Source organism: Ilyonectria robusta (assembly GCF_021365365.1).
Source record: "Ilyonectria robusta strain PMI_751 chromosome Unknown BGZ61scaffold_62, whole genome shotgun sequence".
Lineage (NCBI taxonomy): Eukaryota > Fungi > Ascomycota > Sordariomycetes > Hypocreales > Nectriaceae > Ilyonectria > Ilyonectria robusta.
This window is the reverse complement of record NW_025764496.1, coordinates 1-131,227: the sequence shown is the minus strand read 5'-3', so window position 1 is coordinate 131,227 and position 131,227 is coordinate 1. Positions and strand designations below refer to the sequence as shown.

Sequence of the window (131,227 nt, the reverse complement as noted above, 5' to 3'; positions counted from 1 at the left end):
ATTCTATTTAAAACTTTTATTTAATTTCTTTAATTTTAATTTTATTATTTATAATTAATAATTTTACTATTTATAATTAATAATCTTAAAATAATTATTTTATTTTAAGTAAAAAAATATAAAAAAAATTAATATCTTTTATTATTAAAAAATTAATTTTTTTTAAATATTTATTTTTTATTTTATAATAAATAACTTTAAATATAATAAATTTTATTTAAAAAGCTTTTATTACTAATAATTTATTATATTTATATTATATAAATAATATTTAATATAATTTTAAATTTTCTTAAAATTTAAAAAATAAATTAAAAAATAAATTAAAAAAATAAAAATTAATTCTTTTTTAATTTTTTTTTTAAAAAGAAATCTATTTAAGCTATTATTATACTATTTATAATATTTAAATAAAAAATAATAAATTATATTAATTATTTTTAAATATTATTTACTTTTTTATAATAAAAATAAAAATAATAAATAAAAAAATTAAATTCTTAATAGTAATTTTATTTTATATATTTAAATAGAAATAGCTATATTTTATAACTTAATAAAAAATATTAATAATATTAATTTAAGAAGTTAAATCTTCCTCTAGAATATTACTAAAGCCTAATATAACCTCTAATTCCAGGAGCTATTATATTATATTAGATTAGTATAGATACTAGCCACATAAGGTGCTGGCTAGAGGGGGGATTCGAATAAGGAACATCATAGGCATTGGGGATCTCAAGGCATTAGGTCGGGTCGTAGGAGTTTTCAGTACATTCATCAAGGTTAGAGTCGAAAAAGTTAGACAGGATTCCGGCAGAGAAGAAAAAAGCAGCTTGAAACCCAAAACTTGGGCCTTGGCAACTGTAACGTACGCGCAACGAAAATGCAGTAAATTCAAATACTAGGTTCCCTCATCGAGGGCTAATACCTTAGTATCATTTTCTATATTCTTATTGCACTTTTAATTATACGCTTCCCGGGTATTATAAACTAACTATTAGAATAGAAGCTTAACAGTAACCTAGGTAGTAGCAAGAGCCTGGACGTTAGGCTAATAAGCCAGCCTTGCCTAGAGCAGGCTCCAAGATATATATAAATTAATTAGTACCTCAAGCGATATATAACCCCACTGCCAGTTAATATAGCCGTAGGGGATCCAGAGCATCCCGGATGTATTAATAGGGGTACTCAGGCCGAGACCCCGCCGCTTCTTAAGAGAGCGTCTGCTAGAGCCATAAGTCGGCACCGTCTAGACCGACTGCCAAATCCAATTATTGAAATTCTACTCCTCCTTCTTATCGTTAAGTAAATAAACAAGAAGGCAATAGAAAAGCTAAATAGTATAGAATGTAAGTATCTACTAGATAGAGTTAGTTAAAAAGGATAGCTGCTTGCTTTCTTTTCTTATTACCTACTAGAAAATATAATTAAGTAGAAGAATTAAGCAAGTAGCTTATATAGATATAAAGAGATTATTACTTTAATTAGAATAACTTAAAAGGGATAGTATAGCTTACTAGCTCTAGTATTAAGAGGAATATCCTAGAATATTAGCCTAATATAAGAACTCCTCTTAGACTCTAGTATACTATTAGCCTATATAGTAAGAATAATATTAAATTAAAATATAATTTCTTTTTAGATTTTAAAATTTAAGTGCCTATATAAAGATAAGATAGCTTTTAGATACTGCTTATTAATATCTTAGGTATATAAGAAATAGAAGTAGTTAAGTTAGGGTATAAAAGTATATTAGTAATTTTAATTTATTCTATTAAATCTTTTAATATATTTTTATTAAAAATAAAAAAAGAGAGGTAATTTAAATTAAAAAGCTAGTAATTACTAAATATAATACTAAAGAAATTCTTATTATAATTATATACTTTAATATAGATAATACTAGGTAATTTAATATTTAAGTAGCTTAGATTAGAAATCCAGCTTAATCTTATCTTAATATAATAGATTTTTATATTATAGAGGAGGAAAGAATAGTAATATTTAATATTAAGTAGGGCTTTTAGAATTAGATCTTAAAGGCTCTTATAAAAATAATAGTAATATTTACTTTTTTAGAGTAGTATTTAAAGTTTAATTCTACTTTAAGTATCTTATAACTATAATAATAATACAGGTCTATTAATATAGTCTTATATTTCTATATTAAGCTAGTAAGAGTATATATTAAGCTGGCTTAAGTTAAGATTAGCTAAGATAATATTTTAAAATAAAATAAAAATTTTATAGAGGCTTAATTATATAAATATATTCTTTAAGTTATAAAATTAAAAAAGTAAGTAAGAATTCTAAAAGTAGGTAATATCTTTTCCTTACTATATTTAAACTTAATATAAATTTGCTTTTTTTATAATTAATATCTAGAAGTATAGAAGGATATTAATAGGCATATTATATACTAGGTAAAAGAACTAGTTCTTATCTTTAGTATTTTAATAGCTAGTAGCTAGCTTTTCTTAATAAATATAAGATTTTATATAAATAAGGTTATAGAAGCTGGGGATTTCCTACTAAATATAATTAGAAACTATTTTATAGATAGCTAGAAGGATTATCTTATTATAAAAATCTCTAAATTATATAAAAGAGAGACTATTTATAAAAGCTTATATCTATAAATAGGCTTTATAAGAAAAGAAGATAAAAGTAAAAAAGTAAATACTAACTATAATAAAAAAGCCAATATAACTATACTATATATATACTAGGTTAAGACTATAAAACTAAATAATTTAATTAGTAGAAATATTATTCTTATAAGATAGAAAAAAAAAAAGTTAAAATTAATTAAAAACTTAAATAGTTAATAAGCTCTTAGCCCTAAATTAAATACTATTAATATCCTACTACTATACAATAGTTATAGAATTCTAAAAGAGGGAAGTTTATATCTTATAGAAAGAGAGTAATTTAACTAGTTAGTTAAAAAAAAAGCTTTACTAGTAGGGAAAAAAAGCATAAGAATTATATATATCCCTACACTCAGCAAAAACAGCCTATAAGAGAGAAAGGGAGTAGGCAAGATATTAAATTTATTCTTAAAGAGTATAGATATATTTAGGCTTAATAAGCTTATATTAGTCTTAGCCTAGGTAGAGCTAAATATAAGTATCTCTATATTAAATAGATAGTAGTATATAGAAGTATAATAAATAACTTATAGTTATATTTACAGTTAAAAAATGCCTAAAGTATCTAATTATATATATTACTCTATGCCCTAAGAAAGTTGGTGCCGTCTGCTATCTCCTAATTGTAGATAGCTTAGAGGAAGTTACTAAGAACCGAATTAATTAAGCTAGAAGATAGCAATAGTAATGCTAATAGAGTAAAAGAGCCAGATAAATCAAACAGACTTAAAATCAATCGAGATAAATAACTAGACTCGGAAGGTGAACCGTCTCGCTGAGACAGATAAGGCGGCTGCGCTGGGGTTGTTAGACGGGACCCGGGCTCTACATCGGGCGGGGAACCATTGGAGACACTAGCGGAGAGAGCAATGGGTGATGTAGGAAGAGACAGTACCCTAAAGTCGGGTTCAATATCCGGTTCGACCTCGCATATAGCTTCAGACAAAGGCTCGTCCTGGACATGAGGAGAAAGAGGCGGGCCGTCATCTTAGTGGATGTCTTCCCCGTCGATTGAGAAGAGCCACAGACAGGAAGAACGAACGTGAGGAGTTGTCACTGGAGGCTCCTGAGCACGCACGAAAGCTACTCATTTTAAGACAAGACGAAATCGTCTGGGTACGCCAAGCTGAACCCGAGCTTTGTCACCCACATAGACCAACAGGTTACCCGATACAAGATCCAAATAAGATAAATAAGAAGACCAACGATGATGAATACAAAACGAATCAGCTCTTCATCTCCACCAGGGAATGAATACACGCCAGCTACCGGAGCTTGTCGTGTCTTAGACTCGACAATGTAGTCATCGTCGATCTCCTCTATGATCACATCATAATCAGACGAATATGATTTTGCCTGACGTGGCCCTATTAGCGATATTATTAGTCTCATAAGAACTATGTTTTCTTCGGTACAGAACTCGCCTTGCACAAACATCTCCGCCATGTTTTCTGAGTTGTCATGCCTTTGTGCCGTGATATACGCCATGACCATCTTTTCCTTGAGGCTCAAGTTGGCAATGTGATTCTCAAAAGCTTTGTACATGGCGGCGTTGAGTTTGAACGGTTCGATCAAAGCATATGCTATTCATGGCTCAGTTCATCTCACTTAAACTTGGCGGTCGTCATGATTTAACTGACCATAAGTGAGCATATCTTCCGGCCCTCGCCAGTTCTGGTCGTCGCGGAATGATAAATGCTCATGTGACAACATCTCCAGTACCCCTGCTGACAAGGACCTAATTCGTTTCAAGTACATCCAGAATCTTCTGCACGGGAGGCGCTGATATGCATTCAGGATGCGAGTGTGATTCCTGCGTCGAACTGTCTCAGAAAGTCCACGACTCCAGGAGCTGATTTTAATCCCGAAGGAAACCATCAGAATCGACTGTTCCGTGTCTTCGGTAAGCGTTGCTTGTGTTCCGCCTAGCTCTCGAGATTCAGTCTTCCTGTAGGGTTCGCGTATTCAATGAACGTACCTAGCGTCTTATAAATCCCATCAAAGGTCCAAATATCATTGGAGTTGCTAGTCATCATTTCCTCGAGCATCCTCATCGAGGCTATGTTCCTTAACCGAGAACTTTCCACATCAGTTGTAGTTTCTATTGGCGACAGGTCGCATCTCAACTGTATATCCCTCCCTTCACCTGCCATAAAATTGGTCAAGAGTAGGAGGTATCTGAGCCGAGCGGACCTGTTCTCGTCGTCCAGAACCTTTCCTACTGCCTGAGGATCCGTCAAGAACCACTCCAACTGGTCCAGGAAGACGTCTTTCTGGTTGAAAACAATTCTAGAGCCATGAAAAGCATGGTCGAGTAGGAGTCCGTTGATCAAGCGCACATGACGGTTGGGGATTCGGAAAAACTTGAAGGAGAACCTATCACCCTGATGATACACCGGTTCATATCCAGGTTCATTTGCTCGCCTCGCAATTCTTTTCATCATGTCTTCACAAACGGCCTTGTGTACAGGAAGATCCTCTAGGTTGGACTCTTTCAAGGTAGAATAGAGCATCCGCAGATTCCGCTTTTCCATCTTCACCTCTGGGATGGCGTCTTCGAGAGGCTCAGGAAGATACGTAGACCGCAGAACGAGCATCAACCGTGGAGATAGCGTCGAAAAGTCGTGGAATGGATATGATGTTTGAGAGAACTTGCCAGTCGTCTCGTCTTGTACGCCCGTGACATAGCCTTCATATACATTGAAGCTGTTGTCTGTGAGAATGAATTCGTCTTCCGGATTCTCTGGTGTGCAAATGGCAAGATACGTGGCCCCTATTCGATCGATGAAAAACTCAGCATCGGAAAAATACATCTTCTTCCCGATGTGCTGCTCCCACGTTCGCTCGGCGTCCATGTGGATGTCGATGATAGTCTCCAGAGACTCGAGCCATACGTCTATGGGTCGGTGAAATCCTCTCTTCTTCATGTAAGCTTCTAGGAGCTCTTTGTCATCTTCCTTATAATCGTTGATACTCTTGGCATTGTAGTATGTCCAATAAAACTGCGATCCACGGTACTTGAGCAAGAATAGAAATTTCCGCAGCAGGTCCTTTTCGGTTCTGGTCATGCATACTTGCGACTCTCCAGATCCGTAGGCAGTGACAATTCTGCGATAGATCTGACTCGCATCCCTTTCCAAGTTGCTAAACTTGACCTCTAACCGGCGGCGATCCTTTGTCGTATTTGCCAAATTGATGTACATATCATCCAGGCCACATACGCGACTGACGGGATATTCCTGGACGGAGAAGCCACGTGACGATATGTCCAAGCAGTTAAGAACTGGATCGCCCGGGTGCTTTTTCTTCTCATGATGAGGCTTTCTGCATTTCTTCCGCGTTCTGGCAGTGTTGGGGCAGACGAATGGGTGGGAGAAGTTCTTGAGCAAGAACTGAGGGATGAAGTGCTGGTACTCTTGTTGACCAGGCTGCATTCTTGGTTGTTCCGAGATGGCTGAATTGAAGCAGTCGAGGATCCTTGGGTGTGATGACAGGTGTGAATTCTTACTCCACACTGAGGGATTTGCCTTTCGGAACGAAAGGTTCTTCCTTCCGCCCCCTCGGGAACCACCACCCCTGACGCCACACAGCACCGCCACCTGCTTCACCGCCACAGAAGACGCCTTAATTTCACTGCCACTTACGCCGCACTTGAAGAGCCACCAAGAATCTGTACGCCACAATCACTGCTCCACAACCAGGAGAGCCTCATCAATGACAGCCAGCCGACGTGCTCCCTCTCCGGTTCCCAGTTCTATTCTACTCCCAGAGACAGTTAAGCCCTTTCGGGCAGTCGTGCTGGTCCAGGCGCGCTGCCACCTTTCTCGACGGAGAAGACAACTTCCCACGCATGCTTGCTCTGCTCTAGATCTAGTTGCTTGACTAGATAACGCACCATCGCCTCATGAGTCCCGTGGTCGCGATGGAGGACAACTGAAACATTGCCCATGCACTTCCGTACGGCTTTCGGCGCGCTGCTGTACTCAATGGTCTTAATGTCGCCAATATATTCATAGGCTCCAGCACCAACCCAGAATGTAGCTTGAACCCCAATAGCAATTGGGTCTTTGCGGCCCGTATTGGCAATGCTTTCTTGACGCCTAGCCATTGCGTCAAGCGTGGCATTTTCGATACCTTCGTAGTCGAGATGAATTCAGTGTTCGAAGGCCAAGGAAGGATCCAATGCGTAAGAAGGAGGAGATGGCCAAGTTTCATGAACCACACGCACGCCTCCGCATGGCCTAACACATCGCTGATCAGCTCGATACTACGCCGGACAGCGATGCGGTAAGGCATTGACTGTAGGCCCTTCCGCTGTTCCAAGTGACCATCACGGAGGTCGAACCCAAGAAGATCACAGACGAGGTCCCACACGTGAGGAAAGCGGATTTTGTTGCCTGTCAGGAAATGGGGTCGGGTATGGTTGATGTTGCGACGACGGTCATGGAAGGAGCTCTGGAGAACATCATAGCAGTACGGCGGAGGTTGAGTTGCAGAGTATTGAGCAGCTGCCTCGTCCGTGAGGTCGGAGCCGCCCTTCCAGTCAAGACTTTTCCTTGCTGCCCGCCACATATCACACTGAAAGAGTTCGATGACCGTACTACACAGATACTCAAGCCAGACGCATCGGTTCTTTGGCAACTGTCGTACGGAGTATTGTTGAGCCCATTTGTGCGCCTGCCACATCCGCACATAGACGTCGCGGATGTCCCGGATTACCTTCCACTGTCGACCATATTCACCCTGTAGGATATCATTGCCCACCATTAGTCGGTCGCCAACATCGTCCTTGAAGCGCCAATTATCCCAGTCAAACTTACCCGAGAGCCACCAACCTAGCCCGTAATATTTTGAGATTTTACACAAGCCAAGGCCCTCTCGTTCAACCTCACGGTCCTGTGGGCGGGCATCTTGTGCAGCAATTTGCCGGGTCGACTTCCGACGCTCTCCATAGTACTGACTCTTTGGTGATGATTCCAGACATGTTCAGACGCAAGCTTCGAAGTGCCAGGATCATGACGATAGTCTCAGGTAGGGAATATCTGTCTGCAGTTTGGGATTGAATGTACTCGAAGAGAAAGCAATACTTGTTGATAGTGCCGTGCAAAAAGCGCGCCATTGTTCTTGATTGAATGGCAAAAACGGAGACTCCCGATCCGGGGGCGGCCGATCACAGCCTGCCTGTGTCGTCGGCTGAGAAGGATCGAAGTGTAAGACGACGCGCTCGAGCAGCGCCAAAGATATGCGATCTTCAGCTCGAACTCCGTAAGTGAACGGGACCGAGACGCCGTCCCTGCCATCCGGAGCTAAGCTCGCTCTTACACGCAGCTTGCTCAGGCGATAGGCAAGTTTGAGAGAGGCCTGGTTGGCATGGCTCCCACGGGTAGATCCTTCACAATCATCTAGATACGCAGGATCTAGGGCCATCTTTTCGAGCTGGCGGTTCTGGAATGGATATTGCTTAGCGACGTCAAAAGGAACTTTGATGGGGTTGTAGAACTGGCTGTATACGAGACCTTCGAGAACCTCACGGCTCCCGTCCGTAGGCTTAATAGTCATATCCACCGCGTCACGCATCGTAAGCTTAGGGTACTCAGCGGGACGGAGGGGAATGGATCCAGGCTTAAGTAGCTCTGAATTTTCAGGTGATCTTTATTTATCAGAGTGCGTGGCATTATAATAACGACTCCAGTCCTATTGCTATCGCTAAAGGCATTTTAGACAGTATTGCCGCCATAAAAGCACATTAGCCTCAGCAACGGAGCCAATTTAAGGGGTATATTAACAACTAATATTAATATACATAATACAGGGGTCAAGAAATATCTAGTCTACAGCAGCATTCTATTAGTTACGCTAGTCATGGATAGTCTACATAAGATCGGCATTCATATAGGCAAGTTTCAGGTTCTTAGCCCCCATATACAGCCTTATGCCGGCAAATTAGGGGAATGCCACTACACAAGATTGGACCCCTTGCCAAATAGCACCAAGGTATCTTTGTTAAAGAACATAAGAAAGTGTATTAGTCCTCCTGCCTTAGCCGAGGATGTCGGTATTGCATTCCCATCCTTGAGGCGCTCCGTAGAGATGCCCTCTTGTCGGGCGCGGGAATTAAATTGGGCGATATAGCGGCTTTTGGGTATGTACTGGAGTATATTTGAGTCTTATACTGCTACAGTAATAGCTGGCAATAGAACCTAATCGTACCAACACAAGTAGTATTCCTTAGGAAGACAGATATATTTAAGTAGATTATCCGGTACGTGCTGGGGACATAGAGCTGGGAAGAATACCCAAATAAATATATCGATCAAACCTTAAATCCAGCTAAAGCAATAGTTAGGCACATAGTATAGGAGTCGTTGCTAAAAGGGTTCCTAGAAGCGATAGTTAGTTTGGGTGAAACTATTACTCGGGACATCGATGTTAAGATATACATCGTCGGTATAGTTAAAGACAGCAAAGGGCTATAGATACCATTAAATACCCAATTTAGCAACAGCTAAGAAAGAGGAAAAACTACAAATACTATCAATATCGTAGGTTTTCTAAATCAGGTCATTTACAAATAACTTATCAAAGCCGTATCTTGTCGGGAGGCAGAGGCTTAGCAGTGCACCGCCACTAAGGGATCCTTCCAAGGCAATCTAACAAGCCGCCCGATAATCATAACAATACGGGTCCATTAGATGCCCCACGGCCGGATGAGTATCGCCATTATAGGCAATCTTAGGCCGAGAGGCGTGATTAAGAAGATCAGAAGAAGGATCTGTAACATATAGGAGTAGATGGTGGCTATAGTCGTCATCAATCAAGCCATCTAGCCGAGCAACAACATCGTCTAGAGAGTCGCAGGAGTAATGGAATTCGTTCTTGGCCAATTCCTCGTGATCTGCTGTATGTTATTGGCTTGAGCAGCTCGGGTGGGCCGCCCATTCTTGGGCAAGGTACTGTTCAAGTGTGGGAACTGAGTCATCGGGAGTTGATCGGTGTTGACGAAGACGCTCGAAGGAATCGCTGCCGTCATAACATTCATTGTTTTCATTGTCGCATTCATCAGCTATGGTTGTAATCAGTAATTAAGGCAAGTCCTGAGTGCAACCCTAAGACGCGACGCAAAGGGACTCGGCAAAGATACCTTGGGCTGGTAACGTCGAGATACGAAGGCTTTTCTCGACTGCTTCTAGGAGTTCCTGCAATCTCTCGTCAGGTTGATGCATTCCCTCCCCAGCTGAACAGTTTGGGAGTGATGATGTATCATAGATCTCATCATTTTCTTCCGAAGCAGCGGATACACGACTAGTCGTGCTGTCCACATCAGACGGACAATTCTGGTCATTATTTCGAAAGACATCATGATCCTGATTCCACATGGAGTCACCGACCAAAGGAGGGTCAGGATCATCTGAATCTTTGGGACTGCTCGATGCTGGTATAGCGAAGCTGTCCAGGGCTATACGAGAACCCGGCGTTTCAAGTTCCGCCGACGAGGTGGCCGGAGTGTAAGGGACGTGCTGGTAAAACTCCATATGAAGGTTCGAGGCCATATCTTTTTGTTGTAATCGGCGGTGGTGATATGTTCTCGAGTGTATGCGTTGCGCCGCTAGTCGTTCTTCTTCTGTCTGGACCTTTCTAGGCCGCCCTCGGCGTCTCGGCTGTTGTTTATCGGGCATGCTTGTTCGGGAAAGGCAAAAGTGATGAAAGTGAAAAGGACAGCTTATCAGATACAGATAAATGCAATAGTATTGATGTAGTGAACGAACGTTCTGTCGATTGACTTGGTTGCAAGCAAGTAAATCAAGTTTTGGGGCAGTATTGTGGGGAATAACTGAATACAAATAGAGACCATCGCATCTGCGCGAGAAGATGAACGAAAATTACACCTTATACAGAGGAAATTATCAGTCACCATTCTATTACTGTGGCTTTCAGGGATCACGGCAGTGTATAACACAGTCAGCATCATATTGAGAGGCAATTTCGGCAGTTGTTTTCCTCGAGAGACGAAAGTTTGGTGGCTTGATCATACGGAGGTACGACCCAAAGATCGTGCCCTGGGCCATCAACAGCAAAATCTTCCACAGCCTTGTCAGATATACATAGCTACACCTGTTTCCAATCTGCCCCAGAGCGGCCTCCGCCTGGCGCCCTATAGCTTTAGGGAGTACGGGAGAGTTTTGTACGAGATTTTCTCAAAGGAGTCCGCTGTAAATATACCGTCATCAAGCAGCCTCAAACTGGCTGGGCGACTTATTGTAATTATCCTGTTGCGACGTTGCTTTTTCCTAGGCAGCAAGTTTCGGACCCTGTCACCAAACAACGCGATAAGATATGCAGCCCGCCAGGGTACGAAGCTATTCCTTTCTTGAATATTTCCGAGCCAAGACTTTTCGAGCGGGTTCGCACTATTCCATTTTCGATTTTTTCTGAGCCAAGACTTTACAGTGGGTCGAAGCCTTTCCTCTTCGGACTTTTTCTGAGCCAAGACATTCTTATGTCAGCAATCATTTTGTCGAGCTTCAATCCGACAATTATTCCAAACTCCAATAACTTGTGTCATCGGGTAGTGAAAAATATAGGACTAGATTCATTCGTCTACGATTCTCTCACTCTATAACTGGTTTTATTTTTATTTTGTTCTGATAAAGTTTTGTTCTCTGAACAGCCCGTCATCCCTGACCCCAAAATCTCCATATGAAAGGCTGACTGTCTGAGGCTGCTATTCCCAATTAGGGTTAGCTAGTGTTGATATCTCCAACTCATTACTCTCAAGCACGCAGGGCGGTAGCAGCATGACCGTAATTGGCCAGTTGCCGTTCTTGTCTCAGCCCCAAAGCTGGGCGCCAGGCGGTACTTAAACAAATAAGTATGCGACTGCCCCCGCCAGATCCTTCTCGTCTTAAATCACTTCTAAAGACCACATTTCTGTCGCAGCTTCAACATGTCAGCCTCGTCTCATTCCAACTACGAGGAAGAGTCTGATGTTCCCTTTACTCATCTTGGCTGGATAGGGACCGGTGCAGTCGGCGCCGTGGACAAAGTGACAGGAACTGCGGGGCAACTTACGGGCCAAATTTTTGCACGAAAGAGGATCCAGCTATCCAACCAGTCCACCCAAAGTCAGGATCGAGAAACCGAGCTGCGGGCAATCGAAAACGAGGTCGATATCCTTAAACGTGCTAACCATCAGCATGTTATACAGCTGATAGCAACGTACTTATGCGAAAACAGCTATGCCATCGTAATGGCCCCTTGCGCTCAACAAAACCTTGAGCAGTATTTTCAATCTGCTGCTTCCTTGACTAAATCCAAGCTGGAAGAGAATTCGCATTGGTTCGCATGCCTTATCAACGGCCTCGATCACATTCATCAACTAGGCATTCAACATCGAGATATCAAGCCGACCAACATCCTCATCCACGATAACAATGTTCTTCTCGCCGACTTTGGTATATCGACTGTGGGTCCGGGTATGACCCGTACGACTGAGCTGGATAAGCCCCGTGCTCGGACACCAGCGTACTGCGCTCCAGAAGTTGAGGAAGGACACACTCGCAGCCAGGCAGCGGATATCTTCTCAATTGGAGCGGTATTGCTAGAGTTGATTTGCGTCCATTTCCATCAAAGTATGCTTGTCGAATTAAGGAGTCGCATACAGAGCCCTGGCGGTTTCGCTTATGCGAAACATGCGTCGCCGGTTGTCGATTGGATAGACGACTTGTTACCTGGTCCCCATGGCGCGTCTCCTTGGCACTTGGAGGTCATCTCTACCTGCCGCAGAATGCTCGGTTTAAAGCCTGAGCAACGACCCAGCTCCGCCGACGTCAAGGCACGGTGGTCATTAGCCATGCCACCAGGTCGCTGCGGCTGCACTCCGAGTGAGCTGGTTCAAGAACTCAAACTCAATCACGACCTTAAAAAAGCCTATGCTAAGGGTTGGACATGGGCAAGTGAGCTTTTGATTGACCGTGGTGCAGTCCTCAGCCCCAGTGAAACCTTGGTTGCAGCAGCAGAAGGAGGTTTGGAGGACATGGTGGAAGACCTTCTTCAGCGAGATCATCATCTTCTGGATAGACATGGTGCCATTCACAAGGCGTCTCGGGGTGGATTTCAAAGAATCGTGCAGCTCCTTCTGGACGATGGAGTCGACGTCAACGAGAAAGATGATGACCAAATCACTGCGCTGTGTGAGGCGTCGAGGAGAGGACACAAAGACATCATCGTATTATTGCTGGAGCACGGTGCCGACATAAATCTGGCAGGCCCAGGGAAACAGACTGCGTTGTCAGCGGCAGCTGAGAATGGTTTCGACAATGTTATGAAGTTACTCCTTCAGCAAAAGCCTCATGACATGTCAGTCGCCTTGGAAAAAGCGGCCGAGAACGGACACGAAGCCATAGTCAAGCTGTTGCTTGAATCCAAGACCGACGACCATAAGGGTGCTGGCTGGCTTCAGGAAATTCTATTCAAAGCTGCCGCGCGCGGACACATACCAGTAGTCCGGCTGCTTTTGCAACGCGGTACCGATGTCAACATGGGGGATTCAGAAGGCTCGACGGCGATGCACAAGGCCGCTGCAAATGGCAACAAAGAAACAGTACAGCTGTTACTCGAACGTGGGGTCAAAATTGACGCACAAGACAGCGCAGGAGATACCGCGCTGCATGCCGCAGCAGGCGGTGGATACGATCTCCTGGTAAAACTGCTCCTGGACCAAGGATTCAACGCTCACATAACAAACAGGCGTGGATTGACTGCCTTGGGCACATCGGTTGAGAAAAGGAGAGAAGGGGTGGTGCAGGCCTTACTTCGATACGATGGCCCGGGTCGGTTTGCTTGGAAAAGTGTGCCCCCATTCATCTACGCAGGATCAAGAGTGGCCTCGCTGGAAGTTCGGAGAGTAATCACCTGCGCCGAGGCTCTGGTTGCCGCTGCTGAGAATCGATACGAGGATCTGGTCACAATTTTTCTGAATGAGGCGAAAATCATCTCGTTTGCAGCGCTGCTCCTCGCTGTTAAAAGAGGCAACAAGGCAGCCGTGAAGATCATGTTAGCAAACGATATCAAGATCTTTACAGTAACCGATAGGACTCAGGCGTTTGCCTTGGCGATGAGTCACGGTAGATTTGGATCCGGCGACGACGCTGTCAAAGGTGATGGAGACACGGCAGAAGCAAGGCGGAATGAGATGATGGCACTCCTGTTCGACAACCAGGCCTTTGCCGAGGATCAAGACCAAGAAGCATGGACAACTCTGCACAAGGCAGCCTCAGCTGGTTACGACGACCTCTGCCAAGTACTACTTGAAAGCGGACTTGACGCCAATAAGATGGACAACAAAGGCTGGACGCCATTACACGCAGCAGCAGCCAACGGCAAGGATGGTGTATACAACACTCTATTGAAACATGGCGCCTTTATTGATCCTAAGGATGCCAAAGGGGAGACACCTCTCTCAATAGTAGCTGGTCGAGGTCGTGGTTGGGCAATGCGGGAACTGATCGTAGCAGGTGCCAATCCTCACGCAAAGGATGAGAACAAACAAACTATACTGTATAAAACAGCTGGCGCCGGGCTTTGGACGGAAATCAGTTTATTACTGAAGGCTCGCGTTTATATCAACGACTGGGACACCAAAAACAGGACACCTCTATTTGAGGCGTCTGCAAGAGGGCATCCCAAGACAGTAGGGGAACTGATCAAGGGCGGCGCGAAGGTCAATTGGGCGGATATTGTTCAGGTCACTCCCTTGCACATGGCAGCGAGGCATGGACACAAGGAGGTGGTAGAACGCCTTCTCGAGGGAAAAGCCAAAGTAGACCTGAAAGACTTTGGAAATGAGACGGCACTGCACAAGGCAGCCGAGAACGGACACCTGGAAGTGGTTGACATGCTTCTGAAGCATGGTGCTTCTCCGAACGTAAAGAATCGAGGCGGTAAATGGGTGAGGAAAAAGGGTGCAAAGAAAAAAGGCGAGGCTTTTAAAGAAGCGCTAGCGTACAGTGGTCTAGATACAGGCCCTGACGACGACGGGAGAGAGACGCCACTGCACAAGGCGGGGGGTAAGGGGTACGCAGCAGTAACGGGTCTCTTGCTCAATGCAGGCGCCAATGCGTATGCCAAAAATCAGAAAGGACAGACGGCATTAGACAAGGCGGATATCAACGGGCACAGGCACGTGGGGAGAGTATTTCTGGGATGGGCGATGGCCGGAAGCCGGCCGTTGCCCACCACCGTCGTGTCTGATACCGATTAGGTAGTGTCAATAGGGGCTCGCAAAGGCCTTTTCCCGTGTTTCCGTGGGTGGAAACTACTCGTGACTGGGTTTTATAATAAATACGCTTTGTAGGTAGTGAAAATGTCTGAAATTGTTCACTGCTCAAGACTCTCACATCCGCCTAAGAACTGCACCTCCGACTCAGCCTCCGACATGACCAGCGGGTCTCCCCGGAGTTCCGCTGCGAATACTGTACAAGGATCTCTCAGCTGATCCTCCAATGCAGCTAGTGTCTCCGCTCTACCAACCAGTGAGGAGCCATCTCATCTCTGGGCAGGTTGTTGGTTCACCCGGCCTGTCAGGCCGCCAAGTCGTCGAATCTCGGCTCGGGGCCGGCCCAACCCCTCTTTTCTTTCATTTTCACAGTCCCGCATCCAACCTTGGCGTACATCGATGTTCGAGAGCCTCACGATCATGGAGCAACATCACCGTTATAACGACGTGGACGCGGTGCCTTTCAAATCTATCAAACTTATTGGTGGCGGTGCAGTTGGAGTTGTCGACGAGGTCTTGGGCCTTGCCGGCCCATTCCGGAATCGCGTTTACGCCCGGAAAACCATTGTCCTCGTCGAGGATCCCGCCGGCCGAGAGGCTGAGCTTCTCGAAATCGAAAAAGAAGTTGAGATCTTGAGGGAGGCTAGCCATCATCACATTGTGAAGCTTGTCACGACATATTTATTCGACGATAACTACGCAATCGTCATGGATCCCCGTGCAGATAGTCACCTGGAGAGATCTCTTCAACAGAACGCCCGAAGCGGCCGAAAAGATATCCACTTGGTTTGGGTGTCTTTTGAGCGGAGTGGCCTACGCCCACCAACGTGGAATTCGACACCGGGATATCAAGCCTCACAACATTCTCGTCAAGGATGGAACAATTCTTCTGAGCGATTTTGGGATCTCTATGATGGGACTCGGAATCACGGTTCCAACAACAATTCTTGGGAGACCTAGAGGCAGAACGCCGGAGTATTGTGCGCCTGAAGTCGAACAGGGCCACACGCGCGGCCGGTCTGCGGATATATTTTCTCTTGGCGCAGTGTTCTTGGAGATGCTCTCTGTTTGTTCGTACTCGGGGGAGGGACGAGAGAAGCTTGGAGAGTTTCGAAGCATTCTGAAGGTCGACGGCCGCCAGTCCTACGCCCTGAGCATACAGAAAGTAGGTGATTGGATGGACTCACTAAAGGATGCTCCCTCGAGACCTGTGTGGCAGCCAATTGTCTTGGAGTTGTGTCGGAGAATGCTACAAGAACAACAGGCTCTTAGGCCCAAGGTAGATGACATACAGGCATGGTGGTCTCTTCAGTCGCCCTCTGACCTGCCCCCTACGGCCTGCAACTGCGGTCTGGGAACATAGATTCTGGGGGCGAGAAAATTTGGCAGGGAATTAGTTCTCTATACAAGTCGGGACCCAGCTCTGATTAAGACTCTACCACTTTCAGAATTTCGAAATCCACGTGGCCGCAAGACATCACTGTTCAGGTTTAAAAGGTTTTAGCGAGCTGTGAAGTGATGCCGGGCTATTCGCTGCGTTCAGTCGCCCAATGTGTTACCGGTTGCCGAAGCATTCGCGTCATAGCCAATGAACCTCAAGAGAGAGTTACTCCTCAGCACGTGTTAATTGCTACTAGACAATCTTGACTGTAGCAACATCGCACCCTATAAACAGTGGGCACTCTTCCTCCTTTGAGTGCTTTCCCCGCTTCCTCCTATCAAACCGCGATTCCCAGATACCGACACCAATTCTTTCCAAGATTTCTCCACCGGTAGGTAGCCTTCGTAGCAAAAGAAACCACGTTTCTGGGGGCATCTTCTTTAGTCCGCCTGAGTTGTCCACGCCACCAGAAGCCGTCCAGGTAAAGAGTTTCAGACAATAGACGCGTTTTTCCTCTTCCCCAAGGATCTGGGGATCGTTCAGTCTCGTTGGGTGAAAGAAACAGCCTTCACACATACACCTGCCGTTCACCCAACAGTCTGACCCAAAGTCCTGTGTTCTAAGGTCGACGTTTCTTGGACGGTCTAGAAAGACTTGAAGACTGCACAGATCTTCAGCTCGCACGAGCGACACTGTATCGCAAGACGAATCGGAGAAAGACCCCTGTTGATGTCTCTTTCTCCAGTCCGCGGACGACGTCTCATCGAGAGTGACTAATTCAACCGCTGCAACAGGTCCCGTCAAGATGGCGTGAGCTGCCGTGATAGGCCCTGCGGGATCAGATGGCATCAAAGTATTGCAGACAACCTCGTCTACATTAGAAGCCATTGTCTGTATGGGCTTGTACTTCCAGGTCGACATAACTCTGTCAAATCCGTAGCGGACCGATCCATCAACCGAGGCCCATGACCAACTTGGAGCTCGCCAGGGGTCAGTGTCGTGGGATGTTGCGAACGACACAACGCGCCATGTCAAGTCAGATATATATTCCCGCATCCACAAACCGGCCCTGTAGGTGCTAATATCTCCTCTCGTATCTCGCTGAGCTTCGGCTATCATCTTGGCCAGACCAGATATTGCGCTTAGCTTGTCCGTCTTGTTAGTAAGCGAGCGATCAGAATATTGTTCGACAAGAGCTCTCCAATCCTGGTAGGGTTGATTGAACGGTAGCTTTCTCGGTGCGCTCTGTGAACTTAAGTCCGGGGCCCATAGTGTATGGCCACACTCGCAGATCTTTCGACCAAGACATTCCCAGGTAATCTCGTCGCCGTTGAAGCATAGTCTTCGGGTAGGCAAAATGCTCTCTTGGAGACACCAACCTCGCTTGTCGAGTGAAGGCTTAGAGCGCCGCAGGTATGTCTCGGGATCATGTGGTCTGATAAACAGATCCTCCTCGGATGCGTCGGTGACGAGATGCCGCTGCCATTGAGTATTCCCGAATTTCTGCTCTCCCAAAAAGCCTGACCTGCAGGACGCTGGCTCTTCTGCGGCAATTGTAAGAAGTGAATTTAGATAGATGTCGCGCATTTGAGTCGACTCGCGGAGCCAGTCATGCTTGTTGTCTTGGACAATGCATAATGAATCTATCCATAGATACTGTATCCTGAGTCCACGACATACTGTCACGGCGTCCTGTATCGAGGTCGGGAGTAACGAAAGTGGAATACCTCTGTGGTGAGCTTCAAGATTGCTATTTGTCGTTTTCAGGACACCACCACTGTCTGGTCCCCAGCAGTAGCTCAAGCAGGCATATGGTCCAGATTCGACCGTGTCGACGAGGAATGGTTCTCGACCGCTTCCTGCAGAACTGACATCGATAAGGCGGCGAGGACGAAAATCAGGATTGGGAGCTCTGCATCCATCGTCGTGTTCAAGGCAGTATGACAGCCAGTTTGAGGCCCTTTCGAAAGCAGCGTGAGATTGGGAATGGCTGGAAACCTGCAACGTCTGATAGAGCATAGTCTTGCCGACGGGTTTTCGAACATCCTCATACATGGGCTCGGCTGGCAATAGGACAGTTAAGCAGAGTTAATTTGGAGATTTGAAACTAGATAGCTGTACCATACCTTTCGAACTGCGAAAGACTTGGAATGCGAGGAGAGTTTCGTCGTTTTGAAGTAGGCGAATAGTAGCTGGGACGTCAAATTTATTACCGACGATGTGAACAACCTCAATTGTGGCCTGACGATTATTCCTGTCGGCTGTCCATCCTGGTTTCAACTCCTCGATAGCCTGAAGAATTATCAAGCAATCAGCGCAATCTTGAGCGCTAGTCAAATATATAGAGAGCGCCTCAGAAACAGAAAATAGGTTGTTTTCGGCACGCAACTGTCGGTGCGGACAAGGCATGGCTTTGAAACTCTCCATCGCGAGCAGTGTTGTGATTGAGGCAATTTGCAAACAGGGCGAGGAGACTCTTACTCCACAAGATATGTATGAACTTCCTTAGCCGAACCTTAGCCGTGCACATACAGACCATTTATTACTATCCTTTAAAGTAGTAAGTTAAAGAAATTAAGACTAGCTAAGCCTAAATAGGAATGCGGGGACTGATACTAACTATACCTAATTAGAGATAGCAGCCTTAGATAGTTAAGTAAAAAGCTAAGTAGATAACTATTAAATTAGAGGTATAGAATATCAGAGCTCTATAGTATTATATATGGAATTAAAAGGCTTTTAGGCCTAAGTTAGCAGGGGCTTACTAAGCTCTTAGCTAGTTAGAAAAGGCAGTAATCTTAAGGTTCTACTTATAGACCTAGGGTGTAATTTTAAGTTAACTGCCTCTAAGAGTAATAATAGATATAGAATACTATTATATTTAAGCAGTATATTTAGTATTTTAGTTATTAAGAGCCTATATATATATATATTATTTATATTATTATTTAGGCTAATTTTATAGTAGTTAGAAATATTATATATACTATTAACTATCTTTCTATTTAAGCTATACTTAGTATAGTTATTTATATAATTAAAGTTACTTAATTATATATATAATTATATATATAATTTATTTTAATAAATATATATATATATATTTAAAATTATTAAATAGTTATATAAGTAATTTAATAATAATAGATTTAAATAATTATATTAAAATACTTAATAAACTAGCTTAAATAGTTATTTTAAAAGTTAAATAATTAATAGTTTTATATAATTAAGTTAAAAAAGCTAAGATAAATTAAATTAAATAATTAAATAAAAAAAGTTTATAAATACTTTTTAGTAATTATATTTTAACTATTTAATTTAGAATATTATTATAATAGATAATTAAAAATACTTAAATTAGTTAGTTATTAATAGAGATATTTAAAAAAAAATCAAATAAAGTTAAAAGAAAAAATTAAAAATAACTTTAAAAAAGATATTAATTTTTACTTTTATCAAGATTTTTTCTAAAAGTTAAAAAAGCTATAAAAACTTAAAATAGCCAGAAAATCTATTTAATTTTTATTTTTATTTTTAAGAAATTTATTTAAATTTATTTTTTAATTATTATTATATTTCTTATTTAACTTTTATTTTTAATATTTTTTTAATATTAAGCTATTATAAACTCTATTAATATTTTATTAATAAGATTTTTTATAATTAACTTAATATATTTTTTTATAAGATACTTTTCTATTAAAAAGTATAAGCTTTAAATTAATTTATTTTTATATATATAATTTAATATAACTTTAAGTTAATTAGCTAAAATATCTATATAATAATTTTATATATATTTCTTTTAAAATAAGTTAATAAATTAAATATTTTCTTTTTACTATTAAATTATTTATATTAAAAAAAAGAAAAAAAAATAACTTTTTTAATATTTTTAAGTTATAAAATAATTTCTTATTTTTAATATATATAAGCTAAGTATATCTTATAATATAACTATAAAAATATAAGCTTTAATTTATAATAAAATTAAGTTAAAAAACTTTATATAATTATATTATAATAGCTAAGTTAAATTAATATAAAATTAAAAAATTATTAAGCTATATAATTAAAGTTAAATTTAAAAAAAAAGTTAAAAAGTTTAAATTAAATATATATTAACTACTTATATATCTAAGTTTATATACTACAATCTAATATTATATATTAAATTAAGCCTCATCTAATATAATCCTCTAATATATTAATATCCTAATTTTAATTATAAGTAGCAAGATTAATATTATAAATAGTAAGATTAATAGAAGAAGCTTCTTTTTTTTTTAAAAAAAAAAAGAGAAGATTATTAATATAATTATTAATTAAAATCAAACTATTTAATTAATTACTTATCTCTTAATTAACCTAGGTATATTAAATCTATTATTATATCCTTTTAGCTAGTTTTAATATAAGAATATACAGAAACTTAAAGTAGAAATTATATATAACTTAGAATATATATACACCTAATTAGATACTTTATATAATTAGAACTTATAATATTTAAAATTATACCCCCTATAAACTTCTATACCAGGCTAAAAAGAATAAAAATACTAAAGTTTAGCTTTAATTACTAAGTTAAAAAATCTTATTACCCCCCCTACCCTTTAAATTAATAAAGTTTTCTAACTTTTACTACTTATTAATTTAATTTCCCTCCTCTTAATATTTAATATAATAATTCTAATATAAATTATTATAAGAAGAATACCTCTTTATATATCTAGCTTATTATAAAAGTAAAATCTAATAATTGCTATTTTTATTCTAATAGTACTGAATATAATATATCTATTATAAATATCCTTTAAAATATAAATACCTATTAATACTTATTACAGCCTAGGTTGAGACTAGGCAGTTACAACTAGCAGAACTATAACATACTTACTTTTTCACCTAATATAAATCCCAAACTTACCCCGTATAAGTAAGCTCAAATATATAACTTACTTTCCTAGGATAAGTTATAAGGTTAAACTTATTCTTACTTAGTAAGCCTATATAAGTACTACTAATATATAAATACTCTTTTAATACTTTTATAAATAAATAGCCTTATTAGCTATTAATATACTTAATTATATTAAATCTACTATTTTACTATTACTAGATTATAACCTATATTGCTTACTATAATATCCTAATTTACTTAATTATATATTATACGCCTTAAATTTACTCTATACTCTTAGGTTAGATCTAATTGTTATATATTAATAGCTCTTATTTAGTATATTATTATATTAATTTAAGTAATATCCTAAATAAGCTAAGATAGCTTTTATAACTCTAAGTATTTTATTTAGATTTGGAAAAGACTCTATTAATTTAATGATATAGGGTTAAGATCCTATTGACGATATAAATATAGATAAATTCAACTCCAATGATAAAGTTACTAAAAAGAATTTTAATAAACTCTAAAAGTAAAATAATTGCCTTAAAGCTAAACTTAATAAGCTTATTAAGATTTCTATTAAAAAAGACTTAAAGAAGAATAATAAAATTAATAAGCTAATAGAATAAGTTATCTAGCTCTTAATATAGAATAACTATCTTAGCTAAGATTTTATTTATTAAGAAGTACTTTACTATAATTATATTACTTATTTAAACTCTCTTATAGTAAATAGAAAAGATATAGGAGAAATCCTTAAACTTAAGCAACTCAATTTATTTAATAAAGCAGCTACTAGCCTTTAAGAATTTCTTATATAAATTAGAATATTTTAAAGCTACTATTCTATATAATTTGCTAGAGAAGAAGCTAAGGTCTGCTACATTATAAAACTTCTTAAAGATAAAGTACTCTAATAGTTTAAACTAGTTATAAGAGACTATCTTAACAATTCTTATTATATATAGAAGGATGAAATTAGGGCTATTTATACTAGTTATAAAGTATTTAAATAAGAACTGCAAGATGCATTTAATCTTATTAATAAGAAATAAGTAGCTAAAATACAACTTTAAAAGCTTATTTAGAAGGTATTAATATTAAGCTATATAGTAGAATTCCATAATAGCATTTTATACCTAAATTAGAGAGAAGAGGCATATATAGTAGCTTATTATAGAGGACTTAAGTTAGAAGTTAAAGATATAATAGTTAGGTGTAAGCTAATAACCTTTAATATTTTTATTACTCTTTCTATAGAAATTAATAATTAATAATTTAAAAGATAATAAGAAAAGAAAATTAAAAAGTTAAGAGGAATATCCTATATACTATCTTAGAAGAATAAGAAGAATAATATTAATTAAGAAAGAAATACTAAGGTAATACCTCTTATAGAATAGCATTAAAACCTATAGAACTAAGAGCTACTTAAAAAAATTACTTAAAGATTAAATACTAGAATTGTAAAAAGATAGGCTACTTTAAAAGTAAGTATTATACCTTAAAGTTTAATTAGAAGTATAAGCTTATATTAAAAGATAGGAGTATATAATTTACTAACTACTAGTATAATAATAATAATAGTAAATCTTAAATTGCTATTTAATCTAAGATTATTATAATAGCTTAATCTAGCTATAATAATAGCAGATTAATTTCTAATACCTACTAACTGCCTACTATTAATTTCTATAAGTTAGAAGAAACTCTTAAAAAAGAAGAATATATTAATAAATAACTATAAGAAAAGAGATATTTTATTACTAGACTCCTAAAACTAAATTTAGAAAATACTTAAAAAGGAGTAATTAGTAATATTATAGATAATTGTATTGCTATTAGATAAATATATAGTATAAAGATAGTCTAAAAACTAATTCCCAAGCTAAATTATAATAATAATAAAAAATTAAATAATCTAATAACTTATATTATAGCTATAGTATAATAAGAAGATTCAATTCCTAATAGATAACCCAGACCTATTATACTACCCCCGACTAATAAGAAATGAAGAGTAATAATATTCAAAAAATATTAAAAAAAAAATAATCTCTAATAATACTTTTATACTAGAGATAAAAGTACTTTATAGGTATACCCTAGATGAGAAGTATACTTAGTTAGGAAGCTAGAGCTTCTAGTAGCTAACTAGGATATTATTGCCCCTATTAAGGAATATCTAGAAATAGAGAATAAATAAGACTTTAAATCTAGCTATAAAGAATACTAGATATATAATAGCCTTGGAAATTAAATATAGATAAAACTAATAGAAATATATAATAACTTTATAAATAAATAATAAGAGCCTACTAAGAATAAATTTATTTATATTTATACCTACAATATATAGCTAGGCTGAAATTTATATTATATAATTTTAAAGGAATAAGAAGATAATAACTTAAGAATAGTAGTAATATATTCTAACTATAAAGAAATTTCCTAGGTATTATATATTGTTTATATATACTAAATATATAAGAAAGATAAAATCTATTAAAATTACTACCTTATATAAATAAATAATATACTAATTTAGAAATTATATCTAAGAGAGGAACTTAAGTATTTCTATATTACTTAATAATATATAGGAGTTAGTATTATATACTTAGAAAATAAAGGGGACCTCTTTCTACTAAAATATACTAACTCTACTAATACTATTAATAACTATAAAACTAAAAAATATTATATATATAAATAGTAAAAGATGTTACATTTAGGGGCATTTCCTAGATAATGCAACTTTCCCTTTTTCCTCAGACCATATCGCCAGCCCTATAACTACAATCCCAGTCCCCGGGACCCATAGAGCCCCGGCCCCTATGTGGCGGCGACGGACTGCTGCCTCTAGCAGCAGCCGTCTTCGTTATATATAAGAGATGGGCTCTAGGCCCGTTCCTTAGCTAGAAATTAAGAGCTTTCATTATCATCAGTGTGATCCTATCCATTCAGTGTAACAGTTATGCGCCCGGTTTGCCCTCGCTATTAAATTAGCCCTCTTATGAGCCCTCCTTTTAGCTCGAACTTTTGAGCCCTCTTTTTTCTACCTTCTGAGACCGATCTATTATCCCTCTTTAGGTCAGATCAAAAGCTTCCGCTGCCGCTCCCTTCTATCTATTGGACCCAATGGATCCACAAAGCTCTTCCCGGGTCACCTTGCAAAGCCCCGGTGATTGGAATAGATAGATTTCTGTTATTCAAAAGCAGGCTAAAGCTGCTAACGTCTGGAATATCATTGATCCTTCTAAGGAGGATAAGGACCCCTTGCGACCTCCTCACAGGCCTATAGCACAAGATGCCGACCCCAGCGTGACCCTAGTCAGGGACTTAGGCCCAGAAAAGATCAAGATCCTAGACGCCCTCTTGCAACAATACTCAATAGAATTCAAGCTCTATCGGGATAAGGTCAAGGCCCTAGGAGCTATCCAGCGGCTAATCTCAAAGACTGTTAGCAACTATGAGTCTACAATCGAGGGCGAGGATGAGGACGATATCGCTAAGCAGCTATTACTTCTTAAAAATAAGACTCATTCTACGGACTGGAACAAGGAAGACACGATCCTGACCCAATTCCAGGGCATCCTGAAGAGCCCGGAAAGGACCAATCTATCCCAATGGGTTATCAGATGGCAGAAGATCCTTACAGAAGCCCAGAAAATCAACCTTCTAGACGTTCAAGGTATCAGACCAACCCGACTTTTCCTCAAAGCCGTTTCTGACATCAACCCTGACTTTACGGGCTACTGGTTTGCAAAAATAGAGGATCTTGCCTCTAATGACGGACTGGAATGGAAGAAGGAAATCCCTGACGGCATCAAGATCAGTAATATGTTCGAAAGGCATACCTCACAGCTAGCTACTAGCAAGGCTGCCTTTTCCAGCTTTCAAGGGATACAGCCTCCAGCCACAGCTGCAGCCCCGACTCCAGCTTTAAAGCTAGCAAAATTAGGATCTTCGAACAAGCCCGTCTGTCTCTGCGGAAAACGGCATTTCTATTGGGAATGTTTTTACTTGATCACATGGATCAGACCGGCCGGATGGACTCCGAAAGAAGACATCAAGGCTAAGATCAACAAGCGGCTCGAGGAGCCCAAAATAAAGGAAAAAATTGACAGGGCTATCGAGAGAGCCCAGAGGAAGGAAGCTAGGCCCGAGGAACAGGCAGGGACCCCCGAAGACCGGCAGATCAAAGGATCTGCCTTTGCCGGCATTTCCCTCGGCCTAGGACCACAGCAACAGCCCGTCCAGCAGCCCGGTCAACAGACGGCTCAGCAGACGGCCCCGCAGACGGCTCAGCAGCCCGGTCATCGGCCGGGACAGCAGCCCACACGACAGCCCGGTCAGCAGCCCGGGCAGTCATCCTTTTCAGCGATGAAGGTGTATCCATTGAAGGATTCCTTTATCCTAGATTCTGGGTCAGACACCCACATCTGCAACAACCTATCCCGTTTCCTAGAATATCAGCCCTCCAGGGAGCCCGAAGTCCTCTACGCAGGCGGCTTCCAGATGGAAATACTAGGCTACGGTAAGGTTCATCTTCAGGTCCAAGACGGGCTGTTCCAGCTGAACGAAGTGGCCTACATCCCAGCTTTCCACACGAATATCGCCTCCCTAGACCTTCTAGTTAGGAAGGGATATAATTGGAACCCGGCTACAGGGACTGTTTTCAAAGGCACAGAGACGATCTTTTCAACTAGACGAATGCATCGTCAATGGGTCATCGAATTTAACGAGGTCATACAGTCAGACCAGCCGGCATCATCATTTCAATCGTCTAAGGACCCAAAGCCGACTCAAACAGCCGAAGCTGCCCTTTGGCATCTTAGGCTAGGTCATTTGAATGCCCCTGCCCTCGAACATCTAGTCTTTCAGACCACAGGGACCCGGATCAAGGGCCCTATTCAAATCGACTGCGAAAGCTGCTCCCTCGGCAAGGCAGAAAGGAAGGTCTCGAGACGGAGCCCTCAAGCTAGGGCCCCAAGGCCATTTTGGCGTGTCTACATTGACATTTTCTCCCTGACTACAAGCTATAACGGAAAAACAGCCGCTCTTCTGATCAAGGACGAATACACAGGCATGATCTTCCTGTATCTGTTATTAGAGGCGACTCAAGAAGCAGTCCTAGTGGCCCTGAAATCCTTCGAAGCTTCCATCTAAAGGCAGTACGGCCTAGGGATCTGCAGGATCTATAGGGATAATGATAGGGCTCTGCGGTCTCAATACGACAGCTGGATAGCTCTCAAAGGCATAGAGGATGAGCCCACTTCAATCTACACACCTGCTCAAAATGGCCCTGCCGAGCGATCTGGGGGGGTAATAGGGACCAAGGCTAGGACTATAGGCCTTGGAGCCCACCTTCCAGACGACCTCTGGCCCGAGACTTGGAATACAGCTATCTATTTGCATAACAGATCGCCTCAGCAGTCCAGCAACTGGAAGACTCCCTTCGAACAGCTTCACAACTAGCTGGAAACCCACGGAAGGGATACCGGCTACGCAGGTAAAATGCAGCCTGACCTTGCCCATCTCAAGGCCTATGGATGCAGAGCTTATCCCTTGACTAAGGAAGCTCTACAGGGCACCCAAAAACGGGCTCTCAAGACAGCAGCCCACGTAGAAATCGGCTATCTTGTTGGATACGATTCCAGCAATATCTACAGGATCTGGGTCCCTAGTAGACTAGAGGTCCGAAGGATCAGGGATGTGACCTTCAATGAACATATATTCTATGACCCAAAGGACAATCCCGGCCCCATTCAACAGCAGCTACAGCAGCAGCTTCCTGACCATATTGAATCCGACTTAGAGGAAGAGACCGTCTTCCTAGCAGCCGGGACCGCGGCTCAAGACCTAGATGACGAAGAGGTCAGATCAACGATTGAGGTCTCACTTGAACACCAGAGCCCAGATGACTCTGACTTTGACGACCCTGACGATGACGAAGATCCTGACTTCGATGAAGACCGCGACCCCGAGCCCACTCAATCAAAGGATCAAGAGACCTCTGACCTTGATAACTTCGATAACGAAGGCCCCTACCTGACCCCGAGGGCAACCAGCTCTCCAGCTAGCCCGGAAGCTAGTCCGGCAGCAAGCCCGGCAGTCAGTCTGACAGCTAGTCCGGCAGCTAGCCCAGCAGCCAGTAGGGAGCCTAGCCCACAGCCTCGGCAACGCCGTCGCCGCCGCAGACGTGATGAAATATACGGACCAGCTTCTCGAAGCTCCCAACGGCAACAGGGCCGGCAGCCGGCTAGCTTTTCCACTGCATTTTACACTGGAAGAGAGGAAAAGGTCCACAGACGGACACTTCCTCCGGAGCCTAGGACCTTCAAGGACCTGGAAAATCACCCCCTAGGGCCCCAATTCAAACAGGCTTGTCATACAGAAATTGACAACCTTCAAGCTCAAGGGACCTTCCAGCCTGTTCCTAAGGAAGAAGCCGACGGAAAAGCCCTGCCCGTAGCCTGGGTCTTCAAATACAAATTCAACAAGCACGGGTTCCTCATCAAATGCAAGGCCCGGCTAGTTGTTAGAGGGGATCTTTAGCCGTATGACGATAAAGAGACCTATGCAGCAACCTTAGCAGGGAAGTCATTCAGGGTCCTCATGGCCATTGCCGCCAAATTCGACCTCGAGGCTCGGCAGCTAGACGCCATCAACGCCTTTACCAACAGCCGCCTTGACGAAATCGTCTATATCCGCTATCCTGATGGATTTCATCGTCCCGGTTGGCTGCTATTGCTAAAGAAAGCCCTGTACGGGCTCCGCAGATCTCCCTTACTTTGGCAACGAGACCTCTTGCAGACCTTCCAGCAGCTAGGTCTGACCCAAGTTAATGAAGACCCCTGTATCTGCAATAACAGCTGGATCACAGTCTTCTTCTTCGTGGATGACATCGTCTTGCTGTACCGGACTGCAGACCAGCTAGCCGCCGAGCAGCTGATCCAGCAGCTGAAAACGCAGTATCAAATGTAGGATTTGGGCAACCTAACCTGGTTCCTAGGGATCCGGATCCTAAGGGACAGACCGGCTAGAAAGCTGTGGCTCTGTCAGGACTCTTTCATCGAGAAAATAGCGGCCAAATTCAACATCGTCCTCAAGGAAAGCTTCAAGGGAAATCCTCTGCCGACTAACAACCTGTCCGCAAGCCCGATTCAGGCTACGCTAGCTCAAATCCTCTTCTTCCAGCAAAAGGTCGGCTCCATCAACTATATCGCGGTCATCACTAGGCCCGACATAGCAAAGGCTGCCTCAAAGCTGGCCGAGTATCTGAACAACCCCTCAGACCATCACCAACGGATCGCAGCCGGCGTCATCAGCTACCTCTACACAACGCGATACCTAGCGATCCAATTTGACGGCAGGGACCTTCCTAGCAACCCTGACGTTCCTAGCTCTTCCAAGATAACGGTTACGGCCCAAATCAGCAGCGACCTTCGAATCGCATCAGACGCAAGCTTCGCGGATGATCGGATAAGCCGGAAATCATCCCAGGGATCAATCTTATCCCTCTTTGGCGGACCTATCAGCTGGAAAGCCGGGAAATAGGATACAGTCACAACCTCCTCAACGGAAGCCGAGCTCCTTGCCTTCACACACACAGCCAAGAAAGCCCTAGCTACCCAACGGCTATTCCAACAGCTAGGACTTCAGCTAGACCAGCAGCTAGAAATTGAGTGTGATAACCAACAGACTATCCGGCTCGTGACCCTCGAGACCCCTAGGATCAAGACCGCCCTCAGGCATGTTGACATCCACAGCTGCTGGGCTAGACAGGGATATCTAAAGCGGCTCTTCAAGATCAAATACACACCAACAGCTCAAATGCTAGCTAACGGGCTGACCAAAGCCTTGCCGGGTCAGAAATTCAAAGACTTCGTCCGGCAGCTAGGTCTTATTGACATCAGGGCTGTTATCAAATCGCAGGTTGAGTCAGATACCAAAGACTAGCCTTTCCTCTATTTACTCTTATTTTCTATTGCAGTTTCCTACTATCTAAAGCTATCTAACAGTCCCTCTCAACAGGGCAAAATTTAGCTATTTTAGCTATCCCTCCAATAGGAATTCTTTCTAGAATAACAGCTTGAATACCTTCAAGCTGGGGGGGTATGTCACATTTAGGGGCATTTCCTAGACAACACAACTTTCCCTTCTTCCTCAGACCACATCGCCAGCCCTATAACCACAATCCCAGTCCCCGGGACCCACAGGGCCCCGGCCCCTGTGCAGCGGCGACGGACTGCCGCCTCCGGCAGCAGCCGTCTTCGTCATGTATAAGAGACGGGCTCTAGGCCCGTCCCTTAGCTAGAAATCAAGAGCTTTCATCATCATTATTGTGATCCTATCTATTTAGTGTAACAAAAGATAAGGAAATAGCATAAGTATAAGAATAAAGATATTGCTAAGTATATTGCTATAAAAGCACTATAATATAACAACTCAGATTGTAAAGAATATAACTAGGAAATCTAAGATAAGTTTTAATATATTAAGTTCTTAATATACTAGAATTACAATTTCTCTAATTATAGAGGAATAAGCAGTCTTAATTAAGTCTAGAAAAGCAAAATAAAAGATTAGGAGTATAGAGGAATAACTTCTAAATATAATAATAAAGAAATCATTTAGAATACCCAATCTTACTTAGTACGAAATGCAGTAACCTACAATAAGCCTGGATATCCTAAGTATAGTATAGAAGCATAAGAAACCTATATATACATTAAATAAATATATAATAAAGAATTTAACTTTCCAACTTAAATTAAATTAAACTAAATAGACTAAGCTTAATATCAATAAATTAGGAATAGCTATAATAAATACTTCAAGTAGGACATTCTATAGATAACTGCTATATAAAAAATGATATACACTACCTATAAAAGGGCAATAAGTAAGTAATATATATAAGGAAGAACCACCTCTAATAAAAGCTCTATATATAATGAAATTAGTAAAATAAAAAAGATACTTAAGCTATAAGTATAAGTTAAGGTATATAGCTTATTATATTAGTAGATAGTAGAGCTAAAGTATATATATAAATTATTAGTAGTTAATAGGCTAAAGCTACTATAAAAGAATAAAGTAAACTTCTTATATAGTATATAATCTTAAAGTAATAACTTTAAGTATAATAATAAATAGATAACTTAATAGGTTAATTATTAAAGATATTTATTAATAGATAGAATTAAGAAGTTACTCTTAATATTATATTAATAAAGTATTATAATATTATTCTTAGATATTATAGCTAATAAAATATAACTATAATTTAACTAGAAAACTAGCTAAATATTTATTAATTATAATAATATACTCTTTATAATAATAAAAGTAACTTAAAAATAAGAAATCTCTAATTTTAACTTCTAAAAATAGTAAGAGTAAGAATTAATATAAGAATATAATAAATACCTTATTACCCCTAAGGAATATAATATAAATACTAGAAAAATAAGAAAATATAACTTCAAAGAATAATTAGATACTTTAATAATAATTTATATAAATAAATAAAACTTAAGAATATAAGAAAATACCTAAAAAGAATAATTAAGAATATACTAGCATAATATTATATCTATAAAAAACTCTTTATAAAAGAACTTAAGATAGAACTACTAGAATTTAATTAATAAAATTATAAAATTATACTAAAAAATAAATAATACCTATATTTATAAAATCTTTAACCTTAATAAAATATAACTTAATATACTAAAAGAATATATTAAAGATATACTATAAAAAGAATATATTAAGATCTCTAAGTTATTAGCTAGATATCTAGTTATATTTATTCTAAAAAGAATAGCAAACTCTAACTTATTATAAACTACTAATAATTAAATAATATTATACTTAAAGATTAAATTTATTACCTCTTATTATAAAGCTTAAAAACTAACTTTATAATAAGAAGGTATTTATAGCATTAAATTTAAAGAGAGTATATAATCTTATTTATATTAAGAAAGAATATAAATAGAAAACTGCCTTTTAAATTAAGTTCAGACTTTATAAATATCTTATTATACTCTTTAGACTTATAAATATACTAGCTATATTTTAATAAATAATTAATAATATACTATATAAGTATCTAAATATATTTATTATATACTATCTAGATAATATTTTAATCTTCTTTAACTTAAAGAAGAATATATAGAATATATCTATAAGATATTATAAGTACTTTAAGATATAAAACTACTAGTTAAATTAGAGAAGAGTAACTTCTATATATTAAAAGTGGAGTTTCTTAGATATATTATCTTATATAATAAGATTAAAATAATCTAAAGAAAATTACTATAATTAGTAAATAGCTAAGATTAATAAATATTAAGGAAGTATAATCCTTTCTTAAATTTGCTAATTACTATTAAAAATTTATTAAGAACTTTAATAGCTATACTATATTACTTATAAACTTACTAAAAAAGAAGTAGACTTTTAATAGGATATTACTATAGAAAAAGTATTTAATATTATTAAGAATATTATCTTAAGCAAATTAATACTAGCAATCTTTAACTTCAAATAAGAAATTAAACTTAAATAAACTTATTAGATTTACTTAAAAAGCTTAAATTAATTAATAAAATAATAACAGACTATTATACCCTATTACTTTCTTCTTTATAAAATATATAGTATTAAACTTAACTACCCTATTTATAATAAAAATTCCTTATAATTATTAACTTATTTAAGGAATTTTAATACTATCTCCTAGAAAGTAAATATAAGATTAAGATCTATATAGACTACAAAATATATTATACTTTATAACTATATAAAACTTAGTAGATAATAACTATAATATGCTAAATATCTCTTTAAATTTAACTATATAATTATCTATAAAAAAGAATTAAAAATAAATAAGCTAATACTATTAGTTAATAATATAACTTCAATATTAGCAAGCTAAGATAAATAAATAAATCCTTAATTTCAATACTAAAGGATACCTTAATAGAAGTATATTATAAGTATGCAAAAGATATAACTCCGATCTAAATACCTAAATATAATATATAGGATAAATATAACTTAAGACTTTATAAAATAGATTCCAGGGTAAGATAAAAATATTAGGTATAAAGAAGGATATATTGCTATCCCCTACCTATATTAATATAAGATTGTATAAGACCTATATAAGAAAGGCCCTATAATAAAAGTATTAATATACTATAATAGATTGTTAGTAGAGTATATAATACCTACAGCCTTTAAAAAGCACTTTAGTATGCAATTAACAATTGCCGGAATACTTAAAATTAGATTATAACTGGATTAAGTTATTAATATAATAATTACTACTAAATAAAAAAAGAAAACTCTAGAAAATATCTATATTATTATAAATACTAATAAACTCTAAATAGATATAATAATATAATAATAAGCTACTTCTAGATGAAAAAATAAATAAGCTATAAGTTTCTAAAGAATTATAATACTAACTTATACAGGAAATATACAAACTTCTGCTATATAGATATTAAGAAGTTAATAAAACTCTTAATAAAGTTAGAATAATATACTAATTCCCTAAAATAAAGATAGTAATAAGAGAAATTACTAAGTAATACCTATTATATAAAAAAACTAAGGCTTAATATTATAAATTATATAGAGAATTATAGCCTCTATTAGTTGCTAAGTAATCTTAGGATTCTATTACTATAGATTTTATTATAAAACTACCTTTATTAAAAGACTCTATAACTAGAGTTATATATAATAATATTCTTATTATTATAGATAGACTTATAAAATTTTCCTATTTTATATCTTACTAAGAATTAATAGATATAGAGTAATTTGCCTATATCTTTTTATGAAATATTATTAGTATTTATAGATTCTTAATAGAGATTCTCTTTAATTAAGAGTAGCTATTTATTTAAAGTTTTAATAAAGCTTAATAGATTATATAAAATTAAACTACTAACTTACTATAGCATTTTAAGTATAAGTTAATAGATAGATAGAATAAATAAATTAAATACTAGAGTAATATTTTAATGCTATATTAACTATAAATAGAATAACTAGATTAAGAAGCTTCTAATTATATAGCTAAGTTATAATATATTAATATATAAAAGTATAAAGCTTACTCTAGTATATACTAACTTTAAATTTACTCTAATATTTATAGAATAAGCTAAGATAAATTAATTATTCTTAAAGCTATTTTTATAATAGAAAAATTAAAAAATTATATAAAAAAATAAAAACTAAACTTAAATTTATTAGAAATTAGATAAAAAAATACTATAACTAAAAAAGAATAAAGAAACTATTTTTTAGAAGGAAGATATAGTCCTTCTTATAATAAAAAATATTAAAATAAAATAATAAAATAAAAAACTAAACTATAAATATATTAAACTCTATAAAATTCTTAAAAAAATCTTAAAAAATAACTACTATTTAACTTATTATTAAAAGTTAGATTTATTTATTTTCTATATCTTACTACTTAAAAGTATAAAAGAAAATATTATAGCTAAGTTTAGTAATAAATATAAAATAGAAATTAAAGATCTAAAGAAATATAAAATTAAAAAAATCCTTAAGTAATAAAAAATTAATAATTAAACTAAATATCTTATTAAATAAAAAACTACCCTAAGAGTAATAATTAATAGAAACTAGTAAAAAATATTACCTATATATAATATCTCCTAAAGGATTTTTACTAATATCAAAAAAAAAAATAAAGAAGAATTAAATAGAAAATCAATACTTATAAAGCTATCGCCAAAACTAAAAGACAGCTAATTAATAATATCAATATATACTAACAACTAAAGGTCAATAATAGCCTTTAACTCCGCCTACTCTAAAGCCTCTAACTCCTTAAAACTCTAAGCTACAATAAGTTATCTTACGCCCCTGGTAACTAAAGACTAATACTAGCGGCAAGTACCTCTAGAAGATCTAGAGATTAGTTAAACTCGGCCTAAGCAGCCGAAGAGTAGCCTACTTTTTAAGAACTCCTCCTCTAACTCCAACTTCTTATTACTAAGATACTTCGCCTTAGAAATAACTAAGTTACTACTTTATTTTAATAAGAAAAATAATAAGACTAGACTTAGACTTATATAAGTAAAAGAATATTAATTCTATTATAAGAATGACTCTTATTAGTATAAAAACTATATTTCTTAGAATTATTATCTAGTATCTTATATATATATTATAGGTAATATAATAAGAATATAATATTATCTTAAAATTAAATTTCTTAATAGTAATAGTAAGAATTAGTAAGTTTATAGTAGAAACTAGATCTTAAATTCTTCTATAGAAATAGCTAAAATTAATTTGCTTACTATAGACTTAAGGATATTATAGGATTTTAAGAATACTTTAAGATTTAACTAGATATCTATTAGTATATTAAATAATTAAGAAAGTAAGTTAAAATATATAATATATATATAAGAGACAGTTTAAATATAGCTATAGAATATAACTAATAGAAGGGGAGATATTATATTATAGCCTAGGTTAAGACTAGGTAGTTATAACTAGTAAAATTATAATATACCTACTTTTTTATTTAATATAGATCCAAACTTATTCTATATAAGTAAGCCGAATATATAATTACTTTTCTAGAATAAGCTATAAAATTAAACTTACTCTTATTTAGTAAGCCTATATAAGTACTACTAGTATATAGATACTCTTTTAGCATTTTTATAGATAGATAGCCTTACTAGCTATTAATATACTTAGTTATATTAAATTTACTATTTTACTATTACTAGATTGTAATTTATATTACTTACTATAATATTCTAATCTACTTAATTATATACTATATATCTTAGACCTATTTTATACTCTTAGGTTAGATCTAACTATTATAATATCTTAGTATATTTATATTAATATTAAATATACTAATTAACCTATTAATTAATAATAATAGCAATTAATACTAATAGCTATACTTAAAATATAATTTTCTTTAAGTTTTATACTTATAATTATTATACTAAAAGCTTTACTAATAGCTATTTATAGATAATATCTCTAATTTTACCTATAGATCTTATATTAAAAGTAGCTAGTAGTATTGTAATTTATTTTATAGCCTTACTTTTTACTATTACTATAATCTATTTATTATTAAAGCTGCTAACTATATAAAGCTTTAAACTAACTAGGCAATTTCTTTTTTAATAATCTATATATAGATTTCTATATTAATATCTTATAAGAGTATCTTATTACTCTAAATATATATATAGTAAATATTTAATTTTTAGATAGTTACTTTTATTTCTTAAAATTAAATCCTTCTTAAGAATAAAATACTACTATAGAATAATAATTTTTATAGAACTCTCTTTTAATATAAGACTCTTTTTATTACTCTCTTTAAAGATAATATCTCTTTTTAAAATAAGATCCTCCCTTAAAATAAAATTCTATACCTTAATAATTCTATAGACTTAAATTATAGCTAAATTAATATTTAAAGCTTATCTTCTATATATAAGTATATCTATACTACTTCTTAATATTTATATAAGTAATTTACTCAGACCTAACTATTATTCTATTTTAATAATAATACTATTTAACTAGAATATTAATTTAATATTACTCTTTTAGCCCCTTAATAGCTAGACTGATATCTTACTTATCTATTATTTTACTAATTAACTATTTTTATAAATAAGTATTATATATTTTATTTTATTACTTTTAAAAGTAATATAACTTTAATTTAACTACTATAATAAATACTAGTACTTTAGTATAATTATTATATAAGCTGCTATAAGCTATTTAATACTTTATATTACTATTCTTACTATATTCTTAAAATATCTGAATTTATTATAGAAAGTAAATACTTTAGTAGCAGATTAATACTAGGTAATATACCTTAAGTATCTAATTCCTACTTTTATAAATTAGAATAGCAATCTTAATAATAGATATCTCTATATAGTAAGTATAATATTACAGCTTTATAAAGAAATAACTAGTTTAAAAATATTCTATAAGCTGAGTATATAATATTAACTATTACTAATTTCTAGCCTTAATAAAAGGCTATATAGTTATACTCTTAATATTAATATTTTCACTATATTATAAAATCCAATATAAAGTAATTATAGCCTTTATTAGGTATTTCTAATAATTACTATATATTAAGAGATATTTATCTTTTTTAATACTTAAAAACCCCTAAGAATACTAAATTAGTAATATAATATTACTAGGAGTATTAAGCTAGCTAATAACTATATATAGATATAAAGAATAATTATTTATATAGAAAATATTCTATTTTATATCTATAGAAAATCTTTATATTAATAATAGAAATAAAATAAGTTAAATAGTTATTTAGATAAGTAAACTATAAAAAGATTACTATTATTTAATTTTATTTAGTATTTTAAGTTTAATAAGAGTATTTTTCTAGAGATTTAATTTATAAATAACTTCTATAATATATTATTAGCCTTTCTATTATAGAAAACTGCTTTAATATATTATATACCTCTAGATAGTTATTAATAAATTAATTAAGTAGTAGGGCAGTAGTATATAGATATATATTATATACTATTAATAGCAAATAACTCTTATATACTATTTCTAGAACTTAACTACTTATAGTATTTTAAATCTACTATTAAGTAAATTTGGAGTTTTATACTTAATCTTTATAAAGTTACTACTTATAATATATAGTATCTACTAGTTATATTTATAGCTAGAATAGCTATAGTAGTTTATAAGTAATAAAGTAGTTTTCTTATTTTATTTATAGACTTTATTAACCTTAATAAAAATAGTAATTAATTTATTTATTATAAAAAGTAAAAGTAGCTTATTAAAGTAATTAGAACTATAAAGTTATATATAAAATAGGCAATACTAAAATAAGAAAATTACTTATATAAGCTTTAAGACTTAAATAATCTATTAAAGTAAGAGATAGTAGTAACTTTTAATATAAATAATTAAGGTATATCCTGGATTTTATACTTTAAGTAAATATAAATATAAGTTTTAATCTTAGCTTTTAACTTTCTATATAATATTATACTATAATAGAATAATAATATAATTATTATCTTTTTTCTACTAATAGCTATATTCTACTATTAGCTAATATTAATTAAATACTATAAAAAGATAGTATTCTACTTACTTTTATATACTTTCTTTATAGATTTACTTAATATAAGAAGTAAAGGCCTAAAGATATTAAGCTAGAGTATTTAAGGTATTAATAATAGCTAATTTATTATTTTACTATATAGTAAATCTATCTAGCTTAAAGTATTTATAGGTATAATAAAGTTAGTATTAATTAATTAAGAAGTTTTATTATAAACTATAATTAAATTACTAAATATAGCAGTTTTTATTTTTATTACTTTTAAGTAGTAACTAAATTAGTCTTAAAATACTAACTACCTATATAATTTACCTAACTTTTTAATATTATATAAATAGCTATAGCTATAGATATAGAGTATTAAAAGAAATTCCAGGTAATTAATATACTAATCTTTATAAATAAACTACTATCTTAGGAAATTCTAAGTATCTACTTATTATACTTTTCTTAACTAGCTTTTTATAATAGATAAATATACATAAGAATAGTATAAATATAAATTCTAAGAATTAAATTAGATAATTTTATATAATATATTAATACTATAATATTTTTAGTAACTTAAGCTATAACTTTTACTCTTTTTTTTATACTAAAGCTAGTATCTTAATATATCTAGGATTTAAAAAAGCTATAATACTTCCTAAATTATAATATACTTTTAAGCTTTATTAATCTCAGCTATATTATTAAATATTATTATAGCTTTCAGTTTAAAAACCTATATAAGAAGTATAAAAGTAATTCTATTATCTATATAGATTTTAACTTTCTATTTTTCTCTTTTTTAAATATAATTTATATTATCTATAGATATTTAACTATCTATATTAAAGGAAATATATATACTACTCTAGTAGGACTCTATATTAATCTCCTGGATATTATTAATAAGAAAGATTACACCTAAAAGCACTACTATATATTATATATTCTTACTACCTATAACTTAAAAACTTAGAAATTTAAAGTTATAGATAAGATTAAAAAGCTATTACTATAATTTAACTATATTTATAAATAAAATAAATCCTCTAATAGTATTATATTTATAGTTATTAATTTTTATAAGTAAATTAATTTATTTATTATTAAGGTAATTATAAATATTATTTTAAGTTATAAACTTAGATATTTTAATTAGAATAATAACTATATAAAAATTATAATTATTAATAAAAAAAAAGTAAGTTTAATATATTAAATATTTATATAGTAGTAAATAAGCAATATTAATACTTATATAGTTAACTAGATAATTTTATCTTTTATAGGTAGTTCTAATTACTATTCTTAGATAGTTTTACTTCTAGTAATTTATAGGTAGTAATTTTAATATTATAATCTATTATCTTATATAGGTATAAGTTAAATACTACTAAAATAATAAGAATTTAAATAATATTATATATTATATTATTAACGATAAAAACAGTTAGTTTTACAAATTATATAATAGTAAGATAGAAGCTAAAGTTAATATTTTATATAAGTATATATTTAGAAATTAAAAAATAAAAATATATCTTTTAAGATAGTATATTAAATAGATTTTTAAATTATAGTAAAATTAAAATATAAAAATTATTCTATTTATTTTCTTACTTACTTTTAGCTTATATTTAATAATATTTTATCTATTATTAAAGAATATATATTATTACTATACTTTAAAGTCCCTAAAAACTAAGTATATACTAAGCTTCTTCTATATAATATAATAAAAATAACACTAATAGCTAGCTTTATAACTGAATTCTTAGGTAATAAGTTTCTATTTTATTTCTCCATTCCCAAGTAAACCAGTATCATCAATCTTTTCAAAAAGTTCAAGATTCGTAAATACAGCCCGCATACAAGTCTCTTCTATATTCTCGCAGAAAAAGGATTCTCGGCGCTCATCCGCACAAGGTTCAAACAGGATCCGCGTATTCATGTTTATAGAGAGAGATACGGGTACCCGCTATTTGCCGCTTTAGCTAACAGTAACAAAGACGCTGTTGCTGCTCTTCTGAACTCGCCTTCGAGCATCTGTAACGGAGTCAACATCACAGAGGGTCTGAACTGCAGGAAAGACTTGAAAGAATATAAAAATCGAACACCGCTATCTTGGGCTGCCCAAGATGGTCGGGCAGTCATTGTCAAGCTGCTTCTCCAGACGGGGACGACCGTCAATAACGTGGATGGGGAGGGCCGAACGCCACTTTCACGGGCCTCAGAGACCGGCCACGAGGCGGTAGCGAGGCTGCTTATCGACGAGGGAGCGGACGTGAACACCAGCGACAAAGATAGATGTACACCACTCTTACGGGCCTTAGAGAAGGGCCACGAGGTGGTAGCGAGGCTTCTTATTGGACGATATTGCTACCGGCGACGATTACTGGCTCGTGGAGCATCTCTTCTCAGACCCCGATATCCTTTCTTGGCCGACCGTCTCAGACGCTATAGTGAACGTAGGGAATCCAAGATAGCGCCCTTGACGCTGCGTCCTCGCACAACTCAGCGTCTCTTTCCCCCCTGACCCCAAGCCCGGCGTGCCGTTCCTCCCCCACCCACCGATCTCGAAGCGTCCGAGTGGCATAGTAGAGTCCGCTGCTGACCGACGTATTATCGAGTCCCTTCTCGCCCAGGAACTTATATATCATTCTGGCCATGTCTGCACACAACTGGTCGTCAACCTCCCACAGCGTGCCGATGACGTGCCGGAACCCCGCCAGCTGGAACGCGCTCGTGAGGTGGATGCTTTCATCGGCTAAATCATCGTCCAAGCTCTGGCCGGTCCCGCAGGCCGAGAGGTAGGCGAGAAAGGGCGAACCCGCGCGGAGATTCGTCTCTAACAGGCTCGCTACCGTCAAAGGGTGGTCCTGCCAGTCCTCGAGGCATAGGCGGCTGTGCAACGGGTCTGGATGCGTCCCACCGTGGCCGGCAAAGTGAAAGACTCGACAGGCTGTCAAGGCTGATAGCGTCTCCGCCTGGCAAGGCCGCGGCCGAACGGCTGATAGGCCTGCCGAGACGCACACCGACCGCACGGCGTTGATCTCGTCGGCTGGATACTTCAATGGGCTCATGCCTGGCGTCTCATTTATCGAGACGAGAACGACGCCGTTGCTTGATTTGGCCCTCACGTCCTGGCGCTGCTGGCGAGTATGGATAATCGCCTTGACGGACGAGCTGTAGGACGACACGACCCTGTCGAGAGCGATCTTGCAGCCGGGTTTTGTGTGATACCTGTCAAAGCTTACAAAGCATATTCCTGCCCACACTCCCTCTCCATGAGGTTGAAGGTGAGCTTGGCAGAGAACCATCCCGCAACCTCAGTACCAACTGTTTCAAAAGTGAAGGCAGCTTCTTTATCGGCAATCTTAACCGTTTCCCCACCTCGACTTGCTGCAGCAGCGTCGGCAAGGAGCTGCACGCGACAGCAAGTGTCGAGGCTTATAAACCAGAAGACAGTGCTCTCGATAGACTTTCCAGTCGTGAACAGTCCATGGTTTGCAAGGATAGCAGCCTTTTTGTTTCCTAGAGCTTCAGCTATCAGGCGACCTTCGCCTTCTCCGAGCACAATTCTACCAAAGGAATTGTAATGCAAGGTTATTGTGGAAGGCGTAAGGGTCTTGGGAAATAGTATGAAGAGGGCAACTAAGGGCAGAGAATGCTCTTCTATAGATAGGGTAAGAATGCGCAACACAGTTTACGTCTGGACGAGCCTTATGAACAGCATGGTGGATTGTATATGCTTGTAGAGTGTGTTAAAGCCTAAGAGAGAGAAATGAGGGTTTAGAGAAGTAAAGTGGAATAAACCAACCCGCAGTATTCAGCAACCTGACTAGACTACCTTCTATAATTTCCCCCTTGGTATTTATGTGGATAAGATTAGATACCTTCAGTAGCAGCTACGCTACACCAAATAGACTCACTTAAAAGCTTGTAGAGTCAACATAATCCCAAAAACATTATTAAGAAGGCTCATCAGCATCAGGAGCAAGCAACGGATGGTTATACCCGGACGGTGATATACCCAGTCACTCTATAGCATCTCCGATTTATCAGGTCATCCCAAAGACATTTCCGCGAAAGAACTCACCCTGCATCGAACCCAAGGTTGGCAATGATTCGAAAAGCCAGGACTAGCCTGCCTTTCAAATACTGCCGCTCTTCAAGAGGGTCCGTAAATTTAGGCGGCCGGGTCCAACCAGTGGAGGCTGGCAATGCCAAAGTATCGTTCACGTCGTAACTAGTTCCGTTCTGATCTTTGGCCATGCCTTCTCCAGCAATCCGGGCCATTTCGTCAGATGTACTGAAGATTGCAAAGTCAAATGCGTCGAGGGTTGAACGATGGGCAGTTAGGCAGTAAATACGTTGAAACTTTTGACTATCGTTATACAAATCAGCACCATCCGTCAAGGACGATGACTCCGCAAGAAATTTGTCAAATTGGTAATTGACAGGCTCTTCATTCGAGATGAACCGCACGTGTACCACTTTCACGCCTTGCACCTTGCGCCTCACACAGCGCCCAATCGCCTCCTCTATTCCCCTGGCGAAGTCCACTGACGATGTGCCTGGGACGACCATTTCCACCCCAATAATGTGTTTCTGTCTCGATTTGACCCCATCGACCTTTCGTAGCTCAGCCTCGTGGCTGACGTTGACAATGGTCATTACGTGGTGGATTTCCTCAATTGCTGCTTCTTTAATGTCGTCATCGAAGCTCCCGTCCGCAAGTTCAAACAATGCAGTCGTTACATTGCCCGCGACAGCATGGGCTATCATGATGGATATCAAGAGGCCGCCAACCAGGTCCAGCCAATCGGATTGTTCTATCATGTTGGCGCCTAGAATAGCCACGATTGTTACCACGGCCGTAACGCTATCCGCTCGACGGTGTATCGCGTTCGACTCGAGGACCGATGAATGTTGCTCCCGTGCTACCTTCATGGCTACGAGGTCTCAATTAACGAGAGTCTAGAGGAGCGGGTCCTGTTGACTTGCTAGCATGGTAAAACAACTCCTTGATCACGATTGTTCCCGTCACTATCCACACAGCGTGCATGTCGGGTATCACTAAACTAGCTTCGCTGTGAGTCTGGAAAGGCTCATTCTGATACTCGATAGCCACATGGCTAGAAGTTTGAAGGTGTTTGTGTAAGCTGAGGACGTTTTCCCATCCAACGTAACAACCACCTGCCAGAAGTATCCCTGACACCCCGAGACTTCCCAGACTCTCCACCTTGCCAAAGCCGAGAGGGAACCGGTCGTTGGGCTCCTGCAGACTCCAATGGACGGTTGCCAGAGTCAAAATATCGGATGCGAGATCAGTCACACCATGCCAAGCGTCGGCAATTATTGAATTGGAGTTGAAACAGCAATCGCCAATGAACTTGGCGATAGCGATAGCCATGTTGAACGCCAAGCCGATACTCGTTACGCGCACACTAGAATTAGTTTGGGCATTGCTCATGGTGTAGGCATTGGTATGATAGAGGTTGCCATACTCGTAAAGTTCAGTCTCGCACATCTCCAGAATATCCGAGATGCAATATCCCAGATTGGCGAGATGGCTGCGTTTTGCCCCACAAACAATCCATGTCACCGCTTATTGAATCCTTTTGGAAGATGACCCTGTATTACGAAATCTCTGATAGATCGATATCATGACCTTCGTCCGAGGGGGTGTCAGAAAACCCCTCTCTGGCCGGCCCGGCCGATCCGGGCCCAAGCAATCATCAACATCATCATTTCGCTTTGAACACTATTGCCCTGATCAATTTGGCCGTGACGGATCCATCAAATCCTAGTAACCCGCCGAGCATCCCCTGAAACGAATCCACAGTCTTATTGTTTTATTCTCAACTAATCACAATAAGTATAGGAAGCCGCCAAGAGCATCGGCAAGGACTACTGAGTACCAGGGTCTATTTATAGGGGCTGTCTTTTTATTCTTTACTAATCCTCGGACTCGAGATCTTCTAAATACTTTCCGTATTAATATCTTAAGCTACCTGCTTTTTCTTTATAATAAGCTGGTTAATTAGCTCTAATCTTCTAGAGATTAGATTTCTAGTTTGCTGGTATAGACTGTTACTTACTTATCCCCTGCCTAAATTTAATACTATAGCTAATACTAGACTATATCTACCAGTATATATACAGACTAAAAGTAGGCTTATATATAGTTTTATATTATAAGGCTCTACTTAGATAATTTAAAACTGCTTATAGAAATAGTATAAATAATATAGCTAAGATATAATTTTAATATAATATAAGTAGTTACTTAGATATAGTCTTAATATATCAAGTATATAGATACTAAACTAGAAATAGATTATATATATATAAGTATTACTTTAAAAAATAGAATTTAAATAAGAAATATAAAAAGAAAGAAATTATTTAGATATCTCTACTTAAATAATAATAAATTATTACTAGAAGATAGTCTATTTTTTATATATATAGTAAATAAGTTAAGTAGAAATATATTAAAAGATATCTATACTACAGACTAAATTTTAAGATAAAAATTAAAGCAGGTATACTTAAAATAATTAGCTCTAATTTTAATATTATCTATTACTTACTATTACTAGAGCCTATTCTATATATTTTTAATATTCTTTAATATATAAATAAGCTACTTTAACTACTCTATAACTACTATTACTTATATTACTATAGATTTATAAGAAGATTTTATATTAATTAAGTTATTAACTCTTCTATTACTATTTAATATTATAAAAGTCTAAATTAAGCCTATATTATAATTATAATTAATATAATAAAGCCTGGCTTTTAAGCTCTTAATAAGTCTCTTAATAAGCTTAAGTCTATAGTAGGGGAATAATATCCTATTTTTATCTTCTATTTATCCAATTTTATATCTACTTTTAACTAGTAATATAAAGCTTTAGCAGTTAAATTACTCCAGTATATATATAATATACTATTAGTTACCTTTAGAAAAGGCTATCTTTTAGTTTAGCTACTCTATTAGCTTATTTATATATTATATAAAAACTGAAATAAATATATTACCAGAATTCTAAAAGCAGCTTTAGATTATTTTAAATATCTTTATATTAGCAACTATATAATTAAAAGGCTTAGCTATTACTATATTATATTACTCAGTTATATAGATATTATAAGGGAAATTATAAAAGACTCTTTTCTAGAGATAGACTTAGTTTCTATAGACTCAGCTAGTATTTTATATCTCAGTAGGTTTGCTAATATTTTAATAGCCAGTTATAACTTTAAAAAAGTAGGGTACAAAATAGATATTATACTTATATAGCTCCAGAGTACTCCAAATTAAGAGAATTCAGTATAGGCTTCTTTTACTACTATCTAAAAGTATATAGCAGGCTTTTAAGCGGTAATTATATAGCAGGCTATACTTAGCTTCACCGAGTCGAGCAAATAGCTACTCAGTATTTCCTAAATATATAACCAGTTTTCTACTTCACTCAATCAACCTAAAGACTAATATATATTCACAATGCAATTTATCGCACCGATGAGGTGGGGGAAGGTGAGGATCAAGAAATAAGTCGATAGGATAAACTAGTATGAACTGATAAAAGCGAAAATTAAGTTGGTACCCCTGCTAACCAGTGGAGCCCTGCTCCCTGTTCTTTCCGTCCGGGACAAAACACGGATCACCTGTGATAACAGCTTTAGCAGAGTTGCTAAAGATGAGGTGTCAGACGGAGATATGGACCACAATACGCTACCGGCAAGAGGAGTGATCATTCCCTTGTGCCGTAGCGGCATTGCGACATCTTCTAGGGAGGTCCGAGTTGTATTACTTAGCTCTACAAGCCATATCCTTGCCCCAGCCATGGTGATCGTATTGCCATAACACTAATCACAACGTGTATTCCTCACAACATCACCTGTTCGGCAATTCGGCCCATTCTCTGATTAGGTACACTGGGACTGGGACTTCTCACTTATCCAAAGCTGTCTGTTCAGAGCAGTCTTTGACTCCAGCATATTTCAAGGTAATGATACTGAGACATCACAATCATTATCAGGACATATTTCAGGCACCATTGTGCATCCCTTGCTACATTCGTGATTTCCCCTACCGGTCATCATCTAGATCACCTACGTTGAATCCTTCTTTCTTCGTCCTTAATGTTCTTAAGCTCCAATCCCACAACGTCTCGGCGAGTTGCTCATCCTTTGCAAGATCGGATAATTTCGAGTCCGTAGCGTCCCAGCTGTAACCGTAGTAGAACTTTCCAGCAAGCGGCCCAACATCGAAGTACCGTCCATTCAATGCTTTTGACTTGATTTCAGGGTCCGTAGCCAACAAAAGCGTTGTGAGAGCACCATCTTCTGGTGGGATACTTGTCCATCGAACAATCGATGAGCTTATGTAACTAAACATTGGCGGAAGAGCTGCTGAGTCAGTGCCAGGAGCAGTTCCGATTGTACCTACACAAAAATCCATTAATCTACATTCACTTTCACTTTCAAACTACTTGCCTGGATTGAGACAATTGACGAGAATATTGGCGTGACCAGTTGCTTGAAGGTGCTTGTAAAGATACCGAGCGAATAAGATATTTGCAAGCTTTGAGCGGCCGTATCTAACAGAAGGTCAGTGTCTCATTCTCGGACACATAATAGCCTGAGTCGCAATATGAAAAGCTGTACTAACCTCTGCAAGCTAGCTTGAACTTCGGCAAAGTTCTCTATAGTCTTGGATCCTTCCATTCCGAGACTTTCAAAATCGATTTTACCCTTTGAAATTGGCTTATACATAGCATGTGCGTGCGATGCGACAATGACGATCCTTGCTTCGCCAAACATTTGAGCAGTGTGTTGAATGAGGCTCTGAGACTATATTAATATGGACACGAGCAAAAAAAGACGTTCGTCATAAGATTATACCAGAAGGGAGTAAACAATCACAAAATGGCCGAGATACTAGACAAATAGGAATTGTAAGCTCTTGTCTTGTGTATCACATATATATTGCCCTACATTTGTCTGCATGAGCGTTAGCAAAAGTCTTGGTAGCACTAGGGGGTAGGCAGATCTAACCGCAAACTGTATCTCAATGCCATCTTTTGACAATGTTTCTGGCTGTATTCGGTTAAAAGTAGTCCGAACCAGTCGGCCATCAGTTTGGAGCCCTTGTAAAGTACTCACTACGACGGACAGAGCAGCATTTGCAATGAGGATATCAAGTCTGTCCTCCAGCTCGGCGAAACGCTTCGCCGCAGAGATGCAACTTCCCATATCTGACAAGTCAATCTCAAGGAACTTCATGCCTGTAACCATATGTACATCGGTTGTTGCGAGAGAGTCTAAAAGTTGCTCAAACTTGCTTTTCGATCGAGACGCCACATACACTTTGGCATTACACCTTAGTAGCTGGATTACCGTTTGCTTGCCAATTCCCGTGGCACCACTAAGAGGAGAGCTTTGTGTCAGCATGCGGTGGACTACAGAAATCTCTCTAATGCTCACCCAGTTACTATGATGACCTTGCCGGCTAGATCGGGAATTTTCTCAACGGAGAACTTCTTTCTGAACGGTTCCATACCGGCGTATAAAGTGCAAGCAATCACCAGTAAGACAAGTATGGCGATTTTCAAGGTAAGAACGGCATAATGTTTGGTTGATCGATGTTTTTTTCTTACGAGGCCATCATGAGTCTATGTATTGTATTAATAGTTGCTTCTATCCGGAGTTAGCAATCAGTAGTGCCCCGGTCGGCTCTATGGCCCTATCTCCGTCGTAGGCATACCCAGTAAGAATGCAAGCCCTATTGCGCAGAGGCTCGTATTACTCGGATGTTAACCGTATAGGCGCTTCTGCTTCTTGGAATATGCAAGGATACCAGAGAGAACTAGAGCAGCAAGCTTTGCGGTGAACCAATTAGAGTCAGACCAGATAAGCGGGCGCATAGGAGTCTCCGACTTAATCTCCATGAGTAAGCAGTTTCTAATAGCTTATTAAGGTCCTGATCGGTAACGCCGGCCAAAATGGCCGGCGGACTGCATAAGAGACTTCCATCTTATGAAATAGGTGGGGTTGTACTCCTGTACCGTCCCACCCTTTAATTAACAGCGCTATGCCCAATTTGAAGCTATCGCACACTGCCTTTGGCATACCCGGATCTTCTTCATCGTGCGCGGGGCAGCCTTGTTATTGTCGTTGCTAGAGATCCTGCCTGTATCAGTAATCCAAGTAACCTGCCAACGCTGCCGATACAGCCCGACTGCAATGTACCTTCGATCCCGATATCCGAGACGTCCCTATTGCCGGCCTCTAGCCGAGCTGTCTTATACCCCTGCTGAAATCTACTGGGATGGAGGTAGTTAATAGATTAGGTATTATTCTTCTTTAATAAGCTAACGTATATAATAGGCGAGTTGGAAATATAAGCGAGTTGGAAAAAATCCCATACTATTAAGATAAAAACTTCAATAAAAATATAATAATATCTTAAATTAATTAAAACTAATTACTATTCTCTTCTTTAGAAGTCTTAATTCTAACCTAATAGGTTCTTATATTATAACTGGCCTTTCTATAAGTTTTATAATATCTTTTTCTTAATATTACTAACCTCTCTTAACTACTATTTCTTAATAATTTAGCTACTATCTATATATTAATATCTTTTTAATTTAATTTATTTCTTTTTTTATTTAGAGTTATTATTTCTTTTTTATATTAGTAGGTTCTTTTTATTTTATATTACTTATTAAAAGTTTTATTTATTTATTAAAAGATCTAAACTTTAGCTTTTAATAGAATATTTTAATATATTATTATTTTTATTTTCTTAGAAAATAACTTAAATATCTTAAGAATTAATATTAAAAAGCTATTTTAATATCTTTTTATTTATTTTTTAAGGTATTTAAATTAAAAGCTAGCTTTAAGTATAGTTTTTAAGATTTTTAAAATTTAAGAGTTAAAAAGGCTAATTTTCTTTCTAACTAATATTAGAGTTTATAGCTATATATTAAGTTTTAATATAATATTTTCTGGATTTAAGAGAATAAATCTAGTTTTTTAAAAACCTTTTTTAATATTATTTCTTATTATAGTAGCTATATAAATAGTATAAAAAGCTGGGAAAAATTTAATCTTTAAAATATAAGTTATAGAATATTTAATTAATTACTTAATTATTTAATTATAAGCTATTTTAAGTAGCTTAAAATATTTAATATTAAAAGGCTAAAGTAAATAAAATAAAATAATATATAAAATATAATAATCTAATTCTTTTTATAATATTTCTTAAAGTTAATAAAATAGTAACTTTTATATTTATTAAGAATTAAAAGATAATAGTAATTAATTAATTAATTTTGTATATATTAATTAAAATATTTAAATTACTTAAAATCTATCTTATTATTAATTTAGCTATTTTAAATTATTATAATAATTTAATTATTTAAAAGGTTATTTTTTTAATATTAATTAATAAAATAATATTAATTTATAATTATAATAAATAGCTAGATTACCTAGCTTTCTATATTAATTATCTAAATAACTATAATTTATTTTTAGTTTTTAAGCTATATTAATTTTAAATTTCTATATCTTTTTTATTTAGTTTTTTTTATAATCTTACTTAATATTATTAAATAGATTAAATATATAATAATCTTAAATAGTAGAAATAAATAATAAGAGCTATATTTAATACTAAAAGAAATAATAGCTAAATAATAAATTATTACCTATTAATTTCTACTTAAAGCTTTTATTTAATCCCTCTAACTTTAATTTTATTATCTATAGTTAATAACCTTACTATTTATAGTTAATAACCTTAAGATAGTAATCTTATTTAATAATAAAATATAAAAAAACTAATATCTTCTATTATTAAGAAATTAATTTCCCTTTTAATATTTATTCTATTTAATAAATTTTATTTAAATAACTTATTACTATATTAACTACTATTAATTATAAAGTTCTTATTATATATATCTCTATATATTAAAAATATAAATCTAGATTTTAATATAATATAGAATTCTATTAGAATCTTTAAAATAAAAGAAAAAATATAAGCTAGATAACTATTTAAAATTCCTTAAAAAAGAAACCTCCTAGACCTCTTATTATACTACCTAGAATACCTAGATAGAAATTAAAAAATATATTAATTATTTTTAGATATAGTCTATTTTTAATAATAAAATAAACAATCTATAAAAAAGTTAGGCTATTAGTATTAATATTATATTCATCTAAATAGAAATAGGTATATTATATAACCTAGCTAATAATATTAAAAATACTAATAATAATAGAGGCTAAAATTTCTTATAGAAATTAGCTATAAAAAATACAATTCTGGTTCTAGGAGTTATTATGCTATATCGGGCTGGTATAGATACTAGCTACCTAGGGTGCTGGCTGGAGGGGGATTTAAATGAGGGATATTATGGGCGTTGGGGATCTCGGGTGTTAGGTTGGGTTGTAGGAGTTTTTAGTATATTTATTAAGGTTAGAGTTAAAAAAGTTAGATAGGATTCTAGTAGAGAAGAAAAAAGTAGCTTAAAACCTAAAATTTAGGCTTTAGTAATTATAATATATATATAATAAAAATACAGTAAATTTAAATATTAGGTTTTCTTATTAAGAACTATATTTTTTTATATTTATAATAATTATTTTACTTATAATAAGGTTTATTATAAAGCTAATTTTATTAAAATTATAAATATTATTAAAATTAATATTATACTTTATAATTATATTCTCTATAAGCTTAAATTAATTATAAATAATAATTAGATTTTTATATTTAGCTTTTTAATAGTTATATTTATAAATTTTCTTTTTAAAATCTAATTATTATTTAATAAAATTAAAAGCTTAATACTTATTAATAAATAATATATTATAATTAGTAAGCAGTTAATTAGCTATTCTTTTAATATTATATAGTTATAGAAGAAATTCTTATAAATTTAAATTAAAAATAAATTAAATAATCATCTATTCTTCTAAATTAAATAGTTTTTATAAGTTAGAAATTATATTATATTAAAACTAAATATCCTACTATCTATAATACAGCCTATACTTATTAATCTTATAAGTAGTTATAATATATTAGAGATTTAATTTTAAGTTATTTTAAAAAGCTTAAAAAGTAAGAAGAATTCTTACTTTAATATTTAATTATAATATACTTAGTAGTTAAGATTTATATAATAAAGTAGAAAGTTAGATATTTAAGGAAAAAGTATAATACTTACTTATCTACAACACTTACTTATTATATATATTAAATTAAATATCTATAGTATCTAATAGCTGGTAGCTGCTTCTTAGAGAAATTATAGATATTATATCTTATATTATAATTATACTCTTTAAGTAGTTAGAGTGCTCTAGTTATATATCCCAGGGGGGGACTAGATGTTGAATTGGCGGTATGAAACACCAGGGCTCCAGGATGTCACGTGTGAATAGGGAGGCCTTCGGGCCCGGTCAGACTGTATGAGGAAGACGGTCAGGAAAGGCTGTAATCTCAGGGCCCCACTTATAGGCCCGGAGTGTGTAGTCCAAAGCAGACAGCCCCTTACAACAAGAACAGATACAGAATACACACATATATTTAAGATTACCAAATGGTCACATAAGCTTTCTAACACTAGAAGCTTAACAGTAAAATAAAAAAACCAATAATAGAATTAACAATACAGACTATATACTCAGTCTATTTAAAGATTAATAGTTTACTCAGACAGACTAAGGTTTCTAGTCTAACCGGTTATCTTTTGTAATACCTCAATAAGCTGCAGTAACAGCTGTATCTTAAAAAAGCTAGATCTTAGAAAAGCTAGATCTGCTGGAAAAGCTAGATTTTGGAAAAGGCAAAATCATAATAGATATAAAAGCTCTGCAAGCCTCACCTCTTCCAGCCATCCTTCCATCCTTATACACACCTCGACCAACCACCAACCGAATAAGATGTCTTTCCGTCCCACACTACAGACCGATGTAGTCTCTCCCAATCGTCGCTATACTCATAGCTTTCATTTCGATCTATATCACTTAATCCTAAGTGACCCTAATTATACTCTTCAATCCCCTATTCGGCTGTAAACGGAGCGGCCGTCGCTAAGTCTTGCTTGGGTGAAAACGCGCCTTAATATTTCACTGCCTTAGGCTTGGATCCCTATTATTGACTTATCCGCATCCCAATCCCTTCTTCTTCGTCACGTGCGAAAATAGTTTTGGATCAAGTAAGCTGAGAGAATTCATTGAATTTCTTCATTGCAATAGATCCTTGGCTATTCGCGGGGCATGAAATCCCCATTCTGTCTACTGTCTTATGCGAATACCGACCTTGAATCCTTTGGGCTTCACAAACCAGTAATTCGTCGTCTTCCACTCTCCTTTGGTCGGGGCGTCTCCAGGGAATACAAAATTGAAGTCCCGGACGATCCGCGGGATAAGCTTAGATATCTCTAATGTAGAGATGTGTCTTCCAATGCAGGTCCTTGCACCCATCCCAAACTACCAAAGTGTTGAGTGGTCACGATTCTTATCATCTCTCTTGGCAAATGTTGGACTTACGGGTACCCAATGTCGATTCATCGCGTCAAGCTTCTGCTTGTCGCTTTCGAGCCAACGCTCAGGTCGGAATACCTCCGGGTCTGGTCCAAAGGTAGTCAAGCTCGCATGCTCTACCCAAGGGTTGATACCGACAGTGGTCTATCCCGAAGCACGCGTCAGTATATTCTTTTAAAGTCTTTAGCGATAGGAATTTCCTTACCCCCGATGGAAAGAATTGTCCGGCAATCGTAGCGCCACCTTCTGGCACCACCCGTTCCAAAGGGAGGCCGACTGCAGGATGTAGCCTTAAGGCCTCTTTAATAACGGCCTGAAGATATGGCATTTCTTGAGTTTCCTTGAAGCTGAGATTCCTTGAATCTCTAGCTCGAGTGTGATGTTGATCAACTTCTAGGCGCAGTTTCCGGGTCGCTTCTGGGTGATTCATGAGGAAGAATAGGACAGCCGAGAGACTGATCCCCGTGGTGTCTGACCCAGCCGTCATGTTGGATGCGCATCCACTCAAAACATACCAAGAATTGTAGGTGAGGGGATCTTTTCGACGTCGCGCCTCATATTTGGAGAGAAAGTCCATTTGCTGAGTGTCCTCGTTCTCAATGTCCAGGTGCTTGGGCTTTGATTGATGCTCACGCATCAGCCGCTCAGTGAACTGTATGACATACCCTATCCCACTACCCGACTTGCCTGCAAACCAGTTGCTAGCGGTGAACAGAAATGGATGCATCCACGAGTAGATGCCCACAGAACTGGCGTAGTTAAGGAACCCTTCCAAGGAGGCCATAATACCCGCTATGTCTGTACCGCGGTCAAGGAATCCTAGTCTCTCCGAGTAGGTAATCATGCTTATGACATCGAAGGCGTAGCATTGGAACCAGTGGCCCATGTCAACAACCGACATGGCCCTAGTTGACCCAGACTGTTCAGCCATCTCTCTCAGTCGTTGATCAAACAAGTCGGTACATTCGTTGACAAAGTCTTCGTATGAGACGAGTGCTGACATGGCATGGGTACCTTGGTAGAGCCTTCGCATCTGGGCATGCTCTTTGATGTTCGCATGAGCGAAAAGGGACGGCTGGTTGGGGTTTGGGGTGGCAAAGGTTTGGTAGAAGGACGATTTGGCAAACTTATCGGCCTGCCCAACACCATAGATGATCGGCGCTGCTTGTGGATGGTCAAAGCTATATCGGTTGGGGCCATATCGAACAATGGGGCCATGTTTGCGATGCAAGGCTATGTTGTCTCGTTCAAAATGTCCACGCCGTACTCTGCCAAGGTACCATAGATCGGTGAAGCGGGCCAGAAATGGGCCTGGAATATGCCTGAGAGGCGAAAAAAGCCCGCGGTAAATGGATGATAACACCCTCCAGACAATGAGGAGCGCGAGGGGATAGAAGAGGAAAAGAAAGAGAAGCGCCGCCATTTTGGCAAAAGCAGCAATGTACTGGCGAGTCTTTGGAGGAAATTGGTGCAAGTTTGATTGGGCTACCGGCCATTTGAAGTTTTAACGTTGGGAGGGACAGTGTCCGGCGGTATTTGATGTGGATTTATAGAGAGGTGCTATTGGGAATGCCTGTTGCCTAGCTACGTTTCGTGTATTTCGTGAGGTTACGTAGCTGTTGCACAGTCTAGCACACTGTTCCTCTTCTCTCCGTGTGGAGTTCCGCCTTCCTTGGCTCTTGGTCTGAGAAGTCTGAGTTGGCCGGGTACTCTGTTCAGTTCCGATGTGGGGGATCTACAGGAGCAGTTATAGGTGTGGCTCCGTTTGCCTCTCCGACGCCGTATCCGATGTGGGGAATCTGGTTCATATTGGGCTACGTAGAATCCGTATTCTTTCACATTTCTGTGTAGTCCCGATATGTTCGGCGAATAGCACTAGCAGAGCCTGGCAGCTCTCTTATCTCAGGCAGATAATAATACTCAGAGCCGGGAATATCTGTTACCAGCGGAGGGGGAGGACTTGTTAATATTACGGAGGACCATTTCAAAAATCTGCCCACAAAAAAAGGCACATTGCTTTTTCTAACCAAAGTGACATTGAGTACTCCGTACATGATAAAAACTACTGCACTGTAAGGGGCGCTGTAGTATAGCACGCTCAAAGCGCTAGCCTTTAGCCGCCGACCCTTAGTACTATAGTTATAGCGAGTTTAGAGGATGATAGCTGGCAACCTGACATCATACAATGTACCATCAGGTTTCTGGCAAGGTGTTGGATTGACCACTCGTGTGGCGGCATAAGACCCGAATTTGCATAAACCTCTGATACACAGATATCCTAGCCTTGGCCAGATGACTAGAAAGCCCCTCTCGAGACAAGAGGGGCGGGAGGCATCCTTGATCAATACAATCATCATTTTGGTCTCCACATCGTATTGAACACTATTACCCTGATCGAATTGACCGTATCGGATCCATCACAAGGGTCAAGGGATGTGGCGTCTTTAGCACAAGCAAAGACTTTTGGAATGGTCCTCCGTAGTGGTGTCAGCGAGGCTGTTGCGTCATAGTCAGTCGCCATATGTTAGGGGACAGTTTGCGTACCAAAGATCCCTTGGCATTGCTCTTTGCCACTCTTTTTCTCCGCCGTAAAGTCGGAATGTGTTTTTCGGTTGCTACTTTGTATGGCCTTCACCGTATCCACAGACTTTATAGCCCGTCTGTCTCCCGTCCAAGGCGTTGAAGTATAAAAGCTTGTTGATCTCTGTCGGAGCTAGCCTCCTCCGGTGCTGCTGAGCAAGAAAGCTTGGTTATTTTTCATCAGTGTCCTTCGGCTCCACGTCCAAGTCTCGGAACCTCACCCGCGCCGAATGAGGGGCCGAGCACAATACGGGTTCCCGGGTCGCGTTTCTAATACAGCTCTCTTCTTAGCTGTGTCGTATCAAACATCTCACTCAGGATTCTTTTTTGTCATAGGGACCAAGTCTTCAAAATGTCCATCACTCGCGTTGTTCAGTTGCAATTCAAACCCGATGTTGATGTCAGCGTCATCGACAATGTGTGTACAAACCACGGCATTCCTGAGTTTTATACCACTTCAGTGAGCTGCTCTTATTGACACGTGCATTCTCAGCTATCTTCACAAATTCTCGGCATGAAGAGCAAGTGCCTCGATTCTGAAACAAAGAAACCATACATCGAGTCCATTGGGGGTGGTCCCGATATCTCTGTTGAAGGGCTTCAGGTAAGGATCACCAGCCCCTTCTCGTCAGCATGGCGCGCCTATGCAATCAGTTTCATTCACGCAATGTAACCATGATCTCACATCTCAATAGAACGGCATCACCCACGCATTCATCATAAAATTCAAAAACCAGATTGATCGAGACTATTACGCCCTCAACGACGCTGCCCACCAGGCTGTTATCCAGGCACTTCAGCCGGCGATTGAGAAGGTTCAGATCATCGACCTCGCCACAAGTGGGTAATGAATTACAAGACGTCTTAGGCTGTTCTCCAGGGGTGTCGGAAATTGGAGCCATGTTTTTGAACCATGTAATCTATATCCTTCATGTCCTTTTTCTCCCAAGTCAGTGGAGATTATTACGCAGGATAGACAGTACCAATACTTCGCAACAGCTCTATCCTCCATGTATTGAGTACATGGCGACATAGAAAATTTCCGAAAAGACCAATTGGCGTGTGCTTAGTGACTACAATATCTGATGATTGTCATGAAGTGTAGAGGGTAAGACGCTGGCTTCATAACGGCTCCCAAGTCAATACAGATGGCCCCAACTTAGTCAAGGCATTACGGTCCTGACGGAAGCAACCATTCTTTCATCCAAGTCCTCTGGGGTCTCAACGATAGTATGCTGATTCTGGACGATGTGTGGAGCCGGAGCTGTGGGTGTACCACTTGTGCCGTGATTCGGAAATGTCTTCCGCATCCCGAACCAACGGTACATGAGGTGAAGCTTAATTCAGTCTTGGCGCCAGCAAAATTTTTGTCACAGCTACTTTTCTGTCTGACGAGTTCACTGCCCACATTCCCAATCCTTCCAACCATTTTTCATCACACTATGTACAGTTTAGAGTGGCACTAACGAAGAAGGGGTGTTGCGACTTTATGCAGTTAAAGGACGCCAAACCAGCAAAGTAACTGAAGCCAACACTGCTCAGACAGCACCGTGACGAGTTCCCCACTAGTCGCGCATAGGAGGTATATTCTATATGATTGTACGGATACTCAGTCAGGAGTTAGTGACCTTATCTCCGAAGCCCGGGTAGAAAATACCACGAAGGTCATGACCGAGGGCCGCAGTGTGGACATGTACCCGGCGGTCCCGGTCTCCCGGTGGGGTAATAACCGATCAAGTGTGATCAAGCCATAGCCCTACATACAGTATTCTATACACGGCAACCAAGAAATGAGAGAGTATCCAAGAGGCAGTATATGAAAACCGGTTAGCGTGCGTTCAGTGACTATATCCGATCGCATGAAACTGAAATTATTGATATTCGCTTCATCGGTTACCACGGATTCTCTGAGGGGGATGAACATAGACGGGATGTTGCTAGCTTTTCATAAATGGAGTATGTTAGAGGCATCTTGTGTATGTCAATGACTTAGGGGCTAATTATCCCTGAAGCGGCGACACAGCTGGCTAACTCGCCTCTTCAATAGGCAACCCTTATGACTGAACTTCCTCTTCACCAAATGCTCCAGTGAGTTATGTTCTGGGTGGTGGTTTGACAGGCGAGGTTGCCCACTTCCGGATCCTCTTTGTGTATCGAAGAGATCTGTTTGTTGGGAAGTCCTCGCCCGCTTCACCAACTGAAGATGGAGAAAATCTACTATATGATCCTAGGCGTGTAGGTCTTCGGGTCGGAAAAGGGAGAGATACGGCGCTCAAACTTATACGTGCTTCGATGTGAGGTCTAAGTAGTTTAGCATGACTCGGGCACTTATCAACGTGAGGACTTCGGCAACACTGGAACCAGCCCAATAGCTCCCAAGTCAGCTCTAACAGTGAGATGGCTTCTTGAATATTCATGAGTCTTGAAATCAAGCATATTTTCCAACGGCCGTGAGGTGGATTGGTTGGTAGAGGAGCGTACTGAGACTCAATTCAAGTGACACCAAACCTGCAGGTGGTACTATGGGGTCTAGCTTGAGAGTGACAATGCAACCAAGGTGCCAACTTCACCCACAAACCTGTTTCCGATGGATTTCCAATATCTGCAAACATATGGTCCCATGGGGAAACGAGAAGTACAATGTAGAACACCCGCAGACAAAATATGCTCAGTGCTCGCGTGGAGTTTTCGTAGACTTTCTCAGGCCTGGCTCATCTTGACAAAGACAGCCTTAGTGGCCGCTCGCTGGCTTACCCTGTTCCACCAACCCTTGGTGTTTGTCCTAGACTCGATTTCATCAGATAACTGTAGACGGTTCTGGATAAAACTGATCCATGGAAGGTGGAAGAGATCAACCAAACTATAGGTCTGGAGTGTCATGTGAGCGTGTGAACTGGTAAGTCGGGTAAATGACACAGTGGTATTGGAGCAACGAACATTTCCAGCAAGGTAATCTTGTTCAGATAAGATATTCTCATAGTAATCGAGCACATTCATCAACTGAGCTTTTTGTTGGTCCACGAATGCTTCATCGGTTTCTCCAAGACCAAGGACCCTATGAAGGTTCGCAAGTAGTCAGAAAACCAGTCTGGTAACCAGTAATATGAATGGCAGGGCATACTTCTTGAAGATTAGCTCAAACCCGAGCTTTTCGACTGCAGGCTCGAAATATGAGGCTTCGACGCTGGCTGCTTGCTCGAAAAGTGCCAGAGCCTTGACGTCTCCTGCCGGTGGGCCTAGTTCAGACCGATGTTTGCTGGCGAGATAACGACAGATTGCCCTTGACTCAAACAGATTGATGTCGGCATCCTGAAATGCAGGGACTTTGGCAAATGGATGGTGTTTCTTGATGTAGTCGGGAGCCTTGGCATTTCGTGAGTACTGAGCAGACGTTTCCCGATCGCGACGGTCTCTTCAAAAGCACATCGGGCAAAACTCACGTGGTGGTCTGCTTTGTCGAAACGCAACGTGTGCAAATCGTACTCAATTCCCAGCTCCTCCACAAGCAGCAGAACCCGTTGCGTTCGGGTGGACACAATATTTCCGTGGATGATGGTGGACATGGCGAAGGTGTTTGGGATCGAATGGTTTCCTAGGAGTGATGTGTCAAGGGTCAAGTTGAACGATGAGAATAAGTAGGACCAACAAGTTCAAAATTCTCAATCTTAAGTCAATAAGTCCTGGGTGATCAGCCCGGTATGGGTCCGTAGATGGCAGTTCCGGTGGGAGTCGAGGGGACCGGTGGAGCCGAAGCGGCCAACGCCATGGTATCTGTGTCAGAAACATCAAGCATAATAAGCGACCAGTCCCGCGAGATATTTCCTTTCCATAGATAATGACCTGTCAGTCGTAGCAGTGGATGAGAGCTCAACAAGTGGTCTTTTTTTCCATCGTTTGTGTACCCAGTTACTATTTTCAAAGCTACCAAAACAGAACTCATGCCATAACAGTTCCAAAGCGAGACAGCGGTCAAGAACAAGTAGGGCGCTCAGAAAGGATCACCACTAAACAAACACTCAATCTGGCACCCGGTCGTCGTACCTCGGCTAACTATGTTACAAGTCTTCAACGACTGCCAGCTTGTTTCAAGTCCCAATGCAACGACATATTGTTCGTCTTGGCCGCTAATTCTGCTAGCCCAATGATGATTCGAGCACCTGCCTCATATGTTTCCCGCAGATACAGATGTCTGGCTATCTTGGAGACGCGTGAGAAGGTGGGCGTATGTTGAACTAATGCCCCATGCCTTAAGGGACCGCATCAGAATAACAGACTCATCTAATAACTTGCGCCGGCCCTCGGAGCAGAGAAGGTTGCTGATGCCTGGCAACTTAACTCGGTTCCACCCGGACTCAACCCAGTCAGTCATTTCCATACCAGCCAAAGCCTTCGGCCCCAGGACCACAGTGGGAGCCGGGCGCGGGGATAAAAAGCCGTCCTGAAAGCGATCTGCGAGCATCGAGTATATCCACAGGATGAAGACGGCCTTGAGCAGAGACACCGGGGTTCCAAAGTGGGTGCAGTTGTTTGATTTGACCGCCTGTAGCACACGCGCCGCATAGAAGCATGCCAACCTTCCCTGGGCGGCTGTGTCTCGCCACTGCTTTGCCATATGGGCCAGTGATTCGTCCCCGGCTTTGCCGTAGATGAAGTTCACCACGATGGGAGTTAGACTGCACTTTGGGGCATTGTGGATCATCAAGGCTGTCAGAGCCATGAGCTGGTGGGTTGTTGCAGCCTTAAGCTCATCTATGGGCTGTTCCAGCTGCTCATTCTCTGTCATGGCCAGAAGCGCCCTCAATGATGCTTCTGCCAGCATCTTTTCGTCGTTGGAAAATCGTGGCATTCCAGGATGGCTGGCGGCCTCGTCGTTGATGACATCGGAGAGATGTTGAAGCATCACCTGCTTCCCAATTGTGTTCGTCTTGGCCCAGGCAGTCTTCCAGGCGTTCTCGATAATCACCCGCTCCATTGTGCTAGAGTCTCCAGGGCCTATGAAAGTCCTGTTGTTAGCCAGTCCCATCATCTCCCAATGTGATATCAGAGGGCGAAGGCCTAGATTATTTCATGGCTTACCTAAAGTAGTTGGGTAACTAGCCCAGCTTTGAGCAGTGGATGCACCCCAACGACCGTCCAGTTGTGGAAGTGAGATTTGTAACTCGGACAGAGTCATTAGGCGGCTGAGGTCGAAATGACTTTTGAAGGAGGAGTCTAGAAGCTGCGAGTATCCATTAGCCTCTGTCTACTTTAGTAGTATTAAAATCATGAGCCCGCGTCTTCAAACGAGACACTTTCACAAACTTACCCAAATGGCGAAGCCCGTACGCCGGCGTTCCTCGTCGAGCAGCCAAATCTGCCACTTTTGCGAGAGGGGCAACTGAAGCTGTGAGAACTTCTGCATGGGGAACATGTCGGTGAAGAGCCGTTTCCGGCGACCAAGGGTCACAGGCACCGACTGTAAAATTTCGGCAACCTCGAGGGTCCTTCGGTTACCGGCATAGGCCAAGCCTAGGTTATTTAAAAGAATGATTTGCGTCATCCACAGTTCACGGCCGTTTTGGTTCTGTTGCTCGCACTAATTTTCTGGGTCAGGGCTGGCAAGATCTCTGCGATTCTGGCATCTACTTACCATAGTTGAAGTTTGCCGACGGATCAGCTCATGCATAGCATTGGAACATGTGTGTGCATCTTTGAGACCGGAAAAGTGAGCGCCGATGGCTGCGACGGTGAAAATCAGTAGCCAATGCGTCCTCGAACCGGACAATGAGGGTTTGTGAAGGATGGGAAACACAGGATGGAAAAATTCAAAGTAGAGCTGCACCCAAGCATTTAGAACTGGCGTTGGTGGAATACGTAAATGGACAAATCGCGGGTAGTTTGGGCCATGCTGCATCCGAAGCGCATACCGAGATACCTTCTCACCAACGTCATCAGGGACCTCGTCCACGTGCGCAAGGTTTTCTTGATCGATATCTTCCACGGAGAGATCTGACAGGTCAGGAAAGACGAGCTGAGCATCGACCTCGATCGAAACTGGATGGTATTGCCTCGGTTCAACGGCATCCTTGTCGATGGCTGGAGAGTGGCTGCGGCTGTAGAGCTCTGCGACAGCTGACGGATCCATGTCGGACACGGGAGTGATAGGAGCGATAGCTTGGGGTGGTCTAAAGTCAAGTGATTCTAGCCAGAGGTCGTTGATCGACTCGAAGCCGGGCTCGTACTGCAAAAGCGAGGGCTTAATAAGCCAATTATCGGTATCGAACATGTCTTTGAACAACAGGGAGGGTGTTGACATAGGCCCAGTTGGATCAAAGCCGGCCAAGATGTCGCCCATTTCGAGCAGCGCGTCCGGTTGAAGCGTTTCAAACTCAGACATAGAGGCAAGGGGCGCTGCCACTGCCGACAGATGGGAGCGTTGATCCGCCAGTTGATCTTCTTGTTGGCCTTGTCCCGCCTCTTGGGCTTCTGCCTCTGTTTCCGCTTCTGGTTCCTGGAATGGAAACCGCGATGGCGGCAGCTCGTTTACTACCTGAACAATATCGTAGGAGTTGGAGTTCTCCTGATGAACCGTCGTTGGCGGCGATTGGGGCGAGAGATGGGTATTCTTGAGTCGCTTGTCCGAGGCCTTGTCCGAGACGCCGTCGGAAGAAGACTTGCGCTTTGATAGGGGATCGTAGTAACACTCGTAATGATGTCGATGGCAGCGCTGGCACGGCCGCTCACCGTTGCATCGGACTTTGGAGGAGCTGCAGGGCTTGCAGGCCTGGGCAACTCGACGGCGCTCACCCTGTCGGTCGCTATTACTGGCGCTGTCCTGCTTGTCGGCATGAAGATGAATGGCCGTATGATGGCGGGCGAGTGAGTCTCTGAAACATGGTCAGCATGCTAGAGCTGGGATCAGAGCTGGAGCTGGAGCTGGCGACGCCTTGAGTGTTGAGCGTGAAGGCGGTCGATGAACAGTTTCTTACACTCGTCCAAAGCTCTGTCCGCACTCAGAACATGTAAAGGGTTTCTCTTTAGTATGTGTGCGGAGATGTCGTTGGTAGTGCTCGGGACGCTTAAAGGTGCTGTTGCAAGTGCCACAGGACAGCTCGGGTTGCGCGGCGCTGGGAGTCATAGCCATCGAGAAGCAATCAATGGACAAGGAATGCCTTTTGTCTAGCGGATCGAAGGTGAGGAGGAGAAACGGTAGTCTGGATGGAGGCACCGTGGGGAAAAGGAGAGTCTGCGTGGCGCTTCAATGACGGATCGAGCAGTGCGTGACTAGCTAGCTTCATCCCCAGCTCTCGGTTATCCACTAGACTGCCGACAACCCCGCGGTGCTAAGTTGGGTTTTGTGGGGTATTGCACACTAATTGGTTCAAGCTGAGCAGTAGCATGCGAAGCATTACAGAACACTATCCCTCGGAACCGGAATTGGAGCTCAACTTCCCCTTGGTGCCGCGGCCTCATCAGGGATCGACACAAATGACCATAGCCTATTACAGAACCTCTCTAGGCCTAGCTATGTCACGGCTCAGCTGCTATATAAGTTACTACGTGTGCAAATCTCGCATCATTACGGCCCCATGAACGGCCTAGTTGTTTTGGTGAATGTTGAACTCGGTGTATTATCTGAAGCCAAGGGTCCTTGAACGGTCACTGCAGTAGCATACCAAGAGATGAGAACGTGTAGGTTCAAAGCATTTCAGCCGTGACGACCTTGAAGTCAGCCATCAGCCACGAGTCCTCAAATATTGTGTCCGTAGTTCGGAAATAGCTTCCGAGTTCCGAACAAATGCTTCACGGAGGCAAAGCATTATTCAGGCTTTGCACGAAGTTAAAAAGTTGAACGTAGCCCACAGCTACGGGTCCCGCGGTTGTGGCCTGAGGCGGCCGGGGCCCTTACGGCCCGGAATAGCCTCGCCTAGCTAGCCTAGTCAGCTCGACCCAAAACACATCGTTGACCTCACAACAAAAAGTATGTCGTTGGCACTGGTCTGTGTGGTCTGTCTGGCCAGATCCTGACAAATCTCCAACATGTTGCATGTGAAGACACAATCGATTGTGCCCGTCAGGAGTTAGGGACCTGATGTCTTAAGTCCGGGCCAAAAGCATCACAAGGATCACACCCGGTGGTCCGAGCTCCCGGTGGGGTAATGCCGAGATTCCACGCACGTGATCCCCGCGACCGTTGACTTGGTGGTCATTATTTGGCAGATGGAAATGAAGCTATTATGCCAAAATACCTGATAGAATCGATTCCATGCGCAGGGATTTCTCTCATATTATTTTGAAGTAGCATAATGATAATGCCATGACCTGTGAGGGTTTTGGTTTCCTGGATCACCTCATTCATTACAGAGTAGTCATCCGACACCTCCTTGAGCAGAGACTAACTTTAGTCTCGTCAGTCAGAGGCCAAAGTCGTGCTAAAAGAAACCAAAAGCTGAGCTAGTAATGACCAACCACTGCTAATAGTTGAGTCAAGGGGTAACAAAATGCCCTAGATCGTATTTTAGAAAACAAGCAAAACCATGATGGGGAAGAACTTGGACCTGACATATTGAACGACTCAACACGTGACAAGTTTATTTAATGCATTAACTACGGCTATAAATATAATATGAAAAGTAGTTCGATTCATCTGGAGGTCGTTCTGCAACTGAGAAGCGGGTTGGAGGCGGTGTGTTAGCAAAATCTGATGCTACCTACCCTATATCAGAAATGTGAAACCGTCTAGCTGCCGCAGTATTGGGCCATTTATTGCCAATTAAGAATCAGAAGCGATCAAAAAAGTTGAAATACTATACAGACAAATGCGATTGGTTTAAGGTGTCTTTATCTAGTTTAGTCCATACCTGGATGTTGCCACCATTGTTGACACTTGCGGAGTTGAGCGTTGAATCTTTGAGCGCAGATGTCTATGTCGATACACAACACAGCCCACGATTTCCGATAAAACGCTAAATAACAACAGAATACACTGTTCAAGTTAGTCACATGAGTTGTGAGGTAATTGGGTAATTGGACGTTAAGCAAAGCTAAACACCTTCTTCCCTTTGAACCATAAGTCAAGGCTCAAAGTAGTATTGCATTCTCTATCGTGATCTATGTCGTGAGCGAAAGCACATATTTCGACAGGCTCTATTTAGAATTGGTGATAGGAAGGGTAAGCCAGCTAGCATCCTTCCCGACGTGGAGAGTATTGTTGCCATCGAAAACTTTGGGATTGCGATCATCCTCGTGGTCATGAGAGAAATTACCCACGCCTTGCGTGTCATGACCCGCGATCTCTAGGACGAGGGTCTCTTGAGGCTCAAGCACAACATTAGTCGGCCAAACTTCAACATCGACCTCGTACTTCTGGTTCTCCTCCACAGGTTGCACATCGCTGCTATAGTAGTTGCGGTGGGGAATAAAGTCCTTGTGAAACTCGTTGTCGGCGTCCACCTTTCGAAGAGACACTCGCAGCCAGCCCTTTACTATGGGAACAGGATCTCCCATGGTGCCCGTGTAGAAGACCTCGTTGCCTTGGCGGTTCAGCTTGCGAAGCGTGACGAAAAGGTCAATATCTGATGGTACTGGTGACGTGGAGGATTTGCGAGAAGCCGACACTGTCAAATGGGCGACGATGTGGCCTGTGATCTCTAAAGTGGACGGAGTGGTGTATTTGAAGGTGATTGGCTCGCTGCACGAAACAATGTTAGTAATTCTAAGACCAAAAGAAAAAGGGGACAAGTCCGAGGAGACAAACCCTTTCAGTGCATCGTAGCCAATACTACCTAGCTCGTCAGATGGCTTTGTATCAAGCTTACTGTCAGGCTTGAGGAAGAACTTGGTGTATTCAGTTCCGGGCAACGGCCAGTCTACCTCGTCTCGTTTTGGGAAACCTCGCTCACGCTCCGGGTCGTCGACGCCAGCCTCACCTTTGCGTAGAGTAAGTCTAACACGAGGCTGCTTTCCGGTCTTCCAGCCGTCTTTGTCATTGTCTTTCAGGAAGGCGTTGAAAAATGACAGCTGCAACTCAGCCGACTCGGGATAGTAAAATGGGAGATCGTGTCTCCCAACGATGAAATGGAGGAACTTATACTGGGAGCTGGCACGCATCCAGCCGAGCACATTACCGCGTAGGTGAAGGAGAATCCCACCCTAAGAGTCACCATTAGACACCAGTATGGTAGCTAGGAGAGTAAGTTTAATGCTTACCCAGTTAGCAATGCTAAGGAGAGGCGTCTGAATAGATGCAATATCAAAGTCCCTTGTCTTGTAATAGTCCTCGTCACGGTATTTGTGCACTGCTGTGTCTACTGTCTGGTTTTGCCGATTCTTCAAGAGAGTCTCTTCGTCTAGATCTCCCTCGAGAGTATCGTCACCCCATTGCCGAGCAGCTCGACCCGGTTTACCATACTGATTGGTATCAACAGCGTTGGTCCACCAGAATTCTGATTGAAGTGTTAGCAAGCGGACATACCTCGTGTTGAACAGACTTACTGATGAACCGATCTGAAAGAATGCCTCCATGGCGCACTCTATCGCGATAATAGTCGCTCATCCCCTCCCAAGGAATGATAGCGGCTAACCCTTTCGGCTTGCGTGCCGCTACTCGCCACTGGGTGCCAGCGAAGTAACTGATGCCGAGGAGGCCAACCTTGCCCGAAGACCACTCTTGCTCGGCCGCCCACTCAACGACATCAAAGAATGCCTCGCTAGTGCCACGGGACATAGTATCAAGTAGACCGGGACTTTGGCCGGCGCCTCTCTCATCGACCCTGACAACGATGTATCCCTTACCAGTCCAGAAGGCCGGGTCAGGTGTCTCCCAAGCAGCATGTGCAGACTTCATGTCCGGGTTCACTTGCTCCCAGCTTTTCTTGAAGAAAATACCATAAGGCACATCCTTGCCATCTGTTCAAGGGGAGTCAGCAATCAGATCATGACTTGAGTGCGCTCCCCGATTCACGTACATGGGCCGTAGGTGGCAACAACCGGATACTTATTGCCTCCATACGGAGCGGCATCATTGGGGAGGAAGACGTTGCACCGCAGCAAACCCGTTTCATATGTCTTGAGTGGGATGTCTACATTCTTCAGGAAAATGTAGGGAAAGTTATCCCTGTCAACCTCGAGGAACTTATTTTCGGCCATTGTGTTTTCAGGACAAATATAATCACTGACTGAGTATGGAGTGCCATAAGACGAAATTGACTAGAGTTGACTGCTCAATGTGGTATTCTTATGTCTCCAAAACCATCTTTACCCAGCCTAGTATGGCCTGCTTGGTGGTATTCTCACAAGGGTGACCCGCCCATCGGCTCGGGACCACACCACCCGAGCTCTCCGAAACAGCAACGCCTGTGTGAATATTTCAAGCTTGTCATATTGGTACAGATCGTGAATTATCTAGCCGGTCAAGGTGTAATGACTACCTGGAACCACAATTTCAACACAAATCTTTGGCATCATCAGCATCCACTTGCATTTCACAAATCACTGTCGTCGAACCAATATGGCGACTGAAACAAGGACGACGGCGAGCACTCGCCAGACTAACGCACTTCAACTGGAAGCATCGACATCGGAGGTGTTGACCGAATATCAGATCCATCACTCGTCGGCCTCAGCTCGCCAACGAAATGGGGAACCCGGCATCGTCATCGTCGCTGGTAACATTCCACGCGAAGCGCAACCAGCTGATTTCGACGCCACCTTGGCTTCTCATCCTCTAGTCCCGTATCCCGTTTCCAATCCTCATGGCTGGTCCGGCAATCACAGAAACGTACCGGATTACCGACCTGTGAATCGGCACCTTGACCCGGAGCAACGGCGCCAAAAGCCCTTGTTCACTTATGTTGGGGGCATCATGGTTGGGGGATGCTGCATCATGGCGGTAGGTCATGTTCACAGATATGATCCAGAAGCTATCAAGGAAAAACCGGCTGCTAACCTTGTCCAGAATTGGGCGCAGTTGTGGAGAGCCACAGCGGGTAGATTCACGGATGTTGGTCTTTCGAAAGTCGGTGGCGAATGGTAGAGGTGGCTCAGGGACCAGAGGCATGAGCCGTTGCATGTACTATAGAAGCCAATATTGTATCCAAAGTCACCCCACGCCCCCATGACACGGACCTTAAGGACTCAAGAAGCCACTGTATCTGGAACCACAATATTGTACGCAAGAAACTCATCGGTATTTTGGACGTGAATCGCAAGGTACTTCATAGGATACGAACTGAGCTACTGTTCTACTTAGACATTGCATGTGAATTAAGTTCTTAATGTCTATGAGAGGCGGGCATGAAGAGTGGGATATTAGTCTAACACAAAAAAGCGGTGGCCACGGGGAAATATAATTAACTCCAAGATCCCAACTGGTATTGACTGTTACACATATTGACCAATTCCCAGCACTCTCCTAGAAAGGTGTTCGGGCCAACATCATCTTCATCTCCAGCAGCACCGGCGGCAAACATGGTCGCCATGAAGTGATCATCGGTTCCATGGGCCTCCTTGTATCGAGGGTGCTTCATGAGCTTGGTAACTGCTCGCCGCAGAGCAGGGCCAGTATTATTCGTGATTGTATCTTCAACGGCTTGGCGGAACTCCATGGCGAAGTCACCCGGAGGAACAGGTTGGGCAAAGTTGTCCTTGAAGCGAATCATCCACTGCCAGTGATTGCGATACAGATTATGGACCGAACCCCCGCTCCCGATAATGAGCGTGTCCTCATATCGTAGGGGACGCAACGCCGCTCCAATCTTGACATGCATGTGCGGATCGTATCGGGCATTCATGGAGACGATGGTGGTAGGCAGAGGAAGGCAGTTTGGAAACATGCGAATAATGATGAGAAAGGTATCGTGAATCCAGTCAAACTTGCGATTGGCCTGCGCATTGATACCGGCAGCTTGAAGCATGTCGATGACGCGCTGGCCACCTTCGAGATCTGATACCATCTTGTATGGCATATAGCGGGCTTCAGTCACGCTGCCGACGGGGTCCTTTTGCGCGTTCGGGTTCATGCTGACTTCTACTGTATCATTTGGGGCATCCCAGTGAGCTCCCTACGTAAAATTCCAAGATGGTCAGTTATGTGTAGGTACAGCTAGACCCAGATTTGAAGGCACCGGTAGGGGGAGAGATTCAAACGAACCATCATGACGATTCTCTTGACACCTCGCCTCAGGGCTTCATTGCCAATGCCTTCCCAGATCTTTGCTGGCTCCGACTCTTCACCCAGCATCATAGTTGAGCCATGGGCAAATAGAAACACGGGAGTTGGAGCCAAAAGAATATGGTGAGCCCTGTTCATGTCCGACTGTGATGAATGATCGACATATTTACCTTTCTGTGTTGGTAAACTTCCCATCTTGGCCGAAGTTTGCAATTCAATGAGATCAAGACACACGTCGCGAGTACTCAGTCTTAGAGGATGGTGTTTTATTGTAGCGAAGCCCCGAACCATCCGCACAAGCCTTCCGGCTAGACCAGGTACTCATGGAAAGCCAAACAAGCTCATTCACACTGGGCCGGCCCATCGCTGTGGAGCCGAGCCGAGCGTGGTTGTTCTCCGCGGAAGCTCGGTCGTAGAATGCGAATTTGAGCTCACCAGACAAAGTGCATATCAAAAACCATCGGAGAGCTGCCCTGGAACGTGAGTCTCTTCACAGTTTTCTTTCAAGGTCATCACCGGACTTGACTGTCATGAGTTCTGCATCCCCCACCCACACGTATCGCACCGTCAGCGCGGCATGGACCGAAGGCCGGCTGGAGAACGTGCTGCAGCGGCAAAAGGAGCTAGCTGCTCTGCACAGCAGTGTCAAGAAATCATCTAGTCGCTTGATCAACGCTCTCAATCAAGGTGAGTTTGACTCAATCCGACCCATGGGCTGGCCGGCCAAGTAGAAGCATAGTTGATACCCTGCCAGATTTACACACTACTGACGAGAGCGCCACTGAAGAACTTCAGTTGACGCTTGACTCGATCAGACATCTCTACGACGGCCTCAACTTCCCAGCCAGCCTCGCAAACGAGCGATCGATCAAACAAGGCGCTAGTCTAGTAGACAACCTGGTGCCACTAGGGCCAACACTCATTGACCCAGCCCCTCATGCCCCAGTTGCCAGCACACTCATCCCGCTAGCAGCGGCTGTGGCAGCTGGAAGTACGGTAGTCGCATTGGCGCATTCATCGGTTCCAGCGGTTAACGATGTGTTGCGACAAGTGCTTAGAGAGGGCATCGATATTGAAGCCGTTGGCCTCACCGACAACGACTCTGCTAACACGCGCCAGCAACTCGGTCTGAAGCCGTGGGGCGTCGCAGTGCTGCAAAACGTACGCGAGCACGCTAGGATAGCGAAGCTTGTCTCTCAAGCGAACCCGCTGGTGCGCAGCCTCTCACCGCCATCAGGCATTTGCGCCGTCTTCATCGACCGCAGTGTTCAAGATATCGCGGCTGCGGCAAGCCATCTCCACCATTCTGTCCTCACCACTCCACGGCATCATCCTTTGCGACTCCCCAGGCTTTGCTTTGTTGACGAAGCAATCATTGGTGACTTGGAGGCACTTTTGCTTAGCGCTGGTTCGGGGTCCATTGAACCGCTACAATATGATGACGACGACGACAAGACCCAGGCCTTGTATAAGCAGCTCAAGTCTGTATTTCCCTCGCTGTCTAAAAAGACTTCCATTGGCACATCCCTCTCGCTTTCCCCGGTGGTAGCCTTAAAGCGGTCCGAGTATGTGCATTGTCAAACATCCTAATGATCGTGCTCTGACCTGAGGCTCTGTCAATTTAGTCCCATCACTGCCGAAGCTATCCGCCTAGTTGCTCAGTCGATCGTAGATTGCCACAGCGGAATACTTTTAATTCCCACTCGAAGCCTCGATCATGGCATAGACCTATTAAACAAGGTGTAAGTGTGCTAAGAAAATCCCGTCCCGCATAACAGACACGGCAGCTAATCCCGACGCCACAGAAATGACAAGATGCCTTCCCAAGCGACCTATGTCTTTGGAGAGTCCAAGCCAAGTTTCTACGTTGCCGCATTCAGCAATACTGTCCAAGTCTTCATCAATGCTATTCCACCATGTTCACTTAGTATGCATCAACCTCCGAATCATCTTAATAACCATGACTAACCACATCCTCAAACAATAGTCGCTGTTGCGCCTAATTCGGCCTCCGTATCCAACCGCGTCCTGTACTCGAGGGAAGACTTTTCAGTCAACAAGCCTGTTAGCCAGGTCTCCCTCAGGTCTGCGACGGCGGTTAAGATCGACTCCAAGCCAGTGTGGTCTTTGACGTCGCATACCTTACGTTTGGGGAAGATCAAGCAGCCTAAGGGAGGAAGACTCAGTTATTTCGAGCGTGGCCTAATTCTTGGATTGGCTTTAAGTCTCGTGGCCATCTCGGGATTATCTGTGGGTGTTCATCGTGCTGGCCAAGTGTATTTCAGGCGTACATGAGAACTGCTGTAGCTTGTAGACACAAAAGACTCAACTTCAACAACTAAGATCGATCGTCATACAATATACAATGAGAAAATGCACCTACATAAGACCACGTTTCGGGATGGATTAGGACAAGGTACTCCTCCGAGTGTTAAAGAGGGGGTCTTGTCCCCCGTAGACAAGCCATAATTATCTTCAAGATCATCCGTAAACACCCTGTCATAGCGCTCCTATCTCAAAAACAGATTTTCTCATTGGTCGTCTGGGTACTAATGTAGAGTACTTCGGCGGTCTCGGCATCACAGCTGGTATCAACATGAGGTCACAACTCACCTTCCCGAAGACTTTATGAGCCAAGCCCATTTACGGCACTCCGCAATGTGCTAATCGTTGCGACAACGAGCTGGCATGAGGAAATTGGTCCCAATGCGAACAACAGCCTCAGGCATGTAGCCTCGGCCACGCGTTGTGCTCGTGGTTGTGGAGCCGTGTGGACAAGCCGATCGGCAGGGCGCTACACATCACAGCACAGGGTCCTTGTTAGCGGTTAGATCAACGCGTCTAATGATATCAATACTTAAGTAGAGGTACCAGCTGGCGTATAGACAAGCAAGTAAGTATCAACATAGATCATTAGCCATGGGTCTCGCATCTCAAACCCCTCTCCGCCGCGTGGTTACACACCACAAAGGCACCAAGTCAGCTGTCCTCATCGACGACGAGCTCCGGCCATTTCCAGGCTTCGGTAGCAATGCCATAACTGTCTGGCAAAATGCCCAATATCCCGCCGAGCTGGTCAACCAAGATCCAACGGGATCCCCAGTCATCTATACCCGCGGATCCTTGATTCGAGTCGTGGATTTTCCTCCAAACTCTCAAGGGCACAACCACGGAACTGCGTCACTGGACTACGGTATCGTGTTTGACGGAGAGCTGGAATTGGTTCTCCAAGATGGCTCACGAACCATTGTTCGCGCTGGGGATATCGTCGTTCAACAAGCTGTAAGTACAGCACAGGGAAGAACCATCCTAAGTGTTGTGATGCTGACGAAAATATCTACATTAGACTATCCATCAGTGGAACAACTTGACTGACAAGCACGCGCGTGTCGTCTTTTCTCTTATTCCTTCTCAGAAAAAGACGGTGGACGACGTGGGTGTAAAAGATGAGGGAGTGCCAGAGGAATATCTTCCTCATGATCGATAGAACAGCTTTGTAGTATTGATTACATAGCCTACATCCTAGAAGCATTTGTGAATGTTTTGAGCTTCCAGCGAACCTTTCTTGTGAATTAGACCTTTGTATAGTGGCCCAAAGAATGGCGTAGAAAAGAATATTGAGCACATCACGTCATGTGAGGCCGTGCTATCTTGAACGTGACCGTTGCTTGGTTTACTATTATTCAGGGGCTTGGATATTGGGTCTATATAATCTTTTCGGCTCCGGGATAATCTTTACACTCTGTTTCACTTTAATTCCTCTAGGTGCGTGCCACGCACATTTTGATAATCACTAGCGTATTTGTTGTCCGCTCCATCGAGAGCGAGTTTCCGTTGGCACAGAACCTCCCCCCTCCCCCCCAAAAAAACAGATTCAACTGAATCACGAATTGAGAGGCTACTGAAGGCACAGCCACGTAAATTTGAGGTTTATTGGCACCCACGTCTTCGTTAACAACTACTTCCCGCACTATATTCACTGAAAAATGAAATCGTGATATCTTGAAAAGCCATGGTTGTCAAATTTTGAGGCTCTTTTCTAAGAGTTATTCTCAATGACGCGAGTAACAAGATCACTACATAACTTAGTCAGTACGCCGCCGTACAACTTGAGGAGCCACTGATAACTTACGTGTCCATGTATGCTCGAACGGTAACAATCTTGCCTGCATCATTGAAACCAAGAACCCAAGTGTATTCATTAGGGAATGGCTTTCCGTCTTTGGTCTTGGTGTTGACGGCCTTCAGCTCTACGGCAGCTTGATTGCCATCGACGATGATGTTCTGCGCGACAAGATACAGGGGTCCATCCCAAGTAGAGGATAGCGCTTTCGTTCCCTCGTGGAACGCAGCAGCAGACTTGTAGTGGCCTGAGATCTTGCAAAAGGTGCCTATCCTCATGTCAATTGATGCCGTTTCACTCGTCTAACGATGGCAGCGTTTACCCTTGACCGTCCAGTCCACGTTAGGATCTACATGAGGCCAGAATGATGCCATGTCGCCTCGCGCAGGGCCTTCAAAGACAGTTCGAACATGGTCGTGGGTAACCATTTTGAGGATTGAGGGCGATTGTGTAAGCTAGGTCAATATCGGTAAGCGTGAAGTAATATGCGTAGTAAGACTGGTAGAAGGTGCGCATGAAGGGCTCTCAAGTATGGAAAGAAATACAAGCTGCTGTGGTAGACCCCGGCTCATTTCATTTGTGTCTTGAATTCGGTGTAATTGTGGCCCGGAAACACTGGTTTCGGGTCGATGGAAACTTGACGGTGTGGAGAAGCCGGCCATGTAGTTTGCTAGCTGACCATGCAGCCGGTGGGGCCGAACCAACATCCCCCCCCCCCCCGTGAAGACCGTCTTTGATGTTAGCATCATCTAGCGGAGCAATAGTGAGGCTAAGATTCCGCAATATTGAGCTACTCCCATTTAGTTGCTCTCGAGACTGGCTCACTGTTTCGTGGCCTAAAGTGTGTGGTATTACATTCGGCGCCTGACGTACTGGCTTATTACCTATTATAACGTGTGCCTCTCCCCCTTTAGCTTGGCGTTCTTCAAAACCGAAGGTCGTTTTTACTTTTCCGAGTAGTTTGCAAAATTTTCAAAGCCATCTTTTCTACACCCAACATGCCTCTTAAAATCATTATCGTTGGTGCTGGTCTCGGTGGTCTTGGCAGTGCTATCGCTTTGACTCGTGCCGGCCATGACGTTGAGGTACGTAGGCCATTGTTTCCGATAAAGAGGACGAAAAAGCCAATTCATTAGGTCTTCGAGCAATCTTCGTTCTTAAACGAGGTTGGAGCTGCGATCCATATCCCTCCCAATGCCACCAGAGTCCTCAAACACTGGGGTTGCGATTTTGAGGATCTGCAGGCCACCTTTTGCAACGCCATCAAGGTTTACGACAAGACAGGAAAGCTCATCTTCATCCCTGCGGTAAGCACGCACCAAGTCTGGCCTTGTATAAGTCACCAACTTACGCTAATTCATCTCCTCAGAGCACCAAAGAACTGCATGAAAAACTCGATACTCGAGATGCTTGGCTTCTCTCGCATCGCGTCGACTTACACAACACTCTGAGGAAGCTAGCAGCAGACGAAAAGTACGGAAAGAATCTCAAGATCAACCTTTCTAGCCGCGTCATATCTGCGGTAAGTCACAATGTCCATCCTTCCAAAATCCACTCTTGTTGTTGACGTCATCGCCGCGTTGTAAGTGATACCTGGCTAACAGTCCGTCTTGGTTTAAGGATGCGGATGCCGCTGAAATTGTTCTGGAGGACGGTACCAAACACCGAGCCGATCTACTAATTGGGGCAGACGGGGTGCATGTGAGTAGCAAACCCGTTGAGCCGGGAAACATTCATGCTGAGACTAGTTGCAGTCCAAAGTCGTCGCCGCCGTGACTCAAAAGACGCCAGAACGGAAGAGCACAGGGCAAAATACGTTCCGGTTCTTGGTCCCTATGGAGAAGATTCAGGCCAATCCGCTCACGGGTCCCTTGTTCGCTAAGCTTGGCATCGCTTGCCAGCACGTCTTTGTCACATACGATCGTCGTCTCGTTGTTTATCCTTGTCGACGCGGCAAACTGCTCAATATTGTCGCTGTGCATCCAGCTAAAGACAGCGGACTCGACAATGAATCCTCATGGCTAGCTGGAGGCAAGATTGAAGATCTGATAGACAACTACAGCGAATTTTCGCCCGAACTCATCGAAATGTGCAATCTGGCGGAAGATCTGAAGCTCTGGAGCTTAGCAACAAGAGATCCCCCTGAGAAGTTCTACAAGGGCAGGACTGTGTTGGTAGGCGACGCTGCTCACCCCATGCTTCCTCGTAAGTCCTCCCTTACCGAGAGTGTTACACGCTCTAACAGCAATAGATCAAGGACAAGGTGGTGCACAGTCCTTTGAGGACTGTGCAGCTCTTGGAACTTTGTTCCCTGCCGATACAACTGTAGATCAGATTCCAAGGAGACTTGAGTTGTACAACAAGCTCCGTTATCACCGAGCAGTAACCATCATGTTCATGTCCAAAATCAATGACGAGAGGCGAGGAGAGATGATGGAAGACCTCCGCAAGTTTGTGCCTGATGCGCAACTTCCGAACAGCATGTTTGAATACTCGTGGGATTCATACGTTGTTCGCGATGCTCAGGAGCTCCTGAAAACTGAAACCAAAGCTTGAAGCACAACACAAGCGGTTGGCCTATCATGGGTGGCGGGCTAGTATAGTTGGTACAAGGGCAGAGTTTGTGTCGCTTTCTCGGACTCTGAAAATGTGTTTTTGTTTTTCGAATTGGCTTGGCGGGTGCTCTACTCTTCTCAGTATCGAAATCTCTATAGCTTTTTCTTAGCGAACCGCATTCAAATAGTTTCTTGCCCTTGCACTTGTGAGCGCGAAAAGAGGATATTTAAAGGTAATATGATATGAGAAGGATCTCGTGATAAAGTCGTGGCATAGGTCAATATGAGAAACGGTCTTGGAGTTGTGTGTCTGCATTTTACAGAGAGGTATAGAGAGCAATCGTAAAACAGTTGGCTTCATCAACATACGAAGGCCGGATGAAGGGATTTAATTTGAAGTATGAACGATGCAAAAGAACACAAACATGTCTGACAAGAGTAAAGTTTTGTACGAGAGTCTTCCCAGACCGTGGTACGCAAGGGTACGCTCGAACGACCTCGTTCAAAATGCTGTAATAGGGCAAATTTCCTCCCGCAATTTGCGCCTCCGTAAACAAAATCCAGTCCATTGCACTACTGGTAGGCTACCTTCGTATTCTCTTCATATCACAACCGAAGTCCCTGCATTGGAGACTCGGCACAGTCGGTACCCCACACGGATGTCTCCCTATATCCGGCTTTCCGGGGACCCGGAGGTGGCACTGCGAGTTACTGGGCCTCGACCGCCGGCTTGCTTACCTGAGCATTTGATCCATGCTCCGAGATGGGTGCATCAAGAAGGCCCATAAGCTGTCTGATGTTATGCATCACAGCTCGTGTATATAACTCAGTTTATATGCCTGGTTTGGTGCGTCAATTGTTCGCTATTTCATAAGTCAATACGCTAAGCAAGATGCCAACCATCAAAACGACGACCATGACACGTCAAGTAGACGAAACCTTTTCATCTTCCAACCTAAAGAGGGACGAGTTCACAGAGTCTGATCATTCCGATATTCCGCTTGAAAAAGAGGAATGGCCTGTCATTATCATCGGCTCGAGCATGGTTGGCAAAACCCTGGGCCTCCTGCTTGGTTATCATGGGTATGAGCTCTCAAGCCACCTTAAATGCGGGAACACAGTTAATCATGAGCCAGTGTCAAGTCGATGTCGTTTGATCGCCATGCCGCTGCTGGGACCCATCCTCGGGCGGCTGGCTTGAACTTCAGGACAAGCGAGATCCTTCGTCAGCTAGGACTTGAGGACTTTACATTGGAGCAAAGTGCGCGTGAATTTGATCTCAACGCCGGCATGCTTCTAGTTGAGAAGCTCGTGGGCGGTAAAGTCTTGAAGCATCTCCAAGAGCATGACCCAGAAAAGGTCAATGACATCACGCCCTCCAGCTGGGTGTGGATTTCTCAACGCATGTTCGAACCCATCCTCGGCGCTCACTCGGACAAGTACGACAGTGTGCAACTGCACGGACACGAAGTTCTACTTTACGAAGAGCTCGAGGATGGAGTGGTGGTTGTGGTCAAGAACCTAGATTCGGGTATTATTAGAAAGTACAAGGCGCAATATGTGGTCGCCTGCGATGGAAACCGAAGCCCAACCCGCCAGAAAGAAGGCATCTCTTGGGATGGACCAGGTGTCCTCAGGAACAGCCTTAGCGTCAGCTTCAAGTCTGACCTCAGCCCTTTCATTGGCAAGAGAATGGTTCATGGCGTCATCTATGTGGCAAACGAGAAGATTGGTGGCGGCTTTCGTCTCGAAAACGAAGGAAAGGAGGGGCTTCTCATGGTGAACAACGTGGGACCCAAGGCCGACTTTGCACCCGGATCCGTTACTTTGCAAGAGGCTAGAGAATATTTTTATGCGTGTTCCGGCCTTGCTCCGGATCAAGTGTCGCTTGACATTCAGTCCATGAACTTTTGGACGATGGCGGCATATACAGCCGGCATCTTTGCCAGCAAAGGTGGGCGTGTCTTCCTTGCTGGAGATGCTGCTCATACCATGCCACCGACTGGAGGTTTGGGAGGAAACACTGGGATTGCAATATGCTGTCTGTTTGATATCGAATGCCGCAGGACTCGAACTGACTTATTTGTGATAGGACGCTCACAACATCGCATGGAAGCTTGCGTACGTCTTATCCGGCAAGGCGTCTTCCTCCCTGTTAGACACTTATAGCACTGAAAGGCAGCCGATAGATGAGTTCACCGTCCTGGAAGCCTACAACCGATTCCAAAACCGAGTTGTGATTCAACAACCACCTGCCCCCGAAGCTCCCGATATCGCCATAGAACTGGGATACAGATATCCCCGGGGCGCCTTTCTGCCGGAGCATCATTACGAGGTTCCGAAAAAGCTCTACGACGATCCATCTCTCCCGACAGCGGTGCCAGGATCCAGGTTTCCGCATGCTTTTCTTGAGGACACTTCGAGTCCCAATAAACGCATCTCGACAATTGATCTCGTGAAGAAGAATTTCGTGCTCATCACCATCGAGCCAGATTCCCCCTGGGGCCTAGCTGCTGGTCAAGCCCCCATCGAGTTGGATGTACACGCTCTGCACGCGAAGTCTAGTCCGTACAGGGACTCAAAGGGCTTGGTTGAAAGGAAGTGTCGCCTCAATATTGGTGAAGCGATTCTTGTACGACCTGATGGTTTCATTGCTTGGCGAGGCGAGAGGTCCGACGATGGCCATGTCGCACAATTAAATGGTGCATTGGAGGCCATTTTGAAGAAAAGATTTTAGGGTTCAAGTCACAGCCAAGTAGTCAGATCAAATCCGAGAGTTGAATACTAGGACCTAATCGATAGGGGCTTAACAATAAGGCTCCAAGGCAACGCTTCACCCAGTAGTGTTGCATCTAGTGGATGGAAATTATCATGTGTGCGAGAAGCTCTTGATATTCTTCCTATCTAGTGAGGGTCTTTGGATCAGTCTTATAGACGATGAGACTGACGATGACCTCGGATGACCTCGGACAGCCGAGAGGCTCCGGATCCGTCGGAGTCTTTGGCTTCAACTAGCTATTGATAAAATCAAGGAAAAGCTAGGCCTAGGGATAAGCTGATGACGAGGCCGGTGACGAGGCAAGTGGCGATGGATGCCTATGATGACAGAAGGAAAGCTTCACTTCCGTCACAACTGCAGAAATCTGATATCCCGATATATGTGACAAGTAGTCCTATCTAAGTGGCCAATCTTGGTGAAGCCAATTTGGTCATTTGTCTCCGTCACATGGCCAAATTCTAGAGCTGGAATGGACGCACATATCATACCCTTTTTATCAAGTCGTATGCTGACGCTGACCACATCTCTAGGGGCGTATTAGTGGTCTGCACAAGCACCTCCCAACCTAGACAGAGTATCTACCAAGACTGCTGGCCGAAAGGATAGATCATTCCGCTGCCAACAATTTTAATGCAACCAACACTATCCCAGGAAAGTTCCCGGAATAGCATCGATTGGTTGACATATGCAGACTACAATACCAAGATTAGCAGTGTTTTCGAGTTAGAGCGGCTTTAGATGTAGGTCTTTCAACGTCTAGCTTCATTCCACCCTTGTGTCTACAACTTTCACTACCTCACTTGCTCTCATATCTATTCCAGCTTTTTTCTGAAGCAAAGATTTTAATATATTGGTGATAATTTACCTCTTGAATACAATTTAGTTCACCACGGGATCCAATAATGGAACCACGAGATGGCTATCTAGACTCGCCCCAAAGTGAACAGTATGACGACCTTTGTTCTTATGCGAAGCGCCAAACATGGCGGGAAATTCCATAAAGCTCATGTAATGACCAGATACCTTGAGAGTTAAGTACTCTCCCTCATCGAAAATGATTCCGCTAGGCCAAATAGGGACCTCGAGTTTGGTGACAGTGCCAGCTGGAATCGCCTTTGTGGTGGTGTTGGTATACTCTGGCCACTCGCCAGTAAATTTAGCAGACTCTGGGACAACCTTGGTTGCAGCGTGACTTCCTCGAAGACTGCCAGTAGGCCCTAGATACTTGAGGAAGCATGAGTCCGCAGCCTCGGAATGGTGCTTCAGCGGAGGAATCTGCTCGTTAAGCGGCACATTCATGTTCACCAGTGGCTTCCCAGAAGCATCGGCCTTTCCCAACTGCACAAAGACGTCAATTTCGTCTTCGCTCTTGTTCTCAATGTTGAGGACAAGCCAGGAATATCCTAGCAGCCACGTCTTCTTCGTCAACCTATACTTGAAGTTGAGCTCTTCGCCACCGGCAAGTGGCCCTTTGGGCACAAACTCGGCATCATACGAAGCAGACCCAGCTTGGCTAGTCGGGCTTAACACAAGCTTTTCGTCGGCAGATAGGTAGAGCTTGGTGTGCTTTGTTTGCGGAAGGGGGAACGATTCGAGTGGAAGGTGAACAACAGGAGGCTATAGCAGGCAAGTTAGCTTCCTCGTTCTCGTGTCACTTTGAAACGAGGGATAATTCATTAGCTCTTACCTTGTTAAAGCCGAGAATTGAGATTCGAATCCGAGGCGTGCTTAACCAGTCATTATGCTTTCCTTTCAGATAGAAGTCGAAAAATTTGGTCAAGTCGTCTGTGTTTGCTGGGTCATACAAATCTGACCACTCCTGCTTGGGGTGGATTCGCAGCCTATCAAAATTAGTAGGCTGATCATTTGACCGGAATCACAGATAGCTGGTTTTACAAGACAAAACGCAGCCCGAGACTCACCACTTATCCTTGGAATCCAAAGAGTGGTAGGCGCGGATTGATCCGGTTGTGTGGAGGGAGCTGGAGTAACTTGCGAGGATATAGGCCGGGACCTTGATATTCTCGAGCTTGGCCCGCTTATCCTCCCAATAGTCGTTAAACAGCGGGTACTTATCCAACATATCAACAGCGGCCTCACTGCCGTTTCGGCCAACCATAGTAGTCTGGAGAAATCCCCACATGGTGTCGTATGGGTATGGGATACCGCCACGACAGAGAGTATCCCGGTAGAAGTCAGCAGCACCCTCCCACGGAGCAATGGCGGCAAGTGATGGAGGCCGCTGAGCGGCGATGTGCCATTGGACCATGGCAAGCCAACTATTACCTGCGAGGGCAACCTTTCCAGTGCACCAGTCCAGCTTGGCGATGTGCTCGATAGCATCATAGCCGTCTTTGCCATCTTGGGCCCCGAGCCATCTATTCTTAATCAGTCTTGCTTGTCTTTTACGCTCGAAAATCATGTTTCGACACTCACGGAACGATGCCCTCCGAATCCCAAGAGCCTCTCAAGTCTGCGTTGATAATGGCATAGCCTCTAGCAGACCAAAGGGCGGGATCAAGACCCTCAAACTTTTCATAGCCACTGACGCGGTTTTGCGGAACACCAAATCTTCCAGGGAGCATATCAAGCGAGTTGGGACCTGCCAGTGTCCATGTTAGCAACCTATTACGCGAGATGACACGAGGGATGGGATGGGCCTGATATTAGAGGAGCTTACCATTGCCCGTCTTTCCATATGGACTCCAAATCAGGATCGCAGGGACCTTCTCATTGGTCTTGGGGCGGAAAACATCAGCATACAGTTTAACGCCATCGCGCATAGGCAAAGTGATGTCCTTTTCAAAGATGGTGTCGACTTCAAATGCTTTGTGCTCGGGACTGAGGCGGTGACCCTGGGATAGCTCTTTGATGGAAGGGTTGAAAGGAGCGTAGGGCAGGCTACCCTTGTCTCCAGGAGTGATGGTCGAACCCAGGACAACATCGACGTTTCCGATGCGGAGAGACATTGTAGCGTGAGATTTGTATGTAAACTACCGATGGCTGTGAATTCACGATGACTCAAAGAACAAGGAGCTGAAAATCCATCTCTTATTAGCATGTGTCGGTCACCATGGAGTTCACAATCCCAGCTTTACCTAGCTCCGGGATAAGTCCCGTAGGGCCGCGGAAGTTGGCCTAACTCATCAATACGTACTCCATACTCCGTAATCTCCGTGCCGCAGCTCGGTATCCCCACAGAGTCGGGTCGGCTCCACCGCGACCACGCAAGGAAATACGGGTGCTCGGATAGGCGTGGGAACCATCAAACCAAATCGAGCAAAGGCTAGCAAGAATGTTAGCAACGGGGTAGCAATGTTGGGGCAATGGGCGGTAGCACCCGGTGTCAATGAACCGCTGTGGAAAAAAACCACCGGATGATGTCGAATGGAGGACAACAGACGGCCCATATTCCAACCCCTCAGACAGCGACTGAGATCATAGTATCAAATTGTCGGGCCTTGAAAATAATTGCGGCTAGGATATTATGAACAGACTCAGTCGGGCGATCTTCATCGATCTCGAACGGTGGAAACATTGGCTTTGAAATATTTTAAAACCCCGTGAGGAAATCTGTATGTTTGCCATCGTGCCAGCAACTCGCCCTCGAATGAGCAGACAGCTGCTAGAATGGTTCGTCCATCTAGGTGAGCAACCATAGAAGATCTGAGCAGTGGTTATCCTTTTTTGGCAGAACGCCACGAATATTATTTGAGGATAGATACGTGTCTTTTGTGATTGATGGGCGTTGATATGGACAAAATTTACATTCTAGTCTCGCTCCTGGCCAAAGAGTTCTTGGATAGATTCTGGAACGAATGAGGCAAACATGGCCCTTCTAAATACCATTGAAGAATAGAATGTCAGTCATGCAGATATATCGCCTATGCCAATTATGATAGCCGACAACATGTTAACACAATCACCCAACCCCAGCATATAAAGACACGCGAGTCTATATCTCAGACGTCTGAATGCGGAGAGGGCCCCGTTCAAGTGCTGACAATCTCTCATCTATGTCTACTAAGCATGCACTCGCTTCTCCTGTTGCTCCTTTGGCCCATCCAGCGGTGCATCGACTTCCATGGTGAAATCTCTCTTGGGATCATTAATAAAGAAGGAAGCTGTCGAGCAACCATTAGTTTCGTTTTCATCTAAGTAGATAGGGTGTGTTTATACTTACCGATGACAGCGATGGCGGACAAAGCAAGTCCGAAACCATAGAGAGGACGGAGCGATGTGATGTATGCTTGGCGTAGACCATGAACGCCAGCCTGGATAATCTCAGGAGTGATACCTTCAATCGCGGCAAAGGCATTGTCGTCGTGGTTGTTCAAGGCCTGAATAAACGGACCAAGGGACTCCGATGGCAGGCCAAGAGGAGTGACAGCTGAAGCAATATCCTTTGCAAGGTTCTTGCTTATCTGCGAGTTGAAAATGGCGTTGCCAATTGCGAAGCCGATTGCTGCACCGGCAGACCGGGCAGTAATAAGGGCACCACTACTAAGTGCGAGTAGTTCGGGCGGTGCGCTGAACTGGGCTGCCACCACAATGCAGGTCAAGCATCCACCAAAGCCGAGGCCGAGGAAGATGTTGAAGACCCATGTGTTTTTGTAATCGCCGAATCCGACGGACATCCAGCACGCTGTAGAAAGGTTAGAGAAAGCCCCAGATCCATTTGGCGAGTACTCTTACCATAAAAGATGACACATCCAACATACGAGATAACCAGGGGCCATCTCAGCTGTTTGCTCCAGGAGCAGTACACGGAGGCAACGATACTGCCAAGGACGGCTCCCATGAAGACGACGGAGAAATTCAAAGTAGTCAAAATCGGGTTTGACTCGAATAAAACGGAGATTTCTAGAGGCACATAGGTGTTGCCCACGAAAAATGCCATGCCTTCGGTGAAGATGAGTAGACATGCGATTGCAAAGTTCCGGTCGTTCGAAAAGAGACCATGGTGGAACAGGCCGTCCTTCTTAATGAAGCCTTCATACAGTGCCAAGCAGACTATGAGAGTGATGCCGACCAAAAATGGAGCGAGTACATGGGCATCCTTCCACGGGAAGGGGTTTTCAGACCAGGTCAGTCCAATGCAGAGGGCGGTGACGGCAACGGCAAGCGTAATGATGCCCACCCAGTCGAGCTTCTTGAGCTTCTCTCGCAGCGTCAAGTTGATCTGTTCAGCGCGCGGAGGCGGATTGTACAGGATCAGGATGACAAGAGCCGTAAGAGCGAAGATGCCCGTGTTGAAGTACCAAACGATGCGCCAGCCACTCGGGTTCGTCTTGGTGAGGGCACTGCCCATCAGGAGGCCGACGATGGCACCAAAGGCAAATATACCAGTGACACCGCCTTGGGCAGCAGGACGAAAACGACGAGGAAGGATCTCGGATGCTACAGCGAAAAGAAGCGGCTGCGCCGATGTAGAAATGCTCGCGAGAGCGTTGCCTGCCAGTGCCATATCGATGTCGGTGGCACGCGAGACAATAACGCTTCCCACAACAGCAAAGGCACATGAGATGACCAGAAACCATTTACGACCCCTGTTTTGCTTTAGTCAGCTTGATGTTTTTGGGGTGGACAAGTGGTAAGTCAAAGCCTTGAGTCAAAGCTTTGCGGTGGACTGCCGACAGTCCCCTGGATCTCCCTCGTGGAATATATAGGAAGCAGCTTCTTACCAATAGTCAGCGGCCTGTGACACAGGCGCACCCAGGGCAAGGTTCACAATGGGAACAGACTGCGATATCCACTGGACCTTTTGGGTACCACCAATGTCGGCGACCATAGTTCGGGCAAGCTATGCAAAGGTGAGTCAGCGAGGATGAAGATGAGGAAGCCCCAAGGAGCTGAGTTTTACCGTGACTTACTGAGCCAGATGATATGATGACCATCATTTCGGCGAAACCGACCGCGAGAATCGCCTATCTGGTGTCAATACCTGGTGCATGATTGCGAGCCGGACTTGTTACCAGATATACGGTGACACATGTAAAGGTGAGACCCTGGTAATTGGTCTCCTCGATCGTGTCATCTCTGTCATGAGGCACCGGCCGCTCCAGCCTTTCACATTGCTCAACGAAGCCCATATTGCTCTTCTCCGCGTGGGATGCCTCTGAAGCCATGTTATCAAAGATCCAAGGATAGTCTTGTCGTGGGAGACGCTTCTCATCCAGCGATTTCTTTGTTTTCCAATGCGGCAGAACAATGACTAGATGGGCCGCTTGGTGCTTTATGTGAACAATCGAGTAGATCTAGTACCAGTGTCCTGGTTCGTATTGCACCCACCGGCAAGGACATGCAAGGTTGCAAGAGCCGGTGGGGTAAGGGGAAAACGCGGGGAAGCTCTGAATCAAGTTAGCTGATCTGATAGTTACAAGACAAGCGTATACATGCCAGGCGCGATGTCATCTCCACCAAGGCCCCCTCTCATTCTAATAAGGTGTCTTCGGAAGAAGCGGAAAAGTCTGCATGGGGGGAGTTTACGTGCCGTATCAAGGAGTGCGCTGGACGGAACAATCCCGAGCACTCTGTCTTCGTCAGCTGGAGGACGAGTGTTAGCCCAGAAGGGCACAAGTGGTCAGTCTTAGTGTGAGAGATCGGTGTCCCGGAAGAGAACGACGACTAGGTGAACAATGACAGACCATAAGAGAGGGTCAGGCTCACTGGGGATGCTCACGCTGCCAACGGTCAAATGGCTTGAAATGATAGGGGAAAGTTGTTTCAACAACAAAGGAGCGGTTTCCCATGTTGCGTAGAACAACGGGCTATGGTTTCACACCTGACTCAGGCAGATTCAAAGCTGCTCGTGTCGCGGTCCTCGGCAGCTTTCGGGGCGTATGGGGATACAAGAACACCACTCTAGGGCCATGCCTCCTTCACTTTACCCCCACTTCATCAACGCCTTGGGATATGTCTCACGTTGGCTCGGAATGGACCAAGAAAATACTCGTCATTTGCCCAACAAAGACCAAATACAATGGTTAGAGAGTGTAGTTGAGTACCGATAGTGGCGTTTGAGGTACACGCACCCAAGAACAGACCACCTCTTTCCGTGTTCCGCCCGCGCTCACACTAGGTACTCTTGTCTCGCCCTCTTCCCAGATCCCTGTGGAGCCGCTCCACAATTTGGGTCAGCCGTTCATGGTCGCATCCTACCGGCCTGTCCATCTTATTCACAATGACGGCCATAGGCAGTCCTGCGCTACGGATCGCTAAAAAGCATCTCTGTCAACACGGAACAGGTGTAAATCACGCACACTTCACTACTTGCAAGAGCACTGTTTGAAGCACAAGACCATGGCTGAGGAGCTTAGCAAGGCCGGGTTTTCTGGCCGTGTTATCGATAGCAGCTCAGCGGACTTTGCTGCTGCATCTCATCGATTCTCTGCCATTTCTGAAGCCAGAGCACAATACATCGCATTCCCGAGGACTTCGGAAGACGTGTCCATCGCCATTGTCTACGCCACCCGGTTTGTCTTACCTCACAATTTTCCTTTGGGAATCGACTAACCGGCACATTATTACAGAGTGAAACTGAGGGTAGCCATCAAGTGTGGAGGACATCACGCTTCTGGTGCCAACAGCGTAGAAGATGGCCTCGTCATCGACCTCAGCGAGCTCAGATCTGTAGCACTCAACAACGACCGGAGTGAAGTTACCGTCGGCGGTGGGTGTCTTTGGGAAGGTGTCTATACCTTCTTGCGAAACGAGGGCTTGGCTTGCATTGGAGGAGGAGTGCACAATGTTGGTGTTGGTGGCCATGTCACCGGAGGTAAGTGAACAAGTCGGAAAGAAACCATGTCTCGACCACTTTTTGATCAACTCATGCTAACCCGTTACTCAATTAGGTGGCTATGGCCCGTTAACTCAGAAATACGGAATGGGTTAGTTTTTTCTACACTGTTTAAGTAGCCACAAAGTGTACTAAGTTGCACGCCAGCATGTGACAACCTCATCTCTGCCACCGTTGTTCTCGCCGATGGAAGGATTGTCACTGCTAGTGACACTGAAAACTCGGATCTCTTGTGGGGTATCAAAGGTAAGCCACGTGCCTTCCTTACGGAAAAGTTCTACAGTTCTGAAGCTGAATTTATGCCTCAGGAGGCTCCTCAAACTTTGGAGTAGTGGTGGAATTCGTGTTGAAGACTGTTCCCGACCCGGTACGTGCCTCAATGAAACAAGCCCTGTGGCAAGGGTGACATTATCAGAGTCTTCATCAACTGATACTCATCGTATTTATAGGGATCGTGGGTGTTTCGCTCGATTGCTCTGCCTTCTTCGGACCTTCCAACCATAACTCCACGATTTGTGGTAAGTGTGCAATGGGCCAGGTTCCAGTTGGGTAATTCTTACGTTATCTCAGGAATATTGCAATGCCAGCAAGGAGAAAAACGAAGATGTCGTCTTGGTCTTTCTGAACTTCGTCCGCGGTCCGCACAACACGGTGAGTTCGTACAAGATGTGCGGCTTTGTGGCATAGTTGAAGTACTTGACGCTGACGCTTTGCTAAAAATGTAGCCTCTTGTAATATTGAACTTCACCTTGTGTGGGTCGGGAGACCTGTTCTCGGGGCTGTTCGAGTTTTTTCTGGGAGGCTTGAGCCCTCTGTCTGATATAACCACAAGCTACCCTTCCTTAGTTGAGCTTAGCCACGCCCTTGACAGATTATTACTTGCTGGCCCCAGAAGAATTGCGACTGGAAGTGTCCCTGTCGTGGATATTTCTCCAAAGCTCGTTCATGAACTTTGGCAACGTTGGTTGGAATACACAGACTCCAACCTGGACGTTGTTAGTACCAAAGTCGTGTTCGAGCTGCACAGAACCATAAGACTTCGCGCGGTGAGTTAGATCCGTAGGAATATTCCATCTGTTCATTCTCTTGGCCTCATTGCTGCCTTTCCCCCCTTTCTGACGTTTGTACTTTTACTGTAGGAAGCCAGCTGTTTACGTATCACAGAGCCTGTGCACAATATGATTCTCATCAGCGAAGAGTAAGTGAGATCTATTTGTTAAGAGTAAGGGAGTCCGAAACTGACAAACTACATAAGGCATAACGAGGCAAAGAACGATGCTCTCGCTCTTAACTGGGTCCACGAAACGACTCAACTGACACGGCAACGCCAGACTCACGACTGGGGAACGGATTTTGGAGTTTGGGCAAATGCTAGTATGCGAAATGAGACTGCTGCGGACTGCTGGGGGCTGAACTACCCCCGCCTCCAAGTGCTTAAGGTAAGATTCATTTGCTGTTTGAGAGGCGGTTAATGCTAACAGAGTGTGCCTATGAATAGGCTAAGTATGACCCAACATCTGTATTCAACTGTTTTTTGCCAATTGAGCCTACTAAGTAACGTATGTAAATAAGAAGCACGCTGCGCTGCATTCGGTTCCTCAATAACCTGTCGTCATTTTCCCCGTGCTTTAATGCATCAATTCAGCCCGAAAGACCATTCTGCGGCCGGTCACGTGTCTGACAAGTTCTTGAGATGTGACGCGTCTCCCAAGGCACAACTATCGTTCGACATACTTCAAGACAAGCGTTCGCGGTTTTGAGGCTGCTGACGCCTATGAATTTTCCAAGGGTGTATGCCAATTGCTATCGAGAGAATACTTAATAAGGACTATATAGTAAGGGGCGAATGGGTGGGCCGGCGTAGGGTTAGAGGTAAAAGAAAAGAAAAATCCCCGATTTTTATAATACCAGACCAGATCAGATAGATAGACAGACAGATAGAAAGACAGATAGAAAGACAGATAGATAGATAGATAGATAGAAAGAGTCCCCTCTTTAAATTAAAATATCAGAGGTTATTTTAGAATTTAAGTTAAGATATAGTATATATAGAACTTAGTTATTTTTAAAGTATATTTAGAATAAATAAATCTACAGTAAATTAACAATAGTAATATATAAATTTAAAAATAAACTAGTAGATAGTATAAAATAGTATTTATATATTAAATTTTTTTTTTTTTTTTTTTTTTTTTTTAGCTTTACTTAATATTATCAGATAGATTAAAGCTATATAGTAATCTTAAATAGTAGGAATAGTATTTATATATTATAATAAATATATTTATTTTTACTATCTAAATATATATTGGAATATATATAAAAATATAAACTTTAAAACTTTAGCTAAATAGCTATTTATTATTTAAATATTATTATTTTTATTAATAAAATAAAAATAATAAAAAAAGCAGCTAATAATATCTATTATAAACTGGATATTATATAATTAAAATAAAAAATATTTTATAATATTAATTATAAACTAAATATATCCCTTAATAAGAAAACCTAATATTTAAATTTACTATATTTTTATTATATATATTATAGTTATTAAAACTTAAGTTTAAATTTTAAGCTGCTTTTTCTTTTATTTGCTAAAATTCTATCTAACCTTTTTAATTTAATTTAACCTTGATATATATACTGATAAATTCTATAATCTAACTTTTAGAATACTTTAAGATTTTTAATATCTATAATAACCTGTTTTTATCTGAATCTACCCTCTAGCTAGCACTCTAGCTTATTAGTATCTATTAAGAGATTAAAGTGCCCTAATATATATATACCCAGAAGGGGGACTAAAAGCTTAATAGTAAAAAAAAAATACTAATAATAAAATTAATCATACAGATTATATACCCAGTCTATTTAAAGGCTAATAGTTTACTTAGATAGACTATGGTTTCTAGTCTAACTATTTACCTTTTATAATACCTTAATAAGCTATAGTAATAGCTGTATCTTAAAAAAGCTAGGTTTACTAGAAAAGCTAGATTTGCTGGAAAAGCTAGATTTTAAAAAAGGCAAAATCATAATAGATATAAAAGCTCTATAAGTCCTCTTATATTCCAGTTATCCTTCCATCCTTATACATATCACAACTAACTATAATAACTAACTGCTATACTAACTAATAAGATATTTACTTTCCGTTGAATAGTATAGACTGATTAGGTCCCTTCTAATTGTTGCTATATTACTGCTTATACTATAAAAATCTAATATACTGAATATATCTATTATGCTTATACTATAAGAATACTCCTAATACCTATATAATAATTACTGATATACATAACAGTATAGAGGGTTATACTTATAGACTAGACTAGGTTATTATTTTATCCACCTTAAGTATACCTTCTAATAGAATTTAATTACTACTTAACCCAATTAAAACTCTATACTACCTAGCTTTACAAATCTAGATATACAGTTTTTAACTTTAAAATACAGTAGTAAATTAGTTAAATAGTATCTCTATATAATATATCTTATCTAGCTGTAAGTTAACTTTTATAAATTCTTTTAGCTTCTTAACTAGCTGTAGAATAGATAATATTATAGTATCTATAGCTATATATAGCTAGACTGTTTTAGCTCTAGCTAGGCTGTCTAAATTAGTTATATCTAGTATAATAAATTTACTAATAACAGCTAGATTAGAGAAGCTAAAAGTAGTATATAATAAGCTGTAATTATAAAATAAGATTAATTAATTCTTAAGTTAAATATAGCCTTATAAATATATCTAAATAGATAAAGTATATTTTAGAAGACTCTTTTATAATATTTATAGCCTATATAAATACCTTTACTATATAGTACCTACTCTTACTTACTTCTAAAATTAAATTATATCGGTATATTTTTAACTCTATATAGAATAAAAAAGCAGCCTTCTACTAGATTTAACAGTACTAAATAAGATATCTACAATACTATTACCTAGCTTGTTGCTACTAAACCAGGCATATAAATATATCTTAACATAATCCGCCTAAGAAAGTATATTAAATAGCATACTACTCTAGCTAATAATAATAGTATTAGGCGCGGCAGTAAGAACAGCAGTAATTAAAGACAGCACACTAAAGATAAGTTATAATATAATTACTGTAAATAGAATAAAATAGTAAAATAAGAATATTATATCTAGTAATATCATTGTTAAAATCACTGTTCTAACTACTGTTTCAAATTCTGTACAGTTACGTGCTTGCACGGTGTTAATAAGGGACTTAATCTATTAATCTTAAACCTAATTACAGTCTTTTGCCTCTTCTAACTACTAAGCACATAACCTCCTCTACAACATCCCTCTATAGGTTCCCTTAAGTTCTTGTAGTTATTAATTCTTTAATTGCAAGTTAACCAACACCACATTATTTATCAGCTATATAATCTATACTAAATAGTCAGGACTATACAAGCTCTAGAGAAATTCCTTTTCTATCAGAGAAAGTATATTCCTTCAGCAGTTCCAAATAAGAATCTTAACACAGCATAGCTCTTCAGTCACAAAGCGTTATAGAGCCAAATCTCTACTAGCTAGCTTTTGGATAGTATGGCAGCTAAAGACCAGTAACCCCACTAGATAAAGGTCCTCGGGTTCGTCTATTTGGATTTCTATAATATCTTGCAGTCCGGACTTTTAAGCTGCAATTTGCAGCTTCCCAATAAGGGTTGGGTTATTCCTGATTATATCATACAAATTAAATTGAAAGCTATTAATATATTGCCGATTGGGAGAGACCTGATCGGTCTATGTTATTCGACGGAAAGCCGATATCTTCAGTTGGTTAAGTCGTCGGTTGAGGTGTGTATAAGGATGGAAGGATGACTGGAATGGAACAGGGCCTGCAAAGTTTTTATATCTATTATGATTTTGCCTTTTCTAAGATCTAGCTTTTCTAGCAGATCTAGCTTTTCCAAGATGCAGCTGTTACTGTAGCTTATTAAGGTATTAGGAAAGGTAACTAGTTAGACTAGAAACCTTAGTCTATCTAAGTATACTGTTAACCTTTAAATAGACTGGGTATATAGTCTGTATTATTAATACTATTATTGGTGTTTTTTTTTTACTGTTAAGCTTCTAGTCCCCCCTCTAGGTATATGTATACTAGGGCATCCTAACCTCTTAATATTTAGTAATATTTAGCTGGTATAGTAAGTTAGATAACTAAGTTATATTAATAGCTAAAAGGCTAGTATTTTAGTAATAGCTAGTTTCTTAAATTAATATATTAGTTATCTAGTAAGAATTACTGGGATTATCTAGTAATTCTAGTAATTTTAAATTATAGTATTTATATAGTAATTTAAGTAATTTATCTATAGTTAGTTAAAACTTATAGAAATACTTATAAATATATAATAAAGGTATATCTAGCTAAGCTATAATATAATAACTAAATAAAAGTCTTTAAGTAGTTAATTACTCTACTATAAAAGTAGTTAAAAAAAGTAAGATTAATAAATAAATAAATAATTTATATAGATTCTTTATTTTAATTTTAATATTGAATTTATAAAAAGCTTATCCTAAATTATATATAAATAACTATCTCTAATCAAGCTGACAAGTTAGGCTAGCCTTCTTTCCACTTTATATTCTTTCCACTAATATTCCACTGAGTATTCTTTCTTAATTATTTATAACTCCTCTCCGGCATATATTCCACCTCTAATAGAGGAGCCGAGGCTTTTTTGTAGGTTTATTAGTTTTGCTGATCTTGTGGTTCAGCAGAGGGAATACAGAGACTGAACTGTTATATTCTTTACAATAATATGCTTTGCTTCCTATACGCGTGGGACCACCTCTACTTTTTCTGTGATCCTGAAAGACACTGTTTCCTGAGAATCTGAGAGCAACAGTTGCGCGGGTTCTTCTAGTCACAAGTTCAATGTTTGTCAAGGCGATGAAGATCCATTGCCGCTTACCGCAATCCCGATGCGAGACGCGGCATACTTTGAATGCACCCCAGAGGTACAATAGGGTCAATATGCCATGCCCAAACGGACGGTGTTGCATACAATCTGCTATATGTACTAGAACACCTTGTTTACTAAAAAACATTCAAGATCCATCCACCTTTGCACGCAACTATTAACAGCCAAACTGCGCAACAGCCGCGATAGCGCGGAACCCATCTATTGCCGTGCCAAGAGCTCCTTTGCCTGCCGCAATTGTCCTGCGAGCTCTTCAATTGTCTTTGCCTGCGAGAAAACGATAAAGTCGGGGCGCACCAGTACGTAGCGCGTCGAGGAAAGGAATCGTCTTCGGAAAGCCGCCGGATCGTAGCCTCTGAGCAACGAGACGCCCATCTTCTCCAGGTCATCAGACTTGCAAGGGAACAATTCAGAGATCCACGGAGCCGTCACTGAGTTGCAGGGTGATTCGTCACCGCGCAAAATAACAACGTTATCGGCTACGACGTGCGGAGGGAAGTCTCCGGAGTCGATGACCTGCTTTAATTCCGATGCCTCCTGTGCTGTAACCGAGCCGAGAACTAGGACGGTGAGGATAGAGGCTGACTTCCAGAAAATGTGGTCTGAGAGCAGAACCGGACCGTCAGTCGTCTTGACCCACATCTGGGCAGTCTTGCCAGCGCCGTGCTGGCCTGTCAGAAAGAAGCCGCGGTCAAGGCCAGCGTACCCGTCATTATCCATCAAGGCTCTCCGAGCGATGCCGTCTCGTACTCGAGGCAGGTACCGTAGGATGCTTCCCAGAACACCCAAAACTGCTGCGACAAGCCCCGACTTGTTGGAGAGCAAGACGCCGTTTCGCATGGTCATGGTGATGGCATCATCGACTCCCTTTCGCCGTTCGAGCGCCCAGTCATCGAGTAGCTTGTGGGATTGTAGCGATAAGCTGGTGCACAAACCCTCATCGCACAGCAGCGCAAGTCGCCACGAAAGCGCGAGGGAATCCCGGACGCCGTTGGCGATTCCTTGGGCCCCAAAAGGGGGGAAAACGTGCGCGGCGTCCCCTATCAAGATCGTCCGATTGTGAGACCATTGGTTGACTACCCTATGGCTGAAGCTATAATTCAACACGCTCTATTAGACCTCAGGCTCACTTCGGCATAAGGATAGGGGGAGAGGGAGTATGAGGCCAGTTCTTACTACGCGGGAGCACATCGCAACACCTCAACGCAATCCCAGGGGAATCGGACGGGACCTTCGGGGTTTATTCCCTGACGTCTTCATGTCTGTTAACACAGGTCCTGGTCCGGATTTCAGGTGTGGCCCTTTTCAAAACATACCTAAGTCGAGCTGCGGGGATTGTCAGGTGCGGTGCCATCTTCGCCTCCAACTGCTTCAACACATCTCGTTCCACTTCCTCCAAAGGAGTTTCTGAAGTTAGTTCATATTCGAACCTGGGTCGCGTTAGTCTCACCCATACCCAAGGGGGAATAGGGGGTGGATGGATTCTCCAGACCTCCAGAATCTTTCGTCAGCGGGACCGAACCTGCCTGTTGCAACGGGCATCACTGGGTCATTACAGAAGCTGATATGGGATTTAGCCGTGAAATACTCGAAATGATCGCAACCGTCGTATCACAGCAAATTCAAGGAACGTACTGGAAACCTTCCGGCCAGAATATATCCCAAACTTCCTCGGGTTTGTATCCCAGTTTCCACAGCGGGAAGTATGGATGGGATTCAGGGGTGGGCATAGTGATGCACAGGTTTGCTGCGACCCATTTCGCGGCGTAGTGGATCCTGGCCTGCTATAAGATCCGATGGATATGGCCTAGATGTTGGGCGTGTACTTACTTTCCTTCTGCCTGTTCGACCCCCCGTGGCTCAAGGAATGCTTTGCGTACGATTCCTCGCTTACCATCAGCGCCAACGAGATATCTCCCTCTCAAGTCGGTTGAAGCTCCGTCACTGGCAGTGAAGGATACCTCTATAGAATCCACGCCCTCGCGACACGACGTCACGGTGCACTCGGTTCTGAGCTGGGCATACTCCGAAGACTGGAGGAGGCCTCGCAGTTCTTCCTCTATTGAATGATTGGTTTAATAACTAGGGCATCGGACACTGTAGCTGTTATGCAATGGTATTCACCTACCTAGGCGTGGCTGCAGGATCAATGTGGCACCTGGCAGGCTTTGATCGTGGTAGTCAGAGTAACTGTCTACGCTGAGGAAGGGTTTATTGTTGAACGAATGCCGATGGAAGTGAATCGCCTTTAGGGCTGAAGCGAAGTAAGGCAGGTCATCTTAGCAGTTTGGACAATGGAGATAGGCATGTGGTACTCGACTCACTTTGTCCAAACTCAGACAACTTGCTCGAGCTGATCCCGAGCAACTCCATGATGCGGTGGCTGTCGCCAGCAAGGGCAATTGCGCGAGGGTCCTGACATATGTCGCGGTTCTTCTCGAGGACAACAGACTGGTGAGGGTGTAAATATTGTCAGTGCCTGACCGTGTGGATCATAGCATAGAATAGAGTAATGGGAGTGACCGACTCTGACTTTGTAGCAGGAGAGCGCGAGCGCAAGGGCAAGGCCGCTTGGGCCAGCACCGACGATGATTACGTCTGTCGTCTCCATGTCTGCATTTGGTAACTAATCTCGTGCGTACCCAACAAAAACGACGGAGCCGTTCCCTCGTTGGTGTTTTAACTCCGCAAAAACATTCATCGCCAGAGGTGCTCGACGGCCCATCGTATGATGCTTCGACCCATGGTCCTTTCCGGCTAACATCCAAGGCAAGTAAGTCCGGGGTCAAACTGCGGAGGCATGCTGCAAGGAATATATTCCACGGAAGAACTTCTTAGTGCGTGATGCGAAGCCTTTCCGGTCGTCGGAGGAACTAAAGAGTTACACCTACCCCATCAAAAATTCTTCCATGGCCGGCCTTGTCTTTTCTCAATAGCGTCTTATTTTCTACTCAACAATTCTGGTCCCAGTCGAGAACCCTTGAGTCGGGAGACGCCGTCGTGGCATCCAGGCTTAGGGTGGCCGCGTTGCTAGCGTTGTGTCACGATGATTCTCCAGCGCCTCCAGAGCCCCCCAGGGGACCCACCTTGCTAACCAATTAACTCTACCAGCTACCCTATGTAAGAGCTATTTTTCTTCTAAATACATAGTATATAGGAAAGACCTAAATACTCTGATCACTTGAATGCTGTTCTAAGGATATATAAGTGAAATTGACTCAGCTTAAACTTGAAAGCTTGAATTGTTCAGTGCATCAGTAACGTGTTTTATAAGCGAGCGATGCACTTGAGTTACTTTTAGCTGGGTATGGCGGGGAAAGGTTCCTAAGAATTATTAAGGCTCCTTGACAATTTTTGAGTACTTTTGTGTGTACGTTCTGCTAAAAAAAAATCCAAAGTGCGTAGCTCACTTATATTAGCCGCTTGCTTATAAAACAACTACCTCTTGCGAGGTGACTTTGACAGTTAACTACTCTGCCACCGGGACTTTTATTATAATTAGTTATATTTGAAAGTCAAGGATTGTTATGACTGAAGTTGAAGTGGGGCCCAGCAAAAGGGGGTGCAGCGAAAAGTCAGGTGGATAACTTGGGTCCAAAACCCAGTAGTTCTGGCCTTGTTGTGCATCTTGCGATCCGTGATATCTATCTAAAGTACCTAAGATTCCCAAAGCCCCAAATAAAAACATAGCATTACACTGTAAGCAAGTCTTTCACAAGTCAAGGGGGGGAAATTGTCTAATCCATACGCTGATTCTTTTATATCCCAATTTTATATCTGTGACGAGCTAGAAGTGAGGTAGCGACTCACCCGCGCGTGAGCCGCTAGTCCTCAGCTCAGAAGCATCTATCGGGGCGCTCTCTCTATCCTAGCTATATATTTCAGGCTGAGACAGGTATTAAGAGGCCAGAGATTAATCGATTCATCACTACATAAGTCAACTACCCTAGTAACGGATCAACCCACTAACGGATCACCCCACTTTAAGCCGCGTTGACCACAACGCGTCTCCGACCACACGCGTTTCTTCCTTCCACAACACCTTATTGGGCAATTTAACCTCTTTGGGCTATTCAGCATGCCCAATTACACCCAAAATGACCTTCAATTGGCTATTCAAGAGGTTGCTAAAGGCACCTCAATACGCAAAGCAGCCAATCATTACAATATTCCCTATATAACCCTACACAGTCGGATCAATAGCAGAGAAATGCGTTATAAGGCTTACTAATAGTAGCAAAGGCTTTCTATATATTAGAAAAAGGAGCTTTGTAATTAACTTATTCTTTAAGATAAGCTGGGTATAGCTATAACTTATACCCAGATCCGGAAGTTAGTTATTTCTATTTTAGGTGCAGCTGGCAATAATCGACCTCTTGGAAAATACTATATAGCTGGGTTTTTAAGCTGCAATCTACAAATAAAAACACTTAAAGCTAAAAGAATTAACTCAAAAAGAATAAATAGAGCTAATCTATATGCTATTAGCAGGTTCTTTAATATATTAGGCCAACTAGGTATCTGCAATATCCCTCTATATAACTGTTAGAATTGGGATAAAACTGGGATTTTTTAAGGGATCGGAACTAACAGGCTTATACTTAGCCAATTAAAGCTATAATTAACTATTAAGAAATACCCGAGTAGCCTCTATTAGACTAATATTCTTAAGGCTATTTCTATAACTGAAAAGTACCTTAATTTATTAGTTATTTTTAAAGGTAAAAACTTATAATAGCAGTAGTTTCTAAAGAATATAGACTATCTAATTAATTAGAATTTTATATTATCTAAACAGAGCTGGATTAGTAATATAATTAGCCTAGAATAGCTAAAAGAGATTTTTATTTTAGAATTAAAAATAAAAAAATCTAATAAAAAGTAACTTCTTATATTAAATAGCTATAGATTATATATAATATTTAATTTTATATATCTCTATATAGCTAATAGAATTTAATTAGTCTATTTACTGCTATATATAAGCTATATTCTTTAGCCTCTTAATATATCAATCTTTAAGCTAATTAACTGTAATAAGATATTAGATAGTTAGTTTATTATTAATAATTCTAATTAGACTATTATAGTCTAATTAGCTAATATCTTACCTCTAAAAATAAACTAGAAATTAGAAAATAGCTTATTTACTACCTCTAGCTATTTAAGAGATATATAGTTATTAGTATAGTTATAAGGTTAACCTAGCTATAATAGCCTAATTATATAATAGCTATTTTAAACTGTAAATAAGAGTCTAGATACTCTAGAGATAAAAGTATTAAAGCTAAAGGAGGAAAATAGAGCTTTAAAGTAGTAATTAAGCTAATTAAAAAAGAGAAAAAGAGCAGCAGTTAAAAGAGACTTAAATAAGCTTTTTATTTCTATTTAAAATATTAGAGTAATAAAAAGCTAGATAGAACCTTCTAAGTCAGAATATTTAGAATAAGTAGCTTTTACTAGGGTTTTATTAGTTAATTTATAAATCTTTAAAATCTTTAGTCTTTTCTTTATTTAAAAAGTCTTTAAATTGACTAATTGGAATACCTAGTTGTTATTTTATTTGTATTTAAAGTTAATAGGTAGGTCTATTAATTATGTAAATAGGGGTGATCCGTTAGTGGGTTGATCCGTTACTAGGGTAGTTGACTTACCTATCTTTGGTCGCGAGAGCGCGGAACCATCGCTCGACCACTGCATCTATTGCTACCTAGCAGCTTCCTTCACTCTTCCCAGATCCGCTTATTACAATATCCTAATTTCATGTCCCAATTCATGTCCACGCGGTACTCGCGTCTCACCCTCTCGTTCCTCTTCTCCTTTTGCTTTGGAAATCGCGCAATTACCCAGCCGTATCAACTCTGCTATAAAATCATCCACCATCTTGAGGTGTTCAATTTCGTATCGTGTTAGCCTCCGTATCGGCATGCTTCTGATGAGATCCGCTGCGGAGCTAAGAAGCCCCAGATCGAGATTTGCTTGCGTGTCAAGCGGGTTCAGGAGAACGTTGAAGAATAAAGTCATTATTGCGGCTGTGGGATAGAAGACAATGATCCTGGGGATTGACTGTTAGAGGAGGGTTCTCGTAGACCATTGGTTGGGTTTAAATGCCTCGTCTTGTTCCGTTCAAAGAAGAGAAATGAAGGACGGAGGAGGGAACAGGAGGAGAGGTGCGTTTCACTTACCAAAAGGCTTCGCCCGCAAGTCCATCAATCGCTGCTTGAAGATAATACAGAGTCGATCGACTCGCCTCCAAGGCCAGCGCTAGGCTTGAGTCAATAGCGCTGCTTCTCTCTCCTTCATGAAAGCTCGCGTCTGGACTAATAGGGTAGCACCTGCCACTTGCTCGGTGAATGGTGGCCATGAGATGATGGTACTCCAACCGCAAAGCGATGTGTTGCATGCTCTGTGGTAACTTGATTTCTGGTACTAAACGCGGATGTTGAGAAATTGAGAGCGCAGGGCGAAATTTGAGTGGAATAGATAACCGCCAAGTCTCAATCTCATTGTCCAGCTCACGGATATCACGGAGTAGTTCAGCGTCAGACTTCCCGAGGGCCTGAACCGAGTAGAGTAGTCGAAAAGCCTTTCCCTTCAATTGACCAAGACGTAAGTCTCCAGGAAGATATGGAAACAGGCTCTCGTCCGCAAATGAAGGGGACACTATGTCGTTGCTCAAGGCTGGAAGACAAAAGCAATTTTCCAGGTATCCGTCCGGCAGCGTGAGGTCGCAGTGTTCTTGGCACATGATGGGGGGTTGGCCAGTCCGTAACGCAGTGTCCTGATCGAAGATGTAACAGAGCCAGAAGATCATGCGGAGATGACGGATCTCTCGCTGCTTGCGAGTGATTTCTGCTCCGTAGGGCTTGAAATTCGTCTGCGTATGTCCGCCGAGCATGAAGATGATGCGGCAGGCAACCGCATGTAGCATAGCGGCAGATTGTAAGCGGCCAGAAAATATTTGATGCATGTGCTGTTATCGCAGAATGAGCTATCAGCTTGTCGACCTATACTTGACGGGGATCAGACACTTACCAGCATGAAAACGGTCTGGAGGGTCACTATACTGGCGTCCTCGACCATATTGGATAGTAAATAGTGCGCTTTGATAGCACATGCATCGCTATCCACAATGGGGCGCCATGTCGAATCCCCATTGAAAACGCACATGATGGCGAGAAAGGCCAACACACAGCCTTTAGCGCTAATGCGTTCTAGAGACAGCGGTCCCTCCCAGGGCTCATAGGCCAAGTTGACGCTGTCCTGGAAGAGAACAGTGTCAATTGCAGGAAACACCAGTCTAAACGCAGAATTTTGGAACCAATATATCCCCTGTTCAACGATGCTCCTGTCTGGTAACTCATAACGCTGCTCGAGAGAGCCGCGGAGGTGCAAGAGTGACAAGGTGGGTGGTTGGACTTGCTGATGCTTGTTGAAGGCTTTCAGTTTCTGAAATGTTGTCGCCTCGCCAGTTCGGGAGAAAATCCACGCCTGGCCTTCCTCGGAGAACAGCGGCATCCCATTGTGACAGGTGATGTGACCCAGGGGACATCCTGCAAGGTGAATCTGTCCATTTGAGATGTTGCTGGTGCTCAGCGCGCTAGGGGATTCAATATACAAAGGATGGTTTGATTCGTAAGCGGCAAACTGTTCCCCAAGGCTCGCGAAGCATTCATCCGGTGCCTGGGCTTTCATGGATGGGGGTGTCATTGTGGAACCAGCAGCAGAAGACGAGGAGGGGTCTATGCTGTTTCCGAGGCCGATGACCCTTGCCAAGGCGTTCTCGAGGCGCTCAAGGCGCTCAACCAACTTCTTCTCTGACCCGAGGCTTGGCCTAGGGCGAAGACGGAAACAGGCATGTTAGAGAGAATATAGGCTGTGTTTACACTAAGAGAGCCTCACTTGCCAGAGGCCTGACTTACTTGGCTTTCTGGAGCTTCCTTTTCCCTCTTACCCGATTGAAGGTACATGTTAGGCTGTGATGGTCGCACCAGTTGCATTGCGCGTCTGCTATAGGAGCATCACAATGAATCTGTTCTCACCATGCAATGAGCTAATGGCTTTGATCGTGGTATCGGTGCCGACGTTCCGTCTCCAGGGTAAGAGAAGGTAGGGGGGCAATTGGATGTTTGGTCCAGGGTAGGAGAGGGTACCTTTCTTTTATGGCAGGCATCGCAGGCCCGTTTTTGCCCCATGTTGGGTAATCTGGATTTAGCAACCAGCTGTCGGTAAAGCGGCGAAACCTCGAAATTGAGGACACGGAAGACACGTCGTGGAGGGGCCTCCAGGATTGATCCGTTAGCGATAACAGCAGGATAAAAGCGGAAGAAAGGATTCAAAGCCCAGCTGTGAGGATCAATTAACTTGAGAAACCGACTGCCATGAATAAATAGCCAGATATCGAGATTTCAGGTGGCAGGTTAGATCGTGTCATCCCGGAAATCAACGATGGAGATTGAGCTGGGAACTTCCGTTGACTATGCAGAAGATACGCTGAAACAGGAATAGCCCAGTGGCTAGCTCCGCTCATGAAGCTAAAGGCCTCCAGTAAGCACACTGGATGCGGCTCAAGAGACTAGTAGTACAGAAGCAGCTCACCTTCACGTGCTGTCCGGTGTCAGGTAGATGCAGTGCGGCGCCCGTTGCATCGTGGTTGACTCGTGGCTGCGAGTCAAAAACAGGTTAGAGGCTGCGGTGAATTCTTTTTCACATGCTTGGACCAGGCAACCACCACAAACGAGTGTCGAAGCCCGCCATCAATCAAACATCCATAATGACATAGCGCACCGCGAACACGCCATATATGATAGAAGCTCGTTCCATAGATAGAGTGCAGGCGGCTAGGTCGGCATAGTAGCCACTCGTGTCTCTGGTCTGCAAGACATAGTCGGCCGCATTTTGGGGAAGCCGGTCCTGGGGTCGTACCCGGAGTGGCCGGTGGACCGTGGCGCTCTAGTAGTCAACACTGGAGGGAAGTCTAAGAGGTAGAGCCGGTGCGGATCCGCATACTGTGGTGTCGCCGCTACACCGAGACGACGCAAGACTCACAGAGATACTACGGTGGCCGGTGGACTGTGGCGCTCTAGTGACACTAGAGGGAAGTCTAAGAGGTAGGGCCGATGCGGATCCGCATGCTGTGGTGTCGCCGCTACACCGAGACCACGCGAGACTCGCAGAGATACTACGGTGGCCGGAGAGGACTGATGCGCACATCGGTCAGTTTAAGAGACGGGGGGCTTACCGCCCGTTGCAGCTGGCTTGAGATGCAACTTGGATTACACGACCGCATCGGCCGTACTGGATATGGGGCGGCATCGCTATAGTCCTTAGCCGGGGCTGTAAGAGGAACGAATAATCCTGAAGTCTCTGTCGACCGTAAATCACCTTTACGATTCACGGCGTGTGGATCTTGAAGAGAACAGTTGGTAATGCAGGGGGGCCATGAATGATACATCAATCCAAGCGCTCACGGCCTGTTAATTATCGTGGCTCCAGCTTTGAGTCATCCAAGTTTGTTCGGTCTTCTGAACAGCAGAGGAGCCTAAAGCCTCATGTTCGGGGTCAAGAAACCTGAGCCAATCGTGATGCAAGGGGGCTTGAAAGTGCCTCAACAAGTTTTCTACGTCCTTTAGCGTGACAGCATTATGGGAAACCCGAGAAAACTTGTCAAACAACTCTATGTTTCTCCAATTAGGTCTAGTGACGACAAGCCAAAGTTGTGGATTACTTACTGATCAGAAATCTCGGTAGGTTCCAGAAGAATGAGAACTGTTCCAAAAAGAGTCGAAGGATATTCTTTTGCGTTCCAAGCGTGGCTTGTCGCTCTGGCCTCGAGCTTGCTAAGGTGGTGTAGTGGAGGTGGAGGATAACTAGCGCCGAGTAGATAATGAAACATACAGCTGGGTCGACGCTGGGTGAGTGTTGGCTATCCCATTGCTTGACGACGTCGACTATGTCCTGGCAGTACTCGAGGGTCTTATGCCACAGACACAATCGTTGTTCCTCCGATTTCTGCGGGTGGAAAGGCAGACAGACCAGAAGACGAGAGACGTGCAGATGAAGGAGACAGATTAGGCGAGCGTGATAGGCAGAGCAGGGTTCATCGTGCAAAACGTCGCGCGCTACGTTCATATATCGCGGTGGTAGTGCTAGCCGCACTGCCGTAAGGTGATTTTCGAGGGCTCCTAGACGCCGATGCAAACGTTCCAATGGATTCTGCCAACATAGTTGGTAGAGTGTGGCAGCCTCCCTGAGAATTAGAGTTGTCACCATATGGATATTGAAGTTGAGATGCTTGCTGTGCGAGGTGATCTCCTCGATGATCTGCCAGAGCGTATCTGTTTCGTCAGGCAGGAATATCTGGGTCTTGCGTCTCCCTTCCTCGCCTGGATCAGTGAGAAGAGATGTCCTGATGCTTTGGACATGCACGAGGAAAGGACTTGCTGTCGTGATGTTCGAGTATGAGTCGAGGCAGAAGATGCACCACCAGACATGTCTCCACTTATCAACCTCATCGTCGACAAGGGGGCCGCAGGCGAGCATTGCGGACTGATTGTCGCTGTCAAGTTGATGAAGCCCATAGCGGTAAGCTTTGCGCGTGAGTTGGCCAATTTGCAACCATGCTTTCTCCCCCGGATGTTGATGGAACTCATAAAAGGCGAGCAAACAAGCCTGTCGGAAGTTATCGAGTGATAGTTGCCCGGCAGACGTTTCGGAGTCTAGGACGGTTCTCGCTTGGAGGTGACTCAAACAGTCGTTGAGGCCTTGCTCAGTCCAGTAACTGGGCCGACCTAGTATCTTGGCCGTTAGGGCAAGGATTGTAATCAGCAACTCCCTGTTCACAGTGCCAAACTCGAATTGCCGGATGAATTCGTCTCTGCGGAAGAGCGGTATGGATGAATGGATTTGCTCGAAGAAACTTTCTAGCCTGGATGTGGTGGTACAATCCGTCAGACAAGGGCATACCCAGGAGGAGGAAACTTACAGTTCGCGTTCTTGGTCAAAGGTCAAGCAAGGCTCCATAGCGCACAGCTGGTCCAACGATGGAGTTGGCCAGGACGCGGCTGGTAAGAAGTCGCCTAGTGCTTCTTCGGGTACCGGATTGAGGATAGAAATGGTATCAAGGAATGCGAAGTCCGAACCCGGAAAGGAGACTTGCTCGCCTTGCGAAAGTAATGGAGCCACTGCATCTCCTGATTGTGCGGAGGATTCGGAGGACGGCGAGGCGATATCCCCTTGAGCATTGCGGGCACGTTTGCGAACTCCCCTTCCTGGACCTGGCTTCTTCTTCAATGAAGAGTAAAGACAGACCCATCCGCTTTCTAGGCAGCGGGAACACGTAGGTCGCTTCATGTCGCCTACATACCATCAGGTAAGTGACGGCGGGGAAGACAAAACACGGTACATACACTTGACTTTTTTCCTAGGGCAAGTCAGCGAACGTTCTTAATACAATGCAATGAGGCTCGAGGGGACGGACAAGATGCATCGGTCGCATACACGGGTCCTCAAAGGCTGTTCAAGCGTAACCTGGCCATCCCGGGAGAAACCGTCCCAAGCCGCTAGGGTGGGGTGATTGAGACTCATTGCGCCTTGCCAGTCTCTCTGAAGTATTCACGGGGCCAAAAGACGTAAGTGAGGAAGCGGGTCTGTTTCTTTAAACCGGTCGCGCAGTTGCGTTGGGTCATCCAAGGGATACGCGTGGATCTGTGGCTTGGTGAAGGAAAAGGGATGAAAGGATATTTCAGAAACGAAAAACTCCACGAGGTTGCTTCGCACCGAGCCTGGGCTTCCCCGTATTTCCCCCAGGTCCGCTAATGCGATCTTGGACTGGTGCTTACAACATGCAGGGCCGAAGTATGGACTCTAGTGGCCAAGCCACGGGATTCTCCGGCTTTTGTGCAATACTACGTAGTACGAAGCACGCGTCTTCGCTAAGACTGAACAGGAATCGTCAATATAGAGCTAAAATCTTAGGTTACAACTTTGTAAGTACAAGGCATACTACAATAACCGCTTATCTAACCATCACATGCAACTCATGCCGTGTGGCCTTTACCCCATCCTCAGTCATCTCAGGGGGCATCTCGGGGCCCCAGACGGATAGCGGACCAGCAATACCCCGCTTCGTGCCTGCGTGAACATTGACCAGATCTCCATCGGTGTAGTGTTCAATGATGAACCCACTGGGATCTCTCCAGTAGTCGAAAATCTGCGATCCTAGAATATGCCTTCCCACACCCCACACAGCTTTGTGACCCTTGCTTGCCAACCAGTCATGTCCAAGGAGCTGAGTATCGAAATCCTCCACTTCATAAGACGTATGATGCAGGCGATCATGCTCTCCGGGGGCCGCACGGCTGAGAAAAAGACTGTGGTGGTCTGAGAATCGCTCTCCTAGGTCTAGGTGCATAAAGGCAATAACGGCTATATCCTTATTCGTGGGTAGCGAGAGCACGTCAGATGGAACGAAGTTGAAATTGCTCGTGTACCACTTGATTTCCTCATCCCACTTGGCGACAATGAATCCGTAGTGGCCCAGTTTATAGATCATTGCCGGCCCAGGGTGAAACCGCTGGAACTTACCTGAACCCAAGAGTCAGTCCGTTCCACATACTCGAATACACGATACAGGCAAAGAAAGACGAACTTACCGAGTCTGTGCTTGCTGATGCTCCCGTTGAAGGGTCCCAGGTTGTCAACCACTGCAGACGGGGCGGACTCGCACGCCGGTCTTTCAACCTGCCCAGACAACACGTGGAATAAGAACCCGGAGGGCGTCTTCAGCGTTACCCTGCGACCGCCTCCGGGATACGGAGCGAGATTTGAGACCTCGGCTCCCTCCATGGCTGCAGCCTTATCGAAGTCCTCTTGGGTCTGGGCAATCCAGGCCCCACCACCAAACGCCGCGGTGCCCGCTGGAGCCTGGCGGGCGACGTAACAGTACGGATCTTTGCTGTAGCCGCGATAGAGGACTACGTCGTCGGAGCGCCACGCCTCAACTAGACCGAAGTCTAGGGCAAATTTGCCGAAATCATCAAGATCTGGATGCTCGAAATATACATGGGAAATCCGTTCGAGCTGGATCTTGGAAGGATGGTTTTGAACCACGCCAAGTCGGAGGGAAGCCATGATGAACAGTCGGTCGTGCTTGGAAATTCGGATAGAACAGGTGCGGCAATAAGAGTCTTTGGTGGCTTAGACCTTATCTATTGATAACATCCAAAGCCCTACCAGTGGCTATTAATACTGATGGCCTCAGAATGGCGCACTGGATTGACCGTTGTAGGAGTTTGAAACGGAGTAATTCGCCGCGGTTTGAAAGTAGCCGGAATGTGTCTATGTCCTGCGTCGGGAGGTGATGCTCGCTTGACTCGAGGACAGTAGTGCCGTCTCCGCTGCAAGAGGTCCGCGGAAGATCTCCATGTGGAATGTCGACTAGTGAGCCACTAATTTGCTCTAATGCGTTCTAGAACACAGCGATTGCGCTGGTTCTAATTGATATTCAACAGAAGAAATGGGGGGGAAAAAAGGGTCCTGTCACAGCGTTCCGCTGCACTACCACCCTCCCAACCACCCTCCCACAGCGAGGCTGGGCTTTTTAGGTACAGGGTGGTTCCGCCGCGGAGTAATTTACTATGTTGGGAATGCACGCGCTGCCTTTGCGCGTTCTATCGCCCCATGGGCCAATGACGAACAAGCACGAGGCCGTTACTCTGGACAGTAGCCTGCCTCTACAAGTCGGACACTTCTCCTCGATACAGTCGTTACGAAACAGCGTATGGTTGTTGATCGTGGAAAATTCGCCAGTTATATTCACGCCATGTAGATTGTTCAGGACATCTCATTCCTTATCAACATCCTCAAGCTATCGCCGAAGCCCCTACGCAGCACTAATATGGGCATCATCAGCAGTAGCACCAAACGGTCCATGGATGCCTCCCAGCCCTCACCTGACGCATCTAGACGCATTACGAAGATGTATCAACCGCAAGTACGGCCTGAACTTGACCAACTACACCCAGCTCCACAAGTGGTCCGTTGATGAGATCGAGTCCTTCTGCCGCGAGATCTGGACATTTTGCGGCCTGGTCTACACCAAACCCACAACAGCCGTCGCCGTTGGCATCGAATCCGCGATGGTTCCCGGGCGCCCGGCTTAACTACACAGAGAACGTACTGATCAAAGGGTTAGCCGCTCACCCGGACGCGGTCGCTGTGTCCGCGTGTCGCGAGGGGGGATCGCGATGGCGCCATCTAACGTGGATGGAGCTCCGGCGGCAAGTCGCCTTGTACACCAGTGCCTTGAGACATGCGGGAGTGAAGCAAGGGGATCGCGTGGCGAGTAAGTTGGGCAACGGTCGTCACATGATAGTAGTTCAAGCTGAAGCTGACCTCGAACTGTGCAGCCGTGGCGACAAATTCGATCGAATCGCTCCTCATTCTACTTGCGGCCGGCACCGTCGGGGCCATCTTCTCGTCCACGGCTCCGGACATGGGGGCTAAGGGCATCGTCGAGAGATACTCTCAGATCCAACCCAAAGTCATATTTCTCGAATCCACAGTCCTATACGGAGGAAAGACGCAGGACCAACGAGAAAAGCTCAAGACGGCCGTTAGAGAGCTAAAGAAACGGGTAAAGCAGCTAAAGCGTGTTGTTATCATGACAGGGCCGGCCTGGGAGGACACAGGCCTGTAAGTGTGCATTGGCAGCTCCTTGATCCAGAGAAGAGCCTCGACTGACATTAGACGCCACACAGCCTCCACCTGAATGACTTCCTCAACGTTGAACTCCTGCCACTGGAGTTCACCGAAGTTCCATTTGACTATCCTATCTACATCCTTTACTCGTACGTCTATCGGCGCTTTTGACCGTACAGATTGAGCTCATATTTTTCCTAGCTCCAGCACCACCGGGCCGCCGAAATGTAGGCTGCTTCTGGCACTCGTTGACTCTATATCCGTGACATGTTGAAGGGCAACTACTGATGACAGTATATGCAGGTATCTGCCACGCTGGAGGAGCCGTCCTTCTTCAGCAGAAAAAGGACCTGATTCTTGGTGCCGATCTAGGAGAAGACTCAACCTACTATCAGTATACCACAGTCAGTGGACGAACCAGTCTATTTCCCTGCCAATAGGCCTAGTCTGACTAACAACTTGGCCAGATTGGTTGGATGATGTAGAATATGCTGGTCGCTGCTCTAAGCATTGGGTCCAGAATCGTCCTGTATAATGGCAGTCCGCTCCATCCCTCGCCGACATTCCAAGTCCAAATCCTCGAATAGCAGGGGTACGTCTAACAAAGTCATCCTCTAAGCCTCTTTGTTCCCCTCGCAAGTCACCAATAGATCGCTGATATGCCGCTGTAAAGTGTCACCCACTGGGGTACAAGCCCAAAATTCCTCACGGCGTTTAGGCATAGTCTTCCTGGTGTGTTGTCTCCGCTTCAGAGTCTCCAGGTAGCAGTTGTGCCCGGGGCACCCCTTCCAACGGAGACGAGCGACTGGTTGTACACAGTGTTCCCTAAGAAAGTCGCCCTTCAAAGCAGTTCGGGGGGGACGGATCTTGCTGCAGGCAGTAAGCATAGCCCCTAATATCTCTGAGGCCCACAGTAAGCACTCCTGCTGATCATTCCCTGCGGGTACGCAGTCGTTGGCGGCAACCTCATCGTTCGTCTTCACGGATCCCAGCTCGCCGCTCCGATCCTCGGCATGCAGGTCGATATCTGGGACCAGGACGGCAGGAACATTGAGAATTCGGGCCAGAAAGGAGACCTCGTCATTACGAAGCCGTTCTTCAGCATGCCCGTCACATTTTGGGGTGAAGGGGGTCACGAGAAATATCGCAAGGCGTATTTCGATGTCTGCCCAGGCACCTGGTGTCACGGCGACCTCATCTCCAAGGATCTTGAGACTCAGAGTTATGTCATCCACGGTCGGAGTGATGGAGTGCTGAACCCGAGAGGTATGGCATCTGATGCAGTACAAATCCTTCGAGCAAAATGTAGACTGACCATGATGGGTATTTCCAGGTGTCCGATTCGGCACGGCTGATCTCTATAACAACATCTTCAAGTTCTCCCAAGTCGAGGATTGTATTGCTGTCGGGCAGCGCCGGCCGAAGGATAACGACGAGCGCGTGCTTCTCTTCCTCAAGATGAGGGATAATGCCCGGCTAGAGAACTCCCTGCGTGCATATATCGCAAAGGTCATCAGAAAGGACTTAAGTAGGCGGCGAGTTCCAGCATACATATTTCAGGTTCGGGACATCCCATACACGTCGAATGGGAAGAAGATCGAGAATCTCGTCAGAGACATAGTGTGCAGGGAGACGGTCAGGGTCGGCGGCACGGCGACAAACCCGGAGTGCCTGAAGGAGTACGAGCAATATCTTCATCTGCCGTTGGTAGAAGAGAAGGCCAAGCTCTAAGCTGCCGTTGCAAGAGAACCATGCGCAGAGATTTCATAGAGCGGAATACTACAAGGAGACCCAGGTAGATGTAATTGGACGAATAGACCATGGGAAATTAGAGCACGGCATAGCACACATAAGCTCAGTATCTTTGTTATTGACCATTTTGTCCATGTCTAAATATTTGTGAGAACAAGCATCCTCTTGAGGGCAAAAGTAGCCAGGAACTCGCAGCCACTTCAATCCTCATGTGCTCGATACTAGGAAGGATTCTCTTGTCGGGGAAGACTTGCTTCATCCGTCGGTACTCACAACGGCGTGGGCGACGGCTTTCTGGCTCTTAGACAACTTCTCGCTGAGATCCATGTTCGATCACCCCGATCGTCCATTTAGCGGGCGACAAGTTGGGGGGGCCGGAGCGTCGTGGACGTATCATTCATGATCGCCATGGCGCCGGAGTAACGGGCGCTTAGACCATCCCCAAACGCGGGGAACTCTATGCACTAGTTCCTCCGGCGCTATTCCTATGGAATGATTGATGATAGGCCACATCGCGGTTGGTTGGGGTCACGTAGCCATACAGGGCAATCTTGTATCCTAGACTCCAGATGTAAGACCATCCAATGCGACGGGGTTAAAAGGGGGTGGCCTGACTCCATTGACAACGATGCTTACCACTGCATCGGGTCGCAGCAATCACCATAAACATATCGGCCGAGATTCGCGGTTCAGACTTGATTGCTGTATAATCCGCCTGCTGACTGCTTGAATATTGTAACCAAGTCTTATCAGTCTCTTCATTATGGCTTTGTCTCCTTGGGTATGTAAACTAAAGCTCGAGTTCCGTCAAGCCGACATGCTGAAACTCGCAGTCGTGGCCACTCTGGTGGCGCCTCCTAATCCTCTTTAACGTTAGCATCTACAATATGCTCGGCAATGTCTTTGCTGCAGGCATATCGCCTCTCTTCGGGCTCATTATGCAGGAGTTTCACTGTACCGAGAATGAAGCATCGCAGCTCGGCACGTACGTCTTGTTTACCTTGGGTCTCTCGGTACGTGAAATATTCCAAGTGTTGCATGGGCGACGGCAAACCTCCATCATTCTCTCTCGATTCGCACTAACACGGATGTCGCCCAGAACTTCATTGCTCTCCCCTTGGCCTTCCTTATTGGCAAGCGCTACACGATCGTCGTCTCTCTCGTCGTCTTCCTTGCCGCCAACATCTGGAGCGGCGAGGCGCAGTCCTACCAATCCCTTCGGAGCGCCCGCATCCTAGGTGGAATGGCCGGCGGCCTGATCGAGGCTCTCGCTCCTACCATAGTCACCGAGACGTTCCCGGAACGCCAGCTAGCCAGGGCCATGGTGGTCTACGTCGGGTTCCTTGCCACTGGAGCAGCGCTTGGTCCCATCATTTCGGGTGCCGTAGCCCAGGGCTTAGGAGAATGGAGATGGTTCCAGAGAATCATGTCTATCGCTGTGGCTGTGAATCTCGTCTTCAGCATCATCATGCTCCCGGAGACGACACACGACGACATGAACCTCAGCGAAGGAGTGGCCTTGGGGGAGCAGGGAGAAGAGGCGGAGACAAGGAAGACGCAGTGCAAAGCCGAGGAGAGCATGATCGAGAACGCCACGAGCATCGCACAGACCTCATCGCCGGTTGAACAACCGACGCTGAAGATGGAATACGTGCGGCGATCCTTCTCCCTGCACTTCGTCGAACTGAACTGGAAAGCCTCACTCATCTCCTTCTTCCAGCCCCTTGAGCTCATCGTCCTGCCCCAAGTCCTCGTCACTGTTGTCATATTCGGCCTGACCATCGGCTGGACTGCCATCACTTCCATACTCATCTCCATCATCTACGCCCAGCCGCCCTTCCTCTGGGGCCCGTTGCCTATCGGTCTACTCAACGCCGGGCCACTGGTTGGTATTACCCTTGGGCTCCCCATCGGCGGTGCCCTCGCCGACATGCTCTTCAACCGCGCAACCCGACGATCCAACGGCGTGACCAACCCAGCAACCCGTCTCCCGGCCCTGTTGCCTGGTGCCTTGCTCAGCCCTGCTGGCTGCGTAGTCATGGGCTTTGCGCTACGAGACCCGGGCAATTACATTGTGGTATCCGTGGGCTGGGGCATGCTATGTCTCGGACTTACGAGCTCGGCCAACGTTCTTCTCACGTATGCTGTCGGCTGTCCGCCGACGCGGGCCGGACATATCGGCGCCCTGGCCAACGTGACGAAGAACAGCATCGGGTTTGCTGTGTCATATGGTGCTGTGGACTGGTTGCGGAGGGTGGGCCCAGTGAATCAGTTTTCCACTATGGCGGGCATACTGTGGGGGTCATACCTCCTCGTGATTCCCATTTGGATGTTTAGCAAGACGTTGGTAAGAAAGACAACGGCCTTTGCGTGAGTGGTGAAGGACGTAAAGGGGTTCTATGTTACAGCAGATAGCTGGGGTTAACTCTAAGCTGCCTATAGAGATCCGGATCCAGATAAGCTGTCGATTTATAAAAGACCGACCTTTAATTACTTCTTAAATAGAAATTAAGAGTCTCTTATTATTACAATCTACCTGCAGTTGCAATATTATATCTAGATGCTAATTTTATTAACTTAGCTATAATACTACTATTAGATTAGATTAATACTTAGTTATATTAGTTAGATTAATTAATTTAAATTAAAAAGAGAATTTTATTAGATTAAATAATTTAAATATAAACTTTTATATATCTAATATATATGATATTTTATATAGAAAAACCCAGCTTAAAATAAGATATATTTTTTAAAAAAAAAGAAGTTTATATATTATTAAATAAATAAAATCTCTAATTTATTTAATAATTTTCAAAGTTCTTTTTATTATTTTATTTATTTTATATATTATAGTTTATATTATAATCCAGGCTAAATTTAGTAGTTAGAACTAGTAAAATTCTAGTTTAATTATATATATCTAAAAGAGACTAATAAAATTAACTTTTAATTCTATAAAGTAAGGGCGGGGATAGAGGATACTAAAAATATATAACCTACCTAAAAGTAGAGCTATAATAACTGTAATAGTATTATAATAAAAAGGGCGGATAGAGTCGGGATTAAAGTCTGGATAAATAGCTTAAATAAGTAAAAATAATAACCTTCTTAGCTAATACTATTTAATTAAATAGATTTCTAAAAGGTCTTAAAAGAATAGGCTAAAAGATTATTAATTAAGTAAGATACTAAAAGGGATAATATATACTAAAAAGTCTTATATAGAATCTTTTTAATTTATAGCCTCTATAGGTTAGGCTATAAATTTCTATTTAGTATAGTATTTTCTATTAAACAAAGCTGTTAATTTTAGCTCTAGTAGCTATAAGTATCTAATTAAATAATTTTTATGCTTAAAAACTGGAAAATTTTAACTTACTAAGAATTTTATTTTAAATTAAGCTATAAATAGAATAGTTTACTAATAGATATATAGTATATAGCTAATTAAGAAATATATTAAGAGGTTAGAATACTTTAGTATATATATACTTAGAGGGGGGACTAGAAGCTTAATAGTAAAAAAGAATACTAATAATAGTATTAATAATATAAATTATAGACTCAGTTTATTTAAAGGTTAATAGTATATTTAAATAGATTAAAATTTCTAATTTAAGTAATTATCTTTTCTAATATTTTAATAAGCTGTAATAATAGCTATATTTTAAAAAAACTAAATTCACTAAAAAAGCTAGATTTTAAAAAAGCTAGATTTTAAAAAAGGTAAAATTTTAATAAATATAAAAGCTCTACTATTATTAAAATTACTATTCTAACTACTATTTTAAATTTTATATTATATATTTATATAAGTATTAATAAGAAACTTAGTCTATTAATTTTTAAATATAATTACAGTTTTTTACCTTTTTTAAATCTTCTTTATAATATCCCTCTATAAGTTCTTTTAAATTCTTATAATTATTAATTTTTTAATTATAAATTAACTAATATTATGTTATTTATTAGCTATATAATTTATACTATATAATTAGAATTATATAAGCTTTAAAGAAATTTCTTTTTTATTAGAAAAAGTATATTCTTTTAGTAATTTTAAAGAAAAATCTTAATATAGTATAGCTTTTTAATTATAAAATATTATAAACTTAGATTTCTATTAGCTAGCTTTTAAATAGTATTATAGCAGGCAGTTAGAAGCTTTTAAGCTAGCTAGTTACTAGCAGGGTTATTTCTAGAGTAGTTTAAATAAGGTTAAAAAAGAAGATTAGAGCCTATATAGAAAGAAGTATTATTTTTTTACTTTATTAGAGATTCTTCTTAAAAGTTAGAGAAGCTAAAAGGTTTTAAGGCTGCTAGAAAGTCTATTTATTTATTACTTTTACTTTTAAGAGATTTATTTAAGTTTATTTTAACTGCTACTATAAGTTTTATTCTACTTCTATCTTTAACCTCCTTTAGATATTAAGCTACTATAAACTTAATTAATATCTTACTAGTAAACTTTTCTATAACTAACTTAATATTTTATCTTATAAGATACTTTTCTACTAAAAGATATAAGCCTTAAATTAATTTAATTTTATATATATAATCTGGTATAGCTTTAAGCTAACTAGCTAAAATATCTATATAATAATTCTTTATATATCTTCTCTAGAGTAAGTTAATAAGTTAAGTATTATTTCTATTTCTTTTTACTTTTAAAGTATTTAGTTTTTTTAGCTTTACTTAATATCATTAGATAGATTAAAGCTATATAGTAATCTTAAATAGTAGGAATAAATAATAAGTACTTTATTCAGTATCAAAAGAAATAGTAGCTAAATAATAAGGTTGTTACCCACTAGTCTCTGCCTAAAGCTTCTATTTAACCCCTCTAACTTCAACTTTATTATCTGCAGTTAACAACCTTGCTATTTGCAGTTAACAACCTAAATAGAATTCTAACAGAAAAGAAAAAAACAGCTTGAAACTTAAAACTTGGGCCTTGGTAACTATAATATACGCATAATGAAAATGCAGTAAATTTAAATACTAGGTTTTCTTATTGAGGGTTACTTTTAAAGTATAATAGCTAAAAATTAGTAACTATATTATATAAAAATTCTTAAATTTATTTATTTAAAGTTTTATAATATTTTATAGTTTAGATTTTTAAGCTGTAATTTATAGCTTTTTAATAAAAATTAAATTATTTTTAATTATATAATATAAATTAAATTAAAAGCTATTAATATAGTATTAATTAGAAGAAATCTAATTAATTTATATAATTTAATAAAAAGCTAGTATTTTTAGTTAACTAGTTAAGTTATTAATTAAGTTATTAATTAAGATATATATAAAAATAAAAAGTAACTAAAATAAAAAAAAGCTTTTAGAACTTTTATATCTATTAAAATTTAACTTTTTTTAAGATTTAGTTTTTTTAGTAAATTTAGTTTTTTTAAATCTAGCTTTTTTAGTAAATCTAGCTTTTTTAAGATATAGCTATTATTATAGCTTATTAATATATTAGAAAAAATAACTAGTTAAACTAGAAATCTTAATTTATTTAAGTAAATTATTAATCTTTAAATAGACTAAATATATAATTTATATTATTAATACTATTAATAGTATTTCTTTTTATACTATTAAGCTTTTAGTTTTCTTTTTAGGTATATATATACTAAAGTATTCTAATCTCTTAATATAATTACTAGTATTTAGCTACTATACTATTTAAAATTAGCTAGTAGAAATCTAAGTTTATAATATTTTATAATTAAAAAGTTATATTATATTAAAATTCTTTTTTAAAGCTACTAAAACTATATCTTTTCTCTAATAAAAAAGAAATTTCTCTAGAACTTATATAATTCTAATTATATAATATAAATTATATAGCTAATAAATAATATAATATTAGTTAAGTTAGCTTATTTATTTATAAATTAAAAGCTTAGCTAACTACTCTACTTATATAATAATTAAAATTGCAATTTAACTTTACTTAAATATAAAATAATAATTAAGAAACTTAATTAATTTATTTTAACTAATTTTTAATAAACTAACTAATGAAATTTCTAAATATTAAAAAATTAACTAATAAAAATAAAGAAAAAATAAGCTATTTTAAATCTTTAATTTTAGGTATTTTTATTTGCCTTTTTACTCTCTTTATATTCTGAATACTTAAAAATAGCTTATTTAGGTTTTTATAAACTTAATTCTTTTTTTTAGTTTTTAATTAATTTAAATTTTATTATAAAACTGTAATTTAATCTTATAATTAAGCAATTTATAAGTAAAGCTTATTTAAGCTCTTATTAATAATTCTTAGTAGCTATCTTATAATTAAGCTAGCTAGAATTTTCTTTTTATAAGAATAAATTAATAAGATAATATTCCTTAAATTACTAGAGGTAGTAAAAAAAGTAATTTTAAACCTCTAATTTCTTTTTAGAAAAATAGAAACTTTTAATTAAACTATAATTATATTATTAAAGTTATTAATAATAAATTAGCTATCTATTAGCTTTAATTTATTAATTAGCTATAACCTAGCTTTCTTTTAACTAAATAATATATTTTTAATAGTTAAAATCTTTTTTCTTATTTTAAAATAATAAGTAAGAAAGTTTTTTTTTTTAGTTAAACTAATATTAATAAGGGGATTAATTAGTATTAAAGTAGCTTAATATATAGCTTTAAGTAGCTTAAAAATTAATATATTAAAAGGCTAAAAAATATAGCTAGTATAAAATAGTAAATAAAATAAATAAATTCTATTAGTTATATAAGTATATATAAATTTAATTATTATATATAATCTATTTCTTAATAAGAAAACCTAGTATTTAAATTTACTATATTTTTAATATATATATATTATAATTACTAAAGCCTAAATTTTAAGTTTTAAGCTGCTTTTTTCTTTTTTATTAAAATTCTATCTAACTTTTTTAACCTAGTCTAACCTTAATAAATATACTAAAAACTTCTATAACCTAACCTAATATCCTAAAATCTCTAATATCTATAATAACCTATTTAAGTTATTTAAATCCCCCCTCTAGCTAGTATTCTATATAGCTAGTATCTATATTAACTTAATATAATATAATAGCTTCTAGAACTAGAGGTTATATTAAGCTCTAGTAATATTCTAAAGAAAAATTTAACTTTTTAAATTAATATTATTAATATTTTTTATTAAGTTATAAAATATAGCTATTTCTATTTAGATATATAAAATAAGATTACTACTAAGAATTTAATTTTCTTATTTATTAATTTTATGTTTATTATAAAAAAGTAAATAGTATTTAAAAATAGCTAATATAATCTATTATCTTCTATTTAAATATTATAGATAGTATAGTAATAACTTAAATAGATTTTTTTTTAAGAAAGTTTAAGAGGAAATTTAGCTTTTATTTTTTTAATTTATTCTTTAAATTTTAAAAAAATTTAAGATTATATTAAATATTATTTATATAATATAAATATAATAAATTACTAGTAGTAAGAGCTTTTTAAATAAAATTTACTATATTCAAAGTTAGTTATTATAGAATAAGAAATAAGTATTAAAATAAAAGTTAGCTTCTTAATAATAAAAGATATTAGTTTTTTTTATATTTTTTTATTTAAAATAAAATTACTATCTTAAGGTTATTAACTATAAATAGTAAAATTATTAATTATAGATAATAGAGTTAAAATTAAAGGAGTTAAATAAAAGCTTTAAGTAGAGATTAGTAAGTAATAATCTTATTATTTAGCTATTATTTTTTCTAGTATTAAGTATAATTCTTATTATTTATTTTTACTATTTAAGATTATTATATAACTTTAATTTATCTAATAATATTAAATAAGATTATAAAAAAACTAAATAACTATATAAAATTTAAAATAGTAATTAAAATAGTATTTTTAATAATAAAGGTTTTATATATTTATATTATAATATAAAATTTATAAAAAATATAATATTTTTAATAATATTTAAATTAATTTCTTTTTTTATATAATATTTTTTTATATATTATATACTATTTTTATTAATAGTAATTAAAATATAAAAATTTATATTATATATATAATAAATTAGTTATGATAGTATATAATATAAAGATATTAAATTCAGGCCTACTTAAAAAAGAAAGTAGATACTTAAAAAGGAGATATACAGAAGATAGATATATCTAACACTCAGCTAGCATCTACTATCCCTGCGTCTGGAGATATCGGCAGCAACCAAGGCTTCGCAGCTCGACGTACTTTTAGCTCGGCTCTTAATTGAAGTCCGATGCTCCGTGTTTGCTTGCTAAGCTCTCGCTAATCACCGCAATTTTCTCAGCCCACAAAACAGGTTATCCAACCAGTCAGTTGATCGCCACATGTAGAGCGGCTTCAATGCTGTACACGCAGTGCAAGACAGTCGACCTGGCGACGTTTGTCAGCGCCTCCGAAGCCCGAAACTCCAGGTTCCTATTTATGGGAATTTAATCTCTCTAGCGGAGGATTGATCTCGTACTTAAAGACGCTGAAGATCCCACGGCATACATCATGTCCTTCTCGGTTACATATTTCATCCCTTCATTCCACCCTTCGCCAAGTCAACTTACCACAGATTTAGCACCATCACCGCCAGTGTCCCAGAATTAGCACTAGCCGAACACCATGGCGCCATCAGACAACTTCGCACTTCTCAAAGGGTCCACCGTCATGGTGACAGGTGTCAACGGTTTCATCGGCTCCCACGTCGCGGACCAGTTCCTCCAATTCGGCTTCAAAGTCCGCGGCACCGTCCGCGACACGGCGAAGAATACATGGCTCAGCAATATTTTTGAAAAGAAATACGGAAAAGACAGCTTCGAGTTGGTCTCTGTTCCCAACATGACGGTCGACGGTGCCTTTGACGAGGGCGTTAAGGGTAAAATCCCCGTACTTTAATAATCATAAAGGCTACCTCTTTTGACCCCCTACTAGGAGTTTCAGCCCTTATCCACGTTGCGACTGTCGTCAACCTTAGCCCAGACCCTAACCAGGTTATCCCAAGTGCTATTGACGGCGCGGTTAACGCAATCAAATCTGCCTACAAGGAGCCTAGTGTTAAGCGCTTTGTGTTGACGTCGTCGACTGCAGCGTTGATGCCAGTAAGTCCTGAGAAGCGGCTAGATGGCTCGGTAATCACCGACGACACCTGGAGTGAAGATGCCGTTGAGCTGGCATGGGCACCACCACCCTACGTTCCAGAGCGCAGCTTGCCCGTCTATGCGGCCAGCAAAATTGAACAGGAGAGGGCGATCTGGAAGTTTTACGACGAAAATAAGAACAAGCGCCCAGACATGGTGGTTAATATAGGTAAGCTCCCAGTAGCACGATATGCGATGATCAACTCGATAACAAAAGGAAGTCCTCCCCAATCTAAATCTAGGAAAGAGCCTCGACCTCGTCCACCAGGGACACGCATCAACCTCTTGCGTACCTGTTGCCTTGTGGACCGGAGAAAAAATCCCGGACTGGATCGACGAGCCCAGTATGTCATAGGTTGCAGAAGGCCCGCTCAGAATAAATACGTAACTAACACGGTCATCATAGCGTACTTCATCCGTCCAAGATAATGCCCTTCTGCACCTTGCCGCGGCCGTTCTTCCCGATGTGAAGAGCGAGCGTATTTTTGGCATGGCAGAGCCGTTGAACTGGGATAAGATTCTGGCCATCCTGCGCAAGCAGAACCCTGGGCGCAGGTTCCACAAGAACTTCGCCGATGGCGGGTACATTCTCACGGTTAAGCCTAGGGACAGGGCCGAGCACTTACTGCGGGGGCTGGGACGTCCCGGATGGACTTCGTTGGAGGATAGTATTTTGGGGAATACCGAGGATCTCCGAGACGCGGCTTAAAAGAGCGATGATACTCTAACGAGAGGATGGAGTGTCTCTGCGAAAGATATTACTTGTGCTAAAGTTTCTTCTTTTTGCCCATTTCCTGATAGGAGTAGCATATTGTCGCATATCACCACTAGGTTCGTGCGACTGGATATGAATCGCGGCCGGTACTTTGGAGTCGTGTATCCGGTTTCACATTCAACTTGTTGCATCAAGAACTCCAATAATAACGACATAAGCTTATGCCTGAACACATGGCTGTTCAATTTCTTTTGTTCTTTAGATAAATTCTCATTAATTGACTGGTGCTATTAATGATCCCTGTTGAGCTAATTGTCTGACACAGACTTTATCTTTAAATATCAGGAACGACCTTTCGGCCGTCATATGGTTCGATTCCCTAATGTGAAGATTCTTGATACATCGTGTTGGTGATTATATTCCATAAATTCCTTGGCTAATCCGACAGCCCAGTCAGGCCGTTTGTCCTTGTGGGCGAACCAGCAATCGTTTTCGTGGTGGCCCTTCTTCTGCAGTTTGTATCCCAATAATTCGTCACGGCAAACACGGCTTCAGCGCCGGAGACAGCATGGCCTAAACACCACGGAACGCGTTGCTCCGTCGGTTGTGCCAATCAGTCGACAATCTTTACGACCCCCCCCCTCTTCGCCAACTCAACTCATTACTCGAGTAGAATCATGGACACTGGCTACATTCCTTCACCTACCATAAGAATTGTCACAACCGAGGCGGTGTCGGCAAGATCTTTATCGTTAACTCTGCTGTTGACGTTACTGCTGTTGATATATGCCTGCCGCAAGACATGACTGCTTGCGTAGACGGTTCTCACCTATATAGCACCGCGTTCTCAACGTTCTCCTAAGGGGTATCTTAGGGTGCCCTCCAATCTGTTCAGGAATGAGTCTGCGTGATAACAATGGACCACAAATAAATGGAGGTAAGTTAAACAGGCTTAGCACTTATATAGCAATAGGCAGTATGTACCGCCGACGAAAGTCCCAAGGATGCGATCCCCCACCGTCAGTGCTGCGAGGCCCAAATTACGCCCGGAGAGATGACTGCCGGAGAATGTTGGAAAACACTCCAAGAAAATCGACACGGCGCTGCCCGGTAAGTCCACTCGAGAATTGTACGATAACCTGTCCTGGATGAGGTGAGCATGTTGGCCCAACTCACGACAGGCATGGCGAGGCTAAACGCGTCACTCTTCCGGATCAGGGTCAGTAATCTACGTTCCATTTCCGCAGCAGGATAGCTGCGACTATGCCGAGGATAACCTTCAAGGCAGCGGCCCAGATAACCGATGAAGAAGTATAAATAGCTAGGACTGGCCCTAGAGAATAGGGGGGGCCAGAGATCAATACAGTCACAACCCCATCACTACCTTTTAGCAGCTATCTAGTAGCGTGTCGGCCCTCTTCACTCCTTATTGTGTATTCGAGCCCTGACACTCAACCTACACCTACACCTCGTGCCAAGAACAGCAGGCGCCGCTTCAGTTGCCGTAGATAGGACCCTGAACATTTGGAGAATAGCCTTCAAGTAGCTTGCCAATAAAACACTAAACCGCACGAGAAACCGGCGAAGAGGCGGAACACGACGAAGGAACTGGAGCGGAAAGTGGATTCTGTATGGGCTTCTGGGAGATCTGGACAAACCACAGGAAGCGACCATGCACGATAGCAAATAGTGCCTTATTTCCTCTTAGCCATCAGGCGTAATAAACCTGTGTGTGTGTACATACTGCGTAGCACGGGCGAATTGCAGTCCGAAACCGGGATTACGAACCAAGAATTCCACCGTACCAACTTGACATAACAGTGTTAATAAGTTGACGAGCGACTTTTCTAGCTGCTTTCGTGTACCCTGCCAAGCAAACAAACACATCTGGGTCATGGTCCTCGACTCCAGCTTCTTTCAGTCGCTGAATTGAACATGAATTGGGGCCAAAAGTCAAAGTAAGGTAGATGCGAGGATGGAGGCTTGTTGTACATCTGAGTCTCCCACCTAGATCTAGGTGAAGATCATGAAGACAGTTATGCAGACTACAAACGGACTCCTTACTGCTCCGGTACCAATGAACGTTAATGAATCCACAGGCTATGTAGCCAGCAACACAATTCCAATATTCTTTCCTCTCAGCGGAAAACCAGATGAGGTGATCTCAGTGAAAATAAGGGTGGGCGGACAGTCATCGTGGCCTCTGTGTCTGTACCGTCAAGATCAGTTGGAAGAGCTGAAAAGGACGTAATGGTCCGAAAGAAAACCCACAATTGACGAAGAAAGAACTACAGTGACCGCAAAAAATACTTCGGGCAACATTACATGTCCGGATGATAAAATCACACGAATCTGAGAATCAAGCTCCATATCCTCCCTCAAGCTGTCAGCTTTGCTTGGCGAGTTGCTGGCCTCGTTCGTAGAGCTTCTTGACGAGGCTCTTATCGTCAAATCCCACGCCGCTCTTGATGATCGAGTCGAAGGCATTCTGAGGCCCAATGGTGTGGAGAAGCCAAATAATGAAGGCATTGGTACCTTTCCAGATGGAGCTGCGGCCATTGTTGTCTAAGGCTTTAGGAATAACTTGCTTGGCGAAGGTATCGGGGGTCATGGAAACCTTGAAATGGCACGTAGTTCTCTCCTTGACCTTGTGTTCGACGTCTGCATATAGACTCTCTGGCCCAAAGTTGATGCCGTCAGTAGACATGAGGGCCGTGGAGACCTCGCCCATGAAGAGAGATGCTTATGCGTCGGGGAATTTACTTAAGCAGAGCGGCTGGTGGGGTCTAAGATTACTGTGGAAGAACATAAGACAAAGTCCGCGCGGCTGTTGACGTAATAATAAATGTAGCCATTAATAAGAGACGGAAGAGCGGGGACGGCATTTAGGGGTTACAGGGTCCGATGGGATGAGAAGATAGCACAGCCACGGCAAGCTCGAGGTGGCCGAACTTTTAAGAGGACAGACATTCCTCGAATTTGTCCAGTGCTACAAACGTGAACGGTATTCCTACAGTCGAGGCTGCCCTAAAGAAATTCCTAGACGTGCCCGACGACTACAAGGCATCTGATTCAGTGGGATCCTCGAAGCCGTAGCCCCTGGGCCGCCGAAAGCATGCTCAGTGTTGAACTGGTTTTGCATGGCGGGATATTGTTACATAATATGCATCTCTCATATACACAACTTATCAGCGCCTCCTGTTGGAGTGTGCATTCCACTTTTGGTCTGATGAGTTAGTGAGACAGAATGCAACAGATATGCGGTTCAGTGCCGCCGAACGGCTTCCGAGTTGACAGGACCAGCGACCCCGCCGGGCAAACTGTTAACACCAAGGAGGTAGTCGTGACCCTGTGGCGGCAGCATGTGCGTGTAATCGTGGATGTACGCCTGCTGAGTGTCGTGGGATGGCTGTTGTTGGTGCGGGGCGGTGTATGGGAAGCCAATGGTGCCATAGGGTGCGCCCGGCGTAGACATTGACCGCCAGGCGCTGTGGTTGATATCCCAGACAGGAACGTTGCCAGAGTAGGGTGTGTGCTGCACATTCACCTCGTAAATCTCGATGGAGCAGCGGAAGTTCTGAAAGGCGAGGAGCTCCACGCGAGGGACCAGGCGGTTCAATGTGGGGTCATGCATCGGCTGTTGAAGTCTGCCGTTTATAAGGTCGTCGGCTGTGTAATACGATACTAGGTGGTGAGGGGCGCCACGGTAGTTGATGCTGATAGTCTTCTTCATCAGGCCGCCTTCTCTGAAGTCGTACGAGTCGATGAGGGAGCCGTATACCTGCCGCTCGAGGTCGGAGCCCGTGCTTCCTCCCGCAGCTTGGGCGGCGGCATGGTGCGTAAGAATGCCGTTGATGCTTGATTCGCTGGTTGATTTAGACTTGACGATACTGTCGTTGGCCTTCTTGGGTTTCTTGGTGGCTCTCTTCTTCTCACCTTGGGAGAAGGGCGCGTGGAGCTCGCGGTATATCACGAAATTATTGAGGATGCGACTGGGACTCCAGGGGATGCCGTCGGTCCAGCGTTTGATGCCTGAAGAGTGCTCTTCGTAGATGTATACACAGCCACTTCTGGTGAGCTGGCTATATTCCCCGTCGTATGGCCGGCGGGCAACATGAGTACGCTGGCCGCCCAGGCAAGCTTCGAAGAGAACTATGGCGTCCGCGGTTGTGTTGATGTAGCCGTCGTATGTGGTTCGCAAGGGCGGACTCCATTGACAGGGATCAACGCTCCTTCGGGGCCCCATCGGACTTCTAATGAAGACTTGTCTGGGTGGAGCAAAGACACGAGGGATCCTCAAGATTTAATGTTAAGCTGAAAGATGCTTGTCAAAACAATACAATATATCTGATTTCGTTGTTCCGGATCAGTGTACTTGTAGGAAATGCAAAGATTGGCCCGGACGTTCGGCATTTGGTCGTCCTATTCTGTGTAGGGATGATCACCTGTATCGCTACCTAAAACCGTAAGTGGTATGCATTTTCCCCCTTTTCTCTCCTGCCACTCTTGCAAGAGAATCTCGTACAGCATGGCCTGGTACTATAGGGGTTAAGAATATTAGTTATTATAAGTATCGACTCGTCTCTGGAGCACTAATTAAATATATCAGTTTTATCGGTAAATACTATTATATTAAGCTTTTATTTCTATAGACTTCTAATAGCTTATACTATAGATTATTTATATTCTATAAGAAGTTAGCTAGTGTAATAAAGCTAACAGTTTACCTGGGAGTTTAATATAGTAGGGGATGCCTGTAGCTAGCTTAGGCAGTTTCTACTTAAGGTATTAAGTCTACTTAAAAAATAAGATAATATAGTTTTTCTCTTCTTTAATTAATATAATACCTTTAGTCTTAATATGCTTATTATCTATAGCTGTTATAGCGGCTCTTATTAATATTTTCTCTTTTTTTCTTTTTAAAAGGTATTTAGAAGTAATTAATTAATTACTTTCTATATCTTCTGCTTCTAAAAGACTGTTTTTTTATTATTTTTTATTTTTTATTATTTTATTATACTTTTTATTCTATAAATAAATCTAATATATATTTAAAACTTCTTTTATTAATAACTTAGCTAACTTATATAAATTTTAAATTTAATTTAATTAAATAGATAATAATATTTAATAATAACTTATTTAAGAAAATAACTAACTTAGCTATAGTTAATATTAAATTATATTTATCTTTTATAATCTTTTAATAAAATATATTAATACTTCAGGAAACTAATTCAGGTTCTTTAACGCTTTAATAGTGCTGAAAACCGGGTTGACGTTCGGGGAACGCGACGACTCTGGCAACAGTGCCATCTCGAGATGTGTCGGGTCCCCATAGACGGCTTCGCCCCGCGGTAGGGGGCGACTGACCATGACGCCATCTTTCGTTACATTCTGACTAGCACTGGAATCGGCTACTGCGTTGCTGTTCTCGCCGAAGCTACCAGAGTAGCCTGTCTGATGGTGTCTGCGGAGGCTTCATAAGTGTGCCGGGGAGATTGGTCATGCGACGCTCCGCCCTGGCAAGAAGCATCTGACCTTCCTTCCTGAGCACGAGCTAGAGCGATTCGCTTCCGATCAGGTAGAGCAGGATAAGACCATTGGCATTGGCGCGTTCACACTGACGGCAGACTGGGCGTTCGCGGTTGCACCGGAGCTTCTCGACGCGTCAGTCCACGCCCCTTGAGGCGGGCGTGCTCCATCGTCAGTGGTAGGGAGAGGACAACCTTTTGCTTCCGGCACCGCAGACAGGCCACGATTGGAGGCCTCCGTTGATCCATTACCTAACAGCTTCAATGAGTCGGCAGATAGGAAATTGTGGACATGCCCATCACGAGGACTTCGGCCATACCTGAGGGTTCGGGGATCTCCCTCAAAGCACAGATGGTGGACCTGACAATCAGGGCGGTTGGAGCCCTGGAGACAGTCGGGCGAACCTTTTGCTTGGGGCATCGCAGGCACTCGACCGAGGGAATGCCGTGGTTCATTGCTGTGGGTGGCTTATTCGGCGTTCGGTAGAGCGAAGGCGATGAGGGAGAAGGAACAACTTTGTTCGGGGGAGCTTTCATCCGACGGGACTAAAGGGCCGGGTCCGGGGAGCGAGGTCGGGCCGATGGTCCCCAGTTGATTCGAGTTCGGACAAGTTTGCTCTGAATGACAACATGGCCCCTCGAGGCTTCACCATTTCATACACCCTGACGCAATTGTGATCCGAGGCGAGGGGCACATGAACGTGCAGTCTCTCCCCGTGGGGTAAGCAGTTGGATCAACGTTTGCATTAGGCATGTCCGCTCCCTGCTTACAAACCTTGGACGAATCCCACGTGGACTAATATATTTCAAAGCAATGCCGAACCCTCCGGCGGACTTGTTCAAGCGACTAATAAATAAATAAAAGTCTTTGTACTTTCTCCTCCATACCGAATAACCATCCCCTCCCATTTTTATAGATTTCAAACTCCATTTCTTAGTAACTCCAAAATGTCGCAACTCAAAATCACCCATCCAGACCCGAAGGTTCAGGAACACATCACCAAGCGCCAACAAAGCTTCACCGACGCCTTCAACAATGCCTCCGTTCCAGCACTCATGGCAATGTTCGCCGATGACGTTGAATTCAACGACTATGGTACCTCGCCCCTTTCACTTCCCCTCCAAGTCCACGCTAAAACCTCCAGCTACGGGCGTGCTCAACCTAAACCGCACCTCCCTTGAACAATACTACGCCGAGATGGTGGCCACCTTCCGAAACATCAACATCCGCACCAAGTCTATCAGCGGAAGCGAGCACTTCACTGCCTGGGAATGGGATCTCACAATGTACCAGTTGCCTTCTGAGGCGGCTGCGGATTCGGACTCTAAGGCTGAGAATACTATTGGGAAGGAGATTAATATGGTCGGTGTTAGTTTGATGTGGTGGAATGCGGAGGGAAAGATTATAAAGAATCATGATTATGGGAAGGAGGTGCCGAATGCGGAGTAAGGTCGGCTTTGTATTGCACGCCGAATGAGCCAATAAAGCGTTGCAGGGCAAGCCGGGAAAAGGAGAGTCGCAAAGAAGATGGGATAACTTTTGAAGAAGCCATTAGAGTGCTATCCAAGGGGCCGGGAGGGGGGGGGGGAGGCGAGCTGAGACTAGGCGGAGGAGTTAGCCATAGGGGGCTGCATATCAATTGTGGGGGTGGGTAAGCATATCCGGGGGTAACTGTTAGACAGTACGGGTATTAGGTCCATTGGTCAAATCTTTGTTGTTCTTGTTTATGTCTGAAGTGTCTGTGCCCCTGAGATACTTGACTTGTATCAACATGCATTCTCAAGACGTGACCACTGACACTGTCAGACGGAGGGATCCGATCCGTCCGGGATGATTAAGGAAGCGGGGTCTCGGAGACCGTAGATGAACTTTTAACCTAAGTATACTTTAAATTAGTATTTCACAGTAATTTCTAATGTTTCTAGACTTTAGTACAATAAGCTGCTTCCCCCACCCGAAATACAACCCGGTTGTGTTTTTATTTCGGGGAGGGCCCTAGCCAAGCAGACAAGTAGCGTCAGATATATAGTTGATGATACCGGTAGCTGGTATTCAAGATTCTCCAATCTATTCAAATGTATCTATCTATACAATGGTGTTGCTTCCGGGCAGTCTTGGCATCCGTTGATACCGGCCCCTCTCCGTTCAGCCTTTGCTGGTCGCCGAAATATCGAACATCTCAATAACCGTGTTCCTTGAGCTCTTTTTCTGTGAATTCCCACAACGCATCTGAGACCCCAGCGTTGGTGACGATGGGCTTTGGGTTGAACTCCACTCCCACTGGGTAGTAGAAGCCGGCTTGTTTGACATCTTTACTCTTTGCCGTGGCAGCCCAGAGCTGGTTCAACGCGCCATCCTTGACAGGAGTAAAAAAGAATCGGTTCGCGATGAAGACAATCGGAGTCATCAACTTGTTCGATTGTATCATGCCTGACATAAGGTTGGTATGGACAATGCCTGGATGGATGGCCACGGACTTGATACTGGGGTAGCGCTTGGCAAGCTGCTGGGTGTAGTAAATGTTGGCAAGTTTGGATTGGCCGTAGCGGGCCCAGGTACCGGAGGATAGCATTTGTGATTTGACCTCTGAAAGGACGAGGCCTTCCTTGGGGGCTTGGGTATGGGCGGAGGAACTCAAGTTGATGATCCGTACGTCGCTGCCAGGAGCGGCGGCAGTCTTCTCGAGAAGCGGTAGCAACAGCTTCGTGAGGAGGCCATGGCCCATGTGGTTGGTGCCAAATTGGATCTCGTAACCCTCTTTGGTGACGGCAGCCGGCGTGGCCATGATGCCGGCATTGTTCATCAGAATGTCGAGTCGCTCGGAAGACGCGTGGACCTGACTGGCAGCGCTCTGAACCGAGGCAAACGATGACAGATCCAGGGGGAGGAACTGGATTTTGGCGTCTAGGACGGTCTTCTTTATCTCGTCAATGGCCTCCTTAGCTTTCGCCTCACTTCGAGCACCCATAAAGATGTTGGCCGGATTGCGCTTCGCCAATTGAAGGATAGACTCCTTCCCGAGCCCACTACTGCCGCCTGTCACCAGGATGACTTTGCCAGACAGGTCTGGGATGTCGCGATCCGGGTTAAAGTTGATGCCACCCATTATTGGTCGAATTTGTTGTGTCTTGGGAGCGAGGTGTGCGGAGGGGGAATCCTGAACTCGATGGTAATTATATGGAGTCGAAAATAACATGGCTGGAGGCCGGGTTTTATGCTTTTATTTTCAAGACACGTACATGGCCCAGTTCCGACTTTCTAAGGCCCTCTCGATGGCCTATAGGTTCCCCCAACTGATGTGATTAACGATTTGGCCTCCTGAACCCGAGCCAGAATGACGGCAAGCTGACAAACATCCTTCGGACCCGGCGAGAAGTTCCTCCCCGCCGGAGGTATTCAACGCCGATACTCCACCCCGCGTATTAAAGCACTAGCTAGAGGCTGAGCTGGGTACCCCCTCCCCACAACGCCCCTATTCCCCCCCCTGCCATGCCGCACCAGGACATTTGCAACCTCTACAACGCGCACACAGTTTATGTATCAAGAGGTTAGGGTGCCCTAGTACACACATACCCAGAGGGGGGACTAGAAGCTCAACAGTAAAAAAAAACAAAAAAAACCACCAACAATAGGATCAACAATACAGACTAAATACCCAGTCTATTCAAAGGTCAACAGTTACAGTTTATATATATTTCGGCTAATTCGTGATGTTTGGCTACTGAAAATGGAATCCTCTATTCAAGAAGCTCTCTGTTTTATTAATGATTTTGCGGTCACAAGACTCGCCGCCTTGGCGCGAGATTTCGGCGAACTGCGTAGTCGACTTCGATACTGCTATAAGGCGGGCTTCCGGAGGCAGGCCAGCCAGCTGTGAAGAAGAAGCCTACAGAGCTAAAAAAAGAAGCTTAAAATGTGGAAACTCAGCATAGGCTGTTTCTTCTAATTTATCTCCAGTTTATATAGTTTAGTTTGCTGGTATTTTATAATAGAAATAGACTATTTCTATACTTAATAAAGTTAATTATACTTTGAATTACCTGCTTTAAAAATTACAAGTAGGTATTTCTATAATAATAAGGATATACCTAATAAATTATTTATTTACAGGCTACTTAATATATATTTTATATAGAATCTTTTTAATTTATTATTTTTAAAAAGTATACAATTATTATTAATTTATTATATATATAACATATATTTTTATATTTTAATTACTATTAATAAAAATATTCTATAATATATAGAGTATTTCTTAAAATATTATAATATAGCTATATATTAAGTTAATAATTATTATAAAAATTCATTAAAAATTATAATATCAGTTCAAATATACTTAAATAAATCTCTTAAAAATAAACATAATAAATTAATAGACTTTCTAGCTGCCTTAAGCTCTTTCAGTTTCTCTAACTTCTAGAAAGACTCTCTAATAAAAGAAAAAGCGATAATTCCTCCTCTATAACAGCTCTAACCTCCCCTTTTATCCCCATTAAGCTTGAGACCTCCCTGCTAGCAACCAGCTAGCCCAAGAGTCCCTGACCGCCTGTCACAGTAATTTAGCATATAACAGCCCGGAGATAAGTCGAGTATCGCATTTCCAAGTCCGATTATTTCTTTATTAACACCGTCTATAATAGCCGGCGCACAACTAAGAAACACGGAAGATGCCGAGCACAGGGCTGCCGCGCCAAAATGAGAATCTGCACCTAGTCGTACTCGGCGATCGCTATTCTGTTCCTAGGGACGCCACTGCGTCTCCAATGGGAATGGCTCGGATGGAATGATTCGTGGTGGGGATCGGCACAATGATGTCCGACTGATTATGAAGCAGGACGGTACAGCTCATCAGGTCGTAGGCCAGTGGCGGAGGAGGGGTAGAGAGATACCTACCTTACGTAGGAGGTAGAAACACAAAGCTCTCAACATTCGGCTTGAGCCTGGTGATCACAACCAATAAGACTCCTCCCTCTGATATTTCATCATATCCTCTCCCAGAACAACCAGCGCATTCCCCTCTCAGGCGTCAAACAATCCTGATACCCAACAACGATCAATTCAACATAGCACAATGGCCGCCTCCAAGCCCAGAATTCTCGTCGTCCTCACCTCGGCCGATAAGGTGCCCAAGAACGGCAAGCCCATCGGCTGGTACTTGGTGAGAAACCCTATACTTGACTCGGGTCTGTTCTTTCCGCGGTCACAACTAACAAGTCTTGTCTTCAGCCCGAGCTCGCTCACCCTTTCCACGTCCTCCGCGGCAAGGCCGACCTCACCTTTGCTTCCCCTAAGGGCGGCGAGGCACCCCTCGACCAGGCTTCGGTCGACATGTCCAGGGACGACCCCGTCTGTAAAGACTTCCTCGAGAACCACTCGTCCAACTGGAAGCAGACGCAGAAGCTCTCGGACCTTGCCGACCGCGCCTCTGACTTTGACGCCGTCTTCTACCCGGGCGGCCACGGCCCCATGTTCGACCTCGTCTCGGATCCTGACTCGCTGCGCATCCTCCGCGACCTTCACTCCCAGAACAAAGTCATCTCAGCCGTCTGCCACGGCCCTGCCGCCCTGGTCAACGCCAAGACGGCCTATGGCGAGTACATCATAAAGGGGCGCGGGGTCACGGGCTTTGATGATGCTGGTGAAGAGATGTTCGGATACACCAACGACATGGACTTTTCGCTCGAGAGACGGTTGAACGAGAACAGTGGTGGAAAATACTCCAAGTCTGCCGATGGACCGCTTGGAGAGAAGGTTATCGTGGACGGCAAGCTCATCACAGGGCAGAACCCGGCCTCGGCCTACGGCGTTGGCCATGAGCTGGCCAAGGCATTGGGCATTTAATTCTTTTGTAATCATGACAGCGAAATGAGAAAAAAGTCAATGCATGATTACTTGTCCATTGTTTCCATGTTATTGATCTGCAGAGCTGATTATCATGCTTTCCCAACACCAGAAACAGCCAGTATTGACATACAACGCCAAAAGATGTAACAAGTAGAGGCTTCAGTTCTTCGCGCTGAAAGCACCCTTCTGTTGCATACCCTTATACCCAAAAGCTCTGCCGGCAACCTCCTCGGCCTTACCATATCCCTGCCTCGAGGCGTCGGGCTGCTCGGCCTTCATATTGGACTGGCTGTGGGTCTTATCCTGTTCGCCCGAGACTATCCAGGCTTGCGAGCCTGTGTGGTTGCCGATGGCGCTCTGGACATTTCTTAGCTATCTACTCGCCACATAGAACGGCCTTACAGGAGGGCAGGTACCGCCGTGTTCTATTGCCATTACCAAACAGCGAGTAAGGGTAACTACGAAACGCATCTCTATAAGTATGCGATTGCGGACGTGATATGCGGCGACGTCAATCCATCGGTGAAGCTGCCGCTGTCGTTCCCGGTTTAAGTTGAAGACAATCCTGCATTTCTCAACTACCGTTCGGAGAGAGGCCGCGTGCTCTACGGCGAGGACGTCTACATTATATACCGCTATTTTGAGACGATTAAAAGAAACCCCGTTGGCCATTTGAGTGGGGGTTGTCCTACATCTTTCGGGATGTCGCAGCTTCATTCTGTTGCTGGATGACATGTTTTTGTGCCAGAGAGGGTCACGATAGACAACGACTTCTGCTTCGATAGACCGCCCTGAAGTGAACTCCAGACGGTGACCCATCAGGTTCTCGCGGATCTTGGCCACATATAGATCAAGGGTTTCCCTCACACAGTGTCTTCTCAACGTCATCGACCACTCGACCAGACGTCTTGCAACATGAGAATCCAGGATCACATCCCGCACGCTCAGGCTGGGCCCCTTGAGGCTCCAACCCCGACCATGCCCGAGACAAGCCTAGACACCAAGCGCTGGTGTTGGTGTACATTTGGGACATTCCGCATCAACGGCACGGCACCGTGGAGGATCCATTCGACCTTGCAGGGCCTCCATTCCATCATTCAACTGGCCTTCATTTGGTTCGTTCCCGGGTCTCCGAGATGGCTGGTCAGCAAGGCTAGCAAGGAGGAGGCGCTCGCAATGCGGGTCAAATACCACGGAGAAGGAACGTATTGTCAAGATCAACGTGAAGTAGCAAGGTATCATGTTGACTGACAAGGAAGTTAGCCTAGTAGTGCAAAGGGGCAGGGCCACTTGAGTAGTGCTAGAGTGAAATCGTGATATTGGGCTGCTTCATTCTCTGACTCGACCATGGGAGCCCTAGTAGGTCACAAAACGAAGTGCCCTACAACGGTGCTAGGCTGATTAGAGCAACAGAGGTCGTCTAGTGGTAGGACGAAATGTAAATACTGCGTAGGGGTAGGAGAGTCGAAGAGCTCACGAGAGTCACAAGCCAGATGCGCGCAAGGAGTCAATTTGTGGATGAGAGATCCGATGACTCGATGGATGACAACTATCTCGCTATCTAAAATTGTCCGTAGAGGCGCCCCACATTCAGGACGCCTGTGTGCCGCGCCCAGCTTTAGTAGGTAATCTAACAACTAGACTTAAATCTGGCGTTTCTGCAGGTCGAATATCGGGAGCTATTTGTTCCTTCTTTCGAAATGAGGACTTGTGAGCGATAGGGGAATATGGGGAGGGAGAAGATCAAACGAGTTCTCCATATCTGAACTATGTATGACAACTGTATCATATATCAACCTCTCTATATGAGAATCTAGATAACAAAAACCTGGTATGGTATAACGGTAAATATGCCGACTAATCCAGCTACAGTATATAGCGTAAGAGGCAATTTAAGTTATTACAGTATATAAGTAAAGATATAGAGCTGGCTGTTACTAGGTTAGATATAGTTATTTAAATATAATTTTATAATATTATAAGAATAGTAACTAAAATTATATTTTAACTAACGTACATAATAAGCGAGTGCACCAACCAAGCGAGTGCACCAAAAATCCCAACCTTTAAAATTAAAACTTCAATAAAAATATAACAACACCTCAAATCAATTAAAACTAATCGCTATACTCTTCTTTAGAGGTCTCAATTACAGCTTGGCAGGTCCTTGCATTATGACCGGCCTTTCCACAAGTTCCACAGCGCCTTTCCCTCGGCATTGCCGACCTTGCTCGACCACCACTTCTCGACAATTCAGCCACTACCTGCGCATCAACGTCTCTCTGATCCATCTCATCCCTTCCCTCATTTAGAGTCATCTTCCCTCCTTTACGTAGGCGGGTTCTTTTCGCTCTGCGCCGCTTGCTAAGAGTCTCATTTGCCTGTCGAAGGATCTGGACCTCAGACTTCAATAGGGCGTTCTGATGCATTATCGCCTTCGTTCCCTTTGAAAGCGACTTAAGCGCCTTAAGAATTGATGCTGGAGAGCTGCTCTGATGTCTTCTCATTTGCCTTTCGAGGTATTTAGACTGCGAGCTAGCTTTAAGTA

General features: G+C 42.0%; 43 protein-coding genes across 43 annotated transcripts; 20 read left to right on the top strand and 23 right to left on the bottom strand.

Moving 5' to 3' along the window:
* Positions 1-3,923: 3,923 nt before the first annotated feature.
* BGZ61DRAFT_204369 (uncharacterized protein) lies at positions 3,924-6,147 on the bottom strand. The gene is made up of 3 exons (XM_046237948.1): positions 4,633-6,147; positions 4,079-4,579; positions 3,924-4,021 (listed from the first exon to the last, which is right to left on the bottom strand). The coding sequence occupies exons 1-2, from the start codon at positions 6,086-6,088 to the stop codon at positions 4,263-4,265; spliced, it is 1,773 nt and encodes a 590-aa protein (XP_046094321.1). The 5' UTR covers positions 6,089-6,147; the 3' UTR covers positions 3,924-4,021; positions 4,079-4,262.
* A 725-nt stretch (positions 6,148-6,872) lies between these two features.
* Positions 6,873-7,601, bottom strand: BGZ61DRAFT_295069 (uncharacterized protein; the record flags this gene model as incomplete). Its single annotated transcript, XM_046238621.1, has 1 exon — positions 6,873-7,601. A coding segment is annotated over one exon (729 nt), but the record flags the coding sequence as incomplete, so codon positions are not given.
* Positions 7,602-9,760: 2,159 nt separating this feature from the next.
* On the bottom strand, positions 9,761-10,330 carry BGZ61DRAFT_487093 (uncharacterized protein; the record flags this gene model as incomplete). Its single annotated transcript, XM_046249933.1, has 1 exon — positions 9,761-10,330. One exon carries the CDS (start codon positions 10,328-10,330, stop codon positions 9,761-9,763), a length of 570 nt encoding a protein of 189 aa, XP_046094319.1.
* A 1,670-nt stretch (positions 10,331-12,000) lies between these two features.
* BGZ61DRAFT_313676 (kinase-like domain-containing protein) lies at positions 12,001-12,243 on the top strand (the record flags this gene model as incomplete). Its single annotated transcript, XM_046238844.1, has 1 exon — positions 12,001-12,243. A coding segment is annotated over one exon (243 nt), but the record flags the coding sequence as incomplete, so codon positions are not given.
* Positions 12,244-12,687: 444 nt separating this feature from the next.
* BGZ61DRAFT_373613 (ankyrin repeat-containing domain protein) lies at positions 12,688-12,999 on the top strand (the record flags this gene model as incomplete). The annotated part of the gene is made up of 1 exon (XM_046242263.1): positions 12,688-12,999. A coding segment is annotated over one exon (312 nt), but the record flags the coding sequence as incomplete, so codon positions are not given.
* Positions 12,763-15,016, top strand: BGZ61DRAFT_405432 (ankyrin repeat-containing domain protein). The gene is made up of 2 exons (XM_046243137.1): positions 12,763-12,961; positions 13,130-15,016. Exon 2 carries the CDS (start codon positions 13,192-13,194, stop codon positions 14,911-14,913), a length of 1,722 nt encoding a protein of 573 aa, XP_046094316.1. The 5' UTR covers positions 12,763-12,961; positions 13,130-13,191; the 3' UTR covers positions 14,914-15,016.
* A 311-nt stretch (positions 15,017-15,327) lies between these two features.
* BGZ61DRAFT_487091 (uncharacterized protein) lies at positions 15,328-15,888 on the top strand (the record flags this gene model as incomplete). Its single annotated transcript, XM_046249932.1, has 1 exon — positions 15,328-15,888. One exon carries the CDS (start codon positions 15,328-15,330, stop codon positions 15,886-15,888), a length of 561 nt encoding a protein of 186 aa, XP_046094315.1.
* Positions 15,889-16,561: 673 nt separating this feature from the next.
* BGZ61DRAFT_500589 (heterokaryon incompatibility protein-domain-containing protein) lies at positions 16,562-18,718 on the bottom strand (the record flags this gene model as incomplete). Its single annotated transcript, XM_046251573.1, has 2 exons — positions 16,562-18,372; positions 18,436-18,718. 2 exons carry the CDS (start codon positions 18,716-18,718, stop codon positions 16,562-16,564), a joined length of 2,094 nt encoding a protein of 697 aa, XP_046094314.1.
* Positions 18,719-24,422: 5,704 nt separating this feature from the next.
* Positions 24,423-24,788, top strand: BGZ61DRAFT_308696 (uncharacterized protein; the record flags this gene model as incomplete). The annotated part of the gene is made up of 1 exon (XM_046238780.1): positions 24,423-24,788. A coding segment is annotated over one exon (366 nt), but the record flags the coding sequence as incomplete, so codon positions are not given.
* Positions 24,563-25,203, top strand: BGZ61DRAFT_467753 (uncharacterized protein; the record flags this gene model as incomplete). Its single annotated transcript, XM_046247811.1, has 1 exon — positions 24,563-25,203. A coding segment is annotated over one exon (243 nt), but the record flags the coding sequence as incomplete, so codon positions are not given.
* A 14,323-nt stretch (positions 25,204-39,526) lies between these two features.
* BGZ61DRAFT_286608 (ankyrin repeat protein) lies at positions 39,527-39,790 on the top strand (the record flags this gene model as incomplete). Its single annotated transcript, XM_046238521.1, has 1 exon — positions 39,527-39,790. A coding segment is annotated over one exon (264 nt), but the record flags the coding sequence as incomplete, so codon positions are not given.
* Positions 39,791-39,866: 76 nt separating this feature from the next.
* BGZ61DRAFT_373596 (CHAT domain-containing protein) lies at positions 39,867-40,736 on the bottom strand (the record flags this gene model as incomplete). Its single annotated transcript, XM_046242260.1, has 1 exon — positions 39,867-40,736. The coding sequence occupies one exon, from the start codon at positions 40,734-40,736 to the stop codon at positions 39,867-39,869; it is 870 nt and encodes a 289-aa protein (XP_046094310.1).
* Positions 40,737-41,665: 929 nt separating this feature from the next.
* Positions 41,666-42,892, bottom strand: BGZ61DRAFT_500588 (cation efflux protein; the record flags this gene model as incomplete). Its single annotated transcript, XM_046251572.1, has 3 exons — positions 41,666-41,696; positions 41,816-42,371; positions 42,424-42,892. The coding sequence occupies 3 exons, from the start codon at positions 42,890-42,892 to the stop codon at positions 41,666-41,668; spliced, it is 1,056 nt and encodes a 351-aa protein (XP_046094309.1).
* A 1,762-nt stretch (positions 42,893-44,654) lies between these two features.
* BGZ61DRAFT_500587 (putative carbonyl reductase) lies at positions 44,655-46,997 on the bottom strand (the record flags this gene model as incomplete). Its single annotated transcript, XM_046251571.1, has 8 exons — positions 44,655-44,666; positions 45,554-45,882; positions 45,934-46,037; positions 46,109-46,284; positions 46,342-46,377; positions 46,495-46,536; positions 46,603-46,864; positions 46,924-46,997. The coding sequence occupies 8 exons, from the start codon at positions 46,995-46,997 to the stop codon at positions 44,655-44,657; spliced, it is 1,035 nt and encodes a 344-aa protein (XP_046094308.1).
* A 4,774-nt stretch (positions 46,998-51,771) lies between these two features.
* BGZ61DRAFT_373584 (cytochrome P450) lies at positions 51,772-53,443 on the bottom strand (the record flags this gene model as incomplete). The annotated part of the gene is made up of 3 exons (XM_046242259.1): positions 51,772-51,966; positions 52,027-52,164; positions 52,226-53,443. 3 exons carry the CDS (start codon positions 53,441-53,443, stop codon positions 51,772-51,774), a joined length of 1,551 nt encoding a protein of 516 aa, XP_046094307.1.
* A 1,509-nt stretch (positions 53,444-54,952) lies between these two features.
* BGZ61DRAFT_373646 (uncharacterized protein) lies at positions 54,953-55,448 on the top strand (the record flags this gene model as incomplete). The annotated part of the gene is made up of 3 exons (XM_046242266.1): positions 54,953-55,018; positions 55,094-55,204; positions 55,296-55,448. The coding sequence occupies 3 exons, from the start codon at positions 54,953-54,955 to the stop codon at positions 55,446-55,448; spliced, it is 330 nt and encodes a 109-aa protein (XP_046094306.1).
* Positions 55,449-57,300: 1,852 nt separating this feature from the next.
* On the bottom strand, positions 57,301-58,163 carry BGZ61DRAFT_373656 (glutathione S-transferase; the record flags this gene model as incomplete). Its single annotated transcript, XM_046242268.1, has 4 exons — positions 57,301-57,468; positions 57,538-57,655; positions 57,722-57,963; positions 58,041-58,163. 4 exons carry the CDS (start codon positions 58,161-58,163, stop codon positions 57,301-57,303), a joined length of 651 nt encoding a protein of 216 aa, XP_046094305.1.
* Positions 58,164-58,762: 599 nt separating this feature from the next.
* BGZ61DRAFT_572946 (uncharacterized protein) lies at positions 58,763-61,717 on the bottom strand (the record flags this gene model as incomplete). The annotated part of the gene is made up of 5 exons (XM_046256115.1): positions 58,763-59,592; positions 59,677-59,818; positions 59,906-60,175; positions 60,230-61,306; positions 61,571-61,717. The coding sequence occupies 5 exons, from the start codon at positions 61,715-61,717 to the stop codon at positions 58,763-58,765; spliced, it is 2,466 nt and encodes an 821-aa protein (XP_046094304.1).
* Positions 61,718-63,726: 2,009 nt separating this feature from the next.
* Positions 63,727-65,727, bottom strand: BGZ61DRAFT_541453 (Alpha/Beta hydrolase protein; the record flags this gene model as incomplete). The annotated part of the gene is made up of 5 exons (XM_046255048.1): positions 63,727-64,270; positions 64,337-64,731; positions 64,789-65,024; positions 65,074-65,487; positions 65,547-65,727. 5 exons carry the CDS (start codon positions 65,725-65,727, stop codon positions 63,727-63,729), a joined length of 1,770 nt encoding a protein of 589 aa, XP_046094303.1.
* A 379-nt stretch (positions 65,728-66,106) lies between these two features.
* Positions 66,107-66,613, top strand: BGZ61DRAFT_308378 (uncharacterized protein; the record flags this gene model as incomplete). Its single annotated transcript, XM_046238773.1, has 2 exons — positions 66,107-66,469; positions 66,536-66,613. Coding segments are annotated over 2 exons (441 nt in total), but the record flags the coding sequence as incomplete, so codon positions are not given.
* A 316-nt stretch (positions 66,614-66,929) lies between these two features.
* On the bottom strand, positions 66,930-67,888 carry BGZ61DRAFT_373683 (Extradiol ring-cleavage dioxygenase, class III enzyme, subunit B; the record flags this gene model as incomplete). Its single annotated transcript, XM_046242270.1, has 2 exons — positions 66,930-67,640; positions 67,730-67,888. 2 exons carry the CDS (start codon positions 67,886-67,888, stop codon positions 66,930-66,932), a joined length of 870 nt encoding a protein of 289 aa, XP_046094301.1.
* Positions 67,889-68,280: 392 nt separating this feature from the next.
* Positions 68,281-70,045, top strand: BGZ61DRAFT_500580 (uncharacterized protein; the record flags this gene model as incomplete). The annotated part of the gene is made up of 5 exons (XM_046251570.1): positions 68,281-68,437; positions 68,505-69,315; positions 69,376-69,492; positions 69,556-69,677; positions 69,738-70,045. The coding sequence occupies 5 exons, from the start codon at positions 68,281-68,283 to the stop codon at positions 70,043-70,045; spliced, it is 1,515 nt and encodes a 504-aa protein (XP_046094300.1).
* Positions 70,046-70,669: 624 nt separating this feature from the next.
* Positions 70,670-71,237, top strand: BGZ61DRAFT_541450 (uncharacterized protein; the record flags this gene model as incomplete). Its single annotated transcript, XM_046255047.1, has 2 exons — positions 70,670-71,032; positions 71,097-71,237. 2 exons carry the CDS (start codon positions 70,670-70,672, stop codon positions 71,235-71,237), a joined length of 504 nt encoding a protein of 167 aa, XP_046094299.1.
* A 552-nt stretch (positions 71,238-71,789) lies between these two features.
* BGZ61DRAFT_487077 (uncharacterized protein) lies at positions 71,790-72,301 on the bottom strand (the record flags this gene model as incomplete). The annotated part of the gene is made up of 3 exons (XM_046249931.1): positions 71,790-71,826; positions 71,883-72,141; positions 72,196-72,301. 3 exons carry the CDS (start codon positions 72,299-72,301, stop codon positions 71,790-71,792), a joined length of 402 nt encoding a protein of 133 aa, XP_046094298.1.
* Positions 72,302-72,871: 570 nt separating this feature from the next.
* BGZ61DRAFT_541448 (uncharacterized protein) lies at positions 72,872-74,429 on the top strand (the record flags this gene model as incomplete). Its single annotated transcript, XM_046255046.1, has 6 exons — positions 72,872-72,958; positions 73,010-73,180; positions 73,243-73,395; positions 73,494-73,574; positions 73,628-74,078; positions 74,125-74,429. 6 exons carry the CDS (start codon positions 72,872-72,874, stop codon positions 74,427-74,429), a joined length of 1,248 nt encoding a protein of 415 aa, XP_046094297.1.
* An 891-nt stretch (positions 74,430-75,320) lies between these two features.
* On the top strand, positions 75,321-77,165 carry BGZ61DRAFT_487075 (FAD binding domain-containing protein; the record flags this gene model as incomplete). Its single annotated transcript, XM_046249930.1, has 3 exons — positions 75,321-75,511; positions 75,565-76,549; positions 76,611-77,165. 3 exons carry the CDS (start codon positions 75,321-75,323, stop codon positions 77,163-77,165), a joined length of 1,731 nt encoding a protein of 576 aa, XP_046094296.1.
* A 921-nt stretch (positions 77,166-78,086) lies between these two features.
* On the bottom strand, positions 78,087-80,176 carry BGZ61DRAFT_373609 (Alpha/Beta hydrolase protein; the record flags this gene model as incomplete). The annotated part of the gene is made up of 5 exons (XM_046242262.1): positions 78,087-78,824; positions 78,895-79,048; positions 79,130-79,585; positions 79,644-79,809; positions 79,888-80,176. The coding sequence occupies 5 exons, from the start codon at positions 80,174-80,176 to the stop codon at positions 78,087-78,089; spliced, it is 1,803 nt and encodes a 600-aa protein (XP_046094295.1).
* A 1,054-nt stretch (positions 80,177-81,230) lies between these two features.
* BGZ61DRAFT_500574 (major facilitator superfamily domain-containing protein) lies at positions 81,231-82,998 on the bottom strand (the record flags this gene model as incomplete). The annotated part of the gene is made up of 6 exons (XM_046251569.1): positions 81,231-81,331; positions 81,391-81,852; positions 81,903-82,070; positions 82,167-82,389; positions 82,531-82,756; positions 82,892-82,998. 6 exons carry the CDS (start codon positions 82,996-82,998, stop codon positions 81,231-81,233), a joined length of 1,287 nt encoding a protein of 428 aa, XP_046094294.1.
* Positions 82,999-84,509: 1,511 nt separating this feature from the next.
* Positions 84,510-86,563, top strand: BGZ61DRAFT_500573 (uncharacterized protein; the record flags this gene model as incomplete). Its single annotated transcript, XM_046251568.1, has 11 exons — positions 84,510-84,682; positions 84,740-84,984; positions 85,061-85,096; positions 85,153-85,251; positions 85,314-85,372; positions 85,455-85,554; positions 85,610-85,656; positions 85,731-86,051; positions 86,145-86,203; positions 86,261-86,444; positions 86,504-86,563. 11 exons carry the CDS (start codon positions 84,510-84,512, stop codon positions 86,561-86,563), a joined length of 1,383 nt encoding a protein of 460 aa, XP_046094293.1.
* Positions 86,564-91,167: 4,604 nt separating this feature from the next.
* Positions 91,168-93,577, bottom strand: BGZ61DRAFT_373624 (uncharacterized protein; the record flags this gene model as incomplete). The annotated part of the gene is made up of 8 exons (XM_046242265.1): positions 91,168-92,059; positions 92,143-92,220; positions 92,423-92,527; positions 92,602-92,742; positions 92,797-93,025; positions 93,095-93,220; positions 93,291-93,417; positions 93,494-93,577. The coding sequence occupies 8 exons, from the start codon at positions 93,575-93,577 to the stop codon at positions 91,168-91,170; spliced, it is 1,782 nt and encodes a 593-aa protein (XP_046094292.1).
* Positions 93,578-96,597: 3,020 nt separating this feature from the next.
* Positions 96,598-99,161, bottom strand: BGZ61DRAFT_435100 (uncharacterized protein; the record flags this gene model as incomplete). Its single annotated transcript, XM_046243980.1, has 5 exons — positions 96,598-97,021; positions 97,152-97,939; positions 98,002-98,800; positions 98,889-98,998; positions 99,120-99,161. 5 exons carry the CDS (start codon positions 99,159-99,161, stop codon positions 96,712-96,714), a joined length of 2,049 nt encoding a protein of 682 aa, XP_046094291.1. The 3' UTR covers positions 96,598-96,711.
* A 1,281-nt stretch (positions 99,162-100,442) lies between these two features.
* BGZ61DRAFT_373655 (uncharacterized protein) lies at positions 100,443-102,324 on the bottom strand (the record flags this gene model as incomplete). The annotated part of the gene is made up of 3 exons (XM_046242267.1): positions 100,443-100,642; positions 100,698-101,893; positions 101,951-102,324. Coding segments are annotated over 3 exons (1,770 nt in total), but the record flags the coding sequence as incomplete, so codon positions are not given.
* Positions 102,325-102,982: 658 nt separating this feature from the next.
* Positions 102,983-104,097, bottom strand: BGZ61DRAFT_373677 (Glyoxalase/Bleomycin resistance protein/Dihydroxybiphenyl dioxygenase; the record flags this gene model as incomplete). Its single annotated transcript, XM_046242269.1, has 2 exons — positions 102,983-103,546; positions 103,612-104,097. 2 exons carry the CDS (start codon positions 104,095-104,097, stop codon positions 102,983-102,985), a joined length of 1,050 nt encoding a protein of 349 aa, XP_046094289.1.
* A 506-nt stretch (positions 104,098-104,603) lies between these two features.
* BGZ61DRAFT_487067 (uncharacterized protein) lies at positions 104,604-107,397 on the top strand (the record flags this gene model as incomplete). Its single annotated transcript, XM_046249929.1, has 8 exons — positions 104,604-104,959; positions 104,991-105,310; positions 105,375-105,660; positions 105,868-105,893; positions 105,970-106,070; positions 106,428-106,545; positions 106,618-106,932; positions 107,000-107,397. 8 exons carry the CDS (start codon positions 104,604-104,606, stop codon positions 107,395-107,397), a joined length of 1,920 nt encoding a protein of 639 aa, XP_046094288.1.
* Positions 107,398-108,181: 784 nt separating this feature from the next.
* BGZ61DRAFT_500569 (major facilitator superfamily domain-containing protein) lies at positions 108,182-109,792 on the top strand (the record flags this gene model as incomplete). Its single annotated transcript, XM_046251567.1, has 3 exons — positions 108,182-108,199; positions 108,252-108,431; positions 108,518-109,792. 3 exons carry the CDS (start codon positions 108,182-108,184, stop codon positions 109,790-109,792), a joined length of 1,473 nt encoding a protein of 490 aa, XP_046094287.1.
* A 6,272-nt stretch (positions 109,793-116,064) lies between these two features.
* BGZ61DRAFT_510993 (uncharacterized protein) lies at positions 116,065-117,288 on the top strand (the record flags this gene model as incomplete). Its single annotated transcript, XM_046252090.1, has 4 exons — positions 116,065-116,317; positions 116,374-116,748; positions 116,801-116,923; positions 117,005-117,288. 4 exons carry the CDS (start codon positions 116,065-116,067, stop codon positions 117,286-117,288), a joined length of 1,035 nt encoding a protein of 344 aa, XP_046094286.1.
* Positions 117,289-119,680: 2,392 nt separating this feature from the next.
* Positions 119,681-120,025, bottom strand: BGZ61DRAFT_487064 (uncharacterized protein; the record flags this gene model as incomplete). The annotated part of the gene is made up of 1 exon (XM_046249928.1): positions 119,681-120,025. One exon carries the CDS (start codon positions 120,023-120,025, stop codon positions 119,681-119,683), a length of 345 nt encoding a protein of 114 aa, XP_046094285.1.
* Positions 120,026-120,850: 825 nt separating this feature from the next.
* BGZ61DRAFT_290087 (Gti1/Pac2 family-domain-containing protein) lies at positions 120,851-121,504 on the bottom strand (the record flags this gene model as incomplete). Its single annotated transcript, XM_046238563.1, has 1 exon — positions 120,851-121,504. A coding segment is annotated over one exon (654 nt), but the record flags the coding sequence as incomplete, so codon positions are not given.
* A 2,272-nt stretch (positions 121,505-123,776) lies between these two features.
* BGZ61DRAFT_524242 (uncharacterized protein) lies at positions 123,777-124,379 on the top strand (the record flags this gene model as incomplete). Its single annotated transcript, XM_046252633.1, has 2 exons — positions 123,777-123,924; positions 123,974-124,379. 2 exons carry the CDS (start codon positions 123,777-123,779, stop codon positions 124,276-124,278), a joined length of 453 nt encoding a protein of 150 aa, XP_046094283.1. The 3' UTR covers positions 124,279-124,379.
* A 629-nt stretch (positions 124,380-125,008) lies between these two features.
* On the bottom strand, positions 125,009-125,935 carry BGZ61DRAFT_500566 (uncharacterized protein; the record flags this gene model as incomplete). Its single annotated transcript, XM_046251566.1, has 1 exon — positions 125,009-125,935. One exon carries the CDS (start codon positions 125,933-125,935, stop codon positions 125,009-125,011), a length of 927 nt encoding a protein of 308 aa, XP_046094282.1.
* A 1,971-nt stretch (positions 125,936-127,906) lies between these two features.
* Positions 127,907-128,676, top strand: BGZ61DRAFT_487059 (class I glutamine amidotransferase-like protein; the record flags this gene model as incomplete). Its single annotated transcript, XM_046249927.1, has 2 exons — positions 127,907-127,993; positions 128,062-128,676. 2 exons carry the CDS (start codon positions 127,907-127,909, stop codon positions 128,674-128,676), a joined length of 702 nt encoding a protein of 233 aa, XP_046094281.1.
* Positions 128,677-128,838: 162 nt separating this feature from the next.
* Positions 128,839-129,039, bottom strand: BGZ61DRAFT_373601 (uncharacterized protein; the record flags this gene model as incomplete). Its single annotated transcript, XM_046242261.1, has 1 exon — positions 128,839-129,039. A coding segment is annotated over one exon (201 nt), but the record flags the coding sequence as incomplete, so codon positions are not given.
* Positions 129,040-129,234: 195 nt separating this feature from the next.
* Positions 129,235-129,411, top strand: BGZ61DRAFT_373620 (uncharacterized protein; the record flags this gene model as incomplete). Its single annotated transcript, XM_046242264.1, has 1 exon — positions 129,235-129,411. A coding segment is annotated over one exon (177 nt), but the record flags the coding sequence as incomplete, so codon positions are not given.
* Between the last annotated feature and the right edge of the window lie 1,816 nt (positions 129,412-131,227).

Excerpts from the sequence above, each read along its gene's own strand:
- BGZ61DRAFT_204369 (XM_046237948.1), bottom strand. The coding sequence starts at position 6,088 with ATGCAGCCTGGTCAACAAGAGTACCAGCACTTCATCCCTCAGTTCTTG. Across the intron at positions 4,580-4,632 it reads TGGGATTTATAAGACGCTAG|GCGGAACACAAGCAACGCTT; the intron begins GTACGTTCATTG and ends CTCGAGAGCTAG.
- BGZ61DRAFT_405432 (XM_046243137.1), top strand. The coding sequence starts at position 13,192 with ATGGGGGATTCAGAAGGCTCGACGGCGATGCACAAGGCCGCTGCAAAT.